This window comes from Tachyglossus aculeatus, chromosome 7, assembly GCF_015852505.1.
Source record: "Tachyglossus aculeatus isolate mTacAcu1 chromosome 7, mTacAcu1.pri, whole genome shotgun sequence".
Taxonomy (NCBI): domain Eukaryota; kingdom Metazoa; phylum Chordata; class Mammalia; order Monotremata; family Tachyglossidae; genus Tachyglossus; species Tachyglossus aculeatus.
Genome location: NC_052072.1, coordinates 27129921 through 27251816, shown reverse-complemented (window position 1 = coordinate 27251816; position 121896 = coordinate 27129921). Strand labels below are relative to the sequence as shown.

Genomic DNA, 121896 nt, shown 5'->3' with positions numbered 1-121896 from the left:
ACTTGTACATATCTATTCTATTTATTTTATTTTGTTAGTATGTTTGGTTTTGTTCTCTGTCTCCCCTTTCTAGACTGTGAGCCCACTGTTGGGTAGGGACTGTCTCTATATGTTGCCAACTTGGACTTCCCAAGCACTTAGTACAGTGCTCTGCACACAGTAAGCGCTCAATAAATACAATTGATTGATTGATTGATTGATTGCTCACTGTGCCCTGATTTCATCTATTATGCTGCCAAGCCTTGCCCACATCCTCCCCCGGTCTAGAATTCCCTCCCCCTCCATATACACAGACTACAACTTTCCCCATCTCCGAAGCCTTATTAAAGTCCACCTCCTCCAAGAGGCCTTCCCCAATTAAGCCTTCCTTTCTCCGACTTCCTCTCCCTTCTGTGTTGTCTATGCATTAGGATCCGTTCCCTTTGGGCATCTGATATTCTTCTAGACTGTGAGCCCACTGTTGGGTAGAGACCGTCTCTATATGTTGCCAACTTGGAGTTCCCAAGCGCTTAATACAGTGCTCTGCACACAGTAAGTGCTCAATAAATACAATTGAATGAATGAATGAATGAATATTCACCCCACCCTCAGCCCCAAAGAACTTATGTACATATGCACAAATTATATATTTATATTAATGTCTGTCTCCCTCTCAAGACTGTAAACTCATTGTGGGCAGGGAACGTATGGAGCTACTCTGTTGAATTCTAATCTCCCAAGCACTTAGTCCAGTTTTCTGGGCTCAGTAAGTGTTCAATAAATACCATTTTTTTTAACGGCATTTGTTAAGCACCCACTATGTGCCAGGAACTGTACTACGTGCTGGGATTGATACAAACTAATCAGGTTGGACACAGTCCATATGTCACATGGGGCTCCCAGTCTTAATCCCCATTTTACGGGTGAGGTAATTAAGGCACAGAGAAGTTAAATGATTTTCCCAAGGTCACACAGCAGACAAGTGGAGGAACAGGGATTAGAACCCGGGTACTTCTGACTCCCTGAAGCTCATTCTGTATCCAGAGGTCATGGGAGTCAGAGGTCATGGGTCTAATCCCGGCTCCGCCACTTGTCGGCTGTGTGACCTTGGGCAAATCAATCAATCAATCAATCGTATTTATTGAGCGCTTACTGTGTGCAGAGCACTGTACTAAGCGCTTGGGAAGTACAAGTTGGCAACATATAGAGACAGTCCCTACCCAACAGTGGGCTCACAGTCTAAAAGACTGCACTTCTCTGTGCTTCGGTTCTCGCTTCTGTAACATGGGGATTGAGACTGTGAGCCCCACGTGGGACAGGGACCTTGTCCAACTGATTTGATTGTATCCACCACAGCGCTTAGTACAGTGTCTGATATAGTAATCACTTAACAAATACCATTAATATTATTATTATTATTATTGATTGGTTGATCAAAGTGCTTTGGGGGTAGATTTATAGGCATAAGTGGTGCAGAAGGGAGGTAGAATAGGGTAGGAAAGTAGAAGGGTGGAGATAGTGAAGCAACGTGGCTCAGTGGAAAGAGCACGGGCTTTGGAGTCAGAGGACATGGGTTCAAATCCCGGCTTTGCCACTTGTCAGCTGTATGACTTTGGGCAAGTCATTTCACTTCTCTGGGCCTCAGTTACCTCATCTGTAAAATGGGGATTAAGGCTGTGAGCCCCACATGGGACAACCTGATCACCTTGTAACCTCCCCAGCGCTTAGAACAGTGCTTTGCACATAGTAAGCACTTAATAAATGCCATCATTATTATTATTTTTGTTATAGTCCAATTACCGAGGATGCACTGCTCCTTCGTTCAGGATGCCCAGGGGCAACCTCAGGTGGAACGGTTCTGATACAAATCCAAAGTATCTGGGGAAAACTGAGGGAGGAAACAGCAGGTTAAACAACTTCCCTGTTGGGAAGAGAGTCTATGATGCGGTGCAGCCCTATCAAGTTTTGGGCTATCACGTCTCCCTACAGAGGACAGACTGGACACAGAACAGCTGCCGGTGAGTCAGCTCCTTCCATCATCAGCTGAGCCCTCGGCGATGAAGAGCACTCCACCCACAAGCCAAAGGGTAACTCCGAACCTCAGCCTTGGCACAGTGACTCTCACCAGCGAGAACAAAGATGGGTGAGTTTGGAATTTGATGATCCCATGCCCACTTGTTTATCCCACCACAAATAACGATAATAATAATATTTGTTAAGCGCATTGTTCTAAGCCCTGGGATAGACACAAGGTAATCAGGTTGGACACAGTCCCTGTCCCACATAGGGATCACAGTCTTAATCCCCATTTTACAGATGAGGGAAATGAGGCACAGAGAAGTTAAGGGACTTGCCCAAGGTCACCCAGCACACAAGGGGTGGGGCCGGGACTAGAACTCACGTCCTCTGACTCCCAAATCCACGATCTTGCCACTAGAGCAGGAATTAGCCCTGGTTGGGCTCTTGGGGAAACTAACCCTGGATCAGTTCCCTCAGTGAATTCTGCCTGCGTTCTATGTGCTTGGAGTCATTTGCTTAGGGATGATGGATTATTATTATGATCGTAATAATGATGATGATAAATTTGTTAAGAGCTTCCTATGTGTCTAGCACTGTACTGTTCTACCTGATTAATTTGTACCTACTCCGGTGCTTAAAACAGTACTTGGCACATAGTAAGTGCTTCACAAGTACTATCATTATTATTATTATTCATTCATTCATTCAATCGTATTGAGTGCTTACTGTGTGCAGAGCACTGTACTAAGCGCTTGGGAAGTACAAGTTGGCAACATATAGAGACGGTCCTTACCCAACAGCAGGCTCAAAGTCTAGAAGGGGGAGACAGAACACAAAACAAAACATATTAACAAAATAAAATAAATAGAATAGTAAATATGTACAAGTAAAATAAGCTTTTTTAATGGTATGTAATAATAATAATAATAATAATAATGGTGGTATTTGTTAATCGCTTACTATGTGCAAAGCCCTGTTTTAAGCGCTTGGGGAGATACAAGGTGATCAGGTTGTCCCACGTGGGGCTCACAGTCTTCATCCCCATTTTACAGATGAGGGAACTGAGGCACAGAGAAGTTAAGTGGCTTGCCCAAGGTCACACAGCTGACAAGTGGCAGAGCTGGGATTAAACCCATGACCTCTGAAGGAAGAGCTGGGATTAAGCCCACGCTGGGATTAAGCCCATGCTCTTTTCACTGAGCCACGCTGCTTCCCCATGTATTAAGCGCTTACTACGGGCCAGGCACTGTACTAAGCTCTGGGGTAGATACAAGCTAATCAGGTTGGAAACACCCCCTGTCCTACATGATTCAAGTAGGAGGAGAGGCATCGAATCCCCATTTTACAGATGAGGAAACAGAGGCACATGGAAGCTATGGGACTTGACCAAGGTCACACAGCAGGCAACTGGCCGAGCTGGGATTAGAACCCAGGTCCTCTGACTCCCAGTCCTGTGATCTTTCCACCAGGCCACACTGCTCCTCAATGAATCAATCAATCAATCAATCAATTGTATTTATTGAGCACTTACTGTGTGCAGAGCACTGTACTAAGCGCTTGGGAAGTACAAGCTGGCAACATATAGAGACAGTCCCTACCCAACAGTGGGCTCACAGTCTAGAAGGGGGAGACAGAGAACAAAACCAAACATACTAACAAAATAAAATAAATAGAACAGACAGGTACAAGTAAAATAAATAAATAAATAAATAGAGTAATTAATGACTGCATTTTTTTAATGGTATATGTTAAGCGCCAGGCACTGTTCTAAGCGACAGGGCAGATACAAGCTAGTCAGGATGGACACAGTCCACGTCTCACATGGAGCTCACAGTCTTAATTCCCATTTTACAGATCATCATCATCGTCAATTGTATTTATTGAGCGCTTACTATGTGCAGAGCACTGTGCTAAGCGCTTGGGAAGTACAAATTGGCAACATATAGAGACAGTCCCTACCCAACAGTGGGCTCACAGTCTAAAAGGGGGAGACAGAGAACAAAACCAAACATACTAACAAAATAAAATAAATAGAATAGCTATGTACAAGTAAAATAAATAAATAAATAAATAGAGTAATAAATATGTACAAACATATATACATATATACAGGTGCTGTGGGGAAGGGAAGGAGGTAAGATGGGGGGGTGGAGAGGGAGACGAGGGGGAGAGGAAGGAAGGGGCTCAGTCTGGGAAGGCCTCCTGGAGGAGGTGAGCTCTCAGGAGGGCCTTGAAGGGAGGAAGAGAGCGAGCTTGGCGGAGGGGCAGAGGGAGGGCATTCCAGGCCCGGGGGGTGACGTGGGCCAGGGGTCGATGGCGGGACAGGCGAGAACGAGGTACGGTGAGGAGGTAAGCGGCGGAGGAGTGGAGGGTGTGGGCTGGGTTGGAGAAGGAGAGAAGGGAGGTGAGGTAGGAGGGAGCGAGGTGATGGACAGCCTTGAAGCCCAGGGTGAGGAGTTTCTGCCTGATGCGCAGATTGATTGGTAGCCACTGGAGATTTTTGAGGAGGGGAGTAATATGCCCAGAGCGTTTCTGGACAAAGATAATCCGGGCAGCAGCATGAAGTATGGATTGAAGTGAAGAGAGACACGAGGATGGGAGATCAGAGAGAAGGCTGATGCAGTAATGCAGACGGGATAGGATGAGAGCTTGAATGAGCAGGGTAGCAGTTTGGATGGAGAGGAAAGGGCGGATCTTGGCAATGTTGTGGAGCTGAGACCGGCAGATGAGATAATTTAGGCACAGAGAAGTGAAGTGACTTGCCCAAGGTCACGCAACAGACAAAAATAATAATAATGATGGCATTTATTAAGCGCTTACTATGTGCCAAGCACTGTTCTAAGCGCTGGGGAGGTTACAAGGTGATCAGGTTGTTCCACGGGGGCTCACAGTCTTAATCCCCATTTTACAGATGAGGCAACTGAGGCACAGAGAAGTTAAATGACTTGCCCAAAGTCACACAGCTGACAAGTAGTGGAGCCGGGATTAGAACCCAGGTCCTTCTGATTCGCAGGCTTATGTTCTATCCACTGGGCCATGCTGCTTCTCATGGTCTTTTTTTAAAAGGGAGGTGGCTATATGTAGTGAGGAACAGATTTGCAGTTCTGCTTGGGAGCAGGGGAATGAATGGAAGGACTGCCAATGCCACTCGCTTGACCTTGGCCAAGTCACTTAACTTCTCAGTACCTCAGATTCCTCATCTGTAAAATGGGGATTCAATGCCTGTTCACTCATTCATTCAGTCGTATTTATTGAGCTCTTACTGTGTGCAGAGCACTGTACTAAGCGCTTGGAAAGTACACTTCAACAACAGAGACCATCCCTGTCCATAACGGGCTCACAGTCTAGAAGCGGGAAGACAGACATCAAAACAGTAAACGGGCATCTATAGCATCAGTAAAAATAAATAGAATTAGAGATATATATCAATATAAAATATAATATAATATAATATATAATATAATATAATATATAATATAAGACATTATATAGAATATAATAGAATGGAATAATATGATGTAATAATGTATATTTATATTAATGCCTGTTTTACTTGTTCTGATGTATATATACACATATACATATATATGTGTGTATATATATACATCAGAACAAGTAAAACATATATATGTTTTATGTTTATATGTGTGTATATATACACACACACATATATATACATATATGTGTGTGTCTATATACACACATATATATACATATATGTGTGTATATATACATATGTTTGTGTTTTATGTTTATATGTGTGTGTATGTATATATATATATATATATATGTGTACATATATATATATATATATATATATATATACATCAGAACAAGTAAAACAGGCATTAATATAAATAGAATTGTTCTCCCTTCTCCATAGCCTGTGATCCTCATGTGGGACATGGATTGTGTCCGACCTGATCATTCTGTATATATCCCAGCACTAAGTAAAGTGCTTGGTACATAGTAAGCAATTAACAAATACCACAGTTCCTATTATTATTATTATCATTATTACCAATTAGTGATATTGAATGCTTACTATATGCAGAGCACTGGACTAAGCACTTGGGAAAGTACAACAGAATTAGCAGATACGTTCCCTGTCCATACCGAGCTTATCATTCTTGAGGTCCTCCCCCTAACTTGAAGATCTGGTGACACACCGGAGAGGATCTCCATGAGGGATGGGCAGGTTTGACTGGGATCTCATCTACCATGTCTGTTGCGTCATATCTTCTCAAGCGCTCAGTACAGTGCTCTGCACTCAGTAAGCACTCAATAAATACCAGCGAATCACTGACTCTGTTTTTGGGGTGGTTGGTAGTGGGGGAACTGTTTCTCCTCTCAGGTTTAAAGACCAGACCAGCATCCTGTATTCAATAGTTGCTGGGTTGCTGGCCTTCCTCCTGGTCATTGCTGTTCTTTGCATCCTGTGGATCTGGAACAGGCGGAAAAAACGTGAGTCGGGCCTCCGTTCGTTGTCAAAATGTCCGGAAAATCAATCAATCAATCAATTGTATTTATTGAGCACTTACGGTGTGCAGAGCACTGTACTAAGCGCTTGGGAAGTACAAGTTGGCAACATCCAACAGTGGGCTCGTAGTCTAAAAGCCACCCGACCCCAGCCCCTTTCTCCCCAGAGTCCTTCCGCTCCTGCTGGATGGGTTTGGCCGACTGGGAATCCTCTCGGTGGGGTTGGCGGGAGTGTCCCCGGGACCCTGGATCCCAGTGGTCCTGGCCTAACGTTGCCTCATCCTCCAGGAGGGAAACCGGTTAGTCTCCGTCCCGGTCTCAGGGTTGGGGACGGCGATCTCTCCGTGACGCTCACCACACCCTCCGAACTTACAGAGCAAGTGCCCTACCTTCGCGTCACCGTCCTCCCCATGGTGTCCTTGACCCGGTCCAGACACCGAGCGAAGAACGTCTACGGGCTCCTTCCCCGGAGGATTGAGAGAAGGGGTATGTAGCTCTCGAGCATCTTGGGGTTGGGGGATAGGGTCCCCATTCCATCCCTCCGGCTGTTCTTTCTCCTTGGCTTTAGGAACTCTGGCTAGGATGATTCAGGCCAGGTTCCAGACACAGACACAGACACACACACACACACCCCACCCCGGAGACCTGCAAGAGCAGAGATTGCGAATTTTTTAATGGTATCTGTTAAACATTTACTAATGACGGCATCTAATAAGCTCTTACTATGTACAAAGCACTGTTCTGAACGCTGGGGAGGTTACAAGGTGATCAGGTTGTCTCACAGGGGGCTCACAGTCTTCATCCCCCTTTTACAGACGAGGTAACTGAGGCCCAGAGAAGTGAAGTGACCTGCCCAAAGTCACACAGCTGACAATGGGCAGAACTGGGATTTGAACCCATGACCTCTGACTCCAAAGCCCGGGCTCTTTCTACTGGGCCACGCTGCTTAATGACGGTGTTTGTTAAGCATTTATTATGTGCAGAACGCTATTATAAGCACTGGATTTCTATGTACTATGTGCCAGACGCTGCACTAAGCACTGGGGTAGATACAAGCTAATCAGGCTGGACAATGTCCATGTCCTACATGGGGCGCACAGTCTTAACCCCCATTTTATAGATTCGGTAACTGAGGCATGGAAAAGTTATTGTTATTTTTAGTAGTAGTAGTTATAATTATAATAATAATAATAATAATAATAATAGTAATCGTGGCATTTGTTAAGAACTTAGTACGTGCCAGGCACTGTAATAATAATAACAGTAATTATGGCATTTACTAAGCACTTACGATGTGCAGAGCACTGTTCTAAGTGCTGGGGAGGTTACAAGGCGATCAGGTTGTCCCACGAGGGGCTCACAGCCTTAATCCCCATTTTACAGATGAGGTAACAGGCACAGAGAAGTTAAGTGACTTGCCCAGAGTCACACAGCTGGCATTGGCAGATCCGGGATTTGAACCCATGACCTCTGACTCCAAAGCCCGGGCTCTTTCTACTGGGCCGCACTGCTTCTCTAGGTACTGTGTGCCAGACACTGTACTAAGCACTGGGGTAGATACAAGCTAATCAGTCTGGACAATGTCCATGTCCTACATGGGGCTCACAGTCTTAACCCCCATTTTATAGATGCGGTAACTGAGGCATGGAAAAGTTATTATTATTTTTAGTAGTAGTAATAATAATAATAATAGTATTCATGGCATTTGTTAAGCACTTTGTACATGCCAGGCACTGTACTAAGCACTGGGGTGGATACAGGCAAATCGGGTTGGACACAGTCCCTGTCCCACATGGGGCTCACAGTCTTAATCCCCATTTTACAGATGAGATAACTGAGGCCCAGAGAAGTGAAGTGACTTCCCAAGACAAGTGGAGGAGCTGGGATTCGAACCCAGGTCTTTCTGATTCCCAGGCCTGTACTCTATCCACTAGGCCAACCTGCCCAAGGTCACACAGCAGGCAAGAGTCCAATCTGATTATCATGGATCTACCCCAGTGCTTAGAACAGTGTCTGGCGTGTAGTAAGTGCTTAGCAAATGCCATTTTAAAAAAGTGGCAGAGGTGCAATGAGAACCCAAGTCCTCTGATTCCCAGGACAGGGCTCTTTCTACTAGACCATGCTGGAAAAAATGCATTATCTTTCCAAGTCTGCCCTCACTCCCCCTTATTGGTCCACTGCTTTTTTCTTCTCTCTCTCCCTTGGGCACAATGACTCCTCTGTCAAGAGCAATAATAATAATGGCATTTGTTAAGCGCTTACAACAAATGTTCCTACCCAACAACGGGCTCACAGTCTAGAAGGGGGAGACAGACAACAAAACAAAACACGTGGACAGGTGTCAAGTAAATAACTATTCTATTTATTTTATTTTGTTAATAGGTTTGGTTTTGTTCTCTGTCTCCCCCTTTTAGACTGTGAGCCCACTGTTGGGTAGGGACTGTCTCTATATGTTGCCAACTTGGACTTCCCAAGCGCTTAGTACAGTGCTTTGCACACAGTAAGCGCTCACTAAATACGATTGATTGATTGATTGATCAGGATAAAAATTAGTAAAGCTAGATGCACATCATTGACAATAGATAGAATAGTAAATATGTATAATAGTCATAATCAGTACCTAATTAAATGTACATTTAAAGTCCCTTGGAAAACAGGAAGATACAACCAGAGCTCAACTGAGGAGATCAGAGAGGGAAGCGAGGACCAGTGCTTTGCAAAGCACTGTTCTAAGCGCTGGGGAGGATACAAGGTGATCAGGTTGTCCCATGTGGGGCTCACAGTCTTCATCCCCATTTTACAGATGAGGTAACTGAGGCAGAGAGAATCAATCAATCGCATTTATTGAGCGCTTACTGTGTGCAGAGCACTGTACTAAGTGCTTGGGAAGTCCAAGTTGGCAACATATAGAGACGGTCCCTACCCAACAGTGGGCTCACAGTCTAGAAGGGGGAGACAGAACAAAACCAAACATATTAACAAAATAAAATAAATAGAATAGATATGTACAAGTAAAATAAATAAATAAATAGAGTAATAAATACGTACAAACATATATACAAGTGACTTGCCCAAAGTCACCCAGCTGACAGTTGGCGGTGCCTGGATTTGAACCCACGACCTCTGACTCCCAAGCCCGGGCTCTTTTAGACTGTGAGCCCACTGTTGGGTAGGGACTGTCTCTATATGTTGCCAACTTGTACTTCCCAAGCGCTCAGTACAGTGCTCTGCACACAGTAAGCGCTCAATAAATATGATTGATTGATTGATTGATTTCCACTGAGCCACGCTGCTTCTGCATTCTTCTTATTACCTATTTAGCACTCTGCTCTCTTGTACATCGGGGGCATCTGGTGGCATCGAAGGAAGTTTAGTCTTGAGCTTTAAAATGTACTTTTCCCTTTGGATCTTAGGAAAAACATAAAAGGCAGTATCTCCACGGGGTCGCAACATAACAAAGTCATACTAAACTCTGAAGAGTTCCAGGATTTGTTCAGCACTTTTGAGGTATCGAGCCCTGTGCTGAACGCTTGGGAAGGTACAAGATAGTCAATTCTTCCCAAGCGCTTAGTACAGCGCTCTGCACACAGTAAGCGTTCAATCAGTACGATTGAATGAATGAATTCAGGAACTACATGAACTCATAGGGAGGTTTAGAGGGAGCCCGATGTCTGACCCCATTTTATAGACGAGGAAACGGAAGCCCCGGAAAGGTTAGGTAGGTGCCCAAAGTCACCCAGCCGGCTAGAGGCAGAGCAGGAATTAGAACTCGGGTCTCCTGATTTCCAATCCCTTTGTTCCTTCCACTAGGACAGGCTGCTTGGGACCATTATTCCTCTAGATAAGAAATATTTGTGCATATAGCTTTAATTCTGTTTGTTCTGACGATTTTGACACCTGTCTACACGTTTTGTTTTGTTGTCTGTCTCCCCCTTCTAGACTGTGAGCCCGTTGTTGGGTAGGGACCGTATCTATATGTTGACAACTTGTACTTCCCAAGTGCTTAGTGCAGTGCTCTGCACACAGTAAGCGCTCAATAAATACGATTGAATGATTGCATGAATTCTTTTCCTCCCTCTCCAAATGAATCCATTCTGCCCAGCCCTTAGGGAGTCTGAATCAGCTCCAGAGAGTCTTGGAAACAACCAAAGCTTCCTCTGGTGCTGACCTTCTCACTGTGCCTCCACCTCTCCTGTCTCACCTCTGAACCCCTGCCCACATCCTCCCTCCTCAAATCCGCCCAGCAATCACTCTTGCCAGCTTCAGAGCCCTACTGAAGGCTCACCTCCTCCAAGAAGCCTTCCCAGACTAAGCCCCCCTTTTCCTCAGCTCCCCCTCCCTTCCGCATCACCTCAACCTGCTCCCTTTTCTCTCCCCTGCCGCCCCATGGCACTTACGTATCGATGTATGGATCTATAATTCCATTTATTTACATTCATTCATTCATTCATTCAATCGTATTTATTGAGCGCTTACTGTGTGCAGAGCACTGTACGAAGCGCTTGGGAAGTCCAAGTTGGCAACATCTATTAACATTAACATCTATTAACATCTATTAGCATTAATAAATGCCATTATTATTATTATTATTATCTAGAGACGGTCCCTACCCAACAGCGGGCTCACAGTCTAGAAGGGGGCGACAGAATCAATCAATCGTATTTAATCAATCAATCGCATTTATTGAGCGCTTATTGTGTGCAGAGCACTGTACTAAGCACTTGGGAAGTACAAGTTGGCAACATATAGAGACAGTCCCTACCCAACAGTGGGCTCACAGTCTACCACATGGGGCACTCAGTCTCAATCCCCATTTTACAGATGAGGTAACTGAGGCCCAAAGAAGTGAAGTGACTTGCCCGAGGTCACACAGCAGAGAAGTAGCGGAGCTGGGATTCGAACCCATGACCCTGATCAGACTCCCAAGCCCATGCTCTTACCACTAGGCCTTGCTGCTTGTCATTCATTCATTCATTCAATCGTATTTATTGAGCGCTTCCTGTGTGCAGAGCACTGTACTAAGCGCTTGGGAAGTACAAAACAAAACATATTAACAAAATAAAATAGATAGAATACGTACAAATAAAATAGAGTAATAAATAGGTACAGACATATACATATGTGCAGGTGCTGTGGGGAGGGGAAGGAGGTGAGCCTGTGAGCCCACTGTTGGGTAGGGACTGTCTCTATATGTTGCCAATTTGTACTTCCCAAGTGCTTAGTACAGTGCTCTGCACACAGTAAGTGCTCAATAAATACGATTGATGATGATGATGATGAGGTATGGGGGGGATGGGGAGGGCGGATTTGGCGGATTTTTTGGGAAGATTGGAGGAGGGCGGGCATTCAGGGTCAGAGGTAGGATGTGGGCCAGGGGTCGACGGTGGGACAGGAGAGACACGGTGAGAAGGTTATCATCATCAATCGTATTTATTGAGCGCTAACTATGTACAGAGAACTGTACTAAGTGCTTGGAAAGTACAAATTGGCAACATATAGAGACAGTCCCTACCCAACAGTGGGCTCACAGTCTAAAAGGGTTAGCGGCAGAAGAGCGGAGTGTGCGGGCTGGGAGTGTGCCAAGCACTGAACGAAGCGCTGGGAACTAGACCTAGCTGAGCACCTATCTCGCCCCGGGGAACAGGACACCCTGATCCACATAAGCAGGTAGAAGGGAGTGGGTGGTTGGACGTGGGGACTTGGATCCTACTTATTCTTCCCTGGGCCCAGTCAGAGAAGATTCATCATCATCATCATCATCATCATCAATCGCATTTATTGAGCGCTTACTATGTGCAGAGCACTGTACTAAGCGCTTGGGAAGTACAAATTGGCAACAAATAGATACAGTCCCTACCCGACAGTGGGCTCACAGTCTAAAAGGGGGAGACAGAGAACAAAACCAAACATACTAACAAAATAAAATAAATAAAATAGATATATACAAATAAAATAAATAAATAAATAGAGTAAAAAATATGTACAAACATATATACATATATATAGGTGCTGTGGGGAAGGGAAGGAGGTAAGAGGGGGAGATGGAGAGGGGGATGAGGGGGAGAGGAAGGAAGGGGCTCAGTCTGGGAAGGCCTCCTGGAGGAGGTGAGCTCTCAGCGGGGCCTTGAAGGGAGGAAGAGAGCTAGCTTGGCGGATGGGCAGAGGGAGGGCATTACAGGCCCGGGGGATGACGTGGGCCGGGGGTCAATGGCGGGACAGGCGAGAGCGAGGTACGGTGAGGAGATCAGCGGTAAAATGTGGTTAATAATAATAATAATGGCATTCATCCACACTGAGAGGCAGAGTGTCTTTATCCATTGATGCCTGTTTATTTCTTTTGATGTCTGCCTCCCCCCCTTCTAGACTGTGAGCCCGTTGTGGGCAGGGATTATTTCTATTTGTTGCTGTATTGTATTTTCCAAGTGCTTACACAGTAAGTGCTCAGCGTGGCTCAGCGGAAAGAGCCCGGGCTTTGGAGTCATCATCATCATCAATCGTATTTATCGAGCGCTTACTGTGCGCAGAGCACTGTACTAAGCGCTTGGGAAGTACAAGTTGGCAACATATAGAGACAGTCCCTACCCAACAGTGGGCTCACAGTCTAAAAGTCAGAGGTCAGAGTCAGAGGTCATGCATTCAAATCCCGGCTCTGCCAATTGGCAGCCATGTGACTTTGGGCAAGTCACTTCGCTTCTCTGTGCCTCAGTTACCCCATCTGTAAAATGGGGACTAAGACTGCGAGCCCCAAGTGAGACAACCTGCTCACCTTGTAACCTCCCCAGTGCTTAGAACAGTGCTTGGCACATAGTCAGCGCTTAATAAATGCCGTCATTATTAATAAGTACGACTGAATGAACAAATGAACCAATTAATGAATCACTCAATGGTATTTTTTCAGGGCTTACTATTTATAGAGTAACAATAATAATAATAATAATAATACTGGCATTTGTTAAGCGCTTACTATGTGCAGAGCACTGTTCTAAGTGCTGGAGGGGATACAAGGTGATCAAGTTGCCCCACGTGGGGCTCACAGTCTTAATCCCCATTTTACAGGTGAGGTAACTGAGGCTCAGAGAAATTAAGTGACTTGCCCAAGGTCACACAGCAGATGTGTGGCGGAGTCGGAATTCGAACCCATGACCTCTGACTCTAAAGCCAGTGCTCTTTCCACTGAGCCACGCTGCTTCTCGTACTAAGCACTTGGAAGATTGCAATAGAATTGATAGACAAGATCCCTGCCCTCAAGGGGTTTCCAGTCTAGAAAGGAGTTTCCTTTGTTCCATTGGCTTGAGATCATTCTGGGGGTATCGGGATGAACCAGAGTCCAAACCTGGGAGGATAACAATAGTGGGAGGTGGCGGGGAGATGGGGAGATTTTCTTTGCTGGGAATCTACTACAGTGAACCCCCCCGAGTCCTGAGAGGGAATTTTGGGCTGAATCGGATTAGTCCCAGGGCCTCAGGGTGGGAAAGATGAGCCACAGTTTTAGCCACTTACTGCTTCTGCCTCCCTGAGACTCAATCAATGAATCAGTGGTATTTATGAGACAACTTCATCACCTTGTAACCTCCCCAGCGCTTAGAACAGTGCTTTGCACATAGTAGGCGCTTAACAAATGCCATCATCATTATTATTATTGTGACTTACTCCCATTATTCACCCCCCTTCCCCGCCCCACAGCACTTACATACCTATCTGTAATTTTATTTATTCATATTAATGCCTGTCTCCCCCTCTAGACTGTAAGCTTGTTGTGGGCAGGGAATGTGCCTGTTGTATTGCTATACTGTACTCTCCCAAGGGCTTAGTGCAGTGCTCTCCACACAGTAAACTCTCAATAAATAAGACTGATTGACTGATGGAGCAGAGCATAATTATAAAAAATAGTTTACAGACACGAACTCTCCATCCCTCCCATCTTACCTCCTTCCCTTCCCCACAGCACCTGTATATATGTATATATGTTTGTACATATTTATTACTCTATTTATTTATTTATCTTGTACATAACTATTCTATTTATTTTATTTTGTTAGTATGTTTGGTTTTGTTCTCCGTCTCCGCCTTCTAGACTGTGAGCCCACTGTTGGGTAGGGACTGTCTCTATACGTTGCCAACTTGGACTTCCCAAGCGCTTAGTACAGTGCTCTGCACACAGTAAGTGCTCAATAAATACGATTGATTGATTGATTGATTGATTGATTGAACTCAACCTCTCTCCTTCAGGCTCAGCTTGAGTCAGGGGTGCCCAGTTCTGAACAGGTTCTACTCAGAGCTGACCCAGCCCCCAAGAACAATGGCAGAAGCTGAGCTCCGATATCGGTTTCCCCCAAAATGCCGAGCTCTGATACGGGTTCCCCCCCAAAAAATTAACCAAGAAATGACAGCCCAGTGGCCTTTGGTCTTTCAGAGCTCCATTCTCATCACATCTCATGCCCCCCAGCGCTTAGAACAGTGCTTTGCACATAGTAAGCACTTAACAAATGCCAACATTATTATTATTATTATTAAGTAGGGGCTCGGTAAATACTACTGAATTGAGCGAATCTCATTCCACTGTCTCTTTCAGGCCTCCCCCCGCCACGGAATAACCGTGTTTTCAGCACCGAGAGCCTTATTTCTGGAAATTCAGAAAGTCGGGTCTCTGACCACATGGTAAGATTCTGGCTGAGGGAAGATTCTCTTGGGAGAAATTGGGTTTGCAGCAGAGTGGATGGAATCCCGGCCTGGAAGTTCATTCAGTCGTGTTTATTGAGAGCTTACTGTGTGCAGAGCACTGTACTAAGTGCTTGGGAAAGTGGGATACAACGATAAACAATGACATTCCCTGCCCAAAATGAGCTCAGAAGACTTGGGTGCTAATCCCAGACTGAGCGCCCTCCTTCCTCTCCCCCTCCTCCCCCTCTCCATCCCCCCCACCTTATAATAATAATAATAATAATAATAATAATGACGGTACTTGTTAAGCGCTTACTATGTGCAAAGCACTGTTCTAAGTGCTGGGGAGGTTACAAGGTGATCAGGTTGTCGCACGGGGGGTTCACAATCTTCATCCCCATTTGACAGATGAGGGAACCAAGGCCCGGCCTTACCTTCTTCCCTTCCCCACAACACCTGTATATATGTATATATGTTTGTACGGATTTATTACTCTATTTATTTTACTTGTACATTTTTATTCTACTTATTTTATTTCGTTAATACGTTTTGTTTTGTTCTCTTTCTCCCCCTTCTAGACTGTGAGCCCACTGTTGGGTAGGGACCGTCTCTATATGTTGCCAACTTGTACTTCCCAAGCACTTAGTACAGTGCTCTGCACACAGTAAGCGCTCAATAAATACGATTGAATGAATAATCCCAGATAGGCCACTGATTTCCTGAGTGAAAATGACAAATTACTTGATTTCTGTGGGCCTCTACTTCCCCACCTGAAGAGAGATCATCTTTACCACACTCTGCTTTTCAGGGATAGGGTGAAAGTGTTTGGAGCTCTTTGAAAGACAAGCTTCTTACTCTTCTTCTTCTCAATCAATCATTCAGTGGTGTTTATTGAGTGCTTACTCTATGCAGAGCACTGTATTAAGCAGTTGGGGGAGCAAAATAGGGTCAGTAGACACAATCTCCGACCTCCGTTCATTCATTCATTCATTCAATCGTATTTATTGAGCGCTTACTGTGTGCAGAGCACTGTACTAAGCACTTGGGAAGTCCAAGTTGGTAACATATAGAGACGGTCCCTACCCAACAGTGGGCTCACAGTCTAGATCTTACAATCTAGGAGGGGAGACAGACACTAACATAAATTACATGTCTTGTCTTGTGCCGTGGAGTCGTCCCCGACCCATAGCGATGCCATGGACGCATCTCTCCCAGAACGCCCCACGTTCATCTGCAATCGTTCTGGTAGAGTATCCATAGAGTTTTCTTGGTTAAAATATGGAAATAATTTACAACGCTTAGAACAGGGCTTTGCACATAGTAAGCGCTTAACAAATACTATCATTATTATTATTATTTATCGCTGCCTCCTTCCGTGCAGTAACTTACATGTAGGGGAATAAATTTCAGATAGAGTTTTTGGATTATTTAATAATAATAATATTGTGGATCTTGTTAAGTCCTTGCTATGTGCCAAAGCGCTGTACTGTTATTAGTTTGGACACAGTCCCTGTCCCACGTGGGACTCACAGTCTTAATCCCTATTTTACAGATGAGGAAACTGAGGCCCAGAGAAGTGTAGTGACTTGCCCAAGGTCACATGGCAGACAAGCAGCCGAGCTGAGATTAGAACCCACGTCCTCTGAGTCCCAAGCCCGTGCTCTTGTCACTAGGCCCTGCTGCTTCTCTTAAATGCCTACTTAAATGCCTATTTTCTTAATGATGTGCATCTAGCTTTATTTCTATTTATTCTGATGACTTGACACCTGTCCACATGTTTTGTTTTGTTGTTTGTCTCCCCCTTCTAGACTGTGAGCCCGCTGTTGGGTACGGATCATCTCTATATGTTGCCAACTTGTACTTCCCAAGCGTTTAGTACAGTGCTCTGCACACAGTAAGCGCTCAATAAATACGATTGAATGAATGAATGAATACTGCTTGCAGAGCACTGAACTAAGGCCTGGCCTAAGATCATCAGGTCTCACATGGGGCTCACAGTCTAAGTAGGAGGGAGAACAGATATTGAACCCTCATTCTGCAGATGAGGGAACTGAGGCACAGAGAAATTAAGTGACTTGCTCAAAGTCACACAGCAGGTAAATGACGGGGCTGGCAACCCAGGTCCTCTGACTAGTGGATAGGACACTGGCCTGGGCTCCTCTACTTGCCTGCTGTGTAAACTCGAGCGGGTCACTTAACGAACAGATTTATTATTCTATTTATTTTACTTGTGCATATTTACTATTCAATTGATTTTATTTTGTTAATATGTGTTGTTTTGTTGTCTGTCTCCCCCTTCTAGACTGTGAGCCCGCTATTGGGTAGGGACCATCTCTATATGCTACCAACTTGTACTTCCCAAGCGCTTAGTCAGCGCTTAGAACAGTGCTTTGCACATAGTAAGCGCTTAACAAATACCATCATTATTATTATTATTATTATTATAATCTGCAGAAAGTAAGCGCTCAGTAAATACGATTGAATGAATGAATGAACGAACGGAGCCTGGTGAATCTCCTGAGTTCCTACCCAGATCTGACCTTTGTCCCTCCCAAACTACAGCTCCCAGGACGGGGCAGGCCTCTCCACCTCCACAGAGCCTGGATCCACCATGGAGGAGGCGAGGTCGGCGTCTACGATAACATCCCCGCCCCAAACGACTATGAAAACACCCTCCCCATCATCGTTGATGACAACGACGATGTCAACAGCCAGGCCTCGGCGGAGAGCATGAGCCTCTCCTCGGGGGACTCGAGAGATTACGTTAATGTCCCAGCTGCGGGAGATGGAGATGAGATCCCAGCTGGGACGAGCTCCTCGTCCCCGCCAAATCAGCCCGGCTCTCCAGAATCCCGTTGCGTGAGTCGACAGGTAGGGGAGAGCGAAGGGAACCGTGGAGATGTCGAAGATTATGTCAATAGTTGGTGGTCTCTGAGGCTGAAAGATCCTGACCGACACGAGGACGGGAATGGATCTTCTGAGACCTCCGAGGACTACGTCAATGTGCCGGGCCCCGCAGGTGAGGGGGACGGCCAGGGGAGGAAGTTACAGGATTTGGGGGGCTTTGAGGATGCTCTTGAGGACCCCCAGCTACGGACAGAGGAAGGATCAGTGTCCCAAGATTCAGACAGCGTGGATTACGTGAATGTCCCCACCCTGGAGGGCAGTGAAGACCCTCAGGCGGAGGCTGAAGAGGTGCAATGGCAGGAGTCTGAGGATTATGTGAACGTGCCACCTGAGGGTGACACTAAACATGTGCCTGATGCCAAGGACTTGCCTGTTGAGCAGGAGTCCAATTTACCAGGCCCGAGGACAGTGTGAGGCGGCAACGGCAGTTGCGACAACAGCACTGGCTGGGGGTCTCCCAGTGGTCAGTGGCAAATGCGGTTTGGACTCGATTGCCGCCGGGCACAAATTCTGAGATCAATCAATCAATCGTATTTATTGAGCACTTACTGTGTGCAGAGCACTGGACTAAGCGCTTGGGAAGTACAAGTTGGCAACATATAGAGACAGTCCCTACCCAACAGTGGGCTCACAGTCTAAAAGAGGTGAGAAAGGAGTGCTGAAACTCTGGGACGCATGCTGAGCAACTGTTTCTAAAGTAACTGCCAGGGAAAAGGATTGATGGAGGGAGGGGATGAACCTCATCGTATCTGGAGCTGATCCATGCAGGGAAAGAGGATGGCTTGTGTGGGAGTGATCTGAGAATGGGATCGGGGAAGCACCAAAGGAGAGGTTTTTTGGGGTTTTGTTGTTTCATTTTGTTCGAATGGTACTTATTAAGTGTTTACTCTGTGCCAGCCACTGTACTAAGCGCTAGAATAGATACAAGATAATCAGGTCGGACCCAGTTTTTGTCCCTCAAAGGGCTCAAGCTCTAAGACAGAGGGAGAATAGACATTTAATTCCCATTTTCCAGAAGAAGTAACTGAAGCTCAGAGAAGTTACGTGGCTTGCCCGAGGTCAAACAGCAAATAGTGGCGGAGCTGGAATTAGAACCCAGGTCCTTTGGTTTCTAGACCCATGCTCTTCTTACTAGGCCAAGCTAAGGTCCCGCCAAACACCCTGAACAACATCCCTACCCAGAAGAAACCAAAAAGGAAGAGAGAAGAAGCAACTCTGTTGTCAATATTCCCTTTCCTGAGAGCTGGAAAGTGAGAGTCCAATCTGGTGGCTGGACTGTTCCGGAGGGTCTAGGATCCACCTGCGAAGAACAGTTATTTCATCTGTTAAATGTGGAACTAGAGTCTCGCTTGGGACAATAATTTTCAATCAATCAATCAATTGTATTTAGTGAGCACTTACTGTGTGCAGAGCACTGTACTAAGTGTTCGGTAGAGTACAACATAACAGAGTCAGTAGACAAGTTCTCTGCCCACACTTTTATATCCTTTTATCCCCCTGCTTGTAAAGCTCCCCTCTTCTAACTGTACTTAAGCAGACTATTTGGAGGTTCAGTATAATGTGTTATTTTCATCCCACACTAAATGCAGTTTTTAGCATTATATTCCCTTTATATTCTGTAGATCATTTTTTTCAGGAGTGAAATGGCTTTAGACCTACTCTGGACACCTGTGGCAAAAGAATTTCTGAGAATACCTTTATCCATATTTTTTCAAGAGCTTTTTAATGGGATGGAGGGTGAAAGTGATGCTAATTTAACCCGACGTTTGCTGCTGTTCTAGTTTCTGGTGATAAAATAAAAGATTTAAATCATTGTTAGGCCTCTTCAAAAATCCTTCCAGGGTGCCTTACAGTGAAGAGAAGGGAAAACTGAAGGAAACAGCATTGTTTTGGTTGCACTCTGGAGAAGAGAGGCAGTGCACTCCTTCTCCCAAGGGGAAATGGGTGAAAATTGCAGAGAAATTTTCCCATTTAGGATCAGGGAAGGGGGTGGTCTTTGGAGGTAGAGAGAGAAACAAAATTTCTGTAGTCCAGCTAGAGGATTATAGAGGTATATAAGCCAATATTCCTGACCAGACACACATGGAGGTGGGACACACACACACAAACACAGACTCTGTCTAAGTAGAATCTTGGCATTAAAGAGAATTGCTGAAATTGTGGGTTTGCTGTTCTTTGAACTAGGCTGAGCAAAGTGTGTATCTTGGATCCAGTATTCATCTGTGATGAGCATCTTGGCATCTTGAGGAAAGGGTGAAGTGTTTTTAGGCCAATTAGATTCAACCCTGGGAGAAGGGGATAGAGAGTGTGTCATTGACTGGAATGGGACTGAGGAAGAACACTGAAAATCCAGAATATTCATAAATATAGAAAAATTAACCAGCGGGGCCATTTTTCTTCTTGTTCACAAAGAGTTTTCCAGTCCCCTGTGCCTGACTTCCTGCTCACACGTCTCTAGTGGATGCTTTCACCTCCACTCTCCCTAACTGGGACAATCAGGAGCTGGCATGTCTCTTCTCAGAGTTTTAGGGAGTCACAATCAAGCAAGGATGTGTGCTGTCAGTGTGGGAGAGTTGTAGTGATGGGTGAATGTACCCCATGAGGACTGGGAAGAGGGAAAAAAGAAGCTGCCATGGCTGTCGGAATGGTCCACTTTCCTCAGAAATCTAACGGACCATTTTAGGAATTTTGGTATTCATCTGTTGAGTCAGAATGCCCAACCCAGCCACTTGAAGGATCTCTTCTATTCTTCCTGACCTGGCTGACTCCTGCTTCCTGCTATTTTGAGGTGAGTCACCTTCATCGGCTATGAGGTGCAGCTATTCGGAAATATCAGCAAGAAGTAGTGTGTCCTAGTGAATAGAGCAGGGTCCTGGAAGTCATAAAGACCTGGATTCTAATTCCTGCTCCGCCACTTATCTACTATGTGACCCTGGACAAGTCACTTCGCTTCTCCGTGCCTGGGTTCCCTCATCTGTAAAATGGAGATTAATAATAATAATGGCATTGTAAGCCCCATTCATTCATTCAGTCATACTTATTGAGCGCTTACTGTGTGCAGGGCACTGTACTAAGCGCTTAAAATGTACAGTTCAGCAACAAATAGAGACAATCCCTGCCCACAACGGGCTCATAGTCTAGAAGGGGGGAGACAGGCAGCAAAAACAAGTAAACAGGCATCAATAGCATCAATATAAATAAATAGAATTATAAATATGCACATATATACACAAGTGCAGAGGGAGTAGAGCAAAGGGAGAGAGTCTTGGTGATGGGGAGGAGAGGGGGAGCAAAGAAAAAGGGGGGCTTAGTCTGGGACCGTCTCTATATGTTGCCAACTTTGAGTTCCCAAGCGCTTAGTACAGTGCTCTGCACACAGTAAGTGCTCAATAAATACAATTGAATGAATGAATGAATGAATGGGAAGGCCTCCTGGAGGAGGTGAGCCTTCAGTAGGGCTTTGAAGCGGGGGGAGTGTGACGTCCCCATGACTCCATGTGGGACATGGGCTGTGTCCAACCTGGTTAGTTTGTATCTACCCCAGTGTTTAATCAGGTGCTTAGCACATAGTAAGTGCTTAACAAAGCGATAAAAAAATAGCTCTCTGTCAGAGTGTCTTCATGGATCCATCAGCCCAATGGGTGCCCAATTTATAGACGTGCTCTGCGGAGCCGGGGTTTAGTTACTTGTGACATGACCCGGCTCCAAAGCCAGATCACAGGTGAAAGGCCCCTTCTGAAAGGAAAACCCTATGAAAGAAGCAGGCCCAGAGACTGTTTTCTCAGAAGGAAGCTCAGGCATCGTCTCACAATCAATCATTAATTCATTCAATTGTATTTATTGAGTGCTTATTGTGTGGAGAGGACTGTATTAAGCGCTTGGGAAGTACAAGCTGGCAGCATATAGAGACGGTCCCTACCCAACAGCGGGTTCACAGTCTAGAAGGGACTGCGGAGACAGACAACAAAACAAAACATATTAACAAAATAAAATAAATAGAATAAATATGTACAAGTAAAATAAATAAATATAGAGAGTAATAAATATGTACAAACATATATACATACATATACAGGTGCTGTGGGGAGGGGAAGGAAGTAAGGTGGGGGGATGGGGAGGGGGAGGAGGGGGAGAGGAAGGAGGGGACTCAGTGTGGGAAGGCCTCCTGGAGGAGGTGAGCTCTCAGTAGGGCTTTGAAGGGAGGAAGAGAGCTAGCTTGGCGGATGTGTGGAGGGAGGGCATTCCAGGCCAGGGGGATGATGTGGGCCGGGGGTCGACGGCGGGACAGGCGAGAATGAGGCCCAGTGAGGAGGTAAGCGGTGGCAGAGGAGCGGAGGGTGCGGGCTGGGCTGGAGAAGGACAGAAGGGAGGTGAGGGAGGAGGGGGCGAGGGGAAGGACAGCCTTACTGAACCCTTCCTGTGTGCAGAGCACTGTACTAAGCGCTTGAGAGAGTACAATATATCACTATAACAGAGTTGGTAGACATGTTCTCCCCCCCTTCAAAGTCTTATTGAAGGCACATCTCCTCCAAGAGACCCTCCCCGACTAAGCTCGCCTTTCCTCTTCTCCCACTCCCCTCTGCGCTGCCTTGTCGTGCTCCCTTTACTCATCCCCCCTTCCAGCCCCAAAGCACTTGGGTAAATAACTGTAATTTTATTTATTTCTATTAATATATGTCTCCCCCCACAGACTGTAAATTCATTGTGGTAGGGAATGTATCTACTGCACGGGGAAGCAGCGTGGCTCAGTGGAAAGCGCATGGGCTTTGGAGTCAGAGTTCATGGGTTCAAATCCTGGCTCCGCCAATTGTCAGCTGTGTGAATTTGGGCAAGTCACTTCACTTCTCTGGGCCTCAGTTACCTCATCTGTAAAATGGGGATTAAGACTGTGAGCCCCCCGTGGGACAACCTGATCGCCTTGTAACCTTCCCAGCGCTTAGAACAGTGCTTTGCACATAGTAAGTGCTTAATAAATGCCATTATTATTATTATTGATTGATTGATTGGAATTGAGCAAGTCTAGGAGCTCCACCTTCCTTCCATTCCCAACTTTACCTCCTCTGCTGCTTGTCATTTGAAAGATAGCCCCACCTCATCATCTTCTGCCCAGCTTTTAGTCAGCCTGCAGTGCAGAGAAGATGGGCACTTGGCAGGGCACAGAAGCAATGACTACTAAAGGAGAGGCCCGTGGTATGAAGAAGCAGTGTGGCTCAGTGGAAAGAGCCCGGGCTTTGGAGTCAGAGGTCATGGGTTCAAATCCCAGCTCCTCTAATTGTCAGCTGTGTGACTTTGGGCTTAACTTCACTGTGCCTCAGTGACCTCATCTGTAAAATGGGGATTAAGATTGTGAGCCCCCCGTGGGACAACCTGATCACCTTGCAACCTCCCCAGTGCTTAGAACAGTCCTTGGCACATAGTAAGCGCTTACTAAATGCCATAAAAAAAAGGAGGGTTTCTGCCTCTGATCCTGCAGCCTGTGGGTTAACCGCTTCCCTGCTCTTCTGTCTCTCCACTGTCTGAAAATAGGGATAATTATACTTTGCAGCTACTGCTTTCAACAGGAGGCTGCAGAGTTCCATCTTTAAAGTCTCTGTGCCCTGGAGGGAAAGGTCTGTGTGCTTGCCATTGCCATAATTGGTCATGAGAGTTAAATCTCAGGATTACCGAGGACTGAGGAACGAAGTTGAGCATCTCTCAAACCCCCGGTCCTCCTGTCTCCCCCATCTCTTTCCCCTAATGACTTGGCTTTGTTGAGAACAGAAGTAGCAGACAATCATCTGCTACAGTGCTATCCTCATGTTACCTTCCGAACTCCTAAAGGGCAGGGAGTCTTCAAGTTGCCCAGTCAGTCCTTGATTTGCACCTTGTTACTTTTCACGAATGACACCTTGTTACTTTTCACGAATGACCGTTTTGATGTTTCTAAATTAACGCCCACACACCAGTTTTGAGTTTGCCAGCCTAGCTTCTTTCCTGGTACTCGCTCTGCTAATGGCCGGCAGTTCTGGAGGTAAGATGGTTATGTCCGCTCTCTCCAAAATGCCCCGCCACTTGGTGCTGAGGTGAACCCATCCCCTTCCCTCCCCTGCTCAGCTTTAAATGTTTTCCACTCCTGTGTGGCTCAGGGGATAAAGCCCGGGCCCGGGGTCAAAGGACCTGGATTCTGATTCTGGCTATGTGACTTGTCAGCATTGTGGCCTTGGGCAAGTCGCTTCACTTCTCTGTGCTTCGGTTACCACATTTCTAAAATGGGGATTAAGACTGTGAGCCCCATGTGGGACAAGGGACTGTGTCCAACCTGATTATTTTGTATCTGCCCCAGTGCTTAGTACAGTGCCTGGCACATAGTAAGTGCTCAACACATACCATAAAAAAAATTATTGAGCCTGGAGGCTTCTCTTCCTTTGCAAGCCCAGACATGTCCCTAACAAGCGCTTAGTAGAGTGCTCTGCACACAGTAAGTGCTCAATAAATACGATTGAATGAATCCCCTCCCCCACCATGAAGAGAACTCATTCCCTTGGAGAATTCATTCACTCCCATGGCTTCAACTAATAATAATAATAATAATGGTATTTATTAAGTGCTTACTATGTGCAAAGCACTGTTCTAAGTGCTGGGGAGGTTACAAGGTGATCAGGTTGCCCCATGGGGGTGCTCACAGTCTTAATCCCCATTTTACAGATGGGGTAACTGAGGCCCAGAGAAGTGAAGTGACTTGCCCAAAGTCACACAGCTGACAATTGGCAGAGCCGGGGTTTGAACCCGTGACTTCTGACTCCAAAGCCCATGCTCTTTCCACTGAGCCATGCTGCTTCTCTAACCATCTCTATGCACATGATACCCAGATCTACATCTCCTCCCCTGATCTCTCTCCCTCTATCCAGGCTCGCATCTCCTCCTGCCTTCAAGACATTTCTACTTGGATGTCCTCCCGTCACCTCAGACTTAACATGCCCAAAACAGAGCTCCTTATCTTCCCACCCAAACTCTGTCCTCTTCCGGACTTTCCCATCACTGTAGGCATCCTTCCCGTATCACAAGCCCGTAACCTTGGCGTGATCCTTGACTCCTCTCTTTCATTTCAACCCACATATTCAGTCCATCACCAAATCCTGCCAGTCCCTTTTTTTTAAAGCATTTATTAAGCGCTTACTATGTGCAAGGCACTGTTCTAAGCGCTGGGGGTATACAAGGTGATCAGGTTGTCCCACAGGGGGCTCACGGTCTTCATCCCCACTTTACAGATGAGGGAACTGAGGCCCAGAGAAGTGAAGTGACTTGCCTAAAGTCACACAGCTGACAAGTGGCAGAGCAGGATTCGAACCCATAACCTCTGACTCCAAAGTCCGTGTTCTTTCCACTGAGCCACGCTGCTTCTTTTTCACCACATCTCCTCCAAGAGGTCTTCCCAGACTAAGCCCCACTTTTCCTCATCTCCCACTCCCTTCTGCATCTTCTTGACTTTCTCCCTTTTCTTTTCCCCCCTTCCCAGCCCCAAAGCACTTATGTAAAGATATATAATTTAATTTATTTGTATTGATGTCTGTCTCCGCTCCTCTAGACTATGAGCTCGTTGTGGGTAGGGATTAATAATAATAATAATAATAATAATGGTATTTGTTAAGTACTTACTATGTGCCAAGCACTCTTCTAAGCCCTGGGGTAGATACATGGTAATCAGTTTGTTCCACGTGAGGCTCACAGTCATGACAGCACCTGTATATATGTTTGTACAGATTTATTACTCTAATTATTTTACTTGTACATATTTACTATTATATTTATTTTGTTAGTGATGTGCCTTTAGCTTTAATTCTATTTGTTCTGACGACTTGACACCTGCCCACATGTTTTGTTTTGTTGTCTGTCTCCCCCTTCTAGACTGTGGGCCCATTGTTGGGTAGGAACCATCTCTATGTGCTGCCAACTTGTACTTGCCAAGCGCTTAGTACAGTGCTCTGCACACAGTAAGCACTCAGTAAACACGATTGAATGAATGAATCCCCATTTTACAGATGAAGTAACTGAGGCACAGAAAAGTTAAGCAGCTCGCCCAAGGCCACACAGCAGGCAGGTGGCAGAGCCAGGATTAGAACCCACATCCTCAGACTCCCAAGCCTGTGCTGTTTCCACTGAGCCATGCTGCTTCTCTGCTTGTCACTCTTTATTGTTGTATTGTACTTTCCCAAGTGCTTACTACAATGCTCTGCACAGAGTAAGCACTTAATAAATACGATGGAATGAATGAATTAATAAATGAATGAACCCACTGAAAAAGTCAGTGTGACCAGAGACAACTTTACAGTCTTCTCCAGTGTAGCCAGTCAGCATGGGAACCTTGGCTTCCTCCCACCATTTTCTGGGCTACTCTTCCTGATTTCCCCATCCTCCTCTGACGAATCAATCAATCAATCATATTTATTGAGCGCTTAATGTGTGCAGAGCACTGTACTAAGCGCTTGGGAAGTACAAGTTGGCAACATAGAGAGACAGTCCCTACCCAACAGTGGGCTCACAGTCTAGAAGGGGAAGACAGAGAACAAAATCAAACATATTAACAAAATAAAATAAATAGAATAGATATGTACAAGTAAAATAAATAAATAGAGTAATAAATATGTACAAACATATATACAGGTGCTGTGGGGAAGGGAAGGAGGTAAGATGGGGGGATGGAGAGGGGGACAAGGGGACGAAGCCTCAAATGGCTGATCCTTACTAGGGATGTACTGATGAATAGGCTGTAAGTTCCCCCTATAGACTATATTCATTCTATTCAATTCATTCAATTGTATTTATTGAGCGCTCACTGTGTGCAGAACACTGTCCTAAGCGCTTGGGAGAGTACAATGCAACAATAAATGGACAAATTCCCTATCTAGAATGAGCTTACAGTCTAGAGGGGGAGACAGACATTAATGTAAATAAATTACAGATCTGTACATAAGTGCTGTGGGGCTGGGAGGGGGAATGAATAATGGAAGAAAGTCAGGGAAATAACAGAGGGGAGTGGGAGGAGAGGAAAGGAGGACTTTAAGCTCCTTGTGGGCAGGAATCCTGTCTCTGTGGTCTTGTATTTTCCCAGATGCGAAGTACAGAAAGCACTTAAATTCCATTGATTGAATAAACAGGCACTTAGAGGGGACTCAGTAATGGAATTGCTAATAGCAGAGTGAAAGAGAAGGAAATAGAAATACAACCTGAAGCCTGATAACTCAGTAGAGAACAAATTAACAAGCCAAGTGTGAACCCACAAAATACTTCACGCTCTTTTCCACGTTGGTCAGGAGGCAGAGGCCAGAGGAATCATAGTTCCCTAAAACTTCCCACTTTTCTGGGCTAAACCAGTGGGAGGAACAGGATTTTGAAGCAAATTCAAACCTAGAGAGATTTGCAATCAGTTTAACACTGAGTTCTCACCAGGAAGGGAAAGTTAGGTTTGAGGGGTGAGGCTGCATACAAAATGGAAGAAAAGAGTATTTCGGAACCAGACACAGATCCAGGAACCAGGACCACAGCAAACAAAGTAAGTTAACTTTTTGTTTTATTGAATATATATATATATATATATATATATATGTATTTAGTTGTCCTTTGTACTCAAAGAAGATGCTAGTGACAGTGTACGTTGACTGTGGTTGCATATTAAAATAGTAACGATAGTAGTGGTTTTTGTTAAGTGCTCACTATGTGCCAAGTACTGTACTAAAGGCTGGGGTAGATACAAGATGCTCTGCACATAGTAAGCGCTTAATAAATATGATTGATGATGATGATGAGTCCCATATGGGCTCACAGTCTAAGTGGGAGGGAGAATAGGTATTAAATTCCCATTTTGCAGATGTGGGAACTGAGGCACCGAGAAGTGAAGTGACTTGTCCAAGGTCACACGGGAGACAAGTGGGGGATCTGGGATTAGCCTGGACACTAGACTGCAAACTTGTTTTGTGCAAGGATTGAATGTTGTACTGTACTCTCCCAAGCGCTTAGTACAGTGCTCTAGACATGGCAGGTGCTCAATAGATACGATAAAACGAATGATTAGAACCCAGGTCCTCTAACCCGGCAGAGCCGGGATTAGAGCCCGTGACCTCTGACTCCCAAACCCGGGCTCTTTCCACTGAGCCACACTGCTTCTTTGTATCTACCCCAGCACTTAGTGCAGTGCCTGGCCTGTAGTAAGTGCTTAAATACTATTAAAAAATAATAATAAAGGGTACAGATCCAACTTCAGGCGTTTCCTCTCCCCCTCCCCATCCCTTCCGCCTTACCTCCTTCCCCTCCCCACAGCACCTGTATATAATATAAGTATGTATGTTTGTACGGATTTATTACTCTATTTATTTTATTTGTACATATTTATTCTGTTTATTTTATTTTGTTAATATGTTTTGTTTTGTTCTCTGTCTCCCCCTTCTAGACTGTGAGCCCAGTGTTGGGTAGGGACCGTCTCTATATGTTGCCAACTTGGACTTCCCAAGCGCTTAGTACAGTGTTCTGCACACAGTAAATGCTCAATAAATACGACAATGAATGAATGAACTCCCAGGCCTGCGCTGTTATCACTAGACGATACTGCTTCTCTGTAACTGATAAAAGCTCTTATTACAGTGCTCTGCGTACAGGAAGTGCTTGATAAATATGAATGAATGAATGAATGAATGGATGAATGAATGAATGAATGAATGAATGAATGAAGCCATTGAGGGACCCATGATTACAGCCACATTAAGCATGAAAGTTGATTTTTGTTGTATTTTCATGTTTGTTGTTTGGAGCCTCCCTGAGACTTCTGCCGTAGAGGTGACATTTCTTCCCTGATAACAGGTGCAGCATGCTGGTCTTTCCAGCATGCCATGCCAGCATGATAATAATAATAATAATATTGTTGGTATTTGTTAAGTGCTTACTATGTGCAAAGCGCTGTTCTAAGCGCTGGGGGGGTTACAAGGTGATCAGGTTGTCCCACGTGGGGCTCACAGTCTTAATCCCCATTTTACAGATGAGGGAACTGAGGCCCAGAGAAGTGAAGGGACTTGCCCGAAGTCACACTGCTGACAAGTGGTGGAGCCGGGATTTGAACCCATGACCTCTGACTCTCAAGCCCGGGCTCTTTCCACTGAGCCACACTGCTTCTTCTAGACTGTGAGCCCACTGTTGGGTAGGGACCATCTCTATATGTTGCCAACTTGTACTTCCCAAGCGCTTAGTACAGTGCTCTGCACACAGTAAGCGCTTAATAAATATGATTGATTGATTGATTCTCATGATGCAGCATTGTCTGAAACTTTGTTTTATATCCTTAAATCACAGCTGTAATTGGCCAGAGATGCCCTGCTTAATCCATTCCACTTTTGTAATGTACTAATAATCCTTTTAATATGGTATTTGTTAAGTGCTTGCTATGTGCCAAGCACTGTTCTAGGTGCTGGGATAGATGTTGCCAACTTGTACTTCCCAAGCGCTTAGTACAGTGCTCTGCACACAGTAAGAGCTCAATAAATATGATTGAATGACTGAATAATAATAATAATAATGGTGTTTGTTAAGCGCTTACTATGTGCAAAGCACTGTTCTAAGAACTGGGGTATACAAGGCGAACCTTGTTATTATAATAATAATAATGATTGTGGTTTTTGTTAAGCCTTTATTATGTGACAAGCATTGTACTAAGCACTGGGGTAGATGCAATACAGTCCCTATCCCTCATGGGGTTCTCTAAGTAGTCGGGGAGAACAGATATTGAATTCCCATTTTATAGATGAGGAAACTGAGACATTGAGAAGTTAAGTGACTTTCCTAAATCACACAGTTGGCAAGTGACAAACCTGTGATTAGAACCCAAGTCCTCAGATACAATGCAATCAGATCAGATAGAGTTTCTTGTCTCATAATAATAATAATGGCATTTATTAAGCGCTTACTACATAAAAAGCACTGTTCAAAGCACTGGGGAGGTTACAAGGTGATCAGGTTGGTCCACGGGGGAAGCAGCGTGGTTCAGTGGAAAAGAGCACGGGCTCTGGAGTCAGAGGTCATGGGTTCAAATCCCGGCTCCGCCAATTCTAAGCTGTGTGACTTTGAGCAACTCACTTCACTTCTCTGTGCCTCAGTTACCTCATCTGTAAAATGAGGATGAAGACTGTGAGCCCCCCGTGGGACAACCTGATCTCCTTGTAACCTCCCCAGTGCTTAGAACAGTGCTTTGCACGTAGTAAGCGCTTAATAAATGCCATTATTATTATTATTGTTATTACAGTCTTAATCCCCATTTTCCAGATGAGGTAACTGAGGCCCAGAGAAGTGAAGTGATTTGCCCAAAGTCACACAGTGAAAATTGGCAGAGCAGGGATTTGAACCCACGACCACTAACTCCAAAGCCCGTGTTCTTTTCACTGAGCCACGCTGCTTCTCTATTAATGATACATATATGTGTATTAATTATGTGTATATAGCTATCTCTGTTTATTCTGACGGCATTAACACCTGTCTACTTGCTTTGTTTTGTTGTCTGTCTCCCCCTTCTAGACCGTGAGCCCGTTGTTGGGTAGGGACTGTCTCTGTATGTTGCCAACTTGTTCCCAAGCGCTTAGTCCAGTGCTCTGCACACGGTAAGGGCTCAATAAATGCAATTGAGCCATGCTGCTTCTCTAATGAAACAAAGGGAGCACATCAGATACATATATGTGTATTAATTATGTGTATATAGCCATCTCTATTTATTCTGATGGCATTGACACTTGTCTACTTGCTTTGTTTTGTTGTCTGTCTCCCCCTTCTAGACTGTGAACCCGCTGTTGGGTAGGGACCGTCTCTATATGTTGCCAACTTGTTCCCAAGCGCTTAGTCCAGTGCTCTGCACACAATCAGGGCTTAATAAATACAATTGAGCCATGCTGCTTCTCTAATGAACAAAGGGAGCAAGTCAGATACATATATGTGCATTAATTATGTGTATATAGCTGTATTTATTCTGATGGTATTGACACCTGTCTACTTGCTTTGTTTTGTTGTCTGTCTCCCCCTTCTAGACTGTGAGCCTTTTGTTGGGTAGGGACCGTCTCTATATGTTGCCAACTTGTTCCCAAACGCTTAGTCCAGTGCAGCGCTCAATAAATACAATTAAGCCATGCTGCTTTTCTAATGAACAAAGGGAGCAAGTCAGGGCTACGCACAAGGGAGTGGAAGAATAGGAAAAGAAGGCTTAAATCAGGGCCAGCCTCTTGGAAGAGATGTGGGTTCAAATGGTTCGTGGGTTCAAACCCCGGCTCCGCCGCTTGTCAGCTGTGTGACGTTGGACAAGTCACTTCACTTCTCTGGGCCTCAGTTCCCTCAGCTGTAAAAAAACGGGGGTGAAGACTGTGAGCCCCTCGTGGGACAACCTGATTACCTTGTACTTACCCCAGCACTTAGAACAGTGTTTTGCACATAGTAAGCGCTTAACAAATACCAACATCATTATTATTATTATTATGTGCCTTTAATAAGGCTGTGAAGGAGAGGACAGTAACTGTGCTTAAGATATGAAGAGGGAGGGCGTTCCAGGCCAGAGGGAGGATGGGGGTGAGGGGGCAGTGGAGAGATGGATAAAAATCGAGGTACAGTGAGAAGGTTAGCATTAAAAGAGTGAAATGTGTGGGCTGGGTGATAGTTGGAGAGAAGCGAGGTGAGGTTAAGAGGGGGCAAGGTGACTGAGTGGTTTTAAAGTGAACTGAGCGGGTGTCTGAGCATCATGGGCAGGGAGAGGGGCTGGGACAGGACAACAGGGATGGGGTAAGGGGGTTGGGTTGGATAGAGGAGGGGGAGGATGGGATGTGTTGGGAGAAGAGGACTGGGAAGAGCTGACGAGGTGGGGGGGATTGAGGCATCATGGTGAGGTGGGCGGAAGTTAAAGTGTTGTAGAAGAGGGAATCAACAGCTGTAACTGCTTAATCAATCAATCCATCCATCAATCAATCATATTTATTGAGCGCTTACTGTGTGCAGAGCACTGTACTAAGCGCTTGGGAAGTACAAGTTGGCAACATATAGAGACAGTCCCTACCCAGCAGTGGGCTCACAGTCTAAAAGGGGGAGACAGACAACAAAACCAAATATACTAACAAAATAAAATAAATAGAATAGATATGAACAAGCAAAATAAATAGAGTAATAAATATGTACAAATATATATACATATATACAAGTGCTGTGGGGAAGAGAAGGAGGTAAGAGGGGGAGATGGAGAGGGGGACGAGGGGGAGAGGAAGGAAGGGGCTCAGTCTGGGAAGGGCTCCTGGAGGAGGTGAGCTCTCAGTACGGCCTTAATCTGCTTAAGCGCTTAGTACAGTGCTCAATGAATACGATTGAACCTACGATTGAAATATGATCACACCTGTATATATGTATATACGTTTGTACATATTTATTACTCTATTTATTTATTTGTCTTACTTGTACATATCTATTCTATTTATTTTGTTTTGTTAGTATGTTTGGGTTTGTTCTCTGTCTCCCCCCTTCTAGACTGTGAGCCCGCTGTTGGGTAGGGCCCGTCTCTATGTGTTGCCGACTTGGACTTCCCAAGCGCTTAGTACAGTGCTCTGCACACAGTAAGCGCTCAATAAATACGATTGATTGATTGATTGATTGAATTAATCTGGTGATTCCCTGAGGAGACTGTTGAACTGGGAGCAGATCCTTGGGCCCCTGTGGGTGAAAAGGCTACTGTTAGGAGAAAACAGCTTGGGTTCCCGTGAAAGCGGCGTGGCTCAGTGGAAAGAGCGTGGGTTTTGGAGTCGGACAACCTAATCACCTTGTAAACTCCCCAGCGCTTAGAACAGTGCTTTGCACATAGTAAGCGCTTAACAAATGCCATTATTATTATTGTTATTATTATTCTCTGAGCCTCAGTTCCCTCCTCTATAAAACCTACCCAACCTGAGCCCCCTCCTTCCTCTCCCCCTCCACCCCCCACATTACCTCCTTCCCCTCCCCACAGCACCTGTATACATGTATATATGTTCGTACAGATTTATTACTCTATTTTATTGGTACATATTTATTCTATTTATTTTATTTTGTTAATATGTTTTGTTTTGTTGTCTGTCTCCCCCTTCTAGACTGTGAGCCCGTTGCTGGGTAAGGACCGTCTCTATATGTCACCAACTTGGACTTTCCAAGCGCTTAGTCCAGTGCTCTGCACACTGTAAGCGCTCAATAAATATGATTGAATGAATGAATCTGCCCAGAGGCACACAGTGACAATTGGCAGAGCTGGGATTTGAACCCGTGACCACTAACTCCAAAGCCCATGCTCTTTTCATTCATTCATTCAATCGTATTTATTGAGCACTTACTGTGTGCAGAGCACTGGACTAAGCGCTTGGGAAGTCCAAGTTGGCAACATATAGAGACAGTCCCTACCCAACAGTGGGCTCACAGTCTAGAAGGGGGAGATGAGCCACACTGCTTCTCTATTAATGATGCATATATGTGTATTAATTATGTGTATATAGCTATAACTCTATTTATTCTGATGGTATTGACACTTGTCTACATGTTGTGTGTCTCCCCCTTCTAGACTGTGGGTCCGTTGCTGGGTAGGGCCTGTCTCTGTATGTCGCTGACTTGCACTTTCCAAGCGCTTAGTCCAGTGTTTTGCACACAGTAAGCGCTCAATAAATACGATTGAATGAATGAATTTGCCCTCCTCAGGATGGACCAGGCCCGACTCTGAGGAAGCAGGCCAAACTTTCATTCATTCATTCAATCGTATAGAGACAGTTGGGTAGGGACCGTCTCTATATGTTGTCAACTTGTACTTCCCAAGCGCTTAGTACAGTGCTCTGCACACAGAGGAAGTGCTCAATAAATACGATTGAATGAATGAATGAATGTCACCAACTTGTACTTCCCAAGCGCTTAGTACAGTGCTCTGCACACAGTTAGCGTTCAATAAATAGGATTGAATGAATGAATGAATGTTGCCAACTTGTACTTCCCAAGTGCTTAGTTCAGTGCTCTGCACACAGTAAGTGCTCAATAAATATGATTGAATGAATATATACATATATACAGGTGCTCAATAAATAGGAGGTTGCCAACTTGTACTTCCCAAGCCTTTAGTCCAGTGCTCCGCACACAGGAAGCGCTCAATAAATAGGATTGAATGAATGTTGCCAACTTGTACTTCCCAAGCCGTTAGTCCAGTGCTCTGCACACAGGAAGCGCTCAATAAATAGGATTGAATGAATGTTGCCAACTTGTACTTCCCAAGCCGTTAGTCCAGTGCTCTGCACACAGGAAGCGCTCAATAAATAGGATTGAATGAATGTTGCCAACTTGTACTTCCCAAGCCGTTAGTCCAGTGCTCTGCACACAGGAAGCACTCAATAAATAGGATTGAATGAATGAATGAATGTTGCCAACTTGTATTTCCCAAGCCATTAGTACACAGGAAGCGCCCAATAAATAGGATTGAATGAATGAATGAATGTTGCCAACTTGTACTTCCCTAGCCGTTAGTCCAGTGCTCCACACACAGGAAGCGCTCAATAAATAGGATTGAATGAATTAATGTTGCCAACTTGTACTTCCCTAGCCGTTAGTCCAGTGCTCCGCACATAGGAAGCGCTCAATAAATAGGATTGAATGAATATTGCCAACTTGTACTTCCCTAGCCGTTAGTCCAGTGCTCAGCACATAGGAAGCGCTCAATAAATAGGATTGAATGAATGAATTTTGCCAACTTGTACTTCCCAAGCCGTTAGTCCAGTGCTCAGCACACAGGAAGCGCTCAATAAAGACGATTGAATGAATTAACAGAGAAGCAGTGTGGCTCAGTGGGAAGAGCCTGGGCTTTGGAGTCAGAGGTCAGGAGTTCGAATCCCGGCTCTGCCAGTTGTCAGCTGGGTGACTTTGGGCAAGTAACTTCACTTCTCTGGGCCTCAGTTCCCTCATCTGTAAAATGGGGATGAAGCCTGTGAGCCCCCCCCCCCGTGGGACAACCTGATCACCTTGTAACCTCCCCAGCGCTTAGAACAGTGCTTTGCACATAGTAAGCGCTTAATAAATGCCATTATTATTATTATGAATATATACAGGTGCTGTGGAGAGGGAAAGAGGTAAGGTGGGGGGGGGGGGGGTTGGGGAGGACTTGTACTTCCCAAGCGCCTAGTCCAGTGCTCAGCACATAGGAAGCACTCAATAAATAGGATTGAATCCTTCCCTTCCCCACAGCACCTGTATATATGTATATATGTTTGTACATATTTGTTTCTCTATTTATTTATTTATTTTACTTGTACATATCTATTCTATTTATTTTATTTTGTTAGTATGTTTGGTTTTGTTCTCTGTCTCCCCCTTTTAGACTGTGAGCCCACTGTTGGGTAGGGACTGTCTCTCTATGTTGCCAACTTGGACTTCCCAAGCGCTTAGTACAGTGCTCTGCACACAGTAAGCGCTCAATAAATACGACTGATTGATCGAATGAAAGGAATGAAAGTTTGCCCCGCCTCCTCAGGGTCGGGCCCGGTTCTTCCTGAGGAGGCCTCGGGCGGCCATCTTGCGCTCTGAGGGGGCAACGGACTCCACGTCCCGGCCTGCCCCGCGCGGCCGCCATGATGGGGCCTGCTAGGCCCCGGGGACCGGGCCCCACAGTCCGCCTCCATCTTTGAGACAAGGGCCGGTGGATGAGGTGACGGACGAACGGACGGGGCCCATGTTCGGTAAAGTCTTGCCTTTTCGGGAACTAAAAGCTTTCCGACCCTTAATGGCGGCGGCCTAGGGGGGGAAGAAGCCGGTTAGAGGAGGCCGCGGCCTACACAGGTAACCGGTCCTGCCTCCTGGGACCCCCCATAATAATAACAATAATCAATCAATCAATCGTATTTATTGAGCGCTTCCTGTGTGCAGAGCACTGTATATATGTTTGTACATATTTATTACTCTATTTATTTTACTTGTACCTATCTATTCTATTTATTTTATTTTGTTAGTATGTTTGGTTTTGTTCTCTGTCTCCCCCTTTTAGACTGTGAGCCCACTGTTGGGTAGGGACCGTCTCTATCAGTTGCCAACTTGGACTTCCCAAGCGCTTAGTACAGTGCTCTGCACACAGTAAGCGCTCAATAAATACGATTGATGATTGATATATGTTTGTACATATTTATTACTCTATTTATTTTACTTGTACATATCCATTCTATTTAGTTTGTTAGTATGTTTGGTTTTGTTCCCTGTCTCTCCCTTTTAGACTGTGAGCCCGCTGTTGGGTAGGGACTGTCTCTAGACGTTGCCAACTTGGACTTCCCAAGCGCTTAGTACAGTGCTCTGCACACAGGAAGCGCTCAATAAATACGATTGATTGGTAATAACAACAATTAATCAATCGTATTTATTGAGCGCTTCCTGTGTGCAGAGCACTGTATATATGTTTGTACATATTTATTACTCTATTTATTTTACTTGTACATATCTATTCTATTTATTTTATTTTGTTAGTTTGTTTGGTTTTGTTCTGTGTCTGTTGCCAACTTGTACTTCCCAAGCGCTTAGTACAGTGCTCTGCACACAGTAAGCGCTCAATATATACGATTGAATGAATGAATTAGTTTATTGAGCGCTTCCTGTGTGCAGAGCACTGTGTATATGTATGTATGTTTGTACGTATTTATTGCTCTATTTATTTTACTTGTACGTATTTATTCTATTTATTTTATTTTGTTTGTTTGGTTTTGTTCCCTGTCTTCCCCTTTTAGACTGTGAGCTATTTATTTTATTTTGTTAGTATGTTTGGTTTTGTTCTCTGTCTCCCCCTTTTAGACTGCGAGCCCACTGTTGGGTAGGGACTGTCTCTATATGTTGCCAACTTGGACTTCCCAAGCGCTTAGTACAGTGCTCTGCACACAGGAAGCGCTCAATAAATACGATTGATAATAACAATAATCAATTAGTCAATCGTATTTATTGAGTGCTTCCTGTGTGCAGAGCACTGTATATATGTTTGTACATATTTATTACTCTATTTTGCTTGTACATATCTATTCTATTTAAGGGACCGTCTCTATATGTTGCCAACTTGGACTTCCCAAGCGCTTAGTACAGTGCTCTGCACACAGTAAGTGCTCAGTAAATACGATTGGTTGATAATAATAATAATCAATCAATCAATCGTATTTATTGAGCGCTTCCTGTGTGCAGAGCACTGTATATATGTTTGTACATATTTATTACTCTATTTTACTTGTACATATCTATTCTATTTATTTTAGTTTGTTAGTATGTTTGGTTTTGTTCTCTGTCTCCCCGTTTTAGACTGTGAGCCCGCCGTTGGGTAGGGACTGTCTCTGTATGTTGCCAACTTGGACTTCCCAAGCGCTTAGTACAGTGCTCTGCGCACAGTAAGCGCTCAATAAATACGATTGATTGATAACAATAATCAATCAATCATATTTATTGATTGCTTCCTGTGTGCAGAGCACTGTATATATGTTTGTACATATTTATTACTCTATTTATTTTACTTGTACATATCTATTATGTTTATTTTATAAATAAAATATATTTATATTTTAATATAATAAAACTATATTTATTTTAAATATATGGGCTTTAAATATATGTGGGCTCACAGGCTATAAGGGGGAGACAGAGAACAAATCATATTAACAAAATAAAGTAAATAGAATCAATCAATCGTATTTGTTGAGCGCTTACTGGGTGCAGAGCACTGTACTAAGTGCTTGGGAAGTCCAAGTTGGCAACATACAGAGACGGTCCCTACCCACCAGTGGGCTCACAGGCTAGAAGGGGGAGACAGAGAACAAATCATATTAACAAAATAAAAAGAATCAATCAATCGTATTTGTTGAGCGCTTACTGTGTGCAGAGCATTGTACTATGTGCTTGGGAAATCCAAGTTGGCACCATCTAGAGACGGTCCCTACCCATCAGTGGGCTCACACGCTAGAAGGGGGAGACAGAGAACAAATCATATTAACAAAATAAAATAAATAGAATCAATCAATCGTATTTATTGAACGCTTACGTTGTGCAGAGCACTGTACTAAGCGCTTGGGAAGTACAAGTTGGCAACATATAGAGGCGGTCCCTACCCAACAGTGGGCTCACAGTCTAGAATAGATATGTACAAGTAAAATAAATAGAGTGATAAATACATATGGCGTTTACACTATGTGCAAAGCACTGTTCTAACTTGTCCTTCCCAAGCGCTTAGTACAGTGCTCTGCACACAGTAAGCACTCAATAAACACGATTGATTGATTGATTCTAAGCACTGGGGAGCCTGCTGTTGGGTAGGGGCCGTCTCTACAAGGTTGCAAGGTGATCCCCATTTTCCAGATGAGGGAACTGAGGCTCAGAGAATAATAATAGCAATAATAATAATAATGATGGCATTTATTAAGCGCTTACTATGTGCAGAGCACTGTTCTAAGCGCTGGGGAGCCCACTGTTGGGTAGGGGCCGTCTCTACAAGGTTACAGGGTGATCAGGTTGGCCCAGAGGGGGCTCGCAGTTTTCATCCCCATTTTCCAGATGAGGGAACTGAGGCTCAGAGAATAATAATAGCAATGATAAGGGCATTTGTTAAGCGCTTACTATGTGCAAAGCACTGTTCTAAGCGCTGGGGGTATACAAGGTGATCAGGTTGTCCCACAGGGGACTCACAGTCTTAATCCCCATTTTACAGATGAGGGAACTGAGGCACAAAGAAGTGAAGTGACTTGCCCAAAGTCACACAGCTGACAAGTGGCGGAGCCGGGATTTGAACCCATGACCTTTGACTCCAAAGCCCGGGCTCTTTCCACTGAGCCCTGCTGCTTCCCCGATGGGCTCCGGGATTGCTGCCTCTCCCCTCCGGTGTCCATCTTGCCCCTCTCCGGCTACCGCAGGGACCTCCTTGGCAAATCAATCAGCCGATCGGTGGTGTTTACCGAACGCTTATTGTGTGTGGAGCACTGTACTAAGCGCTTCTTTAGAAACAGGCGTCCCCCCTCCCCGGAGGAGTCGATCCCGGGGAAATGCAGGGGCTCCCCCCCATCAATTCTCCCCACTTCTCGGCGTCCCCCAGGAGATTCATTCAGTCGTGTTTATTGAGCGCTTACTGTGTGCAGAGCACTGTACTAAGCGCTTGGGAAGTACAAGTTGGCAACATATAGAGACAGTCCCTACCCAACAGTGGGCTCACAGTCTAGAAGATGCCGGAGCCAGTGGCAACAAGTGTGTTTTGGGGGTGAGGGGCAGGTTCCAGCCAAGGGGGGGAACATGGGAGTTGGGCCTTATTCCGCTTTTCCCTGGGGTTCAGTTACAGTAATCCAACAAAGGGGTTTTTGGGGGGGTGAAGGGCAGGTTCTAGCCAAAGGGGAACAGGGGAGTTGGTCCTTACTCTCCTTTTCCCTGGGGTTCAGTCACAGTAATCCAAAAAAGGTTTTTTTTGGGGGGGTGAAGGATAGGTTCCAGCCAAGAGGGGACAGGGGAGTTGGTCCTTATTCTCCTTTTCCGAGGAATTCAGTTACCCCAAAAAATGTTTTTTTTGGGGGGGGGGGGTGAAAAGCAGGTTCCTGTCAAGGGGGAACAGGGGAGTTGGTCCTAATCCTTTTCCCCGGGGTTCAATTTCAGTAACCCAAAAAAGTGTTTCTGGGGGAGTGAAGGGGCAGGTTTCAGCTAAGGGGGAGCAGGGGAGTTGGTCCTTAGTCTCCTTTTCCTTGGGGTTCAGGTTCAATAACCCAAAAAAGGGGTTTTTGGGGGGTGAAGGGCAGGTTCCTGCCAAGGGGGAACAGGGAAGTTGGTCCTTATTCTCCTTTTCATTGGGGTTCTGTTTCAGTAACCCAAAAAAGTGTTTTTGGGGGAGTGAAGGGCAGGTTCCAGCTAAGGGGGAACAGGGGAGTTGGTCCTTAATCTCCTTTTCCTTGGGGTTCAGGTTCAGTAACCCAAAAAAGGGTTTTTTGGGGGGTGAAGGGCAGGTTCCTGCCAAGGGGGAACAGGGGAGTTGGTCCTTATTCTCCTTTTCCTTGGGGTTCTGTTTCAGTAACCCAAAAAACTGTTTTGGGGGGAGTGAAGGGCAGGTTCCAGCTAAGGGGGAACAGGGGAGTTGGTCCTTAGTCTCCTTTTCCTTGGGGTTCAGGTTCAGTAACTCAAAAAAGGTTTTTTTTGGGGGGTGAAGGGCAGGTTCCTGCCAAGGGGAAACAGGGGAGTTGGTCCTTATTCTCCTTTTCCTTGGGGTTCAGGTTCAGTAACCCAAAAAAGGGTTTTTGGGGGGGTGAAGGGCAGGTTCCAGCTAAGGGGGAACAGGGGAGTTGGTCCTTAGTCTCCTTTTCCTTGGGGTTCAGGTTCAGTAACCCAAAAAAGGGTTTTTTTGGGGGTGAAGGGCAGGTTCCTGCCAAGGGGGAACAGGGAAGTTGGTCCTTATTCTCCTTTTCATTGGGGTTCTGTTTCAGTAACCCAAAAAAGTGTTTTTGGGGGAGTGAAGGGCAGGTTCCAGCTAAGGGGGAACAGGGGAGTTGGTCCTTAGTCTCTTTTTCCTTGGGGTTCAGGTTCAGTAACCCAAAAAATGGTTTTATGGGGAGGGTGAAGGGCAGGTTCCTGCCAAGGGGGAACAGGGGAGTTGGTCCTTATTCTCCTTTTCCTTGGGGTTCTGTTTCGGTAACCCAAAAAAGGGTTTTTGGGGGAGTGAAGGGCAGGTTCCAGCTAAGGGGGAACAGGGGAGTTGGTCCTTAGTCGCCTTTTCCTTGGGGTTCAGGTTCAGTAACCCAAAAAAGAGTTTTTGGGGGGGGTGAAGGGCAGGTTCCAGCTAAGGGGGAACAGGGGAGTTGGTCCTTAGTCTCCTTTTCCTTGGCGTTCAGGTTCAGTAACCCAAAAAAGGGTTTTTTTGTGGGGTGAAGGGCAGGTTCCTGTCAAGGGGGAACAGGGGAGTTGGTCCTTATTCTCCTTTTCCTTGGGATCCTGTTTCAGTAACCCAAAAACGGGTTTTATGGGGGGGGTGAAGGGCAGGTTCCAGTTAAGGGGGAACAGGGGAGTTGATCCTTATGCTCCTTTTCCCCGAGGTTCAGTTTCAGTAACCCGAGTCCTTTACACAATGTTCAATTTCTCCAGGGCCAAATGCACTGTGAACCAGGTTGGGGTTAACTCGATGCAAACAGTAAATGGATGTGTGGGTGAATCATTTCCTTCAGAACAAAATTTTAAAGCAAATTCCGTTCTACTTTTAGTTTACAAAAACTAAGTAATGGTAGAGGGGTGAGAATATGGGACCCAGAGCCTTCCTCTTTTGGGTTTTTGGGGTGATCTGCAAGATGTGTTCCCAAATGTTGTCATTCAGCCAATCAGAAGTATGTATTGCCCACCTAATGTGTGCAAAGCACTGTATTGAACTCTTGGTGGTTACAAGAGAAGGATCAAATGTCATCTAATTATTTTAAATATCTTGGAAATAGTTAAGCAAAGGAACTTTAACTGTGAGGTGTATATGCATTTTTAAAACTGTTAAAGCAGGTTAAGTTTTGCCAAAAAAAAGTCTTGGGTTGGTCTGCCTGATGTCACTTTTCCTCCCCAAATAGTAGTAAATTTAAGGAAATGATTCAGAGGAAACCTGTCTCTCCCAGAAATTGGAGAAAAGAAAATTAAGCGAGAAAGAGCAGTTGTATTATTGCTCCAGGAGTAAGCCCACAACCAGATGCTGGCTGGAACTATGGAAACAGAGAGACAATGAGCGTTTGTGCCTTTTGTATGCCAGTTTCTCTGGCAGATGCAGCAGTTTGTCATGCCCGGTGCCTGGGCCAGGGCATTAGGGCCCACTCTGATTATTTTGGGAAAAGGATAGATCGTGGTAGAAGGAATGGCTAAGGAAGCAAAGTCACCTTTGAAGAACAAAAGAAAGGTTGGAAAGTCACACCTTGAAATGTAGCTACTTTCAAAAACATCGGTTAAAGATCTGAGACCCACAGGGAGTTCCGCAGCTGTTACTACCGAGGTGGTTCCTGGTTTCCTAACACAGGATGACGAGAGCAAAACGGCAAACAGGTCCTGCTGCTCGGTGTGAGCCAAAATCTCCAGCGTGTTGGACTTTACCTCGTCGACCCTCAGCAGATCATCTGTAGCAAACTTCGACTGGCAAACGTGGTTGGTTTTCCGCTTAAAATAACAAAACAAAACAAAAAAAGACTGCTAGAGGATACTATACTTCACCCGGCCAAACTAGAACTGTCCAAGAAATTTGGCAAAGACTTGGATCTGTCGGTGGCTATTTCAGCAGCCAGTGTGGCTACCCAACCACTTTTATCCCTGCTACCCCTTGGGAAGAGAAATGGGAGCGTTCTCATCAAAAACAGTGCTCTTAAAAATGTTCCTTTGCATGGAGCAAGGCCTCTGTATTTGGAATTTTTTCACTGCTGACCTTCAGGACACCTGGGAAGCCATGGTAATTGCGGTAAAAAGAATACTGAGCTGGGTAGCCCAGGCACTCTCCTCTGTATTACCATCTGCAGCCCCTACATCCCATTGACTGGACAAGGACCTAAAAGTGTAAAATACAGACTTATTTCTGGCCCAAAGAAGGGGTCTGTCAAACTCTGTTCCTCAGCTAGGTGAAAAGTTTTTACACAAGTGCCCCAGTGGCCTCTTTTCAGCTCTGCCTCCCGGCAAGGCAGCCTGGTGCCTGCACTAGAGAGAAAAATTAAATCTGGAAACCTGAGAACACAACGGATGAACCTAGCTGAACTGAATTTGTTTTTCCCAACCCCTCACTTCCAAAGATTCACGCATATCGGGACTCTCGGCTATCAGCTGCTATCCAGGACATCTTTTTTTTTAAACAGAGGCTGTATCCCCATCATATACTCTGGTGAGGGTATTTTCCTAGACTTCAGGAAAGCTCAAAGAAGATCCACAAAGTCAGAAGATCCATTTGGCTGTTGTAGGGTGGAGACGTGAACCTGCTACTGACTTGAGTCACTTTGGAAAGACCTCTTTGTTCGACCACTCCTGCAAGTATTTAAATTTGCCAGAGATCACCTGGCAGCCAGCGTTTTACAAAAATTGAATTACCAGTTTGGCATATGGCTTTCCCCTCATTCCTTGGTCTCTGCCTTCATTGTTTCTGGCAACTCTCCTAATGTTGAACAGGCAATGTCAGGAAAGGCGACTTCACCCACCAGTACCGTGCTTTCTCTATTGCTAACGTTGAGTAATTCAGGCCTTTCGCTGCAAGCATAGAAGCATTGACAGTGTGTTGTTACCAGCTGGGTGGAAAACTTGCCATCATTTCAGTCAGCCCGCAAAACCCGTCGGATCCACCACACTAACGACCTCCCCCTGGGCATCTTGAACAGGAAGTCGCTGGCCAGTGGATTTACACTGGTTTGGAACAACAGAAGGCCACGGAAGGGTGGGTGGGGTTGTAGTAACCTCCCTCCACTGGCCTCCGGTGACTCACGCCTGGGACACTGTCAGACCATTTGAGGAAGCTGCCCTGGAAGTTCAAGAAAGCCCAGCCGGGCTGTGTCAGGAGCTGTCCTAAATCCGGCACTGCACCGCTTCCCGGAGAACACGAGGAAAAGTTTCCAAATCAGAGGTGCCTCCCCAGCCCTCGGTCATGTGGATGATTTATCCTGAAGTCTCGAGACTGACACGCGTCTTAGTGTGGTACTCTAAATCCACCTTCTTTAGATCCAGGCTTTAAAGACAGCTAAGATTTCGTACTGCAAGGCCCCGATTTAGAAACTCGGAAGCGTATCCGTTTGGAAGAAATTTCTAATCGTGGGTACTCAGTGGAGCAGGCAGATCCAAAAGTTTTATGCTCCTCTGCTGTAGCAGGCCCTGACTCCTTTACTTCAGAAAAGGCTTCCAGTTGTATTGGCACAGAAAGGAGAAACTTCAGTAATAGAAGAATGCACTAAGGCCAGGAATCCCTCCAAAGGGGACCGTCTAAATCACTAGCAACGTTAACCCAAGTTGCCCTTCAGGACTTAAGCTGCTCTCTCTCCCTAAAACCTGCCTTCTGAGGGTATCTTTGCTGCTTCTCAGACCAGAGCACAGACCCGGACTCCTGACAATCTAGAACAGCTCACGTTCTGGCAAACAAACCGAAAAACTGTCGACTCAGACAGTTTCACTCCCCGAGGCAAGACTGTGCGGAGTAATGTGGCGTTATAGCAACCGCAGCTTTAACGTCCTTTCCATATTCGACTGACAGATTTATTTCCAAGGCCAGATGCCGTTATGTTTCTGAACCGCTAATGAAACCTAGGTAGAGATTGTTTGGGGCCTGTAGGAAGATCCCGTTTGGGCTTGAAAAATTAAAAATTTCCCACTAAAGTAGGACCAAATTCAGACCAAAGCATCAATAGGAGATTGATCTATTCAATATAGATATATATCTATATATATCCATATGTATCTCAATTACCAATATATCAATATATATATCAATATATATATATCTCAATATATCAATATATCCATCTAGAACTGGATGGAACTTAAAAATGGCAGCCACAACAATTTAGGGCCCAAGAAATTCTTCAGTGACATTTGAGGTGAAAACCGTTATTTGTCTCTGCCCCGTACTTATGTAAACCTAGTCCTGAACAGGCCTTGGGTTAGTATTTACTGGTCGTTGATTGGACTTAAGCAGTGCCTGCATCTAGTGGTTTTTCCCATTGTAACGAAGATGACCCAGTTCCCAGTTGGGCTGAACTGATCTGACTTTCCATTGTGCCAAGAAAGAGAGTGACGAGTAGATTAACAAAGAAATCTAAAATCGACGTAGATGTATAAATGTCTAGTGGGCTTAACTGTAGTCTAGTAGGACACCAATGTATTGGCCAGTATTTTTATTTAAATTTACTGTGTGCATTAGAGTTACCCCAAAATTATAGGATTAAATGCCTCTTTCAGTGTGTAAATTTTGTTAATAGTTTGAGAAAATGGGAGAGTTTTCTGTCGAGCTTGTATCAGTCGAGATAAGCCCAAATTCTTTGCTCTCTGTGATAAATTGAGATGTTTCCTCTGAGAAAATTGGGGTAAGGGACACCCCTAAAAAGGTTGAGCTTTGGCAGAATGTTTAATAAGCAGGGGAGGGGAGAAAGAGACTGAGTTGGTATTTGACTGAAAGCCATATGGCCCTATTTACAAGCTGCAGAGAATATAATACCTAAAACTCTCCAACCAGCGTGCAGTCTCCCAGAGGAATTACTGCTTTAATCCCACAAATCTTTCAGCATCAATCTTTGTAGAAATTGGATGGCGACTGAAGCAAATTCTTGTTTGCGCCAAGAAATTGTTTTGCCCCCCGTAAACTGGGCTAAGAATAAGCAGTCAGCATTACCAAGAGTGTTAAGTATGTCACATCTGACAGACCCTTACCAGGTGGAAGCTTTTTGTGCAGAGAAATAGAACTATAATCCTCCTGCTATCGGTTTGGTTGCAACATTCCAATAAGGGATAGGAAAGGGGAAATTCCAATAAAGAAAGGGGAAATTTTTTCCCCCCCCTCAACATTTAAAAAAAAATTCCCCTTGTCACATTTTGCAGATCAGGTAACTAATATAAAACCTTGGCTTTTCCTTCTTTTTTATTTTAGATTTGGGGATAATCCCTGCCCCTTCCCCCAAAATCCTGGAAAATTGACTAATGTTAAGTGTGAGTAAAAGGTTCCCACCTTTCATTTGGGAAAATACTTGATTTTTTTTTGTTTTTTTGTTTAGTGCTAGGTAGCGTTTGTGAAGATTTCAGCTTGAAAATGTACAGCTTGGGTAATGTGAAGATTGGAATTGCTTTAAACCGTAGTTTATTTGGACTGGTTTCAAAATCCCAAATAGATTCTTACATTGATTTTCTTTTTCTACAATGCCACTGGCCTCTGTGGGGGAAAAAAAGGCTTTTAACTTGGAGAAATGGGCAATTGGCACCTTTTAGGGAGCAACAGGCTGCTAAGAATTTCACAATAAACTGCTCAAGTAAGTGTACCAATCAGTGATTGTAGCAAGGCCATTATTTCAGGTTGCCCGGTGCCAAAGAGAAATAGGCTTCTGTAAATGCAGAATGTTTTGTAGGCCAATTCACAGGGGAGCGTTTCTAGTGCTCTTCAGCCGTTGCTCAGCCCACTTGCTCTTAAACTGCCTTGAATCCTTGGCACTTTTTGGTTGGCTATCATCTTGGGGTTTTGTTGTGATTATGCACATACCCATATCGTTCACGCTAATGCAGGCGTATTCCTGAACGTGTGTTCGTGGCTCGCAAAGCATAGACTGACGACCCTTTTTTTTTAGCAAGAACTTATGACTTGTCCATCTTGAAGTGATCCTAAATCAGGAAATTTTCAAATGACAGATTACTCAAATGTGTTTCGTCACTGCACATTTGTGTGTATGCTGGTGTGTATAAATAATTGGAAAAAGTGTCTATGCTGATACCTTTATAAATGTTCACTCATTCTTTCTATATATGCGGGTCTGTTTTCAATATGCAGATAATAAAGATGGGGGAAGGTTTCTGTTTTTTTCTTAATAGGTGAAGAAATCTTGAAGACCTGCAATTGGATCTTATTGTTTTGGCTTTTTTTTTTTTTTTGGCTTTTTTTTTTTTAAGTAATTGGTCGTCTTTGGAAGATGGATCTTCTGTTTTGCAGCCCGTTTGGGTTTCAAGTTATCTTTAAATGAACTGTTGGGGTTTGGTTTTTTTGGAATTTTTTTTTTTTTTAAAGAAAATTAAACCTGGCTCTCTCCAGTCTGACAGAGCTTATTCAAATGGACTCATCCCTCCAGTAGTTGGGAGATTTTTAAAAGTGCAGCCTGTGTTTGACTTGTGGCTGAGAGGTGTTTCCTTGGCAGTGTGAGGAGGAAAATTCGTCCTCCCCCTTTATTATTAATTCATGGATTGAGTGTTGGTTCGACCTACAGGAGTGATAAATTGGAACTCGTTGAAGATAGACACTGCTGTTGGGGTCAGCCAGATGTGTGAGTAAAGAGTTTGTTTTCTTTCCCATTCTTTTTCCTTTTTAAAGGGAGGGCATTTCTGCTCAATGAACCTTGTATTATAAACGCATATAATAGCCAGTCATCACCTGGATAGATCTCAGAGGCGGTTTCTTCCACAGGGAGGAGAGCTCTAAAAAGAAAAAATCATTTCCAATTCCAGAAGGTAGGCCAAAGCGAATTGATTCAAATTTAGATTTCTCAGGGAGTAGCACAGCCACTCAGCTGGCCTATTTTAGAAATGTTGACTAATTGGATTTAAATGTTTGTTTGCTTTTTCCTTTTTTGTTTTTAAAAGGCAATCAAGTCTTCCATTGTGAAATTTTGAGGAAATTACCCCGTTTCATTTGGGGAGATAAATAATAATAGTTTTGCAGACTGGCAGCCCCATTATTAAATATTGAAGGCACTACAGTTTGTTACTTAGCAACATCATTGAGCTAGAACTATTTATATTTCAGACACTGGTTTAAATAAAGGTAATCTTTGTGGTGTCATAATTGCACAACTTGAATGCCTTCCTGGGGGGAAATTTGGAGACACGTGCATTTCATGCAAGGGAAACAGTGCCTGAAGAATAGAAATGTTTGCTTCCAGCATGCCCATCTAGAGGTTCCCGTCCGTTACAGCCAGTTGAGGGCCGTTTCAAGGCCTGATTGGAATCACTTGCAGTTTAATGGGTGGGTAACTTCCGAGTTTTGAATCTCTCCCAAGCAAAGAAATCAATCAGTGGTATTTATTGAGCGCTCCAGCGGTTAGTACAAGGCCTGGCCCATAGTAAGCTCTTAACAAGTACCACAAGTGATTACCCATCCAGAGCACTGTCCTAAAGGCTTGGGAGAGTACAGTATAACAGAACCGGTAGACAGGTGGTTGGAAGGAAACTCTCCCCTTCTAGACTGTAAGCTCACTGTGGGTAGGGAACGTGTCTGCCAACTCTATGTTCTCCCGAGCACTTAGTACAATGCCCTGCACGTAAGCATTCAGTAAATACCATTATTGATGATGATGCTGATGAAGGAAAGTTCTACCCCTGAGAAGAGACTGAATCATGTAAGCTTGCCTCTAGACTATAAGCTCGTTGCGGGCAGGGAATGTGTCTGTTGTCGTACTGTGCTCTCCCGAGGGCTTAGTACAGTGCTCTGCACACAGTAAGTGCTCTATAAATATGATTGAATATAAGCTGGCACCACTCAGCAATGTTTTGGGTTCCAACTGCAGCAGATGCAACACAACTGAAGAATCTCTTCTCCACGGTAGAGCTTGATTGACACATAGTTGCCCAGGACTCTTGGCCTGCTGAACTCCCCCTGTGGAAGCGGAGACATTTAAACAATCTACTTTTAGGACCCTCTGGGGAGGGCTACATTTCTGCCACAGCCCTTAAACCTTGTGCAGAAACACAGCCTAGGTTTCAGTTGTTTATTCGGGAAGGCCAAGAGGAACACGTCTGAGTACTCTTCAGAAAAGTTCAAAAGCAGTGGGCAGTATCCTTATGTTTGGTTTTCTTGAATTTTAAAATTACCATCTGTTTTTTACCCCCATTAGCAAATGTTCTGCATATTTTATGTGCACACAACTGTAAAGCTGGGTGCTTTCTGGGTTGCTACTGCTGCAAAAAAAGATGATTTGTTTTGAGAAGACATATGCAGAGCTCCGTGGATTTTGGAAACCTGAAAGGGAAATAGATTATGAATTTGTGCTTCAAGCGATCAGTGGAAAGCCCAGCACCAAGTAATAATGGTCTTTGTTGAGCACTTACTGTGTGCCAGGCATTAAGCTCTGGGTCAAATACAAACTAATCAGGTTGGCCCAGCCCCTGACCCACACGGGGCATGCTATGAGTTGTTCCCTCGGTTCAGTTCACTTTGATTTTGGCAGTCAGAGTAATGTCCACTCCTGTTCGAATGCTTCACTTTTCCTTGCCATTTAGTTGGTGTAAAAATGCACTGTCCTCCACTTCATCCAAAAAGCAAAGTCAGGCAGATCCGTGTGGGAAATCTAAGGGAGATGTATATTCATTCATTCATTCAATCATATTTATTGAGAGCTTACTGTGTGCAGAGCACTGTACTAAGCGCTTGGGAAGTACAAGTTGGCAACATACAGAGACGGTCCCTTCCCAGTAACGGGCTCACAGTCTAGAATATGAAGATGGCAATCCGTATGTTGGAGGTTCAAATCAGAAAGGCCACATTATTTCCAAAATGTAGACCGCCAGGGCCGTGGACATATCAGATAATCCAGAAATAGTCTAAACATTTGCTAAGGTTAGATACAGCCTTATTGCATTTGGATTTTGACCTCATTGAAAGCAGAGGGGATGGAAGGGTTTCTCTGGAACAGCAAATAGAATAAACGGGGAGATCCGTCATTGTCACTTTGGCTTTTCTCCCACCTTAAGGTTTCTTTTAAAGAAGATTTCATTGGTTGAATTGCCTGTGGAAGATTGAGACCATTGGAGAAGAACTGAAGCTGAAACCCATCCCGAAAAGCCAGAGTGTTTGAGCAGCCCCTGATCTAGGGTTCTGGCCAGCATGTCTAATCAGGGAGAGGACTGCTACTTTTTTTTCTATTCAACATGTACGAAGGTAAGTAAGAGTAGATGGTCGTGACAGTTCCTTTCGAATTTCAAAATCGCTGATTTGATAGATTAGAATAAATTCCTTGAGCCCTCCCTCTGCCCATCCGCCAAGCTAGCTCTCTTCCTCCCTTCAAGGCCCTGCTGAGAGCTCACCTCCTCCAGGAGGCCTTCCCAGACTGAGCCCCTTCTTTCCTCTCCCCCTCGTCCCCCTCTCCATCCCCCCGTCTTACCTCCTTCCCTTCCCCACAGCACCTGTATATATGTATATATGGTTGTACATATTTATTACTCTATTTATTTATTCATTTATTTATTTTACTTGTACATTTCTATCCTACTTATTTTATTTTGTTGGTATGTTTGGTTCTGTTCTCTGTCTCCCCTTTTTAGACTGTGAGCCCACTGTTGGGTAGGGACTGTCTCTATGTGATGCCAATTTGTACTTCCCAAGCGCTTAGTACAGTGCTCTGCACATAGTAAGCGCTCAATAAATACAATTGATTGATTGATTGATTGAGTTTTTCTCCCGCTAGCATCTCTTTGGGAAAGGCAGCATCCTTTCCTTTCTGCCGAATGGGTCATTTTATTGGCTTTGACTCCAGATTGGTTTTGCCAGCATTGCAGAATTGCGGGTTTTTTTCTTTCCATGGATGCGCAGGAATATTCACTGGCACACTGCCACGAGTGTGAGCTGGATTCTACTTTTTTCTTCCAGCCCCTCTGCTGACAACCCATGACGCAGCCGTGGAAAGGAAGTCATCCTTCCATGTATGCCTTTTTTTTTTCCTTGCGACTACCCCTCCTCAATCCCACCTTCCTGTTTTTTCCCCCGAATCTAAAGTATCTTCCATTTCAAGTCCTATTTCAGTGTTTCTCTCACGTATTTCTCCTGTTGGCCTTACTGAGAGCTAATTTCATCCATTTGAGTACATGGGTATGGAGAGCCCCCTCCCTTCCTCCTTGCTTTTATAAGATTATCCTCCCACCTCAGAATGTTTCATTGAGGTGAATAATTCACATTTGATTTTGAATCACAATAATATTTTTGTCAGTTAGAAATGCAACGTCTTTTATTGTGGAGGAATCCAGTCCGTGGGTGGAATTCAATTTTTCGAGTGCCACCAGGGTACTCGGAACATTACAGAACAAACAATTGAGCTTGTTCTCCGCCCAGCCAGTTTACAGTTTGTTTGCAGTTGGAATTATACTCACCAATTTGGGGCTAAGTCTAAAGGTGCCTGGATGTGTGGGGTCGGACTGAGACGAAGCTTTTGGTGCAATAAAAAGAAAAGCAGTACTTTATTGATTTAGTTTTTTAAGCTCTGAGCATGAATATCTTTACTCAAGGCAAGAAAAATATATAAATATATAAGATGCCAATGAGTCATCATAGTCACCAACAGTCAGGGATGGGAGGCTTCTATTCTGAGAGAGGATCTTATCATCCAGTTATCTTTTCACCCCCAGTTTTATGGCTCCTAGACCGTTAATTACCTCCGTCACTCCCCTCAGAGTTGTTCCCTTCACAGGGCTTCGAGCAACTAGTCCCATTCTAAAAATGATTCCATTTTTAGTGCCATTAATGAACTAAGGTTGGGGGAAGAGAGAGGGACCCACATACTTAGAACTTAGGCTGGCCCAAAAGACCTAGGAGATCACATTGGCCTCTGAGCTTGAGGGTGAATAAAATTTGGAATTCCCAGGGCTTTGTGTAACAGCTCTTACTTTGAGAAATGCCCTTCTAGCTCCCGGTTTTTTCACTGAACAGACTCTTATCACCCTGTAGTTCCTCTGTTTGTCAGACTCCAGCCCCGGTGTGGACGTGCTTGTCCCCTCAGGGAGGTTTCTGAAGTCGTCGAGGCCTTCTGGGTCTTCTGCGACGAGTGTGGAGGAGTCCGTATCAGAATCGTAAGGGTTCCCCATCCAGCTAGGGTGTCAGGAGGCCCAGACTGTTCTCTGCCTTCTGTCCACATCTGCTCTGAGCCTCTGCTGTCATGATAAGAGGTTGGAGGTGGTAGTAGAGGTAATAGTAGTAGTTGCATTTATTGGGTGCAGTGCAGTATACTAGATGCTTGGGAATTAAAGAAAAACCAAGTGCCATATTCCTTTTCCCATTCGGCCCCTAGAATTTTTCTGTCTCCATCTCTGCTGACATTAAATAAGTATTTAAGTATTAAGTATTTAATGCTGACATTAAGTGGAGGATGGTTTAGGAGACGCTCTCGGGTCATGGAGTTATTTACCCTGAGATTTTCCCAGTGGCTCTCATTTCCACTTTTGGATTCTTGTCCTGTCTTTTCTCGATGTAGTGCTTGAGCACTTCGCAGTAAAGCCTCGTCTTTGGTCTTGGCGTAACCCTTTGGTCTGTCTTTCCTCTGCCATTTATAGGGCGACAGCTGCCCATTCCGTCACTGTGAAGCCGCGCTAGGAAATGAAACCGTTTGCACACTGTGGCAAGAAGGACGCTGCTTTCGGCAGGTCTGCCGGTTCCGGCACATGGAAATCGATGTGAGTATTCATTCTGCCAGTGCTGTCAGCGGCTTGAGGCCACTAGCTGTATGTGGCGGACTAATAGTGAAGAATCTAGATTGGATTTATTTACCCAGTTTTTCCTCATGGGGGTACTTGGAGGAGAGGAGAGCTGCCTAATGGGAAATACATGTTATGGTCTGGGAAGTTTTTTAGACTCGTCTACAAAGCTGAGCTGCAACCAGCCCGCTAAAGAGAAAACACTAGACGGAAGATCTGGGGTTCGTTCCACAGTTAGAAAGTTCCTGCTGTTATCTGTAAAGGAGTTAGAGGAGATCGCCTGTCATGAGAATATGGGCCAAGTGCCACAAAGGTTGACTTCAAGACTTCAGATTCTTACTCATAATACTGATTCCCTGTAGCCTTGGAGGAAGAAGTTGTTGAATAATTATCGTGGTTATTATTGCCTGTTAAGAAGCCATGGTGATAAAACCAAACTTCGGGAAGTATCTGAAGGAGTAATTAGTGTCATTAAAGTTCTTTGTGGGTGAAAATTTGGGTTTATTTGCATTGCAGTTTTAAACTCCTGCATCTGCTGGACTTTTCTTGGCATAGTGCGTCTAGTGTTCTTTATGCAAGCCAAAGTCTCTGATTTAATCTGTACGAACGCCTTCTCGATTAGAGTAGGCCTTTTGAATTTTGCTCAATCGACTTATTTCCTTGGACCCCGGATGCTAATTTTGGTGAGGGTCATAAAATATTTTATGTAAGTTGTAGAAACGATGGAAAACCGTCCTTTGGATTTGAAATGCCTGTCTGTTCCTTTGTCATTTCATATTTTAAGATTGTCTTTCTTTTTCCTTCTTCCATAGAAAAAGCGCAGTGAGATTCCTTGTTACTGGGAAAACCAGCCAATGGGATGTCAGAAATTGAATTGTGCTTTCCATCACGTTAGGGGACGTTATGTTGAAGGTCTTTTCCTACCTCCAAGCAAGAGTGAGTCTACCTTTCCATCGAGCCGGGTGGTTTCAGGTTCTTTGTTCAGTATTTGATTTCTCATCTCAGAGTTGCAGAAATCTTTAGAATGCTAATTTCTGTGGGCCCAATCACATCCATTTCCCGCTGCCCTCTCCCCCCCCCCAAAAAAAATTCACTCTACTTTAGCATCATAACCTGAGGAAAGTTTCAGGAAAGCATTCATTCATTCATTCATTCAATTGTATTGAGCACTTACTGTGTGCAGAGCACTGTACTAAGTACTTGGGAAGTACAAGTCGGCAACATATAAAGACGGCCTCTACCCAACAGTGGGCTCACAGTCTAGAAGGGGGAGACAGACAACAAAACAAAACGTGTAGACAGGTGCCAATCATCAGAACAAAGAAAATTAAAGCTCAAATTGAAAGCTATCAGCAGGTTGTAGAACAATTTTTCTTTTTTTTTTGGTCTGATTTCCAGCTGGAGTGGGTGTTGGTTGCAAAAAGGAAATCTAATGCGCTATTGAATATTCCGATACTAAATCTTAGAACCATGAGTGTCAACCCATAAATGTGTTGTATATAAAAGCGAAACAAAAAAAGGATCTGTCATGGGGCCCGTTAAATATCTTCCCTTGCCGTTTATTCCCCATCCCACAAAGCCCTACATTTCTAGAGCTAGCGTAGGTAGTGTACATCTTGACCATCCAAAACCGTTCCCAGCACATTCAGCAAATATTAGAAAGAATTTTGGTGAGTGGTGGTTTCATCCGTGCTTACTTGTTCCTTGCTCTCTCTGCTCATCCAGCCGTGCTTCCCAGTGTGCCCGAAGCAGCGGATGAGGAGGTGAAGACAGCCCAGCTCTCTCTCCCGCAGAACAAGCTTTCTGTGCAGTCAAACCCCTCCCCTCAGCTGCGGGGTGTGATGAAAGTGGAAAGTTCTGAAAACGTTCCCAGCCCTACCCATCCGCCGGTGGTAATCAACGCCGCAGATGACGACGAAGATGATGACGGTAGGTCTGTCCTCTCCCTCTGGAGGTGAGGAAGCGGAGGTCACTAACTGAGGATCGCGGACTTCTTTTTTACTGTACTCCTCCAAGCGCTTAGTACAGTGCCTTGCGCGCAGTAGGTGCTCAGAAAATACTGATGATGATGATGATGCAGAAAAAGAGGATTCATTAACCCAAGGTCACTGACAGATGGGAATTGGAATTTAGACCAAGGCCCAGCTTTAATTCTGTTTGCTTTTAAATGTTGTTCTCCAGACCAGTTTTCTGAGGAAGGCGATGAAGCTAAAACGGCCATCCTACAGTCAAGTCCCGAAGCCCATAATGGATTGCGGATAACTGCTACCCGGAAACCTGGGGTCAGCCTGAAGCAATGTAAGAGCAGACAGACTCTCCTTGCCAGCACAAGCATGAATTGTGCAACCATTTTGGTTGGCCCCAAGGCTCTTTTCGGCTAAATTGCTTTTGGCTTGGGATGCCGGTCTGGTCAAAACCACAGTATTCCAGGTGTTCCCAAGAGGTGGGCGCTGTCTCTCTAATGTTCCGGTTCCTCATGTGCTTCCTCTTTCGGTTCCAGCTGATGGTTTGAACTTTGGAATAAAAACCCTCGAAGAAATCAAATCCAAGAAAATGAAGGAAAAATCCAAGAAGCAAGGTGGTGAGTTGGCGAGAGCAATTTGATACCACTGACTGACACCCTTAGGAGCCAACTTTTCATTTGGGAAGAGGGGTCGAGTGCAGGACAAGGTCTTAGGGGGCGGGGGCACAGAAGCGGGCCTGGGCCTGGTCCTGGCAGAGAGGCTTCATGGAGCTAACGAGTCAGAACGGCGCAACGTGGGGTCGTTTCGGCCCTGCCCAGATCCTCTCGAGTCTTATCAGAGACGCGGGAGTTCTGCCCCCAGAGTTGGGGCGTCAGAAACATTGACTTCACCCTCATGGTGTTGGCATCCACAGTCCCCACCTCCGGGGCGAAATTTAACTTCTTTGGAGCCAGCAGAGAGGATAATCAAGTTCCAGGGGCTCTTTCCTGGAGAAGACAGTTCCGTTTCAGAGGAAGTGGTGTTACCCAGTCACCCTGATTGCACACAGTGCTCAGGGCAGAGTTTAAAGCTCTGGGGTGACCAACCCTACTCCCCCAGGCAATGCAAGAGTGGTTTTTGTTTTACTGGGTAGAGTGAAGTTCCTCCCGCTGCTGCTGCTTTTCTCTGGGAGCCTGCCTTGGCCTCCTCGGGTCAGCATTCCCCCTCAAAGAGCGAGAAATAACGATTTAAAAGAGCAGGTTCATTGGTGAACTCCAGCTCTGTCCGTGGAATCCCTTGCCAGAGGGATGACGTTCCGGCTGCGGGAGTCCACCCTCTCCACCAGAGACTGGGGCAGACATAAAGCAAGCCACAGCCCTGCCGAGGGTTTCCTCAATGCAGCCCCAGCCTAGGGTAGGCCTGCTAGCGAGGGCCTAGAAGAAGGCAGGCTGCTGATCCGGAGGGCCTCCAAGCCTGCCCTTTTTGGCATTTCCACCGTGTCTCCATTTATAATGTAATCCATTTTCTGGAATAAAAGCCCTTGAAGAAATCAAGTCAAAGGAAATGAAGGAAAGCTCAATGAATCAAGGTGATGAGTTGGCAAGACCAGTGGGATACAGCAGGCTGCTCTTCCCTCTCCACCCCTTGGGAGAAATTCACACTCCTCCCCCACCCCCCGGGAATTCTCAATGTTCCTAAAAGAGAAGTAGGGAGGAGTGATTACTGTTCCCATGTTACTGGTGGAGAAATTCATATTCAGGGAGGGGAAAGGATTGGCTTTCATTTCAGAACAAGTCTAAGTAGGTACTGGGAATAGGAGCCAGGTTTGCCGGTTCCCAGTTCAATGCCTGTTTCTCACTGCTGCTTTTAAAGTCCACATTTTTTTAAATGAATTTTTTGGATTCAGGGTTGTCATCATCTTCAGTTATTTTTTGAGCACCTATCGTGTGCAAGCCATTTAAGTAGGTGCTTGGGGAAAAATTCAAGGGATGAATAAAGCACCGTCCGTGTCTACAGTCCGAGTAAGGGGAGGGAGACAAATACAGACAAAATAAACACTCAGTTTAAAAGTTCTACGGTGAGCATACTCAAACAGGAACAAGAGAGGAAAGCTAGAGGTGTCCTACTGGAGGATTTAACCTCCCTATTGAAGATTTCAAATTCCCCAAGTGTCTGAATTTAAAAGCATCTGAAAGTGGGTGGGTGGGGAGGTCCGGGATGGCTTGGAGGAGGGTGTCATAAAATTGATTGATCCTTTTCCTTGACGACTGACAGGGAGGGCCTTTTTTCTCCAGTGGCAGGTGAGGGATGGGTGGGGAGGTGACCAAAGCCTCTCAAACCCCCTGAAAAAGCTAGGTTTTGAGGGAAGGGAAGACTGGGGTTCTGAGGAATCACAAAGCCAGCTTCCACCATCCTTGGAGTGGCCTTTCCTCTGTCATTTTGGGTAGGTGAGATTACGGAAGCCAAGGTCCAGGGCGGCTTGAAGCTTACTTCCAACTTTCGTAGTTCCTGTCACAAATAGGGTGTTGCCCTGCATTGTCAGAAAGAAGAGGGAAAAGGGAAATTGGGGGTTGAAACCCCTGGGAATGGGGATGCCTAGGGTATAACTCTGGAAGGTAACTGCTACCTTTATGTAGTTCCTACTGCCCCTCTGCAGGCCTTGCCAAAAGTTGGATGGGAAAGGCGAAATTCCGTCTTTGGTAGGGATGATGTGAGCCTCGTTTTGGCCCAATGAAGAGCTCAACAGGAATAGCAGGAAGGTTTGCTTATGGAGTTATACGATTGATTATAGAAAGCAGTAGATATCAAAAATGGCAAATTAGTAGTAATAGTAGTGGAAACAGTCAAATGACTAAACCAAACTTCGGAAAAGTTGTGTGTTGTTTTTGTCCTGACTTGGCCCCCAGATTTTGCATTAACAAGTGGCTGATACATTTTAGAGAAGAATCTTTGGGTCTGTAGGCAGTTTAAAAATCTCACACACAATCTTGGTGTGCTTTTCCCTGGCCAAATGACATGTGCCTTTAATTTTAAAGTTCTACATGACGGTAATTGAAGCTGTCCTATTTTCCGTAGATGATTTGTTTTTCTCTGACTTCCCCTCTCCAGACGGCCCATCAGGAGGGTCCATTCACGTCCTCCAAACCCAGCCTATTCCAGGCCCCGAGAAAGAGAATGTCCGGACCGTGGTGAGGACGGTGACCCTGTCCAGCAAGCAAGGTGAGGACCGGGGGACGGTTCGTATTGGGCCAGGCAGCAGAGCAGCGAATGGGACCCTTGTGTATCAGGACTACTGCGGAGTTGGCCACTCTGGACTCCGGTGAAGAGGCACGAGACAGAATGACATTTTTGATTTTTCATTATACCAAACGGCAGGAGGTGATCCTTTCACCTTTTTAAGGTATCTCCCAAGTAGCTAGATTGGCCCTTTTTTGCGGCCCGAGCACTAGGCAATCAATCGGAAACAACAGCAAGCAGCCAAGCCAATAACCCAAGTCAATCAGTTGTGTTCATTGAGTGCTTACTGTGCGCAGAGCACTGTTTTAAGCACTTGGGCGAGTACACTATAACAGACACAGTCCCTGCCCGCAGTCTAGAGGAAAGGAAGGGACCCTCAGTCGGCCCGTTGTTCCACTCTTAATGTTAATAATACAGGTATCTGCTGAGTGACACTAGGCAAGTCACTTCATTTCTCTGTGCATCATCTGCAAAATGGGGACTCTTTTAAAGACTGTGAGCCCGCTGTTGGGTAGGGACCGTCTCTGTATGTTGCCAACTTGTACTTCCCAAGTGCTTAGTACAGTGCTGTGCACACAGTAAGCACTCAATAAATACGATTGATTGACTCAATACCTGTTCTCCCACCTGCTGGGACTGTGAGCCCCATGCGGGACCTGATTATCTCGTATGTACCTCAGCGTTTAGTACAGTGCTTAGCATATAATAAGTGTGTAACGAATATCACAATTACCATTATTATTATATAATATTAAATACTCGTAATAAAATATGTGAAGCCAACTTATTTCGTCTTTGCCATTTCAGGAGAAGAGCCCTTGGTTCGACTGAGTCTTTCTGAGAGATTGGGGAAGCGGAAATTCTCGATAGGTAAGGCCTAGTCTTGGGTGAGGGGAACTTTAACCTGTACTGGTTCAGAAGTGACACACCCAAAACACCTCTCTCCAAGCTCCCTTTTCCATAGTAAGCTGTGCCATCGCTTTGACCGGCCACTTCAGTAGTGTCAGTGTAACAACTCCAAATTTCCCCATCCAGCGTGCGGACTTTTGTTAACCTACTGTGCTCCCTAGAGTTGTGATATTTGGAGCCTTGCTGGTTCTGATTCCGAACACATTTTCAGAAAGCACTGAGTTGAAGAAGCTGTAGAAGCCAAATTTTCTTCCCATCTCTTTGACCCAAGAGAAGGTTGAGCAGATGACCGTATTTGCACCCAAAATTGCCCCACCCTGTTGGTTGAGGAAGAAATCATTTTTTTTAATATACGCCACATAATTGTAAGCAGTTTTGGCAGCACTCTGGGGAAGGAGAAGAGATGGATCAGAAAATGCAATCACGCCGCAGAGTTTGGCTCGCACAGTGGCTGGGATATTTCTTCATTGAAATTGCAGCCTGGAATGGGAAGAAGAGAAGGTGGGGCCAAGAATTCAATGAGTGCTGGTTGTATGCCGCACTTGGGAGAGTACAGTAGAAGAAAGAGAGCTGTCTCAAATAGTCTTATACTTTTCCTTCTTTCCTTTCCTCCTTTTTTCTCTGGCATGCATGTTATTGATGTTCCATGTCCAGTGTAATGTCCCCACCCCTGTTTTAGTATTATGAAACTTATCCCCCGAAAGCGGGGCCATTGTGTGAGCACATCTGATAGTTTGTAAAGGGGGAGAAAATAATCTGACTTTCATAATGATTTTTGAATCAAACCTTTTCAGTTACCTGAATTTTAGGCCCCTCTGTTGAAAATGTATGTAGCAGTGACTGAGCTCAGGACTACATACATAAGAAGAGGACATTTAAGTACTCTCCCCACATTATTATAGGTTTTCTGGAAGTGATGTTTTACCGTTTTCCACCAAAACAGAGATGCGACACTTTATATGAATCTGCTACCAGGAGACGATTTGGCCCATGTTTTAAAGATTCTCCCCAGACCCCTTTTTTAACTGCTGATGTGGCAGTTGAGGAGAGTATCATTTTAATCGTGCAAAAATCCCCAATTAAAAACTTTTCCTTCAGGTTTCCAGCAACCAGGAAATGGGATGGTAATTTTGTGACGTAACTTTTGCCGTTAAGAATAAAAGCTAGCCCCACCATCTGCTAAGGCAGCCTGAACATGCCACTTAAAGTTAATTGAGAGGACTAGAGATGGGTATCCTAAAAGACCCTCAGCTCGGGCAGTCCACCTTCAGTCACGACCCTTCTCTAGAGTCTGCCATTTTAACTTATTTATAGGAGACAGCCTTCTCAACTGTAAAATGTCATGCTGGTGACTGGAATTCAGTGATTGGTTACAGTTTATCTTGGCCAGCTAGGAATCGTTCACACTACCGTAATTCTGAATCGTAACCTTAGAGTTCACGATCCTCATGCCTAAGGCCCACCAGATTGTGTGCCCACCAAGAAGTGATCAAGTCACCAGGTTTCCACTCCGGGTGCCCTAGAAGTGTCTACTGGGTCACCATCCTGGGACCGCCTTAGAGGGCCAGAATTTAAAGTTGTCGGCCCTTGGGCTCCGGAATGGGGCTCCGTAAATGTCTTGGGGCTGCTCTGTGACCTCAGGCACGTGACTTAAGTTCACTGTGCCTCAGTTACCTCATCTGAAAAATGAGGATTAAGACTGAGCCCCATGTGGGACACCGTGATTAGCTTGTCTCTACCCCAGGGCTTAGTTAGGTGCCTGGCCCATAGAAAGCACTTAACAAATACCATACAAAAAAGAGGGTCTCAGGGTAGCCGTCCAAGCATCGTTCCACCCTGGCATGATGGTGACTACTAGTCACATGTGCAGATGAACATGCATGGGGATGAACAACAAGGTGTGACCAGGAGTCCTCTTTGCACTTTGTATTGGTTGCTGCCCTGCTCCTTGGCCTTGTTCTGTCTGCCAGGGATTGAACTAAAAGGGTTCTGGTGGAACTCACCCCATGTTTCTTCCTCCGAACTGAAGGTGGTGATGGGGCACCTCCCCTGAAGCGCAGTCTTGCTCAGAGGCTTGGGAAGAAGGTTGAATCTCCAGACATGGACACCGAGCAAGCTTCCCCAAAAGGTATCCCCTCTTTTTCCCACGCTTCTTAACATTTGCCTTAAATGGCTTTGGCAGCAGGGGTGTCACAAGCCAGGGTGTGCATTTCAGATAGCATCCTGATGGATTTTCCTTTTTAACACTCTCTTCTGGAGCCCTGCCAGGCTTGTGAGACAAGGGTTGCGAAGTTGAAGGCGTAGTGGGGAGAGCCCGGGCCTTGGGAGACAGAAGGACCTGGGCTCTAATCCCGGCTCCACCACTTCCCTGCTTTGTGACCTTGGGCAAGTCGCTTCACTTTTCTGTGCCTCAGTTCCCCCATCTGTAAAATGGGGATTAAGAATAAAAGTGTCTAAGGTGCAGTTCTGCTGGAGGAGGTTGGGGAATGGTTGAAATGGCCTTTCTCAAGGAGGTCTAACTTATTGTAGGGAAGGCAAGTGGGTTTGAAGGCAAACCAGAGTGGGTTTGAGATGTCCTCGGCCCAGAACTACTTGAGAGTCACTTTGTTTTCCTGCTTAATGGCAGGCAAGCTCCCCCGACCTACAAAAATGTAGCCTCATCCAGACTAATCAAGGTGCATTTTGGCCTCGGCCCTTTGGCGGATTCTGGGTGACACTGGTGGGCCCTCTTTAATGCATATAGAGGTACAAGAGTATAGCTTGTGGCTAGCAAAATTGGCACTGCCTACCCACAACTAGTTTACCTTCTAGGGACGTGAAAATATAGAATTTATGAAATGATGAGATGCTAAAGTGTTTAAAAAATCCAGAATCACTTCAGAAGATCAAGGCCCTAGCCACTTTTCATTATTCCAATGATCGCTTTCTGCTTCCAGTTCAGGTTTCCAAGTCTTTGAAGGAGAGGCTAGGAATGCCAGCCGATCAGAACAGAACGGAGACAACAGGTAATGGATCGCTCCCAAAATCGGCAAGACCTTCCTGACTTGTCCATTAGAGCAGAGTTGTGTCTTTGCTTTCAAAAGCATTTCCTTGCTCACTGCCAAAGAACCACCTTCTCCCTCTTTGTCTGTCTTCCCCTTGTCTCCTTTTCCTGCCTCAGGTTAACTCTCTGCCATTCCTTACATACAAGAAGCTTAAACTAAAGCTTCCTGGGTGCATTTCTAGGTACATTTCCTACCCCTGATGGCTGTTTCCCAAAGTAAGCAGATATAGAAGTTCTGTAAGAGTGTGAAGCTTACAAGTGCCAGTGAAGTTTCTACCTGATGCCTATTTGGTGTCAAGATTTATAACCGTAACAATTCTCTATTGACGGCTGTTGAGAAATGGCCTCTACTTTGAAAGCTCACGGCAAATAATACCCCTTCAGAACAGAAGTAAAGGTGAATAATTTTCAGAGAATGTAGTAAAATAGTGAGCGGTTGCTTTTTCATGGTTCCTTTGCTTTAATCTGGTGCTTTTTTATCCCTATTGGAGTGCCAAAAGATAGTAGTACCACTATCCTCTATCAATGGCCCCTCCCCACAGCATGTGTATATATTTGTACATATTTACTACTCTGTTTTATTTGTACGTATTTAGTACTGTATTTTATTAATGATATGTATTTATTTGGCTCAGTGAGAAGCAGCGTGGCTCAGTGGAAAGAGCCCGGGCTTGGGAGACAGAGGTCATGGGTTCTAATCCCGGCACCACCACTTGTCAGCTGTGTGACTTTGGGCAAATCACTTCACTTCTCTGGGCCTCAGTTACCTCATCTGTAAAATGGGGATTAAGACTGTGAGCCCCCCGTGGGACAACCTGATTACCTTGTATATCCCCAGCGCTTAGAACAGTGCTTTGCACATAGTAAGCGTTTAACAAATACCATCATTATTATATAGCTATAATTCTATTTACTCTGATGGTATTGACACCTGTCTACTTGTTTCATTTTGTTGTCTGTCTCCCCCTTCTAGACTGTGAGCCCGTTGTTGGGTAGGGACCGTCTCCATATGTTGCCGATTTGTACTTCCCAAGTGCTTAGTACAGTGCTCTGCGCACAGTAAGCGCTCAATAAATATGAATGAATGAATGGGTAGTGGCCCCATTTTGTATCACTGGCAGCCTGTCCAGTTGGATGGAAGGCAGCCAATAGCCCCAGAAGGGAGAATAAGACATCTCTTATGGACTCTGGCAATTTCACAGTAAATAACCCCAACACTAACCCTCCTGTAAAGGCAACAAGTCAACAGATAGTTTTTCATCCTTCCTTGGTAAAGCTAAGTCTTGTGGTTTCTGGAAGAGGTTTGGACCGAGAAGCAGCGTGGCCAAATGGATGAAGCATGGGCCTGGGAATCAGAACGACCTGGGTTTTAATCCCGGCTCTGCCACTTGTCTACTCCGTGACCTTGGACAAGTCACTTAACTTCTCTATGCCTCATACGTAAAGTTATGATTGAGTATGAACCCCATGTGGGACATGGACCATGTCCAACCCGATTTGCTTGTATCCACCCCAGTGCTGCTGCTGCTTATTATTAGTAGTATTAATATTGATAGTAATGATAGTGTAGTAATAATACTATACTATACTAATAATAATAATATTGATAGTAATAATTACTAATAATTAGGAGGCCTTCCCAGACTGAGCCCCTTCCTTCCTCTCCCCCTCGTCCCCCTCTCCATCCCCCCATCTTGCCTCCTTCCCTTCCCCACAGCACCTGTATATATGTATATATGGTTGTACATATTTATAACTATTTATTTATTTATTTATTTATTTTACTTGTACATTTCTATCCTATTTATTTTATTTTGTTGGTATGTTTGGTTCTGTTCTCTGTCTCCCCCTTTTAGACTGTGAGCCCACTGTTGGGTAGGGACTGTCTCTATGTGTTGCCAATTTGTACTTCCCAAGCGCTTAGTACAGTGCTCTGCACATAGTAAGCGCTCAATAAATACGATTGATTGATTGACTGATTGAATTACAGTACTTTTAAAACGCTTACCATGTTCTAAACGCTGTGGTAGACTAGTTAATCAGATTGGTTCCAGTCCCTGTCCCATGTGGGGCTCGCATTCTAAATTCTCATTTTACAGATGAGGTAACTGAGGCCCAGAGAAGTAAGGTGACTTGCCCAAGGTCAGTCAACAGGCGTGTGACAGAGACAGGATTAAAATCCAGGACCTTCCGACTCCCAGGACCATGCTGTATCCACCAAGCCTGCCTAGCGCATAGCGCTTAACAAATACCACAATTGTTATTGTGCCCACTGTTGGGTAGGGACTGTCTCTATATGTTGCCAACTTGTACTTCCCAAGCGCTTAGTACAGTGCTCTGCACACAGTAAGTGCTCAATAAATGCGATTGATTGATTGATATTCAGTGTGCTGTGAAAACAGCCCCTCTGGAGTGAGCACCACAGCTTTGAGACCGAAACTCAATCCGAGTCACTAACCTGTCACCTTCGGACCGAGGAGAATTATCTATCCAACTCCAAACCTCTCCGCCGGGAACTGCGGAAAAGCTTGGTTCATCCTAAGGGAAGGGTTCTGAAAGTCCTGTTCTCTTTGTCCTGATGGTAACAGGCCAAGCTGCTAAGACCGGAGAGATCCGTGTGAAGACGCTCGAAGAAATCCGTCTCGAGAAAGCCAGCCAGAGGAGAGATCAGCAAACCAAAGCCAAGAGCGAAGGGCCTTGTAGAACCGAGGACTCCAGCCCGGGATCCAGGAGCAATTCGGCAATCCGAATTAAAACCTTCTCCGAGGTCTTGGCTGAAAAGAAGCACCGGCAGCAGGAGGGCGAGAAACAGAAAACGGAGCAGGAAAGCCCCCCGACCAAGGCGAAGGCCGAGGGTGAGCCCAAGAAGCAGGTGATCCAGCTTCCTTCCCCAGCTGGCAGAGGGCTGCCCGAGGAGCCGGTAGGGAAAGCCAAGCCCATGCCAGAAGTCCGCGTCAAAACCCTGGAGGAGATCAAGCGAGAAAAGGCTCTGAGGGGGCAGCAGGGCTCCGAGCCCGCTGCGGCCCACGCCCAGCCTGAAGCCACCCCGGCCGGGAGGAGACTGCTCCGCCTCACCAAGAGAGCAGGTAAGAGCAGTGCCACCCCGTCGCGGAGGAAGGGTGGGCTCCCGGCCGGTGAGACTCCCATTCAACGATGCTCGATTTCATCCCAGGTGCCAAGGAAGAGCGGAAACTCCGTGAAGCAGGCGATCCCTCTTCTCAGAACGGCAGTACAAGGCCCGAGGCTCTGGAGGTGAGCTCTCGGGGGAAGGGATTGCGAGCCCCTTGGACGATAGAGTCCGGATCTGATTCCCACCCTACTGCTCTTAGAACAGTGATCTACACTCAGTAAGCGTTTAATAAATGCCGTTACCGCCAATCCCGATTGGGTCGAAGCTGCCTAGGAAATAGCTACGTGCCCATGGTGAATAATTGGGCGAGACTCAAAAAGAGGTTTATTTCATTTCTTTACTCTGCCTTCTGGGCATTCAGCAGCCTTTCGAGCATTCAGGCTCTTGGGAAAAGTCTAATTGCGGTAAATGACCTGCCCTCAAAGAGCTTACATTCTGGGGGAGGTGGGGAAGGGGCAGATATAACTTACAGCCAAGAGTGATGATGGTTTGGGGATGACATGGAGTGATAATCGGGGAGTGTGTCGTGGAGGGTAACGGCACACATTCGTAGCGCCCATCGAGAGAGGAGGTGTGCTAACTAACGGAAAGTGTAGGCTGGGAAATATTCTGTGTTGCCCCCCACTTTTATGGTACTTGTTGAACACTTACTATGTGCCAAGCACTGTTTTAAGCACTAGGGTGGATATAATTCATTCATTCAATCGTATTTGTTGAGCGCTTACTGTGTGCAGAGCACTGTACTAAGCGCTTGGGAAGTACAAGTCGGCAACATATAGAGACGGTCCCTACCCAACAGCGGGCTCACAGTCTAGAAGGGGGAGACAGGGAACAAAACAAAACATATTAACAAAATAAAATGAATAGAATAAATATGTACAAATAAAATAGAGTAATAAATACATACAAACATATATACATATATACACGTGCTGTGGGGATGGGGAGGAGGGGATAATTATTATTATTAATAAAGTGAACACATTGCATTGGCCGGGAATCAAACCCGGGTCACCCGCGTGGGAGGCAAGAATTCTACCACTGAACCGCCAATGCCAATATAAGACAGGTTTAGGCACAGTCCCTGTCCCACGTGTGGCCAAGGAAGAGGGAGTAGGATTTAATCCCCGTTTTACAGATGAGGTAATTGAGGCACTGAGTAGTGAAGTGACCAGCCCAAGGTCACGCAATAGAGGTGCCACATCTCAACATCCCAGGCCCGGGTTCTTTCCTGTAGGCCCTGCTGTCAGGCTAATTTAAAGAGGGTTTTTTTTTGTTGTGGTTGACCCGGGATGCTGTTACCATATCTATTACTCTATTCATTTATTACTCTATCTATTTATTTATTTATTTTACTTGACCTATCCATTCTATTTATTTTATTTTGTTAGTATGTTTGGTTCTGTTCTCTGTCTCCCCATTCTAGACTGTGAGCCCACTGTTGGGTAGGGACTGTCTCTATATGTTGCCAGCTTGTACTTCCCAAGCGCTTAGTACAGTGCTCTGCACACAGTAAGTGCTCAATAAATACGGTTGATTGATTGATTGATTTTCCATGTATATGTGTGACCAGCAGAGATTTCAGCCACCTGTCACTTTATTCAATAAATACCACTGATTGATTATTCTGGCAGATCATTCCGAGATCATTCAGGCTCATGGACTCTCTCTTGGAATCAAAGCACAGTCCAGTTCTTAATAGGACTGTCCATCTCAGGCACCTTGATTCCTTTCGATGGCGACTTTAACAAGGCATGTCCAACTAGAGCCAGAATAATAATCATAACAGTAATAATAACTGTGGTATTTATTAAGTGCTTACTATGTGCCAGGCAGTGTAATAAGAGGTGGGGTGGGTACAAGGAAATCAGAATGGGCAGAGTCCCTGTCCCACATGGGGCTCACAGTCTTAATCCCCATTTTACAGATCAGGTAACTGAGGCACAGAGAAGTGAAGTGACTTGCCCGCTCACACAGCAGACAAATAATAATAATGTTGGTATTTGTTAAGCGCTTACTATGTGCCAAGCCCTGTTATTGAGTGCCTGCTGTGTGCAGGGCTCTTGGGAAAAGTCTAATTGCGGTAAATCAGATTGGGCAGAGTCCCTGTCCCACATGGGGCTCACAGTCTTAATCCCCATTTTACAGATGAGGTAACTGAGGCACAAAGAAGTGAAGTGACTTGCCCACTCACACAGCAGACAATAATAATGTTGGTATTTGTTAAGCGCTTACTATGTGCCAAGCCCTGTTCTAAGTGCTATTGGGGGGGATACAAGGTAATCAAGGTTGTCCACGTGGGGCTCATAGTCTTAATCCCCATTTTCCAGATGAGGGAACTGAGGCCCAGAGAAGTGAATTGACTTGCCCAAAGTCACCCAGCTGACAAGTGGCGGAGCCTGGGATTAGAACCCTTGACCTCTGACTGCCAAGCCCGGGCTCTTTCCTCTGAACCACGCTGCTTCTCTAAGTGGCGGAGGTGGGATTAGAACTCAGGTCCTTCTGACTTTCAGGCCCTTGCTCTATCCATTAGGCCACTCTGCTTCTCTTAAAATACTCCTGTGTAAGCTCGTTGTGGGCAGGGAACGTGTCTGTTGTATTGTACCGTGCCGTGCTCTGCACAAGGTGAGCACTCAGCCGTTGATACTGCTACCAAGGTGTTCGAGAGCAGGGACCCTGCCGCGTTCTTCTCCCTGAATTCCTCGGACGTCGTGAGTTGCACCGAGGAGGTGCCAAACGAGCTGGACTGGAATGCCGCCTTGGCTTGTTTTCAGGTTTCTCCCCAACCTTCAGGAGAGCCCCTGGGTGATGCCGCTTCCCAAGTCCAGGTGAAAACGCTTGAGGAAATCATGAGAGAGAAGCGCCTGCAGAAACCGCCGGAGGGAGAAGCCTCACAGAAGGAGAAGGCCGCAGCCGTGAGCCCCCAGGAAGAAGCCGCGGGCAAGAGCGCCCCGGTGATGGAGAAGCCGAAACCCACCCCCGTCCCGGGGGTGCCCCGCCGGCAGACGAAGAGGCCGACTACGAGGCTGCCCCAGAGAACAGAAGCGGAAAACCCCGGCGCTGAGGAAGCGGTGTTGAACGTGAAGTGTGCAGCCCACTCCCTGGAGAGGAGAGGCAAAGGTGAGTAGTTGTCATTATGGAGCAGCGTGGCTCAGTGGAAAGAGCCCGGGCTTTGGAGTCTGGGTTCAGACTCCGGCTCCACTGTCAGCTGTGTGACTTTGGGCAAGTAACTTCTCTGTGCCTCAGTTACCTCATCTGTAAATTGGGGATTAAGACTGTGAGCCCCCCGTGGGACAACCTGATCACCTTGTAACCTCCCCAGCGCTTAGAACAGTGCTTTGCACATAGTAAGCGCTTAATAAATGCCATCATTAGTATTATTATTAAAAGAAGTAGAATTGTGGCATCTGTTAAGGCACTATACTAAGCACTGGGGTAGATACAAGCATACTGGGGTGGACACAGTCCCTTGTCCTGCAAGGGGCTCATAGTCTTCATCCCCACTTTACAGGAGAGGTAACTGAGGCACAGAGAAGTGTGCCTGGGGTCACAAAGCAGACAAGCGGTGGAGCCGGAATTAGAACCCAGGCCCTTCCGACTCCCAGAGCTGGGTTCTGGTAACTAGGCTACGCTGCTTCCCTGTGTCTTCTGCAGGGGGGTTTCTCAGCTTATAGACTTTCTGGCTTATTCTTTGATTTGGTCAGGTGAATGTCACGGGGTGGGTGTGCACTTGTGGAGAGGAGTGCGTGTATGTTTGTTGTGGGGGGAGGTGGGTGGGAGTCTTCCTCTCCATGTCCTGCAATGGGAAGGGCAGGGAGCATCAGGATGTATCCAGAAATGAGGAGTGTATTTTTCCTCACTCCGCTACAGGGGTCCCCAAGCAGCCGGAAAAACAGTCGTCTACTTATTAGACTCCAGTCACTGCCTCCAGGGCTGGGTGAGCAGGGCAGGGCTGCCTCAGCCTTGGGAAACTTGCCCTGGTTCCTTTATTGGAGCATTTGTAGACTGGAGGGGGAATACGTTTGAGTACATTCCCAGCACTGCCCTTGCATTCACCATAGAGGACCGCAGCCAACGTCTGTGAAGGCCTGTGCCGTTCTGGCCACTCAGGGAGGTGGAGGTGAATCCTTATCAATCAATCGTATTTATTGAGCGCTTACTATGTGCAGAGCACTGTACTAAGCGCTTGGGAAGTACAAATTGGCAACATATAGAGACAGTCCCTACTCAACAGTGGGCTCACAGTCTAAAAGGGGGAGACAGAGAACAAAACCAAACATACTAACAAAATAAAATAAATGGAATAGATGTGTACAAGTAAAATAAATAAATAGAGTAATAAATATGTACAAACATATATACAGATATACAGGTGCTGTGGGAAAGGGATGGAGAGGGGGACGAGGGGGAGAGGAAGGAAGGGACTCAGTTTGGGAAGGCCTCCTGGAGGAGGTGAGCTCTCAGCAGGGCCTTGAAGGGAGGAAGAGAGCTAGCTTGGCGGATGGGCAGAGGGAGGGCATTCCAGGCCTGGGGGAATTATCGGTATTAATGGGATTGTCCAAGCCCCAGAGGCATCCAATGGAGGCAACATTCCTGCTGCCAGAGAATCACCCAGTAGCTGAAATTTAACTGCTGGGTTACGTCACCCGGCCCCCGTAACGAATATCACCTTGATGCCTCTTTGGGGATCCAGGTGGAGCCCAGGGTGGCACCACGGAGCCCGCTTCAGGCAGCGGTCACTGTGAGGATCCCTGTGGGGTAAAGTCCTCCCCGAGCAGAGCTAGGAGGGTTTGATTGGGCCTCTCACTGTCCTCTAGAGCTAGGAGAAATAGCTCCCAGAAAGTAAGGCGACTTTGGTGCTGCTTTTCATGTACAGAAGAAATGTACAGTCCTGAAGTCCTGATGATGCCTGTCAGCCACAAGCCTGTCCCCTTAGGGGGCTTTGTGCTTAAACAGCTCTAATCTGCCGGGGCTTGGGCCAGGGTTTCTTAGTCTGAGAAGTGGTGGGGAATTAAGGGGGCTGGAGGGGGGCGAGTGTTGGGCCGTCCCTCCCCTCCCCTCTCTGGGTCCCTCCAAAGCCTCTTTAAGGAGTTAGGTGAACCCCAGTATGAACAAACCAAGCCTCGACAAAGGCTCTTTGAACCAGGATCTGGGCAGGGCCAGGTGGCGGATCTAGAGGGTGGACCAGAACCAACCCTGGGCAGCAGATCTGGGTGGAAGGGTCTCCCTGTCTGCATTGGGGGCCCCTTCCAAAACTTCTGTTGTATGGGGAAATCAAGCAGACTCCAGCTTGCATCTTCCTACCATCCCAAATGCCCCCCCCCCCCCCCCAGCAGGTTCCTGTGGTCCTTTGAGGAAGAGCTAAAATTAGTTTCCAAACCATTTGAATAATCTGACCGATTGCCATCAGCTCCTGAGGACTGCCCACCACCGGATCGGACAGCTTTGTAAAGTGGTCCTGCTGCTGCACATTCATTCAATCGTATATACTGAGCGCTGACTGTGTGCAGAGCACTGTACTAAGCGCTTGGGAGGTGCAAGTTGGCAACATATAGAGATGGTCCCTACCTAACGGCAGGCTCACAGTCTAGAAGGGGGAGGCGGACAACAAAACAAAACATATTAAAAAAATAAAATAAATAGAATAAATATGTACAAGTAAAATAAATAAATAGAGTAATAAATACGTACAAACATATATGCATATATACAGGTGCTGTGGGGAGGGGAAGGAGGTAAGATGGGGGGGATGGGGAGGGGGAGGAATAATAATAATTGTGATTTTGTTAGGCGCTTATTACATACCAGGCACTGGGGTGGATTCAGGCAAATGGCACTGGACACAGTCCCTGTCCCACATGGGGCTCACAGTCTTAATCGTCATTTTCAGATGAGGGAACTAAGGCACAGAGAAGGTGCCGTGACTTTCCCATGGTCACATAGCAGACAAATCATGAAGCCGGGATTAGAAGCCAGGTCCTTCTGATTCCCAGGCCCGGGCTTTACCCACTAGGCCACGCCGCTTCATTTCTGAGAAAAATAGTGTTGACCTGCTGCCGTGCTCTTCTCTTTTCCCCTGCAGCCAAACCCAAGGTGAACGTGAAGCCGTCCGTGGTCAAGGCGGTCGCGGCCCCCAAGCCTGCGACGAAACGCAAGGCGGCTGAGAGTCACCCTGCGGTCGTTGCAGCCGTGAAGCCCCTCAGCTCCACCGGCGCCCTGCCTGAGAGCCTTTCCAAAAAGACGGCCCTGGTAAGGAACAGCACTTGGTACCGTTGGTTCGGAGAGATGCCAACCAGAACGGTGGTTCCCTTCCTGGCCTCTTGAGCTGGGGGATGCCCACCCCTTACCACTCTATCATCATAATCAACAATAATATTTATTGAGCGCTGCAGTAAGTGGTTGGGAGAGTACAATCCAGTAGAGGCTCCCTGCCCACAAGAAGCTTACAGTTTACAGGGCGACTTTGAACCCATTATGAGCCGGACAAGGTACTGTAAACTTCAGGTGGTAGCATTGTCAGTTCCTGCCCGAGTCTTAGCTGGGCAGGTGGTGGGGCGGGGAAGGATCGTTTAACACCAAACATCTGCTTTGGAGTAGGACTCTAGGGAAAACCCTTTCACAGTATAGAGCAGTGCTTGGCACATAGTAAGCACTTAACAAATACCATTATTAATATGATTGGTCGATTGAACTCGCCTCTCTTCCCGAGACCCTCGCACCCTGAGGTCAAATAGTCTGAGTTCTAAGAAGCCAAAGAGGAAATAGTAAGGGAGGTATTCGTTAAGCACTTACTATATACAAAGCAGTGAAATAGTAATTATGGTATTTTTTTAAGAGCTTACTGTGTGCCAGGCACTGTTCTCTACTGAGTGCTGTTGGCGCGTGAGAACTGTCACTTGGAAAAGATGGTAAAAAATGAGAGATCAAGCCGAGATTCAGATTGTAGAAGCTGCCACTGAAAAGAGGGTGTCAACAGGGTAGTAGTAATCGTTGTGTTTTCTGTTAAGTGCTCACTATGTGCCAAGCACTGTACTAAGTGCCAATGTAGACAAGATAGATCCCACATGGGGCTCAAGTCCAAACAGGAGGTAGAACAGGTTTTGCAGATGAGGGAATTGAGGCACAGAGATGTTAAGTGACTTGCCCAAGGTCCCCCAGAGCAGATAGCTGGTGGAGCTGGGGTTAGAACCCAGGTCCTTTGACTTTCAGGCCTGTGCTCTTTCCACTGGGCCGTCCGGCTCCCGGCAGGAAGAGGGGCGTTCAGATCAATGAGGGTTAAGAACCGTTCCGTTCACTTGTATGTCTCTCCTGCAGGCTGCTGGTCCCATTCTTTTGGACGACAAACCGATCCCGGCGGCCGAGACCGAAAAACGCAAGGACAGGTAACACCTCCCTCTTGGTCCCCTGTAGCCAGGTCTTCCGCTCTGCCTTTCATTTCGGGAGGACTCACGGTCAAGGAGGGGGGTCTTGACGGCGGCCGCAAGTTGATAAAGTTCAGAGGGCGAGAGTCCCATTTGGACCCTTGCCTCTAGACTACGATCTCCAGAATCGTAGAATTATATAGTCGTCCTTATGAATACAAATTTCAGCCTACCCGGAGACCACCAGCTCCAAACTAATGTAAGAGTTGGGGTGACGTACCGTTCTTCCCCTCTTCACGTCTGAGCCGCATCGCTGGCCTCTCGCGTCGCGCTGTTTGGCCATGGGGGAAAAAGTCTTTAACCCTGGGCCGGATTCCCTAGGCATCGATTAACAGTTTCGAACTCTCCCTTCATAGATGTGACTCCTAGAGCCTGCTTCTCTCTCATCATCATCATCAACATCAATCGTATTTATTGAGCGCTTTACTGTATGCAGAGAACTGTACTAAGCGCTTGGGAAGTACAAGTTGGCAACATATAGAGACGGTCCCTACCCAACAGTGGGCTCACAGTCTAAAAGAGTGGGCTCACAGTGGGCTCTTTCCCAACTACAGCCTGTGTTGCTCAGCCCTAGGGCCTCGGGCATGTCAAAATAACAGCAATAACTGTGACATTTAAGTCCTTACTATGTGCCACGCACTGTACTATGCGCTGGGGTGGATACAAGCAAATTGGGTTGGACACAGTCTCTGTCCTGTGAGGGACATCGTTTTACGGGTGAGATAACTGAGGCACAGAGAAGTGAAGTGACTTGCCTAAGGTCACACACAACAGACAAGCGGCAGAGCTGGAATTAGAACCCAGGTCCCAGGGCCATGCTGCTTCATAGCAGAGTCAAGAGGGTGGAGCCAAGCAGTGCAGGAAGAAGGATAGCTTTCTAACAGCAGTGTTTTTTCTCCCTTTTCCCACAGTCTCGAGTTGCCTCCAAGCCAAGCCCCTCCAACTCTCCCAGCCCCTGAAGTGTCGAACCCCACCTCCTCGCAGGCCCCAGCAGCGAAAACCCGCCGCCTCAGCTCCGCCTCCTCAGCTGGGAAGACCCCCGTGTCCGTGGAGGATGACTTTGAGAAACTCATCTGGGAGATCTCGGGGGGCAAACTGGAGGCCGAGATCGACTTGGATCCCGGCAAGGATGAAGACGACCTCCTGCTTGAGTTGTCTGAGATGATTGACAGCTGAGATGATCGACAGCCCCGATCTCTCGTGTCCCCCCCCCCCCCCCCCCCCCCAAAAAAAAGACTGCACTGTTATGTTTTATCCATTTTAGCATCTCCCTCAAGTTGCCCTTTTTCCAAGACAGGCTTGGCCCCAGATTTTAAAGCACACCGCAGCAGTATCTGCTCTTGGACCGATTTCCCGTTAGTGGGTCAGTTTAGGCCCTCGTGACAGTTGGATGCCACCGGCTCTGAGCTTCTGCGGGACAAAGTCCAAAAGTTAAAGGGGGTGAAGAGAGGGGACACAAGGGAATCTTGTACATCATTGTAGTTTTGCTTGTTTCTTTGGCTTTTACTTGTTTAGTGTATGTGGCGCTTTGTCTTAACTCACTTAGGACTCCCTGAATTAAAAAGGGAAGGAGACAGCTGCTACCATTAGGGACCAAACTTCATTCTGCTCATGAGCAGAGTCTACCCAGCCTGTGTTACCTTGTCCGCTTTTTTGTTGGGTTTCTTTCCTGTTATTTGTTTAAGATATTCCTTTAACTGTAGAGGTGCCCAGCAACTGCTGGGAGGAAGCAGATCAGACTGGCCCGGTCACCTCCTCTGCTTTCCCCTTCCCCTTCCCAAGTCTTATTTTCTGGTGGCAGTGCTGTTGCTGCTGCTCCTCCGATCGTCCCCGATGAGCATCAGACAACTGATTCGTAGGATAAAAAGCAACCGGCCCAAAAGGGCCTCGGACGTCCGAAGAACCGCTCGGCCGCCAGCGCTCCCCCGGATCCTCTGATCGTGTCCGGGCCGGGACGGGCTGAAGGAAAGTTTCCCCACCTGCCTCGTCCACCCTCCGGATTCTCGGCTGTGGTCGAATCGGGGGCCAACCTGGAAGAACGGGGCACTTCCCTGGCAGCCCGAGACTCCCGTACCCTCCGTTTCCAGCCGCCGACCACCGAGGTAGACGAGAGGGTGGCAGGCTGCCCGTCTGAGGCTGTGCTGCGGCAGTTGATTGAACCCCACCAGAGCAGGGGCTGGAAAGTCTTGGAGGGGTGCTGGAGGCTGGGAATTGCATACCAACCACCTCTGCCACTCCTCCGAAGCCACCCCCGTTTCAGGATTGAATCTCCTGTATCCGTCATCGGTCCGTCATCACCTCAAGGCCTATGCTAGGAAAGCATATTCAGACCTGCATTCTCAGAAGGAGAAAGAGGACCCTGTAAATATTTGTGCGCGTTCAGTCTTCCGAAGAGACAAGTGCGTCTCCTGATCCCTCCCCATGGGCGGAGTCTCAGTTCCCAGAGGGTAAACTGACTCCTAAAGAACTGCTGTTGTAAGCAGCTCATCGCGAGGGGAACCTGATGGGGTCTCGTGGGGGAGCAGGAAGCACATCAGAAGACTTCTGCCTCGGCGAGGTCCGTTTGGTCACGCGCCACTTGGCGACTCTCCGAGATCTATAAATGAAAAGTGTATATAGAGGCCTCCGTCGGTGGCGGGGGGCCTGGATTAAAGGATGGCCCTTCCACAAGGCAGCGCGTGGAACATTTTCAGCACCAACTTCCCCTTCTCCCACCATTTCACGCTTGGGACCCGAGCCTGCCGATCCCATCTCCCTTTTGTAAATAACTATTTTATTCTCGTTTTATATGATTTTGTTTGTATCCTATTTAAGGCACTTGTATTAGTCTGTCAATCGGAATCATTCACGTTCAGCGTTATTTGAACTGCCGACTGCTACAGGGAAGAGTATACTTAATTTGCGTTTGGAATAAAAACCAGTGTAAAGCGATTCTGCACGCTAAGTGACTCCGTTCAACCGCAGCATCGGTCACGGCGTTATCACCAACACTACATTTTTGCATTAACACCAAGAACTTCTTATTGCAGTGACAATTCTCTTTTTATGGTATTAAGCGCTTACTCTCCGTCCAACAACGTTCTAAGTACTGGAATAGAAACAAGTTAATTAGATTGACAGAGCCCCTGTCCTATATAGGACAGTCTGAGTAGGAGGGAGAATGGGGAAACGGAGGCACAGAGACTCTGATAACTTAGATGATAAGTCTGATCTTATAAGTCTAACATCTGATAAATCAGATAAGTGACTTATCTGAGGTCACAGAGCAGGTATATGTCTTGGAGTTGGGATTAGAACCCAGGACCTCCGACCCTCAGTGCACGCTGATTCTTCATCTGCATTAATCTCCTGCACGCCACTTAAAATATGCCCCAAATTGGGCGAATACTAGTGGACTCCCCAGTCGTAGTAGCGGGATCTGCTAAGAACTTGGAAATTCTGTAAGCTCGTCCTCTGGACTGTAAATTTGTGGGCAGGGAATGTGTCTTTAATGTCGTTTTGGACTCTCCCAAGCACTTAGAACAGTGCTCTGCATACAGTAAGCGTGCAATGAGTACGATTGAATGAATGACTCCCTGCCCAAAGGCAGCCCCCGACATTCGGGTTAGATAACCGTAATAATAATGACAATAATAGTATTTGTCAAATGCTATGTGCCACGCGCACTGTACAAAGATACAGAAGGGCACACTCATTCGCACCTTGTTCAGGCTCTCCTCTAAATCGGGAAGATGCCGCTCAACAGAAGATACGGTATTTGTTCTTAGAGAAATGGATTCATTGGACTCCTGCAGTGATACTCAGTGTTTAGGGATGAAATGTACCAAATTCTGGAATACAGTTGATTCTGTACCACAGGGATTACTTTCATGACAAAGCCCACATTAAGGGAAAAATGCTACCCTAAGTGCCTTGATCGCCACGTACACGCTTACAATCCAGCGCTTAGATAGTAAGCGCTTAATAAATGCCATTATTATTTATTATTATTACAATCGTTTCTGCCGACCCTGTATCGCATTCTGTGCGGGTAAGGCCCCCGTTATCAGAACATTCCCTAAAACTCACACATTCCAGCCCAAAGTAGTGAAAATACGTTACAGGCGCAAGGAAAGCTCTTATTTGAACAAGTAATAATAATGATGGTATTTGTTAAGCGCTCACTATGTGCCAAGCACTGTTCTAAGCAGTAGGGGAGATACGAGTTGTCCCAAGTGGGGCTCACAGTCTTAATCCCCATTTTACAGATGAGATAACCGAGGCCCAGAGAAGTGAAGTGACTTGGCCAAAGTCAAAGTGGCAGAGGCGGAATTTGAACCCATGACCTCTGACTCCAAAGCCCGGGCTCAGGCAGTTGGGTGTTTTGGAGCGGGCTTCTGATTTTGTTCATCTAGGCAAGCTTTTCGAAAATCCAGATGAGACCCGAATCAGGTCTTCTAGACCGTGAGCCCACTGTTGGGTAGGGACCGTCTCCCTATGTTGCCAACTTGTGCTTCCCAAGCGCTTAGTACAGTGCTCTGCACACAGTAAGCGCTCAATAAATACGAATGAATGAATGAATGGTAGGTTCAGATAACATGTCTTTGGATAATTGCTTCTCAGTTTCAGCGTGGCCCAGTGGAAAGAGCCCGGGTTTGGGAGCCGGAGGCCGTGGGTTCTAATCTTGGTTCCGTCACTCGTCAGCTGTGTGACTTCGGGCAAGTCACTTCACTCTTCTGGGCCTCAGTTACCTCATCTGGAAAATGGGGATTAAGACTGTGAGCTGCACGTGGGACAACCTGATCGCCTTGTATCCCCCCCAGCAGTTTGAACAGTGTTCGGCACATATCCTCTCCACCTCCCCATCCCTCCCGCCCTACCTCCTTCCCCTCCCCACAGCACCTGTATATCTGTTTGTACAGATTTATTACTCTATTTATTTTACCTGTACATATTTACTATTCTATTTATTTTGTCAACGATGTGCATCTAGCTGTACTTCTGTTTATTCTGATGACACCTGACCACATGTTTTGTTGTCTGTCACCCCCGTCTAGACTGTGAGCCCGTTGTTGGGTAGGGACCGTCTCTCTATGTTGCCGACTTGTACTTCCCAAGCGCTTACTACAGTGCTCTGCACACAGTAAGTGCTCAATAAATACGATCGAATGAATGAATGAGTGCTTAACAAATACCATTATCATTGTTATTTATTATTACCTGAGCCCCTGGGCACCCGGACTCAGCTTTTCCACTTCCAGTCCGCTCTAAACTCGGGCCCACCTGGGACCGTTCCCCTCCCACCTTTGTTGCCATGGGATACAGCGTATCCCACGCTTGAAGCGGCGTGGCTCAGTGGAAAGAGCCCGGGCTTTGGAGTCGGTGGTCGTGGGTTCAAATCCCGGCTCCGCCATTTGTCACCTGTGTGACCTTGGGCAAGTCACTTAACTTCTCTGGGCCTCAGTTCCCTCATCTGTAAAGTGGGGGTTGACTGTGAGCCCCCCGTGGGACAGCCTTATCACCTTGTAACCCCCCAGTGCTTAGAACAGTGCTTTGCACATAGTAAGCGCTTAATAAATCCCATCATTAATTAATTAATACGGTGAGGGTAAAAATAGGAGGGAAGTGGTGCTGCCATGCTGCTATGCCAGTTGTGTAGAGGCAGGCAACATGGCCTAATTTAAAAAAGCAATTCACTTGGAGTCGGGAGACCTGGGTTCTAGTCCCAGTTCTACCATTTACCTGCTGTGTGTCCTTGGCCACCTAAACTTCTCTGTGCCTTAGTTTCCTCATTTGTCCCAGTTCTACCATTCACCTGCTGCGTGTCCTTGGGCACTTAAATGTCTCTGTGCCTTAGTTTCCTCATTTGTCCCAGTTCTACCATTTACCTGCTGCGTGTCCTTGGGCACCTAAACTTCTCTGTGCCTTAGTTTCCTCATTTGTCCCGGTTCTACCATTCACCTGCTGCGTGTTCTTGGGCACCTAAACTTCTCTGTGCCTTAGTTTCCTCATTTGTCCCGGTTCTACCATTTACCTGCTGTGTGTCCTTGGGCACCTAAACTTCTCTGTGCCTTAGTTTCCTCATTTGTCCCGGTTCTACCATTTACCTGCTGTGTGTCCTTGGGCACCTAAACGTCTCTGTGCCTTAGTTTCCTCATTTGTCCCAGTTCTACCATTTACCTGCTGCATGTCCTTGGGCATCTAAACGTCTCTGTGCCTTAGTTTCCTCATTTGTCCCGGTTCTACCATTTACCTGCTGCGTGTCCTTGGGCACCTAAACTTCTCTGTGCCTTAGTTTCCTCATTTGTCCCGGTTCTACCATTCACCTGCTGCGTGTCCTTGGGCACCTAAACTTCTCTGTGCCTTAGTTTCCTCATTTGTCCCAGTTCTACCATTCACCTGCCGCGTGTCCTTGGGCACCTAAACTTCTCTGTGCCTTAGTTTCCTCATTTGTCCCAGTTCTACCATTCACCTGCTGTGTGTCCTTGGCCACCTAAACTTCTCTGTGCCTTAGTTTCCTCATTTGTCCCAGTTCTACCATTCACCTGCTGCGTGTCCTTGGGCACCTAAACTTCTCTGTGCCTTAGTTTCCTCATTTGTCCCGGTTCTGCCGTTTACCTGCTGCATGTCCTTGGGCACCTAAACTTCTCTGTGCCTTAGTTTCCTCATTTGTCCCAGTTCTACCGTTTACCTGCTGTGTGTCCTTGGGCACCTAAACTTCTCTGTGCCTTAGTTTCCTCATTTGTCCCAGTTCTACCATTTACCTGCTGTGTGTCCTTGGGCACCTAAACTTCTCTGTGCCTTAGTTTCCTCATTTGTCCCAGTTCTACCATTCACTTGCTGCGTGTCCTTGGGCACCTAAACTTCTCTGTGCCTTAGTTTCCTCATTTGTCCCAGTTCTACCATTCACCTGCTGCGTGTCCTTGGGCACCCAAACGTCTCTGTGCCTTAGTTTCCTCATTTGTCCCGGTTCTACCATTCACCTGCTGCGTGTCCTTGGGCACCTAAACTTCTCTGTGCCTTAGTTTCCTCATTTGTCCCAGTTCTACCGTTTACCTGCTGCGTGTCCTTGGGCACCTAAACTTCTCTGTGCCTTAGTTTCCTCATTTGTCCCGGTTCTACCATTCACCTGCTGCATGTCCTGGGGCACCTGAACTTCTCTGTGCCTTAGTTTCCTCATTTGTTCAATGGGGGAAAAACATCATCATTAATTCATTCAATCGCATTTACTGAGCGCTTGCAGTGTGCAGAGCTCTGCACTAAGCGCTTGGGAAATAATAATAATAATAATAATGGCATTTATTAAGCGCTTACTATGTGCAAAGCACTGTTCTAAGTACACATTGATGGTATTTGTTGAGCGCTTTTCGCTGTACTAAGCACTTGGGAGAGTAAAATACAACATTCCCTCTTTTAGAAGGATGTAGGTTCTAATCCCGCCTCTGCCACTTGTCTGCTGTGTGACCTTGGGCAAGTCGCTTAACTTTTCTGTGCCTCAGTTACCCCTTCTGTAAAATGGGGATCGAAACTGTGAGCCCCGTGCGGGACGGGGACCGCGTCCAACCCGATTTGCTTGTATCCTCCCCAGCCCTTAGTACAGTGCCTGGCACGTAGTAAGCGCTCAACAAATACCAGCATTATTATGTGTCCCCTGACCCCCAATATCTTGCCTCATTAGTCCCGGCCATGGACGTAGTGAATAGCGCAGGGGCCTGGGAATCATGGGTTCCTATCTCTGGTCTGCTGTGTGACCCTGGGCAAGTCACTTTACTTCTCTAGGCCTCAGTCACCTCTTCTGTAAAATGGGGATTGAAACTGTGAGCCCCGTGTGGGGCAGGGACTGTGTCCAACCCGATTAGCTTGTATCCATTCATTCAATCGTATTTATTGCGCGCTTACTGTGTGCAGAGCACTGTACTAAGCGCTTGGGAAGTACAAGTCGGCAACATATAGGAGACGGTCCCTGCCCAGCAACAGTCTAGAAGGGGGAGACAGACAACAAATCAAAACAGGTGGACAGGTGTCAAGTCGTCAGAATACCCCAGCACTTAATAATAATAATTATCATCATAATTGCATTTATTGAGCGCTTAGTGTGTGCAAAGCAGTGTGCTAAGCGCTCGGGAGAGTACAATACATCATCAGACTGTGAGCCCACTGTTGGGTAGGGACTGTCTCTATACGTTGCCAGCTTGTACTTCCCAAGCACTTAGTACAGTGCTCTGCACATAGAAAGCGCTCAATAAATACGATTGATTATGATGATGATGATCAGAATACCCCAGCACTTAATAATAATGATTATCATAATAATTGCATTTATTGAGCGCTTACTGTGTGCAAAGCAGTGTACTAAGCGCTTGGGAGAGTAAAATACACCATCAGACTGTGAGCCCGCTGTTGGGTAGGGACTGTCTCTCTATGTTGCCAATTTGTACTTCCCAAGCGCTTAGTACAGTGCTCTGCACATAGTAAGCGCTCAATAAATACGATTGATGATGATGATGATGATCAGAATACCCCAGCACTTAATAATAATGATTATCGTAATAATTGCATTTATTGAGTGCTTACTGTGTGCAAAGCAGTGTACTAAGCGCTTGGGAGAGTACAATACACCATCAGACTGTGAGCCCACTGTTGGGTAGGGACTGTCTCTCTATGTTGCCAATTTGTACTTCCCAAGCGCTTAGTACAGTGCTCTGCACATAGTAAGCGCTCAATAAATACGATTGATGATGATGATGATGATCAGAATACCCCAGCACTTAATAATAATGATTATCGTAATAATTGCATTTATTGAGTGCTTACTGTGTGCAAAGCAGTGTACTAAGCGCTTGGGAGAGTACAATACACCATCAGACTGTGAGCCCACTGTTGGGTAGGGACTGTATATGTTGCCAATTTGTACTTCCCAAGCGCTTAGTACAGTGCTCTGCACATAGTAAGCGCTCAATAAATACGATTGATGATGATGATGATGATCAGAATACCGCAGCACTTAATAATAATGATTATCGTAATAATTGCATTTATTGAGTGCTTACTGTGTGCAAAGCAGTGTACTAAGCGCTTGGGAGAGTACAATACACCATCAGACTGTGAGCCCACTGTTGGGTAGGGACTGTCTCTCTATGTTGCCAATTTGTACTTCCCAAGCGCTCAGTACAGTGCTCTGCACATAGTAAGCGCTCAATAAATACGATTAATGATGATGATGATGATTGAGCGCTTACCGTGTGCAAAGCAGTGTGCTAAGCGCTTGGGAAAGTACAATACACCATCAGACCGTGAGCCCACTGTTGGGCAGGGACTGTCTCTAATGTTGCCAGCTTGTACTTCCCAAGCGCTTAGTACAGTGCTCTGCACACAGTAAGCGCTCAATAAATACGGTTGATGATGATGCTATCCATTCTATTTATTTTATTTTGTTAATATGTTTGGTTTTGTTCTCTGTCTCCCCCTTCTAGACTGTGAGCCCACTGTTGGGTAAGGACCGTCTCTATATGTTGCCAACTTGTACTTCCCAAGCGCTTAGTACAGTGCTCTGCACACAGTAAGCGCTCAATAAATGCGATTGATTGATTGATTGATCAGACACAATCCCTGCCCACAACGAGCTCACAGTCTAGAGGGGCAGACGGACATTCATATAAATAGATAATTACAAATATATACAGATAATATACGTACGTGTTTGTGGGGGAGGGAAGATGAACGAAGGAGCAAGTACACTTAGTACAGTGCCACCGGCACATAGCAAGCGCTTAAAAAATGCCATCATTATTATTAAGGAGCTTACAGTCTAGAGGGATAAATTCTGGGATTCTGGGATTAGAGAAGCAGCGTGGCTCAGTGGAAAGAGCACGGGCTTTGGAGTCAGAGGTCATGGGTTCAAATCCCGGCTCTGCCACTTGTCAGCTGTGTGACTTTGGGCAAGTCACTTCACTTCTCTGGGCCTCATTTACCCCATCTGGAAAATGGGGATGAAGACTGTGAGTCCCCCGTGGGATAACCTGATCACCTTGTAACCTCCCCAGCGCTTAGAACAGTGCTTTACACATAGTAAGCGCTTAACAAATGCCATCATTATTATTATTATTATTATAAATTCGCAAAGTAAATGTCGGGTTGCCCTATCTGGGAGAAGTCTTTACTGATCCCACGGACCTCAGGCCGGTAAACCGGAGCTAAAGTTATGTTGCCAACTTGGACTTCCCAAGCGCTTAGTACAGTGCTCTGCACACAGTAAGCACTCAATAAATACGATTGATGATGATGATGATGATGATAAAGTTGGAAATGTCCCCAGGACCCCTGATGCCTTGATGTCTGCTTCATTCGTTCAATCGTATTTATTGAGCGCTTACTGTTTGCAGAGCACTGTACTAAGCGCTTGGAAAGTACAGTTCAGCAACAAAGAGAGATAATCCCTGCCCACACCGGGCTTACAGTCTAGAAGGGGGGAGACAGACATCATCATCATCATCATCATCAATCGTATTTATTGAGCGCTTACTGTGTGCAGAGCACTGTACTAAGCGCTTGGGAAGTACAAATTGGCAAAATATAGAGACGGTCCCTGCCCAACAGTGGGCTCACAGTCTAAAAGGGGGAGACAGAGAACACAAGTAAACAGGCATCAATAGCAGCGTGGCTCGGTAGCTTTGGAGTCAGAGGTAATGGGTTCAAATCCTGCCTCCGCCAACTGTCAGCTTGTGTGACTTCGGGCAAGTCACTTCACTTCTCCGGGCCTCAGTTCCCTCGTCTGTAAAATGGGGATTGAGACTGTGAGCCCCCCTTGGGACAACCTGATCACCTCGTAACTTCCCCAGCGCTTAGAACAGTGCTTTGCATGTAGTAAGCACTCAATAAATGCCATCATTATTATTATCAATATAAATAAATAAAAAAATTATAGATATATACACCTCAGCCTGGCCCAGTGGAAAGAGCACAGGCTTTGGAGTCAGAGGTCGTGGGTTCAAATTCCGGCTCCGCCAGCTGTCAGCTGTGTGACTTTGGGCAAGTCGCTTAACTTCTCTGTGCCTCAGTTCCCTCATCTGTAAAATGGGGATAAAGACTGTGAGCCCCTCTGTGGGACAACCTGATCACCCTGTAACCTCCCCAGCGCTTAGAACAGTGCTTTGCACAGAGTAAGTGCTTAACAAATGCCATCATCATAAAAACTAGACTGCGAACTGGTTGTGAGCAGGGAATTGTCGCTCTTTCTTGCTTTGTTGCACTTTCCCAAGTCCCAACTTCTCTGTGCCTCAGTTCCCTCATCTGTAAAATGGGGATGAAGACTGTGAGCCCCACGTGGGACAACCTGATTACCTTGTATGCCCACAGTGCTTTGCACAGAGTAAGCGCTTAGCAAATACCACCACCATCATCATCAACCGCTTAGTACAGGGCCCCCCCTCCGGACTGTGAGCCCCTTGTGGGCAGGAGTTGTCTCTCTTGCTGAATTAATCAATCAATCAATCAATCGTATTTATTGAGCGCTTACTATGTGCAGAGCACTGTACTAAGCGCTTGGGAAGTACAAATTGGCAACACATAGAGACAGTCCCTACCCAACAGTGGGCTCACAGTCTAAAAGGGGGAGACAGAGAACAAAACCAAACATACCAACAAAATAAAATAAATAGGATAGAAATGAACTGTACTTTCCAAGCGCTTAGCACAGTGTTCTGCACACAGTCAGCGGTCAGTAAATACGACTGAATGAATGAATGCAATTGAATGAATGACTGAACCAGCCCAGGCCCTGGGTTCCCACCTCCTCTCAGCACGTGTCAAATTTTCCCGGGTCATCCCCCCCATCGAGGAGTCGGTTTTGGTACAGTCCCGGGCCTCCCCGCGCCCCCCATTGAGACGTCGCTGTTGGTACAGTCCCGGCCGGAGGGCGGCGCCAAGGAGGCGGTTTTGGTACAGTCCTGGCCTTCCCCCCCTATTGAGAAGTCGCTGTTGGTACAGTCCCGGCCGGAGGAGGGCGCCAAGGAGGCGGTTTTGGTATAGTCCTGGGCCTCTCCCCCCCATTGAGAAGCCTCTGTTGGTACAGTCCGGAGGACGGGCCCCCCCCCCCCGGAGATCGGTTTTGGTACAGTCCTAGGCCTCCCCCCCGCTTATAATAATAATGATAGCATTTATTCATTCATTCAATCGTATTTATTGAGCGCTTACTGTGTGCAGAGCACTGTACTAAGCGCTTGGGAAGTCCAAGTTGGCAACATATTGAGACGGTCCCTACCCAACAGTGGGCTCACAGGCTAGAAGGGGGAGGCAGACAACAAAACAAAACGTATTAACAAAATAAAATAAAAGTAGAATAAATATGTACAGGTAAAACAAATAGAGTAATAAATACGTACAATCGTATATACATATATACAGGTGCTGTGGGGAAGGGAAGGAGGTAAGGCGGGGGGGACGAAGGGGGGAGGAGGGGGAGAGGAAGGAGGGGGCTCAGCGTGGGAAGGCCTCCTGGAGGAGGTGAGCTTTTAGTAGGATTTTGAAGGGAGGAAGAGAGCTAACTTGGCGGATGGGCAGAGGGAGGGCATTCCAGGCCAGGGGGAGGACGTGGGTCGGGCGCTTAGTATGTGCAAAGCACTGTTTAAGCACTGGGGGAGGTTACAAGGTGATCAGGTTGTCCCACTTGGGGCTCACAGTCTTAATCCCCATTTTGCAGATGAGGTAACTGAGGCCCAGAGAAGTGAAGGCCCAGAGAAGGCCTTCCTCCAGGAGGCCTTCCCAGACTGAGCCCCTTCTTTCCTCTCCCCCCTCGTCCCCCTCTCCATCCCCCCGTCTTACCTCCTTCCCTTCCCCACAGCACCTGTATATATGTATATATGGTTGTACATATTTATTACTCTATTTATTTATTTATTTATTTATTTTACTTGTACATTTCTATCCTACTTATTTTATTTTGTTGGTATGTTTGGTTCGGTTCTCCGTCTCCCCCTTTTAGACCGTGAGCCCACTGTTGGGTAGGGACTGTCTCTATGTGATGCCAATTTGTACTTCCCAAGCGCTTAGTACAGTGCTCTGCACATAGTAAGCGCTCAATAAATACGATTGATTGATTGATTGATTGAAGTGACTCGCCCCAAGTCACACAGCGGGCAGTTGGAGGAGTGGGATTTGAACCCACGGCCTCTGACTCCAAAGCCCGGGCTCCTTCCACTGAGCCACGCTGCTTCTCTATGTGAGCCCGCTGTTGGGTAGGGGCCGTCTCTATATGTTGCCGGCTTGTACTTCCTAAGCGCTTAGTACAGTGCGCTGCACACAGGAAGCGCTCAATAAATACGACTGAATGATTGAAGGAATGAATGGGAAGCCGGTTTTGGTACAGTCCTGGGCCTCTCCCCCCCCACTGAGAAGTCGCTGTTGGTACAGTCCGGAAGACGGCGCCGGGGATCGATTTTGGTACAGTCCTCGGCCTCCCCCCCTATTGAGAAGTCGCTGCTGGTACAGTCCCGGCCGGAGGAGGGCGCCAAGGAGGAGGTTTTGGTACAGTCCTGGCCCTCCTCCCCTATTGAGAAGTCGCTGTTGGTACAGTCCCGGCCGGAGGACGGCGCCAAGGAGTCGGTTTTGGTACAGTCCTGGCCCTCTCCCCCCTATTGAGAAGTCGCTGTTGGTACAGTCCCGGCCGGAGGACGGCGCCAAGGAGGCGGTTTTGGTACAGTCCTGGGCCTCTCCACCTATTGAGAAGTCGCTGTTGGTACGGTCCGGAGGATGGCCCCGGGGATCGGTTTTGGTACAGTCCTAGGTCTCCCCCTCTCTATTATAATAATAATGATAGCATTTATTAAGCGCTTACTGTGTGCAAAGCACTGTGTCTAAGCGCTGGGGAGGTTGCAAGGTGTCCCACGGGGGGCTCACAGTCTTAATCCCCATTTTGCAGATGAGGTAGCTGAGGCCCGGAGAAGTGAAGTGACTTGCCCAAAGACACACAGTGGGCAGTTGGAGGAGTGGGATTTGAACCCATGGCCTCTGACTCCAAAGCCCGGGCTCTTTCCACTGAGCCACGCAGCTTCTCTATGTGAGCCCGGTGTTGGGTAGGGACCGTCTCTATATGTTGCCGACTTGTACTTCCCAAGCGCTTAGTCCAGTGCTCTGCACGCAGTAAGCGCTCAATAAATACGATTGAATGAATGAGAAGCCGGTTTTGGTACAGTCCTGGGTCTCTCCCCCCCCCACTGAGAAGTCGCTGTTGGTACAGTCCGGAGGACGGCGCCGGGGATCGATTTTGGTACAGTCCTCGGCCTCCCCCCCTATTGAGAAGTCGCTGTTGGTACAGTTCCGGCCGGAGGACGGCGCCGAGGAGTCGGTTTTGGTACAGTCCTGTCCCTCCCCCCCCTATTGAGAAGTCGCTGTTGGTACAGTCCCGGCCGGAGGAGGGCGCCAAGGAGGCGGTTTTGGTACAGTCCTGGGCCTCTCCACCTATTGAGAAGTCGCTGTTGGTACAGTCCGGAGGACGGCCCCCGGGGATCGGTTTTGGTACAGTCCAAGGCCTCCCCTTCTCTATTATAATAATAATGATAGCATTTATTAAGCGCTTACTGTGTGCAAAGCACTGTTCTAAGCGCTGGGGAAGTTACAAGGTGTCCCACGGGGGGCTCACAGTCTTAATCCCCATTTTGCAGATGAGGTAGCTGAGGCCCGGAGAAGTGAAGTGACTTGCCCAAAGTCACACAGCGGGCAGTTGGCGGAGTGGGATTTGAACCCATGGCCTCTGACTCCAAAGCCCGGGCTCTCTCCACTGAGCCACGCTGCTTCTCTATTGAGAAACTGGTTTTGGTACAGTCCTGGGCCTCTCTCCCCCCCATTGAGAAGTCGCTGTTGGTACAGTCTGGAGGACACCCCCCCCCCCCGGGATCGGTTTTGGTACAGTCCTGGGCCTCCCTCTATTATAATAATAATGATAGCATTTATTAAGCGCTTACTGTGTGCAAAGCACTGTTCTAAGCGCTGGGGAAGTTACAAGGTGTCCCACGGGGGGCTCACAGTCGTAATCCCCATTTTGCAGATGAGGTAACTGAGGCCCAGAGAAGTGAAGTGACTTGCCCAAAGACACACAGTGGGCAGTTGGAGGAGTGGGATTTGAACCCATGGCCTCTGACTCCAAAGCCCGGGCTCCTTCGGGCGCCAAGGAGTCGGCTTTGGTACGGTCCTGTCCCTCCCCCCTATAGAGAAGTCCCTGTTGGTACAGTCCCGGCCGGAGGACGGCGCCAAGGAGCCGGTTTTGGTACAGTCCTGTCCCCCCCCATTGAGAAGTCGCTGTTGGTACAGTCCGGAGGACGGCGCCGGCGACCGGTTGTGGTACAGTCCCGGCCCTCCCCCCCCCATTGAGAAGTCGCTGTTGGTACAGTCCCGGCGTCACATCCGGTACTCCGAAGAACCGGAAGTGGCTCTGGGGGGAACCGGAAGTGGCTCTGGGGGGAACCGGAAGTGGGGGTTGTCGGCCCTAGCCGTGAGGAGGAGGAGGCGGCGGCGTTGGTGTGGGGCCCGTGCCTGAACCCTCTCCCGCCGCCATGGCGTACCGCGGGCAGGGCCAGAAGGTGCAGAAGGTGATGGTGCAGCCCATCGTATCCTACACGGGGAGCTCGGCCGGGCGGCTCCGTTACTACCCGTGAGCCTCCGCGGCGGCGGGGCACGCGCCGCTTTCCCGCCCGCCCGCCTCACACAAAATGGCGGCGGGGGGGGTGGGGGGGGGCTGCTGCGCCTCAGCCACCGACGGAAGGAGGGAAGGCCTCCTCCCTCAGGTCTTTCCACTAATAATAATAATGATTATTATAATTATTATTATAATATATAACATTATATTATATATTGCATTGCATATATTATATGATTTAAGTACATATTATATTGCATATTATATAATGTTATCTATTATGATATTATAATGTAGCATTTTGATGATATTATTATGATAATAATTATGTTGATAATTACTATATTGATAATGGTATTTGTTAAGCGCTTACTATGTGCCAAGCACTTTTCTAAGCGCTGAGGGAGCTACCAGGTCACCGGGTTGTCCCACGTGGGGCTCGCAGTCTTCATCCCCATTTTGCATTGGAGACGATAATAATAATAAATAATGGTATTTGTTAAGCGCTTACTATGTGCCAAGTGCTGTTCTAAGCGCTGAGGGAGATATCAGGTTGTCCCACGTGGGGCTCACAATCTTCATCCCCATTTTGTATTGGGGACAATAATAATAATAAGTAATGGTGTTTGTTAGGCGCTTACTATGTGCCAAGCACTGTTCTAAGCGCTGAGGGAGATACAAGGTTGTCTCATGTGGGGCTCACAATCTTAATCCCCATTTTGCATTGGAGACAATAATAATGATAAATAATGGTATTTGTTAGGCGCTTACTATGTGCCAAAGCACCGTTCTAAGTGCAGAGGGAGATACCAGGTCATCAGGTTGTCCCACGTGGGGCTCGCAATCTTCATCCCCATTTTGTATTGGGGACAGCAGTGGTATTTGTTAAGCGCTTACTATGTGCCAAAGCACTGTTCTAAGCGCTGAGGCAGATACCAGGTCATCAGGTTGGCCCACGTGGGGCTCGCAGTCTTCATCCCCATTTTGCATTGGAGACAATAATAATAATAAATAATGGTATTTGTTAAGCGCTTACTATGTGCCAAGTGCTGTTCTAAGCGCTGAGGGAGATACAAGGTTGTCTCACGTGGGGCTCACAATCTTCATCCCCATTTTGCATTGGAGACAGTAATAATGATAAATGATGGTATTTGTTAGGCGCTTACTATGTGCTAAAGCACTGTTCTAAGCGCTGAGGGAGATACAAGGTTGTCTCACGTGGGGCTCACAGTCTTCATCCCCATTTTGTATTGGGGACAGTAATAATAATAAGTAATGGTATTTGTTAAGCGCTTACTATGTGCCAAGCACCGTTCTAAGCGCTGAGGGAGATACAAGGTTGTCTCATGTGGGGCTCACAGTCTTAATCCCCATTTTGCATCGGAGACAATGATAATGATAAATAATGGTATTTGTTAGGCGCTTACTATGTGCCAAGCGCTGTTCTAAGCGCTGAGGGAGATATCAGGTTGTCCCACGTGGGGCTCACAATCTTCATCCCCATTTTGCATTGGAGACAGTAATAATAATAAGTAATGGTATTTGTTAGGCGCTTACTATGTGCCATGCACTGTTCTAAGCGCTGAGGCAGATACCAGGTCATCAGGTTGGCCCACGTGGGGCTCACAGTCTTAATCCCCATTTTGCATTGGCAACAATAATAATGATAAATAATGGTAGTTGTTAAGCGCTTACTATGTGCCAAGCACTTTTCTAAGCGCTGAGGGAGCTACCAGGTCATCAGGTTGTCCCACGTGGGGCTCGCAATCTTCATCCCCATTTTGCATCGGAGACAATAATAATGGTAAATAATGGTATTTGTTAGGCACTTATTATGTGCCAAGCACTGTTCTAAGCGCTGAGGGTGATACCAGGGAATTGGGTTGTCCCATGTGGGGATCACAGTCTTCATCCCTATTTTGCAGATGAGGTAATAATAGTAAGTAATGGTATTTGTTAATCGCTTACTATGTGCCCAGCACTGTTCTAAGCGCTGAGGGAGATACACGGTAATCAGGTTGTACCACGTGGGGCTCACAATCTTAATCCCTATTTTGCAGAGGAGATAATAATAATAATAATAATGGTATTTGTTAAGCGCGTACTATGTGCCAAGCACTGTTCTAAGCACTGAGAGAGATACAAGGTAATCAGGTTGTCCCATGTGGTGCTCCCAGTCTTCATCCCCATTTTGCAGAGGAGGTAATAATAATAATAAATAAATAAATGATTAATTGATGATAATAAATAATAATAATGTTATTTGTTAAGCGCTTACTATGTGCCAAGCACTGTTCTAAGCACTGAGGGAGATACAAGGTAATCAATCAGGTTGTCCCATGTGGGGCTCCCAGTCTTCATCCCCATTTTGCAGAGGAGGTAATAATAAATAATGGTACTTGTTAAGTGCTTACTATGTGCCGAGCGCTGTTCGAAGTGCTGGGGGGGAACAAGGTAATCAGGTTGTCCCACGTGGGGCTCCCAGTCTTCATCCCTATTTTACAGATGAGGGAACTGAGGCCCAGAGAAGTGAAGTGGCTTGCCCAAGGGCACATAGCAGGCAAGTGGCAGAGTCTGGGATTAGAACCCATGACCTCTGACTCCCAAGTCTCTTTCCACTAAGCCACGCTGCTTCATTCAGTCGTATTGAGCGGTGAACATAGCGCTGTGCTAAGCCTTTGGAAAAGCACACTACCGAATAAAGAGGGACAATCGCTCACAATCTAGAGTTTTCCTTAGCCGCTGCCGAACAGAATCTCATCTTCCGCTACCTGCAAAACGTGAGTAAAACTTGGGCTTTTTTGGAGGTGGGAGATGGGGGTTATCCGCCGCGTTTGCCCCCTCGGTGCTTTCCGGATCGGGCCCCTTTCCCTTGTTCCCGCACACCAGCCTGGTTGAAAGGGGCCGTGGTGCAAAAGAGATGTGCTTCGTGGGGCCGGCCTGGGTTCTCGTGGGCCAAAAATGCCCGAACGGCGAGAATTTAGAAATGTTGGATGGGTGTGTGGCCCGCCCTGAACCTCTGTAAGCTCCTTGAGGGCAAGGATAAAAATAATAATAATAATAATGGTATTTAAGTGCTTACTATGTGCCAGGCACTGTACTAAACGCTGGGGTGGATACAAGCAAATGAAGTTAGACGCAGGCCTTCCCAGACTGAGCCCCTTCCTTCTTCTCCTCCTCATCCCCCTCTCCATCCCCCCATCTTACCTCCTTCCCTTCCCCACAGCACCTGTATATATGTTTGTACATATTTATTACTCTATTTATTTTACTTGTACATATCCTATTTATTTTAGTTTGTTAGTCTATTTGGTTTTGTTCTCTGTCTCCCCCTTTTAGACTGTGAGCCCACTGTTGGGTAGGGACTGTCTCTATGTGTTGCCAACTTGTACTTCCCAAGCGCTTAGTACAGTGCTCTGCACACAGCGCTCAATAAATACGATTGATTGATTGATTGCCCCGTGTGGAGCTCACAGTCTCAATCCCCATTTCTCAGATGAGGTATCTGAGGCCCAGGGAAGTGAAAGGACTTTCATTCATTCATTCAATCGTGTTTATTGAGCGTTTACTGTGTGCAGAGCACTATACTAAGCGCTTGGGAAGTTCAGGTCGGCAACATATAGAGATGGTCCCTACCCAACAACGGGCTCACGGTCTAGAAGGGGGAGACAGGCGACAAAACAAAACATGTGGATAGGTGTCAAGTCATCAGAATAAAGACTTGCCCAAGGTCACACAGCAGACAAGTGGCAAAGCCGGGAATGGAAACCATGACCTTCCGACTTTCAGGCCCGTGCACTTCCCATTACGCCAAGCCGCTCCCCGTGACCCCTGCTATGCTGCTTTCTAGTATACTCTTCCAAGCATCTAGTATAGTGCCCTGCACAAGAGGAAGTGCTCAGTAAAGTGCTATTTTTTGGTGGGTACCAAAGAGGAAGACCATCTGGTGGTTTCCTTTCACCATTGCCCGGCCCGTAACCAGGCTGGATGGGTCCAAAACAGAGATTCTGTGACCACAGTATTTATATTTTTTTGAAAGTTGGGTTCTGTCAGGAGCTGGATGATGCTTATCTTTACCCCAAACCTAGTCCTCTGCCCGCCAAGTGGGGCAGTCAGTCAATCAGTGCTATTTACTGAGTGTTTACTATGTGCTGAGTACTGTTGAACCTATACAGTTTGGGAGAGCCCACTGTTGGGTAGGGACTGTCTCTATGTGTTGCCGACTTGTACTTCCCAAGTGCTTAGTACAGTGCTCTGCACACAGTAAGCGCTCAATAAATATGATTGATTGAGCACCCTCTGCTCCTCTGCTGCTAATCTCCTCACCGTACCTCGTTCTCACCTATCCCGCCATCGACCCCCGGCCCACGTCATCCCCCGGGCCTGGAATGCCCTCCCTCTGCCCATCTGCCAAGCTAGCTCTCTTCCTCCCTTCAAGGCCCTACTGAGAGCTCACCTCCTCCAGGAGGCCTTCCCAGACTGAGCCCCTTCCTTCCTCTCCCCCTCGCCCCCCTCTCCATCCCCCCATCTTACCTCCTTCCCTTCACACAGCACCTGTATATATGTATATATGTTTGTACATATGTATTACTCTATTTTACTTGTACATATCTATTCTATTTATTTTGTTAGTATGTTTGGTTTTGTTCTCTGTCTCCCCCTTTTTAGACTGTGAGCCCACTGTTGGGTAGGGACTGTCTCTATATGTTGCCAACTTGTACTTCCCAAGCGCTTAGTACAGTGCTCTGCACACAGTAAGCACTCAATAAATACGATTGATTGATTGATTGGGAGTACAGTTCAACAGAGTTGGTAGACATATTCCCTGCCCACAGCAAGTTTGCAGTCTAGTTTGGAAAACTGCAACCAGGATTCTAGAATATGCCAGTACAGCACTGCTAAGGAAAGAAGACTTTAATGCCATTTAAAAACCCCAGGGGTGGGGATGGAAATTGGATTTGGCAGATTTTGGGACATGGAATCCAAGTGGTGGCGACCATAAAGACTTGGTTTTCATGGAGGGAAAACTCTTAAGCATTGGGTTTTGACTAGCCAAAAGTGACTTTCTACTTGCTACCAAGATGTCCTAGTCTTCATCCCTAAAACCCCTTAGCCTGTGTTACCATAAAATGGCTGGAACCAGTCTTGGAGAACATATGAATTATTATTATAACATAATCCAAACATCCAGGAACCTGGGAAATGATAGCATGTGTAACTTGGCTTAATCTAGACTGCAAACTCCAGGTGGGCAGGGATCATGTCTGCCGACTCTAATGTAGTGTAATAATAATAATTGTGGTATCTGTTAAGCGCTCATTATGCCAGACACTGTACTAAACTAGACACAAGGTAATTGGGCTGGACATAGGACTCTCAGTCTTTATCCCCATTTTCCAGATGAGGTAATTGATGCCCAGAGAAATGAAGTAACTTGCCTAAGGTCACATAGCAACCGTATGGCAGAGCTGGGATTAGAACCCAGGTCCTTCCGACTCCCAGGCGTGAGCTCTATCCACTAAGCCCAAGCTTTTAGTAAAGTGCTCCATGCTCAATAAATACCACTGATTGATTCCTTGATTGATGACTCAGAAAGACTCCTGAGAAACAGTCCCAATCTCATCTGGAAAATGGAGATTTAAACTGGGAGCCCTATGCAGGACAAGAACTGCGTCCAACCTGATTTGCTTGTATCCACCCCAGCCCTTAGTACAGTGCCTGGCACATAGTAAGTGCTTAACAAATACCATCATTGTTATTACTATTAGTAATAATTGTTATTATTTAACTCTTTGTCCATTTTGAAGTGATGTGATTTTCAAACAACTGGTTGGTCTTGGTGGCTTTTTAAAACCCACAACCTGCTTCTCCTTTCTTCTGGAATTGTAGCACAAGAGGTGGAGTTTTTGCCGCCTTAGATATGAATTTAGTTGGTGTTTGTGTTTTCCTGCTGATTTCAGAGGTCCCGGATTCAGGTGTGGCTCTATGAGCAAGTAAACATGCGGATAGAAGGCTGCATCATTGTGAGTATTTCATCCATTTCATCCAGGAGCCCCAGACGTGGATGGCGGGATTTGTGGAGAAAGTTTGTTTAACAGAGGAAAGAGAAGACTAGAAATGAGTGGGGGATAATTGAAGGAGAAGTGCTTAACTCACAAGGCAAGGGAGAGGTTGACCCTCCCACAGGAGTGGATCCCAGCTTGAACAGCTGTATACATCATTGGCTTAATGTGGAACAGGGACTGGGCATAACTTGGTTATCTTTTATCAGTCCTGCACTCAGTACAGTGCTTGGCTCATAGTAAGCGCTTAACAGATACGGCGATTATCATGATTATCATTTTTCCACAAATAGCTCTAAAAATCAGGGTTCATTTACAGAGACCTGGGTTGGAATGAATTATATAAGGGAATTGCACAAAAATCATAGAATTGATATCTGGTGTGGTTTAGGTATATTCTGTTGTACTCTCCCAAGCCCTTAGTTCAGTGCTGTGCACACACAAAGACACTCAGGGACTCAGGACTGTTTGTTTGGCCTGTTTTCTAGGGCTTTGATGAATACATGAACCTCGTATTGGACGACGCAGAGGAGATCCACTCGAAAACAAAATCAAGGAAACAGTTGGGTAAGTCCGTAAGCAGCCCTGCCAACGTAACAGGAAAATCAGCCAGTGACACGGATTCATTTCCAAGACCTGTGGCTAATTTGCACGGTGGACATACAGTGTGGGTTATCTGAAAGGAGCCCTCCTTGGACCCGTAAACATGAATATTTTTTCCTCTCTGCCTTTCAAGTGCTTAGTACAGTGCTCTGCACACAGTAAGCGCTCAGTAAATACGATTGATTGATTGATTTCTACCCCATCAGCAAGTCTGTGAAATTGAGGTCTTAGCTGAGGTGAGGGGTAGGAAGCATCGAAAGGAGTGAGGCCAGTAATGGCAGATCGTGTGGTCAGGTTATGGAAAGTGTCAGTGCGCCAGGGAGGAGCAGGTGAGAAGTGTGTCTTTGTCAGACAATATTCTATATACAGTAAACAACCAATAAGTACCGTTGATTGATTCTTTAATCGCTAGTTGGATCACCGGCCTGTCACCGGCTCTAGCTGCTGCCCTCTGTTCTGTCAGGAAGATGGTTCTGGTGAGAATTTCTGGGCAAGGGATTCAGGAGGGCTAATGCAGGATGGCTTGAAGGCCAGGGGCCCAGCTTTCAATCGGTCGCTGGTATTTATTGAGTACCTGCCGTGTGTAGAGAGCACTGTACTAAGTTCTTGCCATAGGTCATCAATCGATGGTATTTACTGAGCACTTACCCTGTGCAGGACACTGTCCTAGGCACTTGGGTGAGTACAGTGCAACAGAGTTGGCAGACACAATCCCTGCCCACAGCGAGCTTACAGGCTGGAGGCTGGAGGCCCTTACGGGGAGTTGCCCATTTTCTAGGCAGAGGCTGAGAAAATACTGATAGGATTGCTTGTGCTGTTTATGGATTGTCTTGTCCCTCAGTAGAGTGTAAGCTCCTTGTGGGTAGGGACCGTGTCACTTGGTCACTCTGTACAGTCCCAGCACCGCCTGGGCAATTCAGTAAATGCTACTACTATTCTGGTCCCTTTCTCCCTTCCAGTTTCTGCCTCTTATTTCCCTAAAGATTAGGTGGCTTGGTGAAGGCAGAAGGAGGGGCAGGAAGGCTGCCCAAAGTGAGGTGATTTGGATTTTCAGTTGTTTATGCTCTCCTGGTCTTTCCCAGGAAATTTGGGAAATATGAGCCTAGCTAAATTTGGACAATTATTATTTTTTTTTTCTTTTTTGTAGTATACTTTGACCCGTGTTATTACACTCTGTGTGGGTGGCTAAAGCAGCTCTCAGTAAGAGTACGTCGGGCCGGGTTTCCCAAGCGGGTCCTTTTTCCCCTTCCCTGCCAGAAAAATAGCCAGATGGAGCCTGCAAAGCTTATGTTTCAGAGGCATTTTCTCCTTGAAGTCGTGATGCTTTGAGGAGAGAGAGTCTGTCACCTGACAATCTACAGATCAAGTATCTTGACTGCTTATTTTCATCATTTTGTATTATCCAGCGGGCCTTCCGTCTCACAGTGTGGTCCTGTGTACTGCAGAGGCAGCCTTTGGTGGAACGCATCCGATCCAAGTCTGTCTTTTATGAACTTAAGTTTTTGTAGGGGCAACTGGTTAACTTTTTGGAAAGAACAGAGTGTGCTTGTGCGGGTGAGAGGGAGCCTGCTGTAAATATTTTGAAAATCGGTGTTAGCTTGGAGAAAAAATAAATTTAGGTCAGAATTCAAGGATGGCGAAGTTGTGAGTCTTTGTGTAATTATGTGTCTCCTAACAGCTCCCTCTTTCTTGCAGGTCGGGTCATGTTAAAAGGAGACAACATCACCTTGCTCCAAAGTGTGTCTAACTAGAACTGCTCGTCGATGAAATCCGTAGCTGTAGACCACCGCCATTGAGTGAAGGCCAGATACCCTGGCTAGTTCTTCCCAGCTGTCCCCTCAGATCTTAGAACCATAATGGTTTTGCCTTTTATTTTTTGGTTTTGGTCTTTCTTGAACCGCGCGATGCCTTTTATTACAACTTTTCACTTGGAATAAAGGATTCCAGGAGTGTTTTTGTTTAAAGGGTGCGTGTTGGATTTCTTTGCAGCCACGGTAGAGTGCTCTCTCCCAAGCCCGGACCTTCCCTTCTTCCCCAGGCCCTTTTAGGACTGTCTGGGTTTGCAACGGGGTTTTCCACAGCTAGCCGACTGACCCGGAGTTTTGGAAGAATTTGTGCTGTGAGAACTTTAGACTGCCTGTGCCCAAGAAATGGTTGGTGCTCAGGGTAGAAAGTGGTATGCAAAGGTTGCCTGATGGGAAAACAGCTAAGGACTAGCTTTTCATTCAAGCAGTCAGAAACGTTATCCTCAAATCCTGCAGAAGAATGGGTGGAGGGCTTGAGGTGGCTTTTCCAACAAGTTTGTTGCCATCTTGTACTTCCCAAGCGCTTAGTACAGTGCTCTGCACACAGTAAGCGCTCAATAAATACGATTGATTGATTTTCTTGGTAAAAGCTACTTGCTCTTAAGCTTGAGCTTTGGCCTCCCCGCAACCACCTTGTGCAGTAGAAATCCTGCTTCACTTTTCCTGAACTTTGGTTTTTCTCAGAATACTGTCCCAGACTTGGTGAGGGAAAATTGGCTTAGGATGACGGGGGGGGGGGTCACTCTCCATCTCCGTCCTGGCAGCATCAGGTTGCCAGTGATACAGCTGGAGCCCAATCCATCAGGGTCAGATTAGGCTCCCGAGGCGTAGAACAGGGAAGTGGGCCAAAGGACGGTGAGCAAGAGGGGCACCACGATGGCAGGCGCAGCCTTGCTCTTTCCTGGAAAGCCCGATTTCCCTGTTGTGCCAAGGTGACTCTAGGCACCTGCCATCTTGAGGTCAAATGCCACCTCTGACGCAATTCCTCTGGCCAGAGGGGAGCGGGGCGGAAGGATAGGTGTCCCTCACCTCCGTGCTGAACAAATAAGGTATGGAGGCAGGAAGGGGTGGAGATGGAGCAAGCAGAGGACGGAAACGGGAATGGCCCACACCACAGGTGATATTAATACCTGTGGCCTCTGACCTTCTGGGCAGAACATTGAGACGGGCAGCAGTAGCAGCGGCGGCCCACGTGTCTCTCTCCCCCTCTGCCCAGAACGCCAGACGGCCGCTCTGCGACCAGAAACACACTGAGGGAAGGACCGCGGGACGGGTGAGTGTCTCGCTGAATACCCGTGGGTGGGTGCCAGGTGCCCTGCTGCGGACGGGGAACAGAAGTGGGTTCCTCCCATACAGGGAGCGCACGTGGCGAGAGCCAGCCGCCTCACTGCGTGCACGGGCAACACGTACAAGTGAATTCTCTCGGGGTGGGTGACCATGCGGCGGAGGCCAGCCGGCCGCCCGCCACGTGCGTGGGTAATCAAGTGGATTCCTCCCATGTGGGGAAGCTCTAATATTGCTAATTGATTATATTCCGAAAGGGAAGTTCAATCCATCGCGCCTAAACAATTACATAAATTCGATTCGCCTTGCGGAATAAATTTTATATAAACTTAGGCTTTCCGTCCCCGGCCTCTCTCTCTCTCTCGCCTCACCGATCACTGAACGAACCCGTCCCCGGATGACGAGTGACACCTGTGCGGAAGGTATTCGCTTCCTGATGATGGATCCTTCGAGCTCTGGACTGATGGAGGACTTGGTCCGGCCTTGTGGACCTTCTTCAGGACTCCAGGCTAAACCAAGTGGCAAGTATGGTGACTCCTTCCCCTCCACCCCTTCGTCCGTCCCCCAACTCGCATGTGTGGGAAGCCCCTGTCACAACAACCTCCAAGGACAAGTGGGTCCGGATCCCCTGTAATAATAATAATAATGTTGGTATTTGCTAAGCGCTTACTATGTGCAAGGCACTGTTCTAAGCACTGGGGTAGATACAGAGTAATCAGGTTGTCCCAACGTGGGGCTCGCAGTCCTCATCCCCATTTTACAGATGAGGGAACCGAGGCCCAGAGAAGTGAAGTGACTTGCCCAAAGTCACACAGCTGACAAGTGGCAGAGCCGGGATTTGAACCCATGACCTCTGATTCCAAGTTAATTAATGATGGCATTTATTAAGCGCTCACTATGTGCAGAGCACTGTTCTAAGCGCTGGGGAATTTACAAGGTGATCAGGTTGTCCCACGGGGGGCTCACAGTTGTAATCCCCATTTTACAGATGAGGGAACTGAGGCAGAGAGAATAAATAGATTAATTAATGATGGCATTTATTAAGCGCTTACTATGTTCAAAGCATTCAAAGCACTGTTCTAAGCGCTGGGGAGGTTTCACGGTTATCAGGTTGTCCCACAGGGAGCTCACAATCTTAATCAAGCCCATGCTCTTTCCACTGAGCCCCGCTGCTTTTTTTAAATCTATGGTAAGGAGACTGTGAGCCCACTGTTGGGTAGGGACCGTCTCTATATGTTGCCAACTAGTACTTCCCAAGCGCTTAGTACAGTGCTCTGCACACAGTAAGCGCTCAATAAATACGATTGATTCATTAAAAAAACCCAAAAACCTACAATTTTATGAAACAAAAAAAAATTTGAACTTGAAAATATTTTTTAATCCCAACTTATTTATTTAAGGGTTTTTTGGGGGTTTTTTTGAATATCGCCCCAGCCTGATTCATCAATCGTATTTATTGAGCGCTTACTATGTGCAGAGCACTGTACTAAGCGCTTGGGAAGTACAAATTGGCAACATATAGAGACAGTCCCTACCCAACAGTGGGCTCACAGTCTAAAAGGGGGAGACAGAGGACAAAACCAAACATACTAACAAAATAAAATAAATAGAAGAGATATGTACAAATTAAATAAATAAATAAATAGAGTAATAAATATGTACAAACACATATACAGCCTGATTGTCCTGCCACACGGAACCTCTCCAGGTCACACCTCCTAGAGCCCCCAAAACCAGGGGGACAAGGGTCTCCTCTCTCACCCAGGCCTGTCTCCTGGACTTTGGGGGGTCCGGGGTGGTGGGGCCTGCGGAGGTTATGCGAGGGAGGGTGGTGCTTTCTCACAGGAACCGTGTTTAAAAAGATGGGCCTTGGAGGTTCCAGATAGCCGAGGGAAAAGTTGGACAGAAAAGCTAGCCTAAAGCTAAAACAAGTGTTAAGGAAGGTGGTTTGATTGGGGGCTAAAAGCGGGGCCTGGGCAAGGGGCGTGCCTGCATAACTGAATGGGTAAAAACAACTTGTACTTCCCAAGCGCTTAGTACAGTGCTCTGCACAAAGTAAGCACTCAATAAATACGATTGATTGATAAGATATTTAGGAAGAAATTGGATAAAATATGGGGGTGCTTCCCGGGAGATACAGGGATTCATTCATTCATTCAATCGTATTTATTGAGCGCTTACCGCGTGCTTGGGAAGTCCAAGTTGGCAACATATAGAGACGGTCCCTACCCAACAGTGATGTGCACTGTTCAAGTATCTTGACTGCTTATTGTCATCATTTGGTAATATTCAGAGGGCCTTCCATCTCACCGTGTGGTCCTGTGTACCGCAGAGGCAGCCTTCGATGGAACGCATCCAATCCAAGTTTGTCTTTTGTGAACTTCGGTTTTTGTAGGGGAAACTGGTTGACTTTTTGGAAAGAACAGAGTGTGCTTGTGCGGGTGAGAGGGGCCTGGGTCGCAGGGATGTGCACATCCTCCCTTTCCAACCCTGAGACGAGGCTGCATCCCAGTGAACAGGGGAGTGTTTCAGTCTGCCTCCATTTCTTGGTCAATGGAGGCCAAGGGTCAGTCCTTTGGCTGGTGGAGAAAGGAGGGAGAGAAAAGCCAGCTGCCTCTGAGGGAGGCTTTTGTTGTGGTTTCTTAAATTAATCATATTTATAGAGGGCTTACTATATGTACAGCACTTTACTAAGTGCTTGGGAGAGAGGCAGCGTGGCTCAGTGGAAAGAGCCCGGGCTTTGGAGTCAGAGGTCGTGGGTTCAAACCCCGGCTCCGCCAATTGTCAGCTGTGTGACTTTGGGCAAGTCGCTTCTCTGTGCCTCAGTTCCCTCATCTGTAAAATGGCCCTACTGAGAGCTCACCTCCTCCAGGAGGCCTTCCCAGACTGAGCCCCTTCCTTCCTCTCCCCCTCGTCCCCCTCTCCCTCCCGCCATCTTACCTCCTTCCCTTCCCCACAGCACCTGTATATATGTATATATGTTTGTACATATTTATTACTCTATTTATTTTACTTGTACATATCTATTCTATTTATTTTATTTTGTTAGTCTGTTTGGTTTTGTTCTCTGTCTCCCCCTTTTAGACTGTGAGCCCACTGTTGGGTAGGGACTGTCTCTATATGTTGCCAATTTGTACTACCCAAGCGCTTAGTACAGTGCTCTGCACATAGTAAGCGCTCAGTAAATACGATTGAAGATGATAAAGATTGTGAGCCCCCCGTGGGACAACCTGATCACCTTGTAACCTCCCCAGCGCTTAGAATAGTGCTTTGCATGTAGTAAGCGCTTAACAAATTCCACCATTATTATTATTATTGTTGTAACCTCCCCAGTGCTTAGAACAGTGCTTTGCACATAGTAAGCACTTAATAAATGCCATCATTATTATTATTATATCCACTCCAGCGCTCAGGACAGTGCCTGGCACAAAGTAAGCGCTTAACAAATACCATAATTATTATTGGTACAATGCTTCGCACACAAGCGCTCAATAAATATGATCGAAGAGACTAAAAACACGTTAACAGGCCCAGTCACCCCATTGCCTGGCACAAAGTAAGCGCTTAACAAATACCATAATTATTAGTACAGTGCTTCGCACACAATAAGCACTCAATAAATATGATCGAACAGACTAAAAACACGTAACAGGCCCAGTCACCCATTGCCTGGCACAAAGTAAGCGCTTAACAAATACCATAATTATTAGTGGTATAATGCTTCGCACACAAGTGCTTAATAAGTATGATCGAAGAGACTAAAAACACGTAACAGGCCCAGTCACCCCGTTGCCTCGCACAAAGTAAGTGCTTAACAAATACCATAATTATTATTAGTGCAGTGCTTCACACACAATAAGCGCTCAATAAATATAATAATAATAATGATGGTATTAAGCACTTACTATGTGCGAAGCACTGTTCTAAGGGCTGGGAGGGGGGTTACAAGGTGATCAGGTTGTCCCACGGGGGGCTCACAGTCTTCATCCCCATTTTGCAGATGAAATATGATCGAAGAGACTAAAAACACGGAACAGGCCCAGTCACCCCATTGCCTCAGAGAAGCAGCGTGGCTCAGTGGAAAGAACCCGGGCTTTGGAGTCAGAGGTCGTGAGTTCAAATCCCGGCTCCGCCAATTGTCAGCTGTGTGACTTTGGACAAGTCACTTGACTTCTCTGGGCCTCAGTTACCTCATCTGTAAAATGAGGGTGAAGACTGTGAGCCCCCCGAGGGACAACCCAATCACCTTGTAACCTCCCCAGTGCTTAGAACAGTGCTTTGCACATAGTAAGCGCTTAATAAATCAGTCAATCGTATTTGAGCGCTTACTGTGTGCAGAGCACTGTACTAAGTGCTTGGGAAGTCCAAGTTGGCAACACGTAGAGATGGTCCCTACCCAACAGTGGGCTCACAGTCTAGAATAATAAATGACATTATTATTATTATTATTATTATTATTATTATTATTATTATTTATTATTATTATCCTTCTCTCCCGGTCAGCCTTCTGCATCCGGGAGTTCAGTGGTGGATCTGAGCTGGGAGCTCTGGTCTCATCATGCATTCATTCACTCATTCAATCGTATTTATTGAGCGCTTCCATATAGAGATGGTCCCTACCCAACAGTGGGCTCACAGTCTAGAATAATAAATGCTATTATTATTATTATTATTATTATTATTATTATTATTATTATTATTATCCTTCTCTCCCAGTCGGCCTTCTGCTTCCGGTAGTTCAGCGGTGGCTCTGAGCTGGGAGCTCTGGTCTCATGATGCATTCATTCACTCATTCAATCATATTTATTGAGCGCTTACTGTGTGCAGAGCACTGTACTAAGTGCTTGGGAAGTACAAGTTGGCAACATATAGAGATGGTCCCTATCCAACAGTGGGCTCACAGTCTAGAATAATAAATGCCATTGTTGTTGTTATTATTATTATTATTATTATCCTTCTATCCCAGTCGGCCTTCTGCATCCGGTAGTTCAGCGGTGGCTCTGAGCTGGGAGCTCTGGTCTCATCATACATTCATTCACTCATTCAATCGTATTTATTGAGCGCTTACTGTGTGCAGAGCACTGTACTAAGCACTTGGGAAGTCCAAGTTGGCAACATAGAGAGACGGTCCCTACCCAACAGTGGGCTCAGTCTAGTATAATAAATGCTATTATTATTATTGTTATTATTACCCTTCTCTCCCAGTCGGCCTTCTGTGTCCGGTAGTTCAGCGGTGGCTCTGAGCGGGGAGCTCTGGTCTCATCATGCATTCATTCACTCATTCAATCGTATTTATTGAGCGCTTACTGTGTGCAGAGCACTGTACTAAGCGCTTGGGAGGTCCAAGTTGGCAACATATAGAGACGGTCCCTACCCAACAGTGGGCTCACAGTCTAGAATAATAAATGCCATCATTATTATTATTATTATTATTATTTTATTATTATTATTGTTATTATTATCATTATTATTATTATTATTCTTTCCAGGTTGGCCTTCTGCGTCCGGGAGTTCAGCAGTGGCTCTGAGCTGGGAGCTCTGGTCTCATCATACATTCATTCACTCATTCAATCGTATTTATTGAGCGCTTACTGGGTGCAGAGCACTGTACTAAGCACTTGGGAAGTACAAGTTGGCAACATAGAGAGACAATCCCTACCCAACAGTGGGCTCACAGTCTAGAATAATAAACGCCATTATTATCATTATTATTATTATCATTCTCTCCCGGTCGGCCTTCTGCGTCCGGGAGTTCAGCGATGGCTCTGAGCTGGGAGCTCTGGTCTCATCATGCATTCATTCACTCATTTAATGGTATTTATTGAGCGCTCACTTTGTGCAGAGCACTGTACTAAGCGCTTGCGGAGTACAATTCGGCCAGGGTGGCCTGGAGCAGCAGAGGGCGCCTTCGCCCTGAGTCTACCCCTCAGCCCTCCAAACTTGGCCTTTTTCTGCTGGGCACCGAGGGCAGCCATGCTGCTTCATTCACAGTAAGCGCTCAATAAATCCGATTGATTGATTGATTGATTGGCACTGAAATCCTGGAAGAGCCGGACAGGGATAATCCCAAGAAAATCCCCCGGCCTCTCCCCTCTCCGTCCTCTCCGACCCCGCTGCCCTTCTAGACTGTGAGCCCGTTGTTGAGCAGGGACCGTCTCTATATGTTACCAACTTGGACTTCCTGAGCGCTTAGTACAGTGCTCTGCACACAGTAAGCGCTCAATAAATACGATTGATTGATTGTAAGAGGAGCTGTGCCTGCTGCGGCTTATTCCGAATGGAACAGGGAACGGAAGTTTCTATTTTTGATGGAGCAAGTGAGGAGGGCGAGGAATGAGGGCCAGTGAGCTCTGACAATAGGGCTCTGTATTTAGCAAGTTCCTTGCTTCCCTTTCTGCTCCACTGGAGCCTGTTGCGTTGACTTCCCAAGTTGTGCTTTTCCACAACTTGTGGGTTTCTAGACTGTGAGCCCGCTGTTGGGTAGGGCCCGTCTCTATCTGTTGCCAACTTGGACTTCCCAAGTGCTTAGTACAGTGCTCTGCACACAGTAAGCGCTCGATAAATACGATTGACTGATTGAGTGATTTCCTTTTTTTCCAGAAAGAAGATGCGCAAGGATGACACGCAAATTCGTGAAGCGTTCCATATTTTCCGCCAAGCTGGCTCTCTTCCTCCCTTCAAGGCCCTACTGAGAGCTCACCTCCTCCAGGAGGCCTTCCCACACTGAGCCCCCTCCTTCCTCTCCCCCACTCCATCCCTCCCCGTCTTACCTCCTTCCCTTCCCCGCAGCACCTGTATGTATGTATATATGTTTGTACGGATTTATTACTCTATTTATTGATTCATTTTACTTGTACATATCTATTCGATCTATTTTATTCTGTTAATATGTTTTGTTTTGTTCTCTGTCTCCCCCTTCTAGACTGTGAGCCCGCTGTTGGGTAGGGACCGTCTCTATGTGTTGCCAACTTGTACTTCCCAAGCACTTAGTACAGTGCTCTGCACCCAGTAAGCGCTCAATAAATATGATTGAATGAATGACCTTGGAGGGTCTCCCCACTCCCTTGTAGCACAAAAGGGTGCAGAGACCCAGGGATCTGTTGAGCCATCAGTAAGTAATATTCCCTGTATATATGTTTGTACATATTTATTACTCTATTTATTTTACTTGTACATATCTGTTCTATTTATTTTATTTTGTTAATATGTTTTGTTTTGTTCTCTGTCTCCCCCTTCTAGACTGTGAGCCCGCTGTTGGGTAGGGACCGTCTCTATGTGTTGCCAACTTGTACTTCCCAAGCGCTTAGTACAGTGCTCTGCACACAGTAAGCGCTCAATAAATACGATTGATTGATTGAATCACCAAGTGTCAATTGCGGACAGAGAATCAATCAGTGGTATTTATTGAATGCTTATCATGTGCTCTCTTCCTCCCTTCAAGGCCCTGCTGAGAGCTCACCTCCTCCAGGAGGCCTTCCCAGACTGAGCCCCTTCCTTCCTCTCCCCCTCGTCCCCCTCTCCATCCCCCACATCTTACCTCCTTCCCTTCCCCACAGCACCTGTATATATGTTTGTACATATTTATTACTCTTTATTTATTTATTTTACTTGTACATATCTATTCTATTTATTTTATTTTGTTAGTATGTTCGGTTTTGTTCTCTGTCTCCCCCTTTTAGACTGTGAGCCCACTGTTGGGTAGGGACTGTCTCTATATGTTGCCAATTTGTACTTCCCAAGCGCTTAGTACAGTGCTCTGCACATAGTAAGCGCTCAATAAATACGATTGATGATGATGATGTGCAGAGCACTGTACTAAGCTGTTGAGAGAGTGCAAAATAACAACAATGCAGTTGATGGTATTCATCTACTTGCAAGATCTGGCTTCTTTATTAAGCACTTAATGTGTGCCAGGTACTGTACTAAGCGCTGGGGTGGGTACAAGTAACTCGGGTTGAACCCAGTCCCTGTGTCCATTTGTAGGAAAATATTTCAGGGTTTGAAGCCTGTTTACTTGTTTTGATGTCTGTCCCTCCCCTTCTTGACTTTGAGCCTGTTGTTGGGTAGGGATTGTGTGCATTTGTTGCTGAATTGTACTCTCCAAGTGCTTAGTACAGTGCTCTGAACACGGTAAGCGCTCAATAAGTACGATTGAATGAATCCCGGCTCCGCCACTTTTCAGCTGTGTGACTCTGGGCAAGTCACTTAACCTCTCTGGGCCTCGGTGACCTCATCTGTAAAATGGGAATTGAGACCGTGAGCCCCCCGTGGGACAACCTGATTACCTCGTATCTACCCCAGCGCTTAGAACAGTGCTTTGCAGTGGGAGACGCCAGCCCGGGGGAGGGGGGCAGCCCCGCGCACTGAAGAGCCTGGGCTGGAGAGTCAGAGGTTGTGGGTTCTAATCTCACCTCTGCCCCTTGTCAGCTGGGTGACTTCTCTGGGCCTCAGTTCCCTCATCTGTCAAATGGGGATGAAGACCGGGAGCCCCACGGGGACAACCTGATCACCTTGTATCTCCCCCAGTGCTTAGAACTGCTCTAGATAGACGTGCTCTATCACTTGTCAGCTGTGTGACTTTGGGCAAGTCACTTAACTTCTCTGGGCCTCAGTTCCCTCATCTGTAAAATGGGGATTAAGACTGTGAGCCCCACGTGGGACAACCTTGACTACCTTGTATCCCCCTCAGTAGCGCTTAGAACAGTGCTTGGCACATAGTAAGCGCTTAACAAATACCAACATAACATTATTATTTGTCTGCTGTGTGAGTGGGCAAGTCACTTCACTTCTCTGTGCCTCAGTAACCTCATCTGTAAAATGGGGATTAAGACTGTGAGCCCCCCGTGGGACAACCTGTTCACCTTGTAACCTCCCCAGTGCTTAGAACAGTGCTTTGCACATAGTAAGCGCTTAATAAATGCCATCATTATTATTATTACATAATAAGCACTTAACAATATCATTATTATTATTATTATTATTATTATTATTATTATTATTACAGAGAACTGGCAGAATGTAATTAAGGTAATAATAATAATGTTGGTATTTAAGTGCTTACTATGTGCCAAGCACTGTTCTAATCGCTGGGGGAGTACAGTGCTCTGCACACAGTAAGCACTCAATAAATACGATTGATTGATTACAAGGTGATCAGGTTATCCCACGGGGGGCTCACAATTTGAATCCCCATTTTACAGACGAGGGAACTGAGGCCCAGAGAAGTGAAGTGACTTGCCCAGAGTCACACAGCTGACAATTGGTGGAGCCGGGATTTGAACCCACGCCCTCAAGGTAGTAGACATGATTTCTCTCTTCAAGAATCTTACAACTCAGTGGGGTAGGCAGGGGCTAAATTGCATTTAGGAGGAGGTAATAGAGTGTAAAGGTAATAACTGTCGTACTTATTAAGCACTAACTATGTGCCAAGCTCTGTACTAAGTGCTGGGTGGATAAAAGATAATTAGGTCTGGCACAGTCCCTGTCCTATACAGGGCTCATAGGGGGAGGGAGAGCATTTTCTAGATAATCAATTGTATTTATTGAGCGCTTACTGTGTGCAGAGCACTGTACTAAGCGCTTGGGATGTACAAGTTGGCAACATATAGAGACAGTCCCTACCCAACAGTGGGCTCACAGTCTAAAAGATAAGGAAATTGAGGTCCAGGGAAGTTCAGTGACTTGTCTGTGGTCACACAGACAGTGGTCAGGATTAGAACCCAGATCCCCTGACCACCCCAGGCCCGTGCTGTTTCTACTAGGCCGTGCTGCTTCTCCATTTTTTACTCTATTTATTTATTTTATTTGTACATATCTATTCTATTTATTTTATTTTGTTAGTATGTTTGGTTTTGTTCTCTGTCTCCCCCTTTTAGACTGGGAGCCCACTGTTGGGGAGGGACTGTCTCTGTATGTTGCCAATTTGTACTTCCCAAGCGCTTAGTACAGTGCTCTGCACATAGTAAGCGCTCAATAAATACGATTGATGATGATGATGATGATGATATGAAATTATCAATGATGTAGCGTATGCAGGCGTTATTTGATTCACAGGGGCATTTACCTGCATGCACACACACGCGAGCGGTTTATGGTGAGAGTGTCGGGGTTTGTGGCGGGAGAGGAGTGATTGCTGTTCAGTCCTCAAGAGATCAGTCCCCATTTTACAGATGAGGTCACTGAGGCCCGGAGAAGTGACTTATCCAAGGCCACGTGGCAGACAAGTGACGGAACCAGGATTAGAACCCATCAAAAAAAAAAATCTCCTGCTTGTATTTTTCTACCTAAGATCATCCAGGCCCCCAAAGAGAATATTTGAGGGGGAAAAAGGAGAAATTTACCTCATGCAAAATAATCTCCAGACTTTATGTACTCCTACCTAAACTTTTCAAGACCTGCAGTCAGTGTATTCAGTGTATGAGAGGGACAAGGAGTAATATTCAATCGTATTTATTGAGCGCTTACTGTGTGCAGAGCACTGTACTAAGCGCTTGGTGGTTCACTCCAAAAAAAACCCCTCTCATTTGTTTCTCTACCTATGGCCTTTAAGGCCTGCAAAGAGAACATTTGAGGAGTTAAAGGAAATATGACCCACATATTTCTTCTTTTTTCTTTTAACTACCTCATTCTTACCATCCTTGTATTTTATTCTGAGATTGTGAGCCCCTGGAGGGCCAGGGATCATGTCTAAATCTCACTTGTGTATTTTTTTTTAACCACCTCATTCTTACCATCCTTCTATTTTATTCTAAGATTGTGAGCCCCTGGAGGGCCAGGTATCATGTCTAAATCTCACTTGTGTATTTTTTCCCCCTGTGCTTAGTACAGAGCTCTACACACAGTAGTTGTTTAATAAATACTACTGCTATTACTACTACTATTACTCCTCCTATGTTGCTGACTTGTACTTCCCAAGCACTTAGTCCAGTGCTGTACACACAACAATCAATCAATCAATCGTATTTATTGAGCGCTTACTATGTGCAGAGCACCGTACTAAGCGCTTGGGAAGTACAAATTGGCAACATATAGAGACAGTCCCTACCGAACAGTGGGCTCACAGTCTAAAAGGGGGAGACAGAGAACAAAACCAAACATACTAACAAAATAAAATAAATAGAATAGATATGTACAAGCAAAATAAATAAATAAATAAATAGAGTAATAAATATGTACAAACATATAGACATATGTACAGGTGCTGTGGGGAAGGGAAGGAGGTAAGATGGGGGGGATGGAGAGGGGGACGAGGGGGAGAGGAAGGAAGGGGCTCAGTCTGGGAAGGCCTCCTGGAGGAGGTGAGCTCTCAGCAGGGCCAATAAGCACTCAGTAAATGCAATTGAATGAATAAATGAATGACCTTCTAACTCCCAGGCCTATAATAATACTAATAATAATAGCTTAAGCGTGGTCGTGGGTTCTAACCCCGACTCCGCCACTTGTCTGCTGCGTGACCTTGGACAAGTCACTTAACTTGTCTGTGCCTCAGTTGCCTCATCTGTAAAATGGGGATTAAGTCTGTGAGCCCCATGTGGAACGACCTGATTACCTTGTGTCTGCTCCAGCACTTAGAACAGTGCTTGGCGCACAGTAAGCACTCAATAAATACAATTGAATGAATAAATGAATGACCTTCTAACTCCCAGGCCTATAATAATACTAATAATAATAGCTTAAGCGTGGTCGTGGGTTCTAACCCCGACTCCGCCACTTGTCTGCTGCGTGACCTTGGACAAGTCACTTGTCTGTGCCTCAGTTAGCTCATCTGTAAAATGGGGATTAAGTCTGTGAGCCCCATGTGGGACGACCTGATTACCTTGTGTCTACCCCAGCACTTAGAACAGTGCTTGGCGCACAGTAAGCGCTCAATAAATACAATTGAATGAATAAATAAATGACCTTCTAACTCCCAGGCCTATAATAATACTACTAATAATAATGATGGCATTTATTAAGCACTTACTATGCGCAAAGCACTGTTCCAAGTGCTGGGGAAGTTACAAGGTGATCAGGTTGTCCCACAGAGGGCTCACAATCTTAATCCCCATTTTTTTACAGATGAGGCAACTGAGGCCCAGAGAAGTTAAGTGACCTGCCCAAAGTCACCCAGCTGGCAATTGGCAGAGGCAGGATTTGAACCCATGACCTCTGACTTCAAAGCCTTTCCACTGAGGCACGCTGCTTCTCTGCTCTATCCAGAGCATCTTCTCTGCTTCTATGCTCCATCCACTACGCCATATAGACTTTAACAACCTGAGAGCAAATTCTGGGGGTGTTTTCTCAGTGGACTTCAGCATCTACTGCAGTGTGCTCTTGGTGACTGAATGGCTCCTTAAAACCAAGAGACATTTTCTCTCGGTGTTGGATTCAGCCTCGGATTTGCTGTGAGCTTCCTTTCCCTTATTCTACCTTTTTAATTATCCCATCAGCATCGTCCTTTGGTCGAGGACGGATGAAGGGAAGAGGATGCCGGGCATTTCACGCTGGACAAGACCTTCTTGGTTTCAATCAGTGGTATTTATTGAGCACTTATGGTGTGCGGAGCACCGGGAAGCAGCGTGGCTTTTGTGGAAAGAGCAGCGGCTTGGGAGTCAGAGGTTGTGGGTTCTAATCCCGGCTCGGCCACTTGTCTGCTGCGTGACCTTGGGCAAGTCACTTAACTAGTCTGTGCTTCAGTGACCTCATCTGTAAAATGGGGATTAAGCCTGTGAGCCCCATGTGGGACAACCTGATCACCTGGGCAAGTCACTTAGCTTCTCGGAGCCTCAGTTACCTCATCTGTAAAATGGGGATGATGACTGTAAGCCCCATGTGGGACAACCTGATCACCTTGTATCCCCCCCAGCGCTTAGAACAGTGCTTTGCACATAGTAAGCGCTTAACGAATGCCATCATTATTATTATTATTGTATCTACCCCAGCACTTACAACAGTGCTTGGCACATAGTAAGCGCTTAACAAATACCATTGTCATCATCATCATCACTGTACAAAGCGCTTCAGAGAGTACAATACCGCAGTTGATAGACATATTTCCTGCCCGCAAGGAATCTGTGGTCTAGAAGATGACTTGAGACCTCTCCATTAGGCTAGGAAGCTTTTGTTTTTAGAGACTGTTGGGGGAGCTTGGCTGTCGTAATAGGAGTATGGGGCTAAAAATGACTAAAATAGGGATTATTCTATATTCAGAGAAATCTAGAGGAAAAAAGGGTGTGTAATAATAATAATAATGACGGTGTTTGCTAAGCATTTACTATGTGCCAGTCACTGTACCAAGTGCAGGGATGGATACAAGCAAATCGGGTTGGACACCGTCTCTGTCCCACATAGGGCTCACGGTCTCAATCCCCATTTTACAGATGAGGTAACTGAGTCACAGAGAAATGCAGTGACTTGCCCAAGATCGCACGGCAGACAAGTGGTGGAGGCAGAATTAGAGCCCCGTGACCTTCTGACTCTCAAGCCCGTAATCTATCCACCACACCGTGCCGTTTCTCTGCTGTTGGCCTTTTAGTCAAGATTAAAATCTGGAAAGAAGACCATCAGAATCAAAGACTGAAGTTTGCGGAATGACACTTAAAGTCACTGAGGTTTCTTTCGACTAGAAAAGGCAGAGCTTGATTATAAATCACCCCGTCCTGAGCCCGCTGTTGGGTAGGGACCGTCTCTATATGTTGCCAACTTGTACTTCCCAAGCGCTTAGTACAGTGCTCTGCATACAGTAAGCGCTCAATAAATATGATTGAAAGAATGAATGAATTTATTACTCTATTTATTTTACTTGTACATATTTATTCTATCTATTTTATTCTGTTAATATGTTTTGTTCTCTGTCTCCCCCTTCTAGACTGTGAGCCCACTGTTGGGTAGGGACTGTCTCTATATGTTGCCAACCTGTACTTCCCAAGCGCTTAGTACAGTGCTCTGCACACAGTAAGTGCTCAATAAATACGATTGAATGAATGAATGAATAAATGCCACTCACCATGTACTCGGCCACACAGATGCCTTCACTTGAAGAAGAGGGTGGAAAAAGCTTTAGGCTAAAATAACTCCAAGTTAGCTCATCCTAGCCTTCTTTGGAGAAGCAGCGTGGCTCAGTGGAAAGAGCCCGGGCTTTGGAGTCACAGCTCATGGGTTCAAATCCCGGCTCTGCCAATTGTCAGCTGTGTGACTTTGGGCAAGTCACAACTTCTCTGGGCCTCAGTTATCTCAACTGTAAAATGAGGATGAAGACTGTGAGCCCCACGTGGGACAACCTGATTGCCTTGTGACCTCCCCAGCACTTAGAACAGTGCTTTGCACATAGTAAGCGCTTAATAAATGCCATTATTAGTATTATTATTTAGCCTAGGATAGTTTAAGCCGAGAGAAAACGACCTCACCGCATTGACAATTTCTTCCAGCAGAGAGCCAAATGAGGCAGCAGGAATCAAAGCAGCACTGCAAACTGAAACTTTTTCCCAGTGGAAAATTCAATTCCACCCAGAGATGGGCAGGAGCTCTTCCAAGATTGCTAGGGGAAGCAAACTTCCCTCAAAAGTTCCCGTGACCTTTGGGAGATGTAGGCAAAGAGCCCCTTCGCATGCTGGAGTTCGTAGGTTTTCTTGTCCAGCTTTTAACCCAGCGCTTAGAACAGTGCTTTGCACATAGTAAGCGCTTAATAAATGCTATCAATATTTTAACCAGACTTGCTGCTTTGATTGTGAATTCACCGTCTAACATTTCCAGAATGGGGATCTGTCCCAATTTTCCTAGCCTTCCTAACCTTCTTTACAAAACCACATTTTTCTTTGCTTTAAAAATGGAAGTTAAAGCCTGCCTCTTTTTTTTTGTGGTATTCGTTAAGCCCTCACTATATGTCAGGCCTTGTACTAAGCACAGGGGTAAATGCAAGCTAATCAGGTTGGACATAGGGCCCACAATCTTAATCCCCATTTTACAGATGAGGTAACTGAGGCACAGAGAAGTTAAATGATTGCCCAAGGTCACACTGCAGATAAGCAGCAGACCCTTCTTCAGGAAGTATATATGTATATATACATACATATATATGTATATTCACCTGTATATACGTATATATGTTTGTACATAATTATTACTCTATTTTACTTGTACATATCTATTCTATTTATTTTATTTTGTTAGTATGTTTGGTTTTGTTCTCTGTCTCCCCCTTTTAGACTGTGAGCCCACTGTTGGGTAGGGACTGTCTCTATATGTTGCCAACTTGTACTTCCCAAGCGCTTAGTACAGTGCTCTGCACACAGTAAGCGCTCAATAAATACGATCGATTGATTGATTGATTGAAGTCTTAGATTATAAACCTCCTCACTCCAGTCTCTTCAGTGAAGCATCTCCGCAAATTATGTATTCATTTGTTTCTGTTGTGTGTTTATGTATCTCCTGCGGTTATTCTTTGCCTGTCATGTGTGTTTAACATCTGTCTCTGTGTGTACGACTTTCTCTCCATTACACTGTCAGCTTCTCCAGGGCAGGGTCAATTAATTGCTGGTATTTATTGAGTGCCTACTGAAAATTCCCTGTCTCCAAGGAGCTCATATGCTAAAGGAGACAGATAAAAATAATTTACAAACAGTGTAGGCAAGAGGAAGAACAGGGCGATGGGGCAGGAAGCAATACAAACATCAGATGAAACACTGTATAAATAATTGAATTGTCCAACAGACCAATGGTTATATGGGCATAAATTGCTGAGGATTAGTAAGAACTAAGAGTGGGTGTTGGATGGGCATGATTGGGGTGTGGTGAATTAATCAGGGAAGACTTTCTACAGGAAATATTACCTCATCTGTAAAATGGGGATTAAGACTGCAATTTATATCTGTAATTTATTTATATTAATGTTTGTCTCCCCCTCTACATGGTAAACTTGTTGTGGGCAGATAATGTGTCTGCTTTATTATTATATTATACTCTCCCAAGCACGACACACAGTAAGCGCTCAATAAATACAATTGATTGACTGGCTGGCTGATTGACTTACTGACTTTTAACCCCATGTGGGACGTGGACTGTGTCGAACCTGATTAGCTTGTTTCTACCCCAGGGCTTAATAATAATAATAATAATAATTCTGGTATTTGTTAAGTGCTTTCTATGTGCCAGGCCCTGTACTAAGTGCTGAGGTGGATACAAGCAAATCGAGTTGGACACAGTCCCTGTCCCAAGTGGGGCTTACAGTTTCAATTCCCATTCTACAGATGAGGTAACTGAGGCACAGAGAAGTTGAGTGACTTGCCCAAGGTCACATAGCAGACAAGTGGAGTAGCCAGGATTAGAACCCATGACCTTCAGACTCGCAGGCCCTATAGGGCCTGGTACATTGCAAGCGATTAAACAAGTGCCATAAAAATAAAGAAGTAGGACTTTCAGGAAGAAGATGGGGAGAGCTGGGGACTGCTGGATTTGTCGGGGAGGGAATTCCAGTTTGGGGAAACTGTGTTTCCGGAAGGAAGAAGAAAGGAAGGTCTCTGATCCGGGTTGATCCGTCGGATGTCCCTGCTGCTGGGCCAGGATCAATCAATCAATCAATCAATCGTATTTATTGAGCGCTTACTGTGTGCAGAGCACTGTACTAAGCGCTTGGGAAGTACAAGTTGGCAACATATAGAGACAGTCCCTACCCAGCAGTGGGCCCACAGTCTAAAAAGTGTGTGTGTGTTGGGGGGGGGGGGGATGCCACCATCTAGCCCACCGCTCACCCCTCTCTGGTAGCACATGCCTCGATGACCTTGGAGACAGAACCCGCCGCAAGCCCCACCTGAACCCCACTTGTCTAAACCCCGTGTGCTCCAGCGATCGGAGGAAACCACCCACCAGGGACTGTGAAATCCATAGAGGTTTCCCCATTTTAGGCCGAGTATACCCCAAGGCAGCCTTTGCCAGGGGGTCCCGGCTCCCAGACACCATCAGCGGTAGCCCCCGGGTCCTGCTCCACCTGGTCCGTGCAACCAGCTGCAACGCCAACGGCCCCGGCCCGAACTGGGGATCCGCTTCTGCACGTCCTGATTCCCATCGAGGGCAGGAGTGGATCCAATCACAGAACTTTTTCCCGCGCTGGTTTGGAGAAGGGGCGGCAGACTAGGGCTGGAAAATCGGAATTAGCCTTCCTTCCCGAAGCCTGTTTCTCAACAGGCCATTCCCAGTAGCAACCGGGATTTGCAGCACAGGTCAAGGCACGGTGAATGGGTACAGCGGGAGCCACAGGCGGTGGACATCCCGGTCAGTGCTGAGAATGGACTTCCACCTCTTTTCCCCAGTTCCTGTATTAACCATTTATCCTCAGGCTGCAGTTTCTGGATCTTTCCCAGATACAGGAGGAAGATGGGTCCCTCGCTCTCCTGGAGGCAATGGGCAGACAAAATGGAGTGGACAAGTCCCTTCAGAAACTGTGGTGGTCAGTGACATCAATAAGTGGAATTTAGTGAGTGCTTACTGTGTGCAATTAATCAGTCGTATTTATTGAGCACTTACTATGTATAAGGCACTGTACTAGGGACTCAGGAGAGTACAATGCAACAGAATTAGCAGATACATTCCCTGCCCATAATGAGGAGCTTACAGACACATAAAGCAAGGTGAACAAAAATGCAAAAGACAAATACGATAAACATGACAGGAGCAGCAGAATTTCAGACTCCTCGTGGCTCAGACCAAGTCCCAAAACTTAAAGCACACGTGGCCTAATTCCCACGTGTATAATCAATTGTATCTATTGAGCACCTTATTGAGAAAAGCAGTACTTCCCAAGTGCTTAGCACAGTGCTCTGCACATAGTAAGCGCTAAATAAATACAAATGAATGAATGAATGAATGGAAAGAGCACAGGCTTGGGAGTCAGAGGATGTGCGTTCTAAATCCCGTCTCTGCCACTTGTCTGCTGTGTGACCTTAGGCAAGCCACTTAACTTCTCTGTGCCTCAGTTACCTCATCTGTAAAATGGGGATTAAGACTGTGAGCCCCCCGTGGGACAACCTGATTACCATGTATCTACCTCAGCAGTGCTTGGCACATAGTAAGGGCTTAACAATAGAGAAGCAGTGGGGCTTAGTGGAAAGAGCACAGGCTTGGAAATCACAAGTCGTGGGTTCTAATCCCAGCTCCGCCACTTATCAGCTGTGTGACTTTGGGCAAATCACTTAACTTCTCTGTGCCTCAGTTACCTCATCTGAAAATGGGGATTAAGACTGTGAGCCCCACCTGGTACAACCTGATAATCTTGTATTTACCCCAGCGCTTAGAACAGCACTTGGCACATAGTAAGCGCTTAACAAATACCATCAGCAGCAGCAGCACTTTCTCCATGCAGAGCACTATACTGAGCAATTTGAAGACTACAGTATAACCAAGTTGTAGACTAGTTCCCTCCCACAACGAACTCCATGTGTACACTCTTTCCCAGCACTGTGAGCCCCTTGTGGGACAAACTGATTACCTTGTATCTCCCCCAGTGCTTAGAACTGTGCTTGGCACATAGTAAGTGCTTAACAAAGACCAAAATTATTATTATTATTATTACTTAGTACATTGCTCTGAACAAAATGCTTAAACCCTATTATTACACGGCCCTCAGGGTGTTGAGAATGATCCTCCCCCTTGCCCCCTTCTCCATCCCCCCATTTTACCTCCTTCCCTTCCTCACAGCACCTGTATATACGTATATATGTTTGTACATATTTATTACTCTATTTTACTTGTACATATCTATTCTATTTATTTTATTTTGTTAATATGTTTGGTTTTGTTCTCTATCTCCCCCTTTTAGACTGTGAGCCCACTGTTGGGTAGGGACTGTCTACCCAACAATTGCCAACTTGTACTTGTACTTGTACTTCCCAAGCGCTTAGTGCAGTGCTCTGCACACAGTAAGCACTCAATAAATATGATTGATTGATTGATTGATTGATCCTAAGGACCCTCCCCGCTCTCCTCACCACCCCAAGGCTCCTTCCAGGGTGTTTAGGAATGATTTGGACAGATACTGGCTTTTATCCAGTAGGACTGAAACAGTTCCTGGGTTGGGGGCCATGGAGCAGTGCCAAGCTCTGGTGGGGAGAGAAGAAGGAAACTTAGTTCTTTTTCACTGAAGATTGGACATGACATAGGAAGTCTGAGAGCTTGATCCATTGTCTGTGATTTGTACCAATTATTCACCCCGTCTTCAGCCCCACAGCCATCCATCTCCATAACTTACTTTAACGTCTGTCTCCCTCTCTAGACCGTAAACTCCTTGTGGGCAGGGAACGTGTCTGCCGACTCTGTTATATTGTACTCTTCCAAGAGCTTGGTAGAATGCACTGCCCAGGTTAAGTGCTCAATAAATAGGATTGATTGATTGATTCAGCTCCGGCCTGAGCCCAAACGTGCAGGCAATTAGGCCCGATTTCTAGCTGGATGATGAGCTGATAAGTCCTAAAATCCTCCAGGAACTGTAGCTGTGGCAGTTGTTAAGTGCTTACTATGTGCCAAGGACTGTACTAAGCCCTGGAATAGATCCAAGATAATCAGGTCCCACATGGGGCTCACAGTGTTAAGTGGGAGGGAGAACAAGTATTGAATTCCCATTCTGCAGATGAGGAAACTGAGGCACAAAGAAGTTAAGTGACTTGCCCAAGCTCATACAGCAGGCAAGTGGCAAAGTCAGAATTAGACCCCAGGTCCTCTGACTCCCAGGACTGTGCTCTTCCCACTGGGCCATGCTGCTTCTCTGTAGATTGTTTCTTTGTGAACTTTGCCCTTCTGTATTTGTTTCTTTCTATTTATGTTCAGAATGAAGTCCTGTTTGTTTCTCTTGAATGTTTGTGGGTTCAGTTCAGTCATAGCCAGTGGAGTTTATACTCTGATTAATAGGATTCTGGCTGGGATTTTTAGGTCCGTGATCCTCCTGAAAATAGAAAGGCTGGACTTGGATCGGGTCTCCAGATATAGTCATGTGACCCCAAATTTAGTCCAGGGAGGAAGTTATTTCTCCTTGAAAGTCTAATAAATTGGCAACGACAAAGAGACTTTGTAATAGCTATCATTCTGAGGCCAAGGGGTTGGCTCTAGAAATCTTTGACTAGGCATTTAATGAGTTAAATGAGGCCCTATGAATTGGGAAACAGACAGGAAGGCTTGATTAGAGCGCAAAGGAGCTAGGGACTGAGGCCCGGCCTGATCCAGCTCAGATTTCCCAATCAATTGGGGGAGAGGGAGAATGGCCTCTGGCTCAGGTTCATCTGCTTCCCTGTTGGGCAAAAAGGAGGACCTGAGGTCGTGGGTTCTTCCCAGTGAAGAGACAATCCCTTAGGCCTCTGTCTCAGCCCCCACCCTGGCTCGGGGCTTAGAGAGGAATCAGGCCGTGCTAACGGCCTGTGAAGGGTGTAGATGTCTTGAAATTAGAGCTAGCGAAAATATTAGTCTTTGCAATTACAGTCCCCTATGAGAAAGGACAAAGGGCTGCTGTTGGCGAATGACAGCTGTTTTACTTTAATAAGATGATGAAGAATGGGAAATCAAGCCGAGATTTGGATTCTGGAAGCTGCCACTGTCACCAGGGTAATAATAATAATTGTGGTATTTGTTAAGGGCTTACTATGTGCCAAGCCCTATACCAAGGTACAAAATAATCAGGTCCCACACGGGGCTCACAGTCTAAGTAGGAGGGAGAAGTGGTATTGCATCATTTTGCAGGTGAGGGAACTGAGACATGGAGAATCAATCTATCAGTTGTATTTACTGAGCACTTACTATGTGCAGATCATTGTACTGAGAACTTGGGAGAGTACAATGCAACAGAATTAGCAGACGTGTTTCCTGCGTGTAACATGCTTACAGTCTAAAAGAAGAAGTGAAGTAACTTGCCAAAGTCACTCAGCAGGCACATGGTGGAGTCAGAATTAGAACCCCAGATCCTTTGTCTCCCAGGTCTGGGCTCTTTCCACTAGGCCCGTTGCTTCCCAGTTAAACCCAGTCCCAATTAAAAAGCATTCCCAGACCAGCAACTCAGCAATTAGCCTGATTGTTGTTTAGACAATAAGGGGAAGAAGAGACTTTTAGAAAGGAAGTTGCCCCTTGGCAATGCCCTTGAGTGCTCAGGAGTGCCATGGTGTGGCTAATGAGGTCAGAATCTACCAGCCCAAGAAGGGGGATCCCTTCAAGCCCCTGTATTTCATCATCCAAACGTCTGAGACCTATAATCTCATGGAGGCTGACAGACCTTCCTTGCTGCTAGCCACATTTCCAAGGACTCTTCAGACATACCTGCCCCAAGAGATCTCAGAAACCAGACAAGGGTTGGTGGTGAGATATTGGTTTTGAAGACAGATGGGGACTCCTCTTAGTGGAGACGGTAACCCAAAGCCCAGATGAGACGATTTGGGCGTCTGAGAGGCATTTGGAGGAAAGTTATTCAATTGGCTACATCTTTCTGGAAGAAAGAGGCCAACATGGAAGTACCTTTGGTTGAACTAAATCCTGGCTTGAATCCAGAGAGATAGAGATTGGACTTCATGTTACTGAGCACAGGCTGAGGCCGGTCATATTGAGGCTATTGGACAACTTGTGAAAATCCCGAGACGGGAGGGAAATAGTGAACTAATCTAGCGTCAGATTTGTGAAAGAGGAGGCTGGGCCAAAGAGATCTCCAAACCAGAAGTCTCCACGAGAGGAAAGACTGCCTTCTGGAGAACCGCATAGACAGGTGAAGGTACTGGAAAGAATCCAGCAGACTTGGATTCTGATGGAGCCGAATGGGAATTCCAGGCTCTGCATTCCACAGCCTGCATCCTCCAGCCTGCTTAAATGTCCTCCCTGCTTCCTCTTTGGCAATGTTTCCCTAGTGGTAGGTGGACTTTCCATTATAAAGACTTAATCTGGGGACCAGCAGTCTCTAGATGCAGACTGGATCCTGAAGAAAGGAAGGAAGCATTCTGTCTGGCCCACTGAATGGGGTCCACTAGTATTCCCCACTGAATCCTATCACTGTCATCTTTATCTCAGGAAGGACGAAAGAGAGGCTGAGTTTCTTTTTCAGGAAGAGGTAAAGAAGGAAAAAGTGAGTTCTTTCCAAGGAAAGCTGAGGAAAGGACAGCTCGCCAAACCAAGGTTGACTTGATGCTAGATGTCCCAGGTGCTGGATCAGGAGATTCATTCATTCATTCGATTGTATTTATCGAGCACTTATGGAGTGCAGAGCACTGTACTAAGCACTAGGGAGAGTACGATATAACAATAAACAGACACATTCTGTTCAGCAGGATTACTGAATCCTCTCCTTGAACAGTATGTCATTTGCTGACTCTGGTTCTTTTGCTTGGGGTAACTGGAATCCCTATTTTACTTAGTTTGCGTAGTATTTATTTTCACATCCTTATTACCCACATGATGCTGCTTGGGTGGAGCAAAATAACTCCAATCCATCCTCTCAGGCCCCTTGGCCAAGGCCTGGATTTACACAATAGGGTCGAGACAACCCCCATTAGGTCCTTCAAACACTCTGGGTTTGGGTCAGCCTGGAGAGACAGGGTGGGATCCCCCAAGAATCAGGCCCACAAGGGGGTTGACCACAATACAGAGGAGTCTGCTTTGAAATCCCAGGAACGTGCATTTGGCTGGGGTCCAAAGCTGATGCACCATCAAGCTTGCTAAGTGAGGACAACTGGGGGCCGAAAAGGGGAAGGGTAGTTCACCGCCCCCTTCAATCCATGGAAACTGACCTCTCTAAGGTCACAGGTGATCTCCTTCTTGCTAAATCTGGCGGCCTCTACTCCATCCTAATCTCTCGGTTGCCTTCTACACTGTGGACTATCCCCTTCTTGAAACTTTATCCAACCTTGGCTTCACTGACACTGACCTCTCCCGGTTCTCCTCTTTGCTCTCTGACCACTACTTCTTAGTCCCTTTTGCTGACTTCTCCTCTGACTCCCATCCTCTGACAGTGGGGGGGCCCTCAAGGCTCAGTTCTGGGTCCCCTCCTATTGACGATCTGCACTTACTCCCTTGGAGAACTCATTCATTTCCATGGCTTCCACTACCATTTTTACCCAGATGATTCCCAAATTAACCTCTCCAGCCCTGACCTCTCTCCTTCCCTGCAATCTCACATTTCCTCCTGCCTTCAGGACATCTCTATCTGGATGTTCCACTGACACCTCAAACTAAACATGTCCCAACCAGAATTCCTCATCTTCCCACTCAAACCCTGTCCTCCCCATGACTTTCCCACCACTGCAAGCTGTAACACTATCCTCACTATCTCACAAGCCTGCAGTCTTGGCGTTGTCCTCAATTCATCTCTTTCATACGATCCACACATTCAATCTGTCTCCAGATCCTGGTGAAAACTTCACAGCATCACTAAAATCCACCCTTTCCTCTCATCCACACTGCTACTATGCTGATGCAAGCACCTAACCCTTGACTACCGCAATCTACTTCCTTGCTGACCTCCCTACCTCCTGTCTCTCCCAACTCCAATCCATACTTCACTCCGCTGCTCGGATCATTTTCCTAAAAAAAATTCAGTCCACTTCTCCCCACTCCTCAAGAACCTCCAGTGGTTGCCCATCCACCTCCCCATCAAATAGAAACTCCTTATCGTCTGCTTTAAAAGCACTCAATCAGCATGTCCCCTCCTACTTTACCTCACTAATCTCCTACTGCAGCCCAGCCCACACTCTTCAGTCCTCTAGCTCCAGTTGACTTACTCACTGTGCCCCAATCTCTTCTATCTCACCACCAACCTTTTTTCCACATCCCCCCTCTAACCTGGAGCTCCCTCCTCCTCCATATATGCCAGATCAGTACTCTCCCCACCTTAAAAGTCTTATTAAAATCACACATCTTCCAAGAGGACTTCCCCAAATAGGTCTTTTTTCCCTGATTCCCTCTCCCTCCTGTGTTGCTTATGCACTTGATTCTGTACCCTTTGGGCACTTTGTATTCACCCCACCCTCAGCCCCACATCACTAATGTATATATCCATACAATTTCTACCTCTAGCAGACCACAATCTTCTCACATGCTGTTTTTCCCATATCCCTCCCCCCAACAAATCTGCCCTTATTCCTCACGGAGAACTCTGTCCTTTCGACCCCCTCTAATATTCTACAGCCATTTTACCCCATTTGGTCTCCATACCCAAAATATCATCTCGATGCAAAAATTAAAGTCTTCAACACTACCCTCTCCACCGAACTAAACTCCCTTGCTCCTCTGCTCCTCCACCGATCTCGTACCACTAACTTGCAACCCTAGATCACCTCCACAGTTCCCATTCTCCGCTCCAGTGCCCGAGCTGCAGAATGCTGTTGGTGGAAACCCAGACATCTCTCTGACCACCCTAAATTCATTCTTATCTGCTTAAATTTGGCCCTCTCCCCTGCCTGACAACATTAATTCTTCCTAAATCACTCCCATACCCTCTGCCCCAGGCATTTAACTCCCTTCCCCCACCATCTCTTTCCCCTAATGACCTCGCCACATATTTCATCAACAAAATCGAAACCATCAGGTGTGATCTCCTAAAATCTCCCCCACCTTCTCCAAACCACCGCTCTTCTCCAACTTCTTCAACTCCCTATATTCCCTGCAGTAATTCAAGAAGACATCTCTCACCTCCTCTCTAAACCTACCCCCTCCACTTGTGCTTCTGACCCCATCCCTTCATACCTTTTTAAAACACTCTCCCTCTCCCTTTCTCCCTCCTTGACTG

At 46.2% G+C, this 121896-nt stretch overlaps 3 protein-coding genes and 1 non-coding gene across 10 annotated transcripts; 3 read left to right on the top strand and 1 right to left on the bottom strand.

Moving 5' to 3' along the window:
* Positions 1-1918: 1918 nt before the first annotated feature.
* On the top strand, positions 1919-24111 carry LAX1 (lymphocyte transmembrane adaptor 1). The gene is given in 7 exon segments (XM_038748770.1): positions 1919-1962; positions 1964-2122; positions 6329-6462; positions 6766-6963; positions 15050-15135; positions 17701-18455; positions 23991-24111. Coding segments are annotated over 7 exon segments (1497 nt in total).
* An 11544-nt stretch (positions 24112-35655) lies between these two features.
* On the top strand, positions 35656-73034 carry ZC3H11A (zinc finger CCCH-type containing 11A). 7 transcript variants are annotated; one of them, XM_038748896.1, is made up of 19 exons: positions 35656-35759; positions 45632-45690; positions 46950-47006; positions 49429-49615; positions 51997-52116; positions 52950-53073; positions 53863-54066; positions 54319-54435; positions 54638-54718; positions 57189-57299; positions 58125-58187; positions 60256-60354; positions 61163-61231; positions 63858-64355; positions 64442-64521; positions 67174-67519; positions 70482-70648; positions 71714-71781; positions 72732-73034. In XM_038748896.1, the coding sequence occupies exons 4-19, from the start codon at positions 49562-49564 to the stop codon at positions 72994-72996; spliced, it is 2466 nt and encodes an 821-aa protein (XP_038604824.1). In that variant the 5' UTR covers positions 35656-35759; positions 45632-45690; positions 46950-47006; positions 49429-49561; the 3' UTR covers positions 72997-73034. The 7 variants fall into 7 exon arrangements, with proteins under 7 accessions (XP_038604824.1, XP_038604822.1, XP_038604820.1 ...); XM_038748894.1 differs by having other exon boundaries at positions 46561-47006; XM_038748895.1 differs by lacking the exon at positions 35656-35759 and adding an exon at positions 35767-35859 and having other exon boundaries at positions 46561-47006.
* Positions 65385-65455, bottom strand: TRNAG-CCC. Its single transcript has one exon. It is a non-coding gene; the product is annotated as a tRNA-Gly (tRNA).
* Positions 73035-87283: 14249 nt separating the features above from the next.
* Positions 87284-96056, top strand: SNRPE (small nuclear ribonucleoprotein polypeptide E). The gene is made up of 5 exons (XM_038749097.1): positions 87284-87398; positions 90181-90207; positions 93388-93450; positions 93978-94056; positions 95788-96056. The coding sequence occupies exons 1-5, from the start codon at positions 87345-87347 to the stop codon at positions 95841-95843; spliced, it is 279 nt and encodes a 92-aa protein (XP_038605025.1). The 5' UTR covers positions 87284-87344; the 3' UTR covers positions 95844-96056.
* Positions 96057-121896: the final 25840 nt, after the last annotated feature.

Excerpts from the sequence above, each read along its gene's own strand:
- ZC3H11A (XM_038748891.1), top strand. Across the intron at positions 54,719-57,188 it reads AAAATCCAAGAAGCAAGGTG|ACGGCCCATCAGGAGGGTCC; the intron begins GTGAGTTGGCGA and ends TCCCCTCTCCAG. Across the intron at positions 60,355-61,162 it reads CGAGCAAGCTTCCCCAAAAG|TTCAGGTTTCCAAGTCTTTG; the intron begins GTATCCCCTCTT and ends TTCTGCTTCCAG.
- SNRPE (XM_038749097.1), top strand. The coding sequence starts at position 87,345 with ATGGCGTACCGCGGGCAGGGCCAGAAGGTGCAGAAGGTGATGGTGCAG. Across the intron at positions 87,399-90,180 it reads AGGTGATGGTGCAGCCCATC|AATCTCATCTTCCGCTACCT; the intron begins GTATCCTACACG and ends GCTGCCGAACAG. Across the intron at positions 90,208-93,387 it reads TCTTCCGCTACCTGCAAAAC|AGGTCCCGGATTCAGGTGTG; the intron begins GTGAGTAAAACT and ends TGCTGATTTCAG.